Below are 106,008 nucleotides of genomic sequence, written 5' to 3'. Positions count from 1 at the left end.
TCTCTCTCTCTCTCTCTCTGTCTCTCTCTCTCTCTGTCTCTCTCTCTGTCTCTCTCTCTCTCTGTCTCTCTCTCTGTCTCTCTCTCTCTCTCTCTCTCTGTCTCTCTCTCTCTCTCTGTCTCTCTCTCTCTCTCTGTCTCTCTCTCCTCTCTCATCAAGTGAGACAGAAATAACTCTGCCTTTGACCAGAAGTGGAACCAGGAAGGAAAGCTTGAGGGGCCTTCAGGCAAGATAAAAAGAAGTCCTTTACTAGAAGTCTAGAAAGTTGGGTTCTAGTCTCTGTTCGACTTTAATTTGCTGTGTGACCTTAGGCAAGTCATCTAACCTCACTGTGCCTTGGTTTCCTCAACTACAAGAGGGAAACAGTAGTCTCTCCCCTACCTCTTTCACAGTGGCATTGTGGGAACTGACAGATGATGGAGACAAAGGGCTTTGTAAACCATAAAGCTAATTAGATCAAGGTGAAAGATTTTTGTTATTAGTTTTATTTTATTTTTAATCAATAAGCACTTATTTTTTCTCCCTCCACCCACTGAAAAGGAAAAACAAAAGTAAAACCCTTGTAACAAATATCTGTAGTCAAGTAAAACAAATGCCTCTATTAGTCATGTCTGTCAGTAAGTATTAATTAGCATCTACTATATGACAAGCATTGTACCAAGCATCAGGAATATATAGGAAGACAAAAAAATCAAAACATAACAAAAACCAGCCTCTGTCCTCAAAGAGAGAAACAGCCTGTAAACAGCTATCTACAAACAAGAAATATATAGGAGATAATCAATAGAGGGAAGGTGCTAGCATTAAGGAGAATAAGAAAGGTTCTTATGGAAGATGGGGCTTTATCCAGGACTTGGAGGAAGCCAGTGAGTGAACATGCAAAATATGGAGATACAGGCCCATGTCTGAAAAACAGCAAGGAAGACATCTTCACTGGAATACAGAACATGTAGCAGGTAGTAAGAGATTAAAAAACACTGGAAAATTAGGAGGGGGCAGGTTACAAGGGGCTCTGAATGACAAACAGGATTTTATATTTGATCCTGGAGGCAATAGAGAGTCACTGGAGTTGACTGAATGGGAAAAGGGGAACAGGGAGGGGTAGTGGTAATATTAAAGAAGAAAAGAGAGAGATGTTAAGAAGGTACAAATGATAAGACTTGGCAACTGATTGGATGGTGGTGAATAGGGGGGAGAATGAGAGAGAGAGATCAGTTGAGGCTGACACCTAGTTTTTGAGTCTGGGTGACTGATGAGATGGTAATGCCCTGAACTATAACCACAAAATTAGGAAAATGGGAGACTGGAGGTCAGGAGAGAGGTTGGGTAGATAAGTAGATCTAAGAATCACAGAGGTAGTGATGGTCATTGAATCCATTTGATGAGATTTCTAAGGGAAACCATTCAGAGGGGAAAGAGGAGAGGGCCCCAGACAGAGCCTTAGGGGACACCCACAACTAGTTGGCCTTACATGGATGAGGATCCAGGAAAGGTAACTGAGGAATGATGAGACAGCTAGGAAGCAAACCAGAAGAGAGCAGCAGCATGAAAACCTAGAGAGAAAAGAATATGAAGAAGAAGAGGGTAATTAACCATGACAAAGGCTGCAGTGATCAAGAAGGATGAGGCCTGAGAAAAATCTATCAGAGCTGACATTTAAGAGATCATTAGTAACATTGGAGAGATCCATTTCTGTGGAATAAGGTCAGAAATCAGGTTCTGTCAGGAGGTGGATGGCATGCTTTATCCTCTGAAGTCTAGAAATCCTGGTTGGTCATTTCCATGATCAGGGTTCTCAAGTCTTCTAAAGCTGTTTGTCTTTATTGTGTTATTGTATAAATCATTGTCCTAGTCATTATTTTCCATAAGACAACCTTATAGGGTAGATGGTATGTTTTTATTCCCCATTTTATAGATTAAAAGCTCAAGTTCAACAATGAGAATGACTTGCCCAGCTGGAGTCTGGAGACCTAAGTTCAAATCCACCTCTGACATTATCTATATGAAAATGGGAAAATAACTTGTATTCTCTAAACCTTGACTTATTTATCTAGTAAAATGGGGATAATGTTAATATGGGTTTTATATTAAGGAGAAAGGTTTGTAAATAGAATAATTGGTTTTATATAATAAATAATAATAAATTATCAATCAATAAATTAATCAATATATAAATAAATCATCATTAAACTTGTGATTAATCTGGAACTGGGGGGTAAGAAGGAAGTCCAGAAAATGCATATAAATTGATACAGAATAAAGTCACCCAAACCAGAAAACAATATTCCTCTGCCTACAGAAATGGAAGGGGGGAAGGGGGAGGTGAAGGTCACTAAATGGAAGTTGAACTCTAAGTAATTGGAAAACTTATTAATAATGTTCTGGAAGAACAGATACAGACCTCCCTCTTCTTGCCTCTCCAAAAGGGGTACGGAAGGTGCAGAATTAGGAGAGAAGAATGTGGCATAACATCATTAGACTTGGTCACTGAATCTGCTATTTTTTCCTCAACTTTGCTGTTTGACACAAGCTACTGGCCCAAGGTTATCCAGCTAGTGAGTGTCTGAGGAAGAATTGTCTTCCTGCCTGCAGGTCTGGTGGCTAATTCCTTAAACCACTTAGAACCATTTTCTCCCTTGTTTTGTTGAGCATCCCTATGTCCTGTCCTGTGAACCTGAGGGCCTTCTAAGGTTTCCCACCATAGAAGAAGCATATATTGCTTTCCATGTGGAGAGGGACAAAACAGGAGTAAAAGTGAGGTGGGAAGATGTGAGCAAGGCAACTCCCCTGGCACAGGATGGGGAAACTCTCCTAAAGTCTGCCATTAAGAGATTTGGGATCAGATGTCCATGTCCCAGAAGATTAAAGGCCCCAGGTCAGAGGGAAGAGTCCAAGGGAACAGATCAGCCTCTGTCTCCCAGGCCATTTCACAAAGGCTAGGATTCCACAGGCTCTTGTCTCAAGGCAGAAGCCCAACCCATTTGGCTTTGGTCCCTAAAGGGAGGGAAAATGGTCCCTTCTTTGTGAAGGACCAGGGGGGTGGGAAGAGATAATGCTTGGGGAGAATTAAAGATTATCTGGTTTTATCCCTAATCCCCTGGAAGAAAGGGAGAGGGGCCAGTGGAGGGTTAGATGACAATCCCAGATATTTGTAAGGAGTTATTCATTCCTAAAGTGTTTCACAACCACTATCTCATTAGACTCCTATGAAACAGGGCAAAGATTATTGTCCCTACCTAATATGCTAAGAAACTAAATCATAGTCATTAGAATTCTATGAAATCTGTAAGTGACTTGCCCAAGGTCACCCAACCAATCCATTGGCAGAACCGTGATCTAGAGTCCTGAGTTCCTGACTCTTAAAACAAGGCTGTTGGCTTTGAAAGATATAATTGCTCTATTAGAGCGGATCAGGGCTACGCCCTTCCTGTGTCTCCTTTAGAACCTGAAAAAGGGCCAACAGGGCAGAGTCCCTCTAAGTCAAGGAGTTTTTAACCATTTTTTTCTGGGTCATGGACTCTCTTGGCAGTCTTGTGAAGCCTATGAACCACTTCTCAGAATGCAATAAAATACAAAGGATTACAAAGAAAACCGATTATAGCAAAATATGATTAACCAAATGTTCAAAAATCTGTTCAGGAACCCCCTAACATCTATCCTTGCTAAACTAAGTGCATAAATATGCTTCATTACTCTTTAAGAGCACATTCCCCTGGGATTCATTCCAGAGAAAGTTAAGTAAAGAAAATAAGGTAGAGAGAAGGGAAATACTGCATGTCCAAGGTTCATGACTTCGAGCTATTATTTAGCTAGTGACCTTGGGTGTAGAGAGATTAGAGGTAGAACAGGCCCTGGGGACTGGGGTGAGGGTGGGGGGATTAAAAGATCTTCAGTTCCAGCTCTATTACCTTCTCTAGGTGACCTTGGGCAACTCATTTCCCCAGAGTACCCATCCTGTGTGAAATGGAGACACTTGCCTGACCAACCTCTCAGGGTTACTGTGAGACAATGAATGCAAAATTCAAATGATTATTACTGTTAGAATTAACCTGACTAATGTCTTATCACTCAGGGTCAGGTCTTTCATCTATGCTAAAGCCTGGAAGAGCCTTGGTCTTTGCCAGTTGGGTCTGATTGTGCTCCTAATTCTTCCTCTTTCCACTCTCTGTTAAGGACACTGACGTCCCTGGTGGGACTTTGGAGCAAGGTAGGGGAGGAGTGGACAGGGTACCTATGGAGTCATTGGTGATTATCAGTTTAACCAAATTGATGCTAGACTGGGCTGACCTAGGGAAATAGTAGTATAGGAAGATGCCATCAAGGGAGCAAAAAATGGGGGAGCATTATCCCATCTGAGTGGTTAGATCTGACTCTACTGACAGACCTGGGCTGGGGGATTCTTTTGTGACCAGTGAGGCAGGAAGGAACTGGTAGTGATTATGTAGAAACTCTGTGAGTAGAGATACTCGGAGAGAGGAGACTGATTCCTGCATTAAGGAGTGGGCAGGACTAAATGTTCTCTTCTCAGGGCCCTTCCAGCTCCAGGATTCTAGTTCTTGTTTAAGGGAAACGAATAAAGAAATTAAATAAGATGATGATGGTGGTGATGACTATAGTAACAGCTCACATTTGGAGATTTAAAAGAAAAAAACCTTTTCAACAGCTAGAATGCAGTGCCTGGTACACAGTAGGCACTGAATAAATGTTTATTGCATTAGGTTGGATTAAAAGGGGAATGAGATGACTCAGGGAATAATAACTACCCGTCATAAGATAGCTTGAAGTTGAACCTGGATTCCCACCTGCCAGGGATGTCGTGGAAGAGATTCATGCTCAGGTAAGGTTGAGCTGGAAGATTCCTTCCCTTCCAAGGGTTGTCTAAAAGAGGTTGATTCCTGCACTGAAGAGGGGTCAGAGTAAGAAAGACATCCTCATTGAAAGCCATTCCACCTCTGGCCTTTACGGTTTGCTTTTCTCATAACAATAATGTAAAAGAGGTAGTATCAAGTATCATTATCCCAGTTTACTGGTGGGGAAATTGAAGAGGTAAAGCAATTTGTCCAAAGTTGCATAGTTAGTTTTTGGCTCAAGCACAAATATCCTGGTTTCCAGGTCCAAAGCTCTTTCCATTCCTCCCACACTGGATGAAGCCAAGAAGTTCCTACCTCAAATGGAGAGAGCTGAGAAGGGGATCAGAGTCCAAGAAAAGAATGAAGTTCTTTTTTCCTTGCTGTGAATTGTCTCCTTCCTGTTATTAGGTTGACTAGCCCCTCACACCAAGTTGTGTATATGTGTATTGGAGGACTGGAAAGGGAGACAATGGAGGAGATAACTGAGAATTTGATGTTATTCAGGACTTAAAAAGATGAACTAAGACATCAGTTTTGCTAGATTTTTCCTCTTTATCTTTTTCACTTTTTAAATGCTTTTAAAATTGGGGTGGCTCTCTAGAAAAGGAGAAAAGGAAGGATGCAGGAAGAAATTTAACTTGTGTAAAAACAGAAGTTATCAGTAAAATATATTGTTACTTTTTAAATAAAGAACAAATAGGGGCAGCTAGGTGGCGCAGTGAATAGAGCACCGGCCCTGGAGTCAGGAGGACCTGAGTTCAAATCCGGCCTCAGACACTTAACACAAAAACTAGCTGTGAGACCTTGGGCAAGTCACTTAACCCCAGTTGCCCTCCAAAAAGCAAAAAAAAAAAGAACAAATAAAACAATAGTTTATGAACAAATGAATATGATGGCAGGTCAGAGAAATCCAGGAAGACTTGTATAAACTGATACAGAGGGAAGTGAGCAGAACCAGGAGAACAATGTACATAATGACCATGATGATGTAAAAGAAAACAATTTGGAAAGACTTCAGAACTCTGATCAATGCAATCAATCAATCTGATGATGAAGCAAACCACCCACCTTTTGGCAGAATCCAGGTGGACTAAAGATCCTAACAGAGATATACATTTGCAAACAAAGACAATTTGTTGGTTTTACTGTATTTGTTGGTTACAAGGGAGGGTTCTTATGGGAAAGGGGAGGAAGAAAGGAGTTAGTGATGCAAAAAAAAAAAAAGAGCACCAAAGAAACATTTTTGAAATACACAGAAGAGAGCAGATAATCAGATACACAGATTTCGATTGGATTAGAGCAGATTTGTTGCGACTGTATAAAATTTAATATTTACTTAAAACTGTACATAAGTTCAGTTTCATGCATGACCCTTTTTCTGTTCTTCACTTATTGATATATTCAGATTTGTTGATAGTTCTTAAATTGATCGTGAAAAAGAATAATTTTTAAAAGAGGTTCTAGGTAATTTTGTTATATAAATGGAATATTATTGCATTGTAAGAAATGGCAGAAGAGATGGTTTTGGACAAACCTGGGAAAATTTGTGTGAACTGATACAAACTGAAGTAAGCAGATTCAGAATAATCTGTACATAACAACAGTGACAAACGACTTTGAAAACTCAGGAACTCTGAGCAATGCAATGACCGACCAAATATAACAAGATGGAACATAGAGTCAAGGTGCAAAGTGTGACATACATTTTCAGACATGGTCAAAGTGCATGTTCATTTTGCTTGACTATGCATATTTGATATAGGGTTTTGTTTTTCCTTCTTTCAGTTTTGGAAGGCAGGGGGAGATATGGAGCTAAAGGGAGAAGGGACACTTGATAGTTACCAAAATTTTTTTGAAAAGAAAAATAAGAAAAGTCATTAAAGTATGACCAGAAATCATTGGAAGTATTACAAAGAATGACAAAATGCAAAAGGAGATGGTCTATAATAAACATGGCAAGTAGGACTACTTTGAAAATGTTGTATTGAATTTGATACATGCTTGGAGAGAGAAAAGCTGTGTGGAGATACAAGGCTACCCGTATAATCTTTTTTTCTGTTCTGCTTTGTACGTGGAAATGTCTATCTTATTTGGTGTCGGTTAAGTTCAGAACAACATAAAAATCGTGTATATATATATATATATATGTGTGTGTGTGTGTGTGTGTGTGTGTGTGTGTGTGTGTGTATAGATATACTTGTATATGCTGTTGATCAATCATTTCAGTTGTTTCTGACTCTTCATGACCCCATATGGGGTTTTCTTGGCAAAGATACAAGAGTAATTTGGCATTTCCTTCTCCAGCTTGTTTTACAGATGAGGAAACTGAGGCAAGCAAGATTAAGTGACTTCCCCAAGATCATATAATTAGTAAATGTCTGAGGCCACATTTGGATGGAAGACAATGAGTTTTCCTGACTCCAGGCCTGGCACATTGTAACGCCTAACTACCATATACATGCATACATACACACACACACATACACACATATATATGATCATATGTATGTGTGTACTATACACACATATGTGGGGGGCAGCAAGGTGTCATAGAGATACATATACCTATATACATATGTAGATAGATAGATAAACATAGACATATTTAAAGAGCTTCTAAGGATCTGACCTGACCCCCTATGGCCCAAGCAATGCCTTGACTCCCTGGTGAGCCCTCTGTCTGAAAGGTGTGCCTAGGAGAGATGATGCCAAAGTTCATCCTGACCCCATCCTCCCTTCACAGACTTGGCAGAAGGAAGAGAGGGAGCTGTACCTACTCCATAACAAGGTTAAGGAGAACTACCTGAATCTCTCTATATTGGGGACACTCCTGGGTAGGGCCAGTGAAGAATAACAGAACAGTAATCTTGGTTTATGTACATGCTGTTTATGAGGCATGTGTTTTCATTTGTTTAGCCTGAGTATATTGATTTGTTATAAGGAAGAGGCCTCTGCTGGGGGTTGCAGGAAGATAAAGGGTTAGTGAGCAGTGATAGGAATGATGATGAAACAAAAAAAGAAGAAAAGAAAGAAAAAAACATCAACAAATATTTTTAAAATACATAGAAGAAAGCAGAAGGAAGTTCATTGATGTGTCAAATATACACTTCAAAAAAACAAGTTATGTAATACCTCACAGTTTCGTATGTAATCTGTTCTTTATATATTGAAACATGTGGTGTTCGATAAATTCACAATAAAAAGGAAAGTTTTAAATAGGTACATTGGCATAATGCTTTTAACTTTCCCAGGTACATCCGTCATCTGTTCTTTTGATCTTTACAACAGCCCTATTAGAGAGAAGCTAGAGATAGAGTTTGGGTTTTTTTTGTTGTTGTTTTTACAGATGACATAGTCTTTGGCTCAAGCACAAATATCCTGGTTTCCAGGTCCAAAGCTGTAAGAGAATTACTTTGTGATTCAGTTTTGACCTTGAAGATCCCCTGAAAAGGTCTTGAAGACCCCCAGGTCCTAGAACACACTTTGAGAACCACTGAAACAAAGGGTGCTTCCTCTGGGTAGGTGTAAACACCAGTCACTTCAGATGGGTGAAAAGGTAACAAACAATCTTCTCTTGCTAACAGTTAAGTTTGGTTAGCATCCTTACTTAATTTCCCTTAAAGAAACAAAAAGGCCTTAGCATTTGTTCTACCTGGCCAGAGAAATATTATTTCTTAACATTTCTAATTTTTATGAGAAAGGAGGCTTTTTGTATACTCCCTCACTATACTCTTACACTTGGTGACCTCATCAGCAACATGGCAGGAAGATGATCTTGGGTGACTGGGGTCCATTAGACATGCTGTCATACTGAGTCAACAAAACGGCCAATATTAATTAGAACCCAAGCCACCTGACCAGAGCTCTTTTTGCTAGGCTTCCAGATAAGGTTGTTAGAAATGACATTGCACAAATCAGCATCCGTCTTCTTGAAGGGTCATTTATTCTAAACCCAATAACTACATTACCTCTCCTTACAGCATCCTTTTTGGGCAGAAGTGGATTTATTCAAAGGGAACAGTTGAGTCTTTATTGTGAGACAGCAGAGAAGAATGTCCTGAGCCAGAGACCAGCCCTGCCTAATAAAGGATTCTCAGCTCTCGAACTAAACCACAAGTGATTCCAAATTGATTCCAAGCAAATAATTTTAAAATAATTTGTAATTTTTCCCTGAAATATATTATATCAAGGTATATGATCAGAGGCAAGTTATTTCTTTTCTCTGAGCCTCAGTTTCCTCATCTGTACAAAGTAGGAGTGCAGCTACCTGGGTCCCTTCTAGCTCTGGTCTCCCTTTCTCTCCTTATGCCTTTCTCTTCTTATTCTATTTTAGAAGAAAAAAAAATTAATACTGTTCACTGCATCTTTAGACTTGTCTGTCAGAAATAATTTTATTTAACTTAACTTTATTCTTTTTTTGTTTGTTTTTTTCAATGGGGGAAGGCAGGGCAATTGGGGTTAAGTGACTTGCCCAAGGTCACACAGCTAGTTTTGTGTTAAGTGTCTGAGGCTGGATTTGAACTCCAGGACCAGTGCTCTATTCACTGCACCACTTAGCTGCCCCAACTTAACTTTATTCTTAAATCCAAGTATTTGTAGGTTGGAAAAAGGCATAATTCCCCATGTCCTCTAGCATGACTCCTGAAATAATTTCAGATAACAGGAATCTCAAAGAAGAAAATCACAATATGCAAAAAATACAATTTGGGTTGAGATTCCAGAATATTTGAATAACCAATTCACCATCCTATTACCTCCTGGATCCTTAAGGGACCATAGGAGATCAATACTGAGAATCTTTTTTGAAAAGGAGTGAGGATGCCTGCCTTTCATTGAAGTAAAGCAACAGCCCTTACACTGTTTAGTCTCAGGACCCCTTTACATTCTTAAAAATTATTGGGGACTCCCCAAGAGCTTTTATGTGGACTATATCTATTAATATTTACCATATTAATTTACCAAATTAAAACATCTTAATATTATTATGAAAATAGTTTTGACCTTAAAGGTCCCCTGAAAGGGTCTTGAAGACCCCCCAGGTCGCAGAGCACACTTTGAGAACCACTGAAATAAAAGGTGCTTCCTTTGGGTAGATGTAAACACCAGTCACTTCAGATGAGTGAAAAGGTAACAATCTTCTCTTGGTAACAGTTAAGTTTGGTTAGCATCCTTGCTTAATCAACTTCCCTTAAAGAAACAAAAAGGCCTTAGCATTTGTCCGACCTGGCCAAAGAAATATTATTTCTTATTATTTCTAATTTTTATGAGAAAGGAGGTTTTTCATATATTTCCACACTATTCTCTTACACTTGGTGACCTCATCAGCAGCATGGCAGGAAGATGATCTTGGGTGACTGGGGTCCATTAGTCTGCTGGAGGTCATGTTGGGAGGGTGCAGTGACAGCAGTAGTAGAACTATTGAAACTGTTGACCCATCTCTCCTCCTGAACACTTTCTCTTCTCTGGGTTTCCATGACACTGGTCTCTTTTGGTTCTCCTCTGATCTAACCACTCTTTACTTTTATTTTGCTGGCTTATCATTCATATTATACTCTCTAACTGGAAGGGGACCCCAAGCCTCAGCCTTGGGCCCATTCTTCTTTTCTTTCTACATTCTTCCCATTCAGTGGCCTCATTAGCTCCCATGGGTTCAACTACCATCTCTACACAAGTGATTCCCAGACTTTGTATATATACATATATACATACACACACACATACAGGCTGGCCCCCATCACCTCAGCTTATTGTTGGTAGCTAAGAGGCAGATGAGATATTTGATTCCGACTTCAAAATCCTTTGCTTTTTCCCCCACTCTGGGTTGCTTTACTACCTTTCAATTCAACAGGTTATGAGGAAAAAGGAAGACTGTAGGCACAGGGAAGATGGTGGTCAAAGTCCAAGGCAGGGATTATGCTCTGGGTATGCCTAAAGGGCAAGGAAGGCATTCCCATTTGATTGGAGTGTGCCCCGTGTGTGTCAACGGCAAGAACATGAAATAAGCCTGACAAGTTAACATGGTGCAAGGTTTTGGAAAGCCTCAAACGCCAGGCAGAGGACTTTGGTGGACATTAGGGAGCCAGTGAAGTTTTACGTTCTATGTTCATCTTCCCTTCCAAGCCTGAGGGCTTACAGTCTGTATTTTATGTAACCAAACTCCCAGACTTAAGAGCTCAGATTTAAGACCTGTCGGACCTGAAAGGCTTTTAGGGATTACTAAATATAACCCTTAATTTTTGAAGAAGAGAAAAACTGAGGTTCAGAGAGAACTGTAAAGTCGCCTCGGTTTTGACTTCATTTCTCTTCCGAGGAAGGCGCAAGATCAGACCTCAGGGGGCCCATATTTGGAATTTTAAAGAGCGAAGAGAGGCGGCGTCAAATGCATATGCGGGCTTAGTCCTACAACCTCTTTTTTCGAAGCTTAGAGACAATGCCTGACAAGCAGAGTTTCTGTGATTCCGACTCTAACTTCAATTCTTCTTCCCAGATGCCAAAGGGGATGAGCGGGGGGCGGCGCGCTGAGATGGATGCGGTGCCCAGAGCCCACAACCGAGCTCCGGGCACTGGCGCAGCCCTCTCGATTTCCCAACAATTTTGTCTGCACGTCTCGCCTTGGGCTGGAGGCGGAGGATGATGATAATGATCCCCCTGGACACCCCCTGTTTGTCTTTGATTGGTTGGGAGGACGTGGTGCAGACTGTGATTGGTCTCCTCTGGCAGGTCGGGACGGTGGTGGTGAGTTTCATAAAGCAGCCAAGCCTTCACTCTCAGTGCCCCAGGGAGGCGGTGCTCGCGACCCTTCCCAGTCCCCGGGGCTTCCCCTTCGTCGCAGCCATGGCGGGAGGAACCCTCCAGGTCTCCTGGCTTCTCCCGCTCGTCCTGTCCGCCTTCGTCCAGCCCATCCGGGGCCAGGAAAGGATGAAGGTAAGGAGGACCCTGCCACCCCGAGACTCTTGGAAAACCTAAGGAGTGCACTTGCCCCGCCTTGCCTGCTGGTTAGGCTGTGTCCCTGGAGCTCCTGGACATCGGGAGGCAGACAGGTGGGAAGGGTTGGTTCGCTATCCACTTTCTCTCGTTACCTCACTGAGGAGTCTTCCCCCTCCCCAGGACGGAACCGTGCGCAAGCAGTTGGGTCTGTTGTTAGGTTATCTTGAAGGGAATGGTGTAGTGACGAGCCTTTATCCTTCTGGGGGTGGTCCTTCCCCGTATTTCTTTCCTTCCACACCCCGCTTTCTTTTCCACTCCCCATTTCTACCTTATTCCTACTCTGGAAGCCTCTCAGGACCCCCAGCGGAGCCACGTCTTCAGGGACAGGGCTCGAGAAAGAAGGACGTGGCATCTTGAGATTTGCCGGTGATGGAGACTTGAGGAGATTAGTCCCCAAAATGCTAAGGCAGGGATTCTTAACCTTTTTGCCTGGTGAAGCCTAGGAACCCCCCCCGCCCCCACCCAGAGTAATGGTCTTAAGGCATAAAATAAGATACATGGGATTTAAAGGAAGCCAATTATTAAAATAGTTGCAAAAATGTTTTTTTAATCAAGTTCATAGCCCTCAAGCTAATAGTCCTAATAAGACTGTATAACCCTAAGGAGCCTGGTACCCAAAGGAAGTATTCTAGGATATTCTAGACTGCCCCTGAGAATGGGAAGACGACTGCTTCACCTTACTGATAAACATAAGGAAAATGTCGACTCAAAGTAAAGAGGTCATGGCATTTACCGTGTGGCGGAAAGAACCTCAGCTGGTTGCCAAATGGAATTCTGGCTTTGGTATTGTCTGTCCAACTTTGACCTTATTTTAGCATGGATACAGATTTAGAGCTGCCACAGACCTTGGAGATCATCTGACGATCCCCCTCATTTTATAGAGGAAAACAAGCCCAGAACAGTTGCAACTGGACCCCGAAGTCAAACAAACAAGGGTTTTGAAGCCAGGTGGTTTGCCTCTAAACTCAGTGTTTTTCACCCCACCCACTATACTCTCTCTCCCTTCTGTCCCTGACAACTTATGTTCTGTGTTCTCAGGTCCTTTCCAGTTGTGGGTTCCATGTCATTAAGCAGTACTATCCCAAGTCTGGTTCTGGAGGAACTATGTCTCCACCCCTTTCTCTGCAACCCTATGCCCCAGACTTGAACAAACATAACTACTAAGAAACCTCAGTGGAGAATTCTTAAGGCAGCTGCTGGCCAAGAATGAGGTGGACTGGTGGAAAAGGACCTGAGTCGGGACCTTATGTTTATCCTCATTCCTACGGAAGACAGTCTCTCCAGGTCCCAGTCTTCTTATAAGGATCACTGCCTTTAAAAGCAATGAAGTAGTCTGGGTTGAGCTTCAGTAGGGGTAGGGGCTTGCTCTGAAGAGAAAGTTGAGTATTACAGTATTAGGAGATAGGGACTGATGGCTGGTGTTGGGGGTGGAGAGAGGCACTTGGGAAGGAGGTTGATTTAGGTAGCTAGGTTTAAGATTGGTTAGAAACGTGAAATTGGAGGGGGGGAGCAGTGTGAAGTTGGTGTGACCAGATTTGGGGCTGGGACTATGGTGAAGTTTGGCCTGTGGACAGTCACGAATGGCAGTCTTTGGTCTGTCCAAGACAGGGCTCACCAGTAGAACATGGTCAAAGATGAGAGAACCTTTTCCCAAAACAGGAGGGAGCTGGCCAAGCTTGAGACCTGGGTTCTCAGCCAAGGCTGAAGAGCATCCTAACTTCACATAGGTATACTTACTCCATCTCCAAGATGATCAAAGTGGAGCCACAGTGCTCCCTGGTCAATTTATCAGCCTTCTTTTCCTTTAGTGTCTAGAAATCCCCCAGTCTCCTTCCACCTTTTCTCACTGGACTTAGTACACGAGTTAGGTGGTTGTGGGTATAAACTCCTATTTTCCTTTCTCCTATCCTCCATCCCATTCTCCTCAGTCCATCAGATATTTGAGGCCAGTACCTCCTCCCAAGGGCAGGAGCAGAACATGACAGATGAAAGCATATCTGTGTTAGCACCACAGAACCAGTAGTCTGTGTGTGACGTCTGGGCTGACTAAGCACTTTGGAGGAAACTCAGGAAAAGAATAAAAACATAGAGTGTCTCACAGGGAAGATGATACCTAAGAACATTAAAACCAGAAACTCACACAGCCCAGTAGAACCATAAGGAATTCTACTCTGAGGGACTGTAGGGGCTACGAGCTACAGGAGGGTGTGGTTGTCTGAGCAAAGTTTCTTGGAGGAGATAGAATATAAACTGTCATGGCTAGAAGAGACCTTAAAAATTATCTAAGTCTTATCCTCTATTTAAAAGAGTGGATATTCTTTTTTTTTTCAATTAATAAGCGTTAATTTTCTTTTCCTCCCTGCTACCTCTCAACTGGGAGAGAAAAAAAAATTTGCAACAAATATGCCTTGTCAAGCCAAACCAATATACTCAAATAAAAGGAGGGAAAACTGCTCAGAGAGAGGGGAGGCTACTCACTCCAGTTCACATAGTAACAGTCAGTTCTCCTGACTCCTTTATCCAGCACTCTCCTCTGCATCACTAGGCTGGATATAAAGCAAGAAGATTGGGTGTCTGGCTGTCTGAGTTGGTGAAACCTATATAAGTTTCCCCCGAGCCCCCCCAAAATTTAGGGGAGATTTCCTACCAGAAAGATGAGAGATTTAAAATGCAGTACAGGGGTGGCTAGGTGTCACAGTGAATAGAGCATCCCCCCTGGAGTGAGGAGGACCGGCGTTCAAATCTGGACTCAGACACTTGACACTTACTAGCTGTGTGACTTTGAGCAAGTCACTTAACCCCAATTGCCCTGCCTTTCTCCTTCCAAAAAGCAAAAAATTAAAATAAAATAAAATAAACTGCAGTACAAGACACACTTTTTTTGGACATGGTCAATGTGGAAATTTGTTTTGCTAAACTATGCATATTTGTTATGAGTGTTATCTTTTCTTAATTGTTCAATTGAGAATGGTAGGGAGATATGATAAATACTTGCAAAAATAATTTTTTTTTAAGTTAGAAGTTACCATGAAATTTATCCACTGTGATGCAGGAATCTTAGTTCTGATATCAGGCATATGGTAGAGAAAAGCTTATTGTTCTGGGCTGCTTAAGCTTAAGGAGAAATGTGTAGCTTCCTTGCACTCTGAATACCTACTTCCTCTCTCAAAGGTGCTAATCATTGGGGAAAGTCAAAGACCACTGGTAACCCACTAGTCACCAAGTCTTATGGTATGGTGGAAAGAACCTGGACTGGCTGCCAGAGTTCGGTTCATCTGACATCTCTTCCCAAGACAACTTTGCACAAGCTCTTGCTAATGAGATCAGGACCATGGCAGTCTGAACACAGTTTCCAGGCAATTTGTGTTGAGGGTTAGGGCAAAGAGATAGGAGAGGTAAGTGTATGTATGGTGGGCAAGAGAACTAAGGGTAAGTTAGGTTGGACTTACATGCCAAATTGTTTTTTAAAACATGCGTTTATATATTTTTAAATGTGCCTAATTACCTCCCTTTTGAAGTTATGTCCTCGGAGGTTGCCGACTTCACTGACTCCCACCTCTAGTTCTAGTTCCAAATAAATTATGTCCCTACAGTGATAGAACTAACTGCTTTTAGCCCAGACCACAGACTAATGCCAAGCCTCCTGAACACCACCTGCTAGCACACATGTAACTCCACCCCAGCCACCTTCAGGGATGGTCATACTTTACACCTATGATCATCCTAAATTGTGCCACCTGCATGATCTTGGATTCTGAAATTCTCCTCTCTGATAACAATCTCCTATCTTTCCAACTCGCCCTCTGCATCACTCCTCCAAAACATATTTCTTGCATTAATCATCTCCCCCTATCATTACACACACACACACACACACACACACACACACACACACACACACACACACACACACATCTCCTAGTCTTTGCTCTGGTCTCTGTTCCCTTAACCCTGTAGTTGAGCAGTTCAACTATTCACTGTCCTCCACTCTACTTAGACTCTTTCCCCTACCCACCCCCCTCTCCTACTGCTATTCATGCCTTACCAGTTCATTTGGGGTCATTCCCACCATCCACTTTCTCTGTTTAGTTAGTTACTGCTAAACAATTTGCCGCTGGACATTGGTGAAGAAAGTTGTGTAAGTGAGCCAAGTGGATCCACCGCAAATTCCCATTATTTAATATTAACTGGACCTTTACTGCTCCATAACAATCCTTTTATTTTTCCCTTATTAACTCACATTCTCCAATTGCTGTTTCAAATGTTCTCCCCAAGCCCGCACCATCCCAATGCCCTATTCCCTCAGCAGATGATGTTACCTCCTGCTTTACTGAGAACTTCCTTGGCTCTCGGACATACCTTTAAACTCTTCTGAATCTTTACCTATTTAGCCTTCCTCTGGTCCAGTCTCTAAGGAAGAGGTGTGTCTTTTTTCCAAGGCTAAAGCCTTTCCACTTGTGCCCTCAATTTTTTCTCTCCCCTCTCCAATGGAAACTTGCCCCATTTCTGCAACATTTCCCAAGCTACTAGCTCCTCTGCTTCCTAGAAATATGTCCAGGTCCACTCCCACCCACCCCCCACCTCACAAAATCATCTTACTGTATCAATCTGTCACTCAATCCCTCCTATGCTTTTCTGTCTCAATCATGAGTCTTCTCTCATTGCCTCAATATCCTTACCACCTACTCACTCCTTAACCACTTAAAAATCCTATTGCTTACCTCTCTACTAAAATTCCTTTTTCTCAGCTGCTTAATTCAATATTTTTTTTTTCTCAGTCCTCATCCTCCTTTATGTCTCTGCAGCCACTGAAATAAGATCATTCCTCCCCTCCCTTGACTTCCATAAAGCTATGTAATGCTGGTCCTCCCATCTTTCAGACTCTTTTGTTATCTCCTCCCTTCTAGCATGGATGTCTCCATGGATGTCTCTCCACACTCTGCCCCTTGGTGATCATATGGGTTCAATGATCGTCTCTAAGATTATTCCCAAATTTATATATCCAGCAAGGATCTCTTTCATCAGGCCTTGCATTGCCAATTGCCTTATCCACCTTGCCTCCTATCTCCATCTTTTTAAGACCATTGGTATCTTAAACTCACCATATCCAAAAAAGAACTCTAAGCCAGTCTCATCTTCAAACAGCTGTTTCTGATGAGAAGACTAACATCCCTCCAGGCAACCAGGCTCCAAATCTAAGGATAATCTTCCTCTTTTTTCAAGTGGCAAAGTGCTATCAGAATATCTACACAATCTCTCGTGAATTCATCATCTCTCCACTTAATGACCATCACCTTGGTTCAAGCCTTCATCATCTCTCTCATCTATATTATTATTTTAACCTAATTGTTTTCATTGCCTCCAGTTTTTTGCTTCTCCAATATTTGTTTTACAGACCTGCCCAAATAATTTTCCTAAGACATAAGGAGGCAACATGTTACAGTGGAAAAATCACTGGATCTGGGGTCTGGGTTCAAAACCAGACTCTGCCATCTTACTACCTGTGGGACCTTGGGCAAGTCACTACCTCTCTGGTCTTAGCTCTTTGTCTATAAAATGAGGGGCTTGGCCTAGATGATCTCAAAGGATCTTCCACAGCTGGAGAGCTGTGCTACTCACCCCTCCCCAACCCAAAAACTTTAGGTGACTCCCCATTGCCTCTGGGATAAAATACACAATCCTGATCCTTGTGTTTGAGCTTCTCTGTAATCTGTCTCCAGCTTTATTTCATGTCACTCCCCTCACGTACTCCATAGTCCAGCCAAACTGGATCACTAGCTCTTCCCCACGATTATCATCCTATGTCCCATCTCTGTATCCATACAAGCCATCATTTCCCATGCTCGGCATCTACTTCTGCCTCATTTCTGCCTCCCAGAATCACTCCTATGTTGGAAGTTCAGCTCAGGTGGCATAGAGGACCACGAAGCTTTGCCCAAAACCACTCCCCAACCCAGTAGGTATTCATGTTCTTCCTCCCCTTACACTCAACTTTCTGTTACTGTGTTATATCCTCCCAGGAGAATGGAGAGCAACCCGTCTGATTTTTGACTGTCTATTCCTAGCACCTAGCACAGTGCCTCCCACATAAGTATTTAATTAACGTTTGTTAAATTTAACGGAGTCCAGACTGTGACCCAGGTTACAGCCTTAGCCTTGATTCCAATGAGCCATTCTGCAAATAAATGCAAGCCACTGGTCTCATGGGTAGAGACAATAGAATGCAGTCTGTCTCAAGTGCTGCAAGCACAGTTCAAAGGGCTTGTCGTTCTAAAGGCTTCACTGTAGGCGGTGGTAACTGCTTAATCTGTCTCTGCAGTTGTTTCAATACCAACTGGGAAAAGATTCTGTGCTTTCCTAGCCTGGTGACAGTAAGCAGTTTAATCCTGATCCATTAAGGAGAAACCTTAGAGATCACCCAGTCCTCATTCTGTTGGCTTTTTATCATTCAAATTAGTTTTTGTCCCTCATTTAACCAATCCTGAGAAGGAAAACAAATATTTTATTTTGGACAATGATGTGTAGGGCCCAGAGAGAAGGAAGAAAAGCAGTTTGCCCCGAGTCGAGCCTAAATTAGAAACGTCATCTAACCCAAGGCCTGCTCCCTATTTATGGTAGGATCTCAGCCAAGTCACAGAGCCCTAGTTTACTCATCTCTAAAGTAAAGGGATTGGACTAGGTGATCTCTGTTTCCTTCAAACCCTGACATTTTTTCCCCTGTTTTCATTAAGCCCCTTCTCCCTACATCCATGGTCAAAATTAGGTCCTTTAGACCCTAAAATAGAGGTTAGTCTGAAAGTCAGGAAAACTTGCCCCTAGTCCTTGCTCCATCACTCAGTGTGTGAGGGTGTGTGTGTGAGAGAGAGACAGAGGGAGAGAGAGGAAACAAAGACACAGAGAAAGACTGAGAGAAGAGAGATAGGAAGAAACCTTGGGCTTTTCCTTTTCTGGGTTTGTTTTCTCAATTATAAAATTACACTGATCTCAGGTGAAATGTGGTGTTTGCAATGATGTGTTGTTGACTTTCTAACCTCCTCTTCCAAGAGATCAGGGTTGTTTTGAGACTAAGCCATTGAAAGGAATCCTAGTTCTGAGGGACCTAGAGGCACCTAGCCCAGGACCACTTGCACACATGTGTGTGTGTGTGTGTGTGTGTGTGTGTGTTGAGCTATAGAGATAGCACTATAAATCACCTTGCTGGTTCTGGTTTGGAGAGTCAAAGCCAGTTTGTGCAAGAACTCTTAGCTAATGGTGTATAGGAATCATTCCCATATGGAACTGACTTCCCAGGCCAAGAAGAGGCTCTGGTACAGCTGGGACCCAAGGGTGGGACTAAACCTGTAGGCCAACAGACCTACACTGCCTCGGAAGGAAGTCAACCAAAGAAAGAAAAAAATCAACCAAAGCTCATGTCTGCATAACTGTGTGCCTGTGGGGTACAGCATCCCCATCCGGCTTACCAAGATGCACTCCCTTCAACCAAGTAATGAAAACAGTTCAATACAACAAATGTGTATTAAATGGGATAAAATGAGGTTCCTTCTCTCAAGAACTTTGCTGTCTAGCAGTAGTAGAGATGATACAACCCAGACCTGGGGCTGCACTCTGATTCTATCCATATTCCCCTGCCGTACAAGCAGACTTTAAAATCACTGAGTCCAACCCACATCTGAGCCATGAATGTTTCTGATGAATCCAGCCTTTGCTTCTTGACCTTCGATGGGAGTACCCAATGCCAGTTATTTCATTGATAGCCCTGATTATTCCTTATGTCCTTCTGCAATTGGCTTCTCTGGGCCCCACACCATTGTTCTGATTCCTCTTTCCCATGACATTTGATGCCAGTGATCACGTGTCTTCCCAAGTCTTCTTTCATTCAGGATGAGCACCCCAATTCATTCAGTTTATCATCCCATTAAGATCACTAACTCCCTCTCCATCACCCTTCAAATGCCCCCAAGGTGGATATGCCTAAGACCAGGCACGTTCAGAGGTCTCCTACTGTGCTTGCAGGACTGACGACCTGGTCAGAGGAGCTTTGGGTAAACATTTTCTTGTTATGATATAAATAGTGATTCATAAAGTGGGTGGAGGCCTTACCCCTGTCAGGAAGCTGCAGATTGGTAGGAGCCAGGATGTAACTAGTTTTGAGTAGAAGGTGGAGTTAGGTAAGGCCAGTGAGAGGCTCCCTACCCCCCAGAGATCTCTAACTCAGCAAGTTATTTTATCCTTTATCCCCTTCATCTCCAGTAAAATCCTTTTGAAAACTCCACCCTGTTTCTCAGGTGACTAAGTGGAAGGAAGGGGGCACCTGTACTTGGGCCAGGAGAATCTAGGCCAAATGGAACTCCCTGGAGGCTGGGCATGGGCTTGGTAGCAAGAAAGGGAGAGAAAAAAAAAAGGTGCCCTTTCCCAATAGCTCTATGAGCAGCCAAAAATTGTGACAAAACTCCATGCCTGATGAAGTTTCTTCATTTGTTATCAAAATCAAGCTATTATTAAAAACCCCTATCTCCATCATTTTCCTTGTGTTTCAGACAGACTGCTACCCAGGGATTACGGGTACCATCTATGAATATGGGGCCCTCACCATTGATGGTGATGAATACATCCCTTTCAAGCAATATGCAGGCAAATATATCCTCTTCGTCAATGTTGCCACTTACTGAGGCCTCACAGTCCAGTACCTTGGTAAGCCTTGTTCCCAACTCCCTCGAGAGCAGTAAGCAGGGACTGTTACCAGCTGGGCATATCACAATTATGGATTTCTGGAGGGATGGGAAATGGGGGTGGGAAGATTCTGTTCTGCTGTATTACAATTCTACTTCCAGGAAAAAGTGTTTATGCCTGAGAGTAAGGAGTCTCAGAAAAATCCCAGCCCTTGATTTCTCTAGAAATCAAGTGAAGAACCTTTTAGAAGGGACATTAAAACATAGGATGTCAGATCTACCTTAGAAGACATATTTTTAGAAAAAAGTCTTATCGAGATCTAGTCCAACTACCTCATTTTACAGATGAGGAAACAAGGGCCCAGATTAGCAATTTCCGTCATTAATTAGGTAGTTAAGTACCAGTCAGGATCTGAAGCTACTGCCTGAACTCCCATGGGGTCCACAGCTGCTTCCATTCTTACCACAACACTTTTCTGGCTCGCATGTACACTAGTGCGAGTGCACGCACGCACACGCACACGTACACGCGCACACACACACACACACACTCACACATGAGGCCAGAATAAATGGTTGAACCAAGGTGGTTCTCAGGTCCGAGGCTAGCCCCTTTCCCCACCCCCATTTTAAGTTTATACCAGCAAAAATCCAGAACTTTCTGCTGTTCTGCCACTTTCAGATGTGTTAGCTTCCATGATCCTATGTTCCATGAGGGACATCAGGACAGGGATTATTCTCCGCATTTGACAGTCAATGAAACTGTGGCTCAGACTTGAAGTGAATTCACCAGGTTACTCAGCAAGCTAGTGTAAGAGCCAGGGCTAGAACATGGGTCTTCTGCTTGCCCTAATAAGGCTTCTTCTCTCCTATACTTTTTCTCTGGGTCAGAATTGAATGCACTACAGGAAGAATTTAAGCCCCTTGGCCTTGTTATCCTGGGATTCCCCAGCAACCAGTTTGGAAAGCAAGAACCAGGACAGAACTCAGAAATCCTTCCTGCTCTCAAGTGAGTTGGGCCTGAAGGGTGACAGGGAAGGGTTTTCCCCAGTGGTCCCTGAGATAAGCATCCCTGAATCACGTCAGCAAGCACAGCAATGCTCAGGGCCCTCTCATCATGGGAAGCCGAGACAGGTGGGGGGGGGGGGACAGCATGGGCATCATAGTGAGTATTGGGCAAGGTATCCTGCAGGAAGACAGAATGGAGAACTGTGGGTGAAGAAAAGGTGAGTGCCCAGCACCTCTGAGGATAATCGAAAGGGCACTGGGAGTTAGCAGACCTCTGTTCATATTCTCATTTGGTTACATGCGTGAACTCAAGTTAAGTTGTTTTACCTACCTAGTCTCAGTTTCTTTTGTAAAATAAGTATTTTTTTTAGCTTTAAGTATAAAATCCTATTGAAATTTCAACCCTAGTCTTCATTAAGTCTTAATTTCTATGAATTTAGACCCAGGGAAAAAAAAGCCTTCTGAGTGGGGTTTAGCCATCATATCATTAATAGTTAAAATAACAATAGCTCAGAGAGCTGCTCCGAAGAAAGTTCTCCATCCTGTTTGTGACCCTGGGCTGCTCTGCCTTGCCCTCCCCACAGCCTGAGCCCTGCTTAGCTCTTCTTGCTTGTTTTTGCTCCAGACCCACTTGGCCACATTCTTGTTCACTATAGGCATGTACGCCCAGGCGGAGGCTTTGTGCCCAATTTCCAGCTATTTGAGAAAGGAGATGTGAATGGAGAGAAGGAACAGAAGTTTTACACATTCCTGAAGGTGAGTGAATTGAGCAGTTTCCTTAAAGCAAGTCACTTTAACAGGGAGAATTGTTTAACGATTGAGGTAGATTCCCCTTCTTACCTGGGCAACCTACTAAAAGTGGTCAAGGGGCAACACTGCTGAGGGGTTGGGTAATAAAGGCTAAATAGTCCATGGGTGGTTAGAGAGAGACTGAGACAGACGAACAGAGACTGACCAACCTTACCCCAGGAACAGCAGGCTAGGTGCCCCTTGTCCACAGACTCAGGGTAGCTGTCGTGTAAGAGGGATCAGTATTACACCTGGAGCCAGAACAGAAATGAGAGAGAAAAGGGAGGGGGGGGGGGGGGGGAGAGAGAGAGAGACAGAGACAGAGAGAAAGAGACAGAGACAGAGAGAGAGCACGCACATCTCACTCTGGCATCATCTTACCTGCTGGTTGAGTGGCTGAAGGATGGGGAAAGGAACATTCTAAGATTGGGGACTGGATGTTTGAGCAGGGAATGAGACAATAATAGTCTGAACTTTTGATGCCTTGGTGGCCTGGGATGTATTCAGGCTGCTTTCAACATGGAGGAGTCATGAAGTTTACCATTCAGGAGCACTCTACCACCCCCACACGCTCTCTCTCGGACTATCATTCAATCTTCTTTCTCGTCCTTTCCGTCTCCAAGGGCAAGCTTCCTATTGGCAGAATTTCCCAAGAGATGAGGTCCAGTGCCAGAGTGAGAGTTGTGAGTTGGCTGAGATATAGAGAACCTATGCTCAGCCTGAGCATCCAGGACCAGTTCGGGGTCTCCATGTAGGCCAACTATAACCCTCCAGCACCACATCCCCATCATGCAAAGGGTGGGGCAAGGATCACCTTCCTACCCCTGGCCTGTTTTTTCATACATAAAAGAGGATAGGAACAAAAATTGTGGTTTCATTGGTATAGAGAACTACATTGGTATAGAGAAGGGGATTCCCTTCACCAGTGGAGATCAACACATTCTCTGACACAGGCTCTGGAAAGCTGCCTAGAATACAGAGAGGTCAAGGGCCTGCCCAGAATCATACAGACACTGTATATCAGAGGCCGTGCTTGAACACAAATCATCCTGATTCCAAAGCCAGTTCTCTATCCATTACCCCACACTGCTTCTCACTAATACTTGTTACTTACCTTATAGAGCTGTTTTGAGAAAAAGTGCTTTACAAACCATGAAGACTCTTCCCCGCCTGTCCCCAATGAACAATGACATTATTTCCACTAAAGGGAAGGTTCCTCTATTAACTGTCTTGCTTTTGGAATGCCCTGAAGGCCTTTTTAACATAATTACTGGAAAGGACATTATAGACCATCTGGTCTATCATTTTACAGAGTAGGAAACTGAGGCCCAGTTTAGGTGATTCCTAAGGTCCTTCCCAGTTTGGATACTAAATAAGTTCCAAGTCTGCAGGGTTCCCAAAGGGGCTTTTGTTAACAGGATGGTAATGTGGGCAATAGTAGCTTGCCCAGTGTTACAGTGTGGGGCAGGACCTTAGTGCTTTACCTGGTGTTTTGATTATTAAACAGGATTTTGGGGGGAGTGTGGGAAGAGAGAGGCAAGGAAGTATCTAATTCTAAAAGATGGAGTGCTCATTATTTCCATGCTTCCATGTACCCTGCAGAATTCCTGCCCTCCCCCCTCTGAACTTGTGGGCACACCCAACAACCTCTTCTGGCAACCCATGAAGGTTCATGACATTCGCTGGAACTTTGAGAAATTCCTGGTGGGGCCAGATGGTGTCCCCATCATGCGCTGGTACCACCGGGCCACAATCAGCACTGTCAAGGTGGACATCTTAGACTATCTGCGGAAGCGTGGCAGCCAAGATCGAACTGCTGATGACTGGCAGAAGTAATCATTGTTCTCAGGGAGTAGAAAAGGGATACTGTTCAGGGAAGGGATTACCCCAGGTCACAGCCCTAACCAGACTATACTGTCTGCCCAAGACCCTGCTCCGTAAGACGCTGCTGTTCAGAGAATGTGTGTGGCTGTGTGGGCAGACACCAGAATGCCTATGCACACAGATGTATTTTCAAGGGTTGTGTGCCTAGGTGTTCATGAGGTCAGAGACAGATGCAGACACCCACCTCCACACCCTAGGTCCTTGCTCTATTGAATACTCATTTTCCAATATTAATGTTTTCCCATCCCAAACCACAGAGAAAAATCAGCTTTTTAGAAAGCTTATTAAACTTCTCAGATCTGTTCCTCAGGAGAACTCTGGTCCTGGAGTTTCCCACTACTGCCCAATGAACCCCTCTGCCTTAGCTCATCTGAAGTAAAGGGCCTTGGAAGCCCAGTGACCCACTGAAAATAAGCCAGACCCCTCCCTCAGCCCAGTACAAATGAGTGCCTTCTCTCCCTTCTCTGAACAGTGCTTTTAAACCCCCTTTGACCCACCCTATAGAGTCATCCACTGGAGAGCTGCCTAGAGGGCTCTGCCAGAGCAAAACTGGTGTAAAAGGAAAGAGAGTGTGTCCTAAAGTAAGGGATGGCATCTCTATGATGGTGGGATCCAAAGCCTCTCCAGGGCGGATCCCATCAGAGCCTGCAGAAGGTGTCATGACCCTTAGTGCATTCAGGTTGTGGCATCGAAGCAGGGATGCTGCCCCCTACGGGGGGACACTCACCCTCTCCTATCACTCCAGCCCCCCCCCCAACATTAGAGTCATACCCACTGGTGACAAATAAAAACCTTTCTGCAGCATCTGGGACTTCCAGGTTTCTTCCATTTCAGGGTTTTGGGGGGAGTGGGGGAATGAATTAGAAGCTACCAGCTTTGCACTGTTGGGTCCATGAAAATACAAAATGTTCCAAGAATCCAACCATCTCATTTTAGAAAAAACTAAGAACCCCAAAGAGGATTTAAGGTTTGGTTTTAAGGTCACACAGCAGAGCTGGAAAATTCATTCAACAATTCTTTATTGAGTACCTACTATGTACAGAGTCCTGGGGAAGAGAAAATAGATATGGCAAACAACAGTCCCTGACCTCGGAGGGGAAAGGTCAGTGGGAGATTGGCCAGTGGGTCTGAAGGGAGCACACAGATAGCCCTTCAGCCCCAAACAAGTAGTGCTTTTCATCTGAGGATGAAAATCATAACTTAACATACTGCCCTGACGAGAGGCCAAGGGCTTATCTTTTCATTTTCAAATATGCTGACTTCCAGAGTCTGAGACCCCAAGATGCTTCACTAGCTATTCACTATTCATCTGGAAAAATGGGACTTTCCTAGGGAAGGAAAAGCAGTAAGAGTGTGTGGGGGGCAAGGTCTCAGAGAACAGACAGTAGGAACTTAGTTGGCTCCATAAAGCCGCTGGTTGGTTCTTTCCCAAAGGGGAAGGGAATGGACAAGCTCATCCCCAGGCTCATTTTTGGAAGAAAAAGAGAAATGGGAGATGGGACCAGGGAGAAGGGCTATATGACAAAGCCAGGGAATGACACTGGAAGTCAGAGAGCACAGAGCACCATACTCTAGCCCTCCTTGAGGTAAAAAAAAAAAAAAGGATGTGAAGAAAAACGGTGAAAACTTCAGCTTTGTTTTCTGTCTCTGAACTGTCCCAACAGCTGGCCTGGGCCACCCAATCACATTCCAATCCATGCTACCATGGTACTTTTCTTTTACCTCTTCTCATTCCAAAGCTACACACCCAAGTCCATTTCAAACTTCGGGAACTATTGAGGGAAAGACCATGGTGATCACAAGCAGGGAGCCCAAACACTCCTGTCACACCACTGAGTCACAGGAGACCCTGCAAAGCATCTAGCCAACATGGCTGGAGGGGAAAAAAAGACCAGGTGCTGGAAGAAAAGTCAAGGCTCAAAAATGGGGCTACTCTTAACCAGAAACACTAACATCTTGTCAACCCTTCTCTCCTAAACCAAAACAGCGCTCTCTGAAGCATCTGTTCTGGAGGGGATGCTGGGAAGTGACTTTTAAAGTCTGAAAACAGATATCTATACCTTGACCAACACATATTACACTGGCCCAAGAGAGGATGTGTCCACTAGGGAAGAAGGATCAGAGAAGGGAAAGACAGTCACTAGCTCCTGACAGTGTTACTTGGAAGATTCTGACCAGCTGTGGAGTGTCAGAGCCATGTAACTCCATTCTCCTTTTCTCTGAGATCTAGAGCCCAGCACTTCCCTCATCCCACCTTTCCTATTTCTAGATGGGAAACCAAAGTCTTCCATGGGCACTCCTGCTGGAAAACAAAGAGTTCCTAACAAGCAGAAAACCCAGTGGTCTGTGAAGGGTCCAGATGGGAGGTGAGGTGCAGAGAAGGACAGACACAAGGCCCAATCCCCACCCTGTGCTCATACTGCCCATCAATTTTGTTTCAATAGCAGCTCTGGTCATACAGTGAGATCGGCCTCTAGTTCTTTGGTAATCCGTGATCAGTCGGTTCTGAAAGATGAAGATAGCCGGGTTACAATGAGTCCCCTCACTGCTTCCTAAGCCCCATCATCTGCACTGCTAGAAATCTTGGCCCTTCAAGCCACAGTGACAGGCAGGGCCCCTTTTCCCTCTATCCCTCATCACCTGAGAAGCCAACAGTTCTTGTGCCCACTGCTTGAGCAGTACTTGTACCTAAGAAGAAAGGAAAGAGTGAAGGGGCACCTTGAGTTTCACTTCTCAGTTACCCTCTACCCACTCTTGTTCAGGCCAGAGTCACCTGAAACATTTGTCCCCACCAAGCCAAGTTGGCGATCTTAAGCATTTCAAAGACCTTTCAGTTCATTCGGCTAATATCTACAGCTGAGGTAGACATCACTTAAATCAATCTACTAGGCAATACACTCTGAGAACTATATAAGGGACTATATTAGTCTATACTTTTAATCTCCCCAGCTGTATGCTCTATATACAGTAGGTGTCTAAAAAAATGATTGTTGAACTGTAGTGAATTAAAGACTGACACTGACGATCAGAGAATTCTTACCAGGCTCTGAAGGCTGGACCAGGGCAGCATCAACCTGGGAGCTCTGATTCCTCATCACACCACACGGGGGGCGCCAAGCATATTCTGGCTGAAAAAATTTATTCATGCTTATTGTTCAAGCTAACTAACCCACCCACATTTTAAGCAGAAAATATGCACTGAGGGCCTATTAATCTTGAACAGCATTGTCCTGGGTTCTGTGGGGAATACAAGAGAAGTGTGAAACACAGCCTCTAGAACCTTGAAGAACTCATAATCAGGCTGTGGAAATAAAACATACATGCACACAGGAACAATGTGGAAATGATAAAGGAATGGAGAGATGAAGAAAACCATTAAAGCTTTTATAGAAGAGATGGATCTTGGGTAGACCTTGAAAGGCAGGCTGGGTTTGGAGAAGTGAAAGGGAAGAAGGTCACTCTAGGTAAGAGGAACAAGACATGGAGATGGGACCAAGCCCCGCATTATCAAGTTCAAAAGGGAGCCAGAGCTATTATGGGGGATGACTCTCTTAGAGGAATGAGAGATAAGATCAAATGGGTAAGGTCTGATAGTAGAAGGGCTTGAAGTCAATAAGGATTTTAACTTGATGAAGCAGACAAAAGGAACCATTATTAATAATAATTAACATTTGGACAATGCTTTGAGGTTTACAAAATGCTTTTGCTGTCACAACCTTGTGAGGTAGGCGATTGTGAGGATTAGCCGAATCTGAAAGATGAAGAAACCAAGCCTCAGAGAAGCAAAGTGATTTGCTAGAGATCACAGAGCCAACAGACTTCAGTATGTGGTCTCAAATTCGAGGTTTCCTGATGCCAAAACCAATGTTCTTTCTGCCAGAACATGCGACCTTTAGGGTACATATGAAATAAAACTGTTTAAGGAACACTGATTGGTCAGGTACAGATTGGACTGAAGGGGAAGAGCATGGGAAAAGGTGGGAGATCATCTAAGAGGTTGCTGTTGTAAACCAGCCTTGAGGACTTGCACAGAAAGGGAGCAGACAGGAAAACATTTGGATGGAGAAGTCAACAAGACTTGGAAACTGAAGAGGAAATGACAGAGGGAGAAGACTCAAAATATGTTAATATTTCTAAACAGAAACAGGTGATTTTTTTTTAGACTTAGCTAAATCAAGCCCTGTTATTTTCTCATGCTTTCTCCTTCAATCTTTTCTTGATGAATCCCAAGATTCTGAAATGACATGAGGGCTAGAAAAGCCAGAATTTCCTAGCCACAGACCAGAATCAAAGGCAGGTCTCTCTTCCTAGCTAGGGTTCAGTTATGGTGCCAATGATTATGGCACAGAGAAGATGCATATTTTCACTGCACTGACCCTGCTGCAAAATTCACAGGACTACAGATGTAGAGCTGGAAGGGACCTTGGAGGTCTAGTTGCCCTAGGTTAGGTCCAAGCACACTAACCCTGTAGGTGTAGGTTGAGGGGAGGGGGACATAGAGAGAAAAAAATCTGAGGAGAGAACTGGATTAGGCTAATAGCAAGCAATTTACCAGATGGAACAGGCGGGAGTTGGGAATCGGAGGTGGATGTTCTGCGGCCATTGGTGGTGGTGGGTATCGGATTTCTGACCAGTCCTCAAAACCATGGTGGTGCAGGAATGGGGGTACTGGTTGGTATGGATAGGGATAGGCCCCACAGATGTGCTCCTGGAGGGGGTCCATGTGGTATCTCTCTCCTGAGGCCTGCACAGAAGGGCAAAACACAAGTTCAGGTTTCAGATAACCCAGGTGACCTCATTCTACCCAGCAACACCTAAACATTTAGAATCACAAGAACCTTAGGGAACACATTTTTAATTGATGTCATAAATTCACGAAGTTAGAATGGATCTTGCTCCAGGTCACAGTCAGTGCAGAAATGGGCCCTGAAACCTGACTTTTTTCTGAATCCAAGGTCAGCATTCCATACACTGTATATGTTGCCTATACCCCAAAAAGAAAAGGGTTTGCAACCAAAACAGGAAAATGCAAAAAACAAAAAACCTGCTGGGCTGTAAGAGCCTAAACTTTCATCCAAAAACTAGCCTGGGACCTCTGCCCACTTTCACCACAGGGTTCCATACCTTCATCTTCCGCTTTTGCTGCCTGAGGGCTTCCCTGGCTTTCTCTTCATCCTTGAAAGCCTTTAGCTAAGAGAAATACAGATAACCCATTTAGAAAACAAAAGGCACCCGGCCAATCAGAAAGCCCAGAGCCAGGAGGGCACACCCAACACAGCCGATGAAAAACTGACCCTGCCATCTGACATATTTCTATCTGAGGTTCTTCACTCAGGACGTGAGAAAGCCAGCTCTATAAAACTGGTCAAGGTCAGGGCACAGGGACAGATATAGTCTAGGTGTTTGCCAGGCCTGGAAAGTTAAGAAAAGACTCAATTCTGAACATTGTAGGAAGGAGCAAAGTCATAAAACAGTGCCCAGGATGTTCAAATACTCACATCATTAGAATAGAAAGGGATCTCAGTGAATCCAGAATCTTTGAGCTGGAAATATTTTAATAATCCATCTAGTCCAATCCTCCCTAATTTTACAGAGGAAAGTGAAGTCCAGAAAAGGGGAAATGTTTTGCTCAAAATCACATAGCAACCAACAGCAGAGCCAATTCTAGAACTCGGGTCATCTGATTCCCATACCAGAGTTTCTTCCACTTTCTGCTTCCAAAGCCTTAGATATTCTCAAAGATGAAAAATATAGTGCAGGAGAAAGAATACTAGACTGGAAATCAGATTCAAGAAATTCTCATTTCCCTTAACCACTAGCTAATTTCATGACCGTAAGCATGTCCTACTGCCTCTCTCGCCTCGGTTTTCCCCATGTTAAAGGAGATCAGATGAGATAAACTCTAATGGTCTTGCATGAGTCTAAGGAGAAGCAAGACAGGTAGATGTTAACTACACCAACCACATATGACTGTGCTGAAACTCAGGATGCTTCTGCCCAGACCCCACTCATCAGTGATGCTAGATTCCTATCTCTCCCTGACCATCTCACAGCCACTGCCCATTACATATGAAATGCAACATGTTAATAATGAATCAGTATTGATTCATTTCCATATAAGTATCTCATTCTGCTGCTCAGACAGTTTCAGAAGAATGACTGTGTAGCTGATTTATCCACAGCCTCTTCCCACTGTTAGACACATGAACCCAACCATAGGTCGTGACAAACCATCACTGTTCTCATTAGGTATCAGTAATAATTTTTTTCACTCAGACTGGTGATTTCATTATCAAAGGGAGCCCCATTAAGGAAACTTCCTTTTCTCTTACCAATGCAAACTAAAAGTGTTCTACATCTTAGCCTAGAACTGACTTACTGAACAATTACTTAACTGAGAGGTTAACCAGGCCCACAAAGTCTGTATAGATCAGAGGTGAGGCCAGAGCCCAGGGCTTCCTCATTCCGAACACTGCACCGTCTACCCCACATTTCCTTTCTAGCACGTGCAGCATGCCCTGGGCACCCCGTTCCATCACCCTACCCCCCTCCTCCTATTTCACCATAAGGTTCCCCACTCTCACTTGGGCATTAGAGAGGGTAACCTGGGCCTGAAGCTTCTCCAGCTGCTTTTTCAACTCCTCCTTTTCTTCATTCATTCGTTCACGATCACTCCGTTCTCTCTGAAAGTCCTCTTCAAAGATCTTAACCTATTAGACAGAGGAGGAAGAGGCCGAGGCATTAATGAGGGCCTAGGCCTTTGAAAAACTTTAGAGTGCCACTTGTGTCTGTGGATGACTGCAATTTCACATATGATTAACAAAGAGAGAATCAAGGAGGAGTGTAGCTAGAGGTCTAGGTCCAGAATACAGTATGCTGTTATGCCAAAAATCCAATGACACATCTGGCAAATTGTTCTTACTATTCATTTTGACACCAGAATATGCACACTACAAACTACATCTCCCACTTCTCCCTTCCCTTCCCATTCACCCTCTTTACCTGTTGCTTTAATAATTCATTCTGGGTGAGCAGCTCTTGTTTCCGCAGAAGCCCTCCTGGTCCCTCAGGATTTACAAAGGCATGAGGTGTAGGGGATGGAGAGGCCTGAATGTTCAAGGCTTCCTCCAGGGCCTTAGGATCAAAGACAGCCAAGTTACAACAGTTTGTAAAAGCATCTCCTGCCCAGATCCCCTTTAGAGACCACCAGCCATCTTTGAACTATTATCCATAAAGGGGGTAAAACTCTACTTCCTCCAAGCAACCCCAGGGCCTCTAACTCAGTCTCCCTCTTCTGACAAACTGGAAGGACCATATGGTGAAGGACGAGGACCCAGCATAAGGATACACAGAAGTCAGGGATGTATGTGCCAAACCTTTTCCACAGTCAAATGTGCTTTCTGGGAAAAGGCATTCCAAGAAAGGGGAAGGGGGGAGACAACAAAGAGGAATTTGGTCTACCTATTTAATAACAATCTCTTACATTTCTGTAGCATTTTTCTTACTTCATCAGAAGCATAATGGATTGTGCTCTAACCCTTCATTTTAACTCTAGATGCATCTTTTTGTTTTAAGTTTGCTTTCTGTAAACAACACACTGCAGCATTCATCTTTCTAAAAGCCTGCTCCCATCCTTTTCCATTTTATGGGTAAACTCATCCAATTCACAGTTATGACTGTTAATTGACTATTTCCCCCCAGCCTATTCTTTTATGCTTTTTCTTCTTGGTTATCCATTTCATCTATAAGAATTTGTTTTGCTTAAGCCCAATCCCTCCTTTAATTTTCCCTCTCTTATACCACCCTTTCTCTCCTTTACCTCCTGTTACCCTATTGAGTAACATGCATTTCTGAACCCAACTGTGTATGCATTCATCCCTCATTTGATTAGTTCAGATGAGAATGAGGGTTAAGTGTTACCTGTTCCCCCCATACCTTCCTCTTCCTTTGTATAGACTTACACTTATGCACCCTAATTGAGTTAATTTTCCTCATCCTTCCTCTCCCCACCCAGTAATTTCTTCTGACCCTCCCTTTCCATTCTTCTAAGATCACTGAAGTATAACAGAACTACTCCCATGTCATCTGTCTAATCAGACTTCCTTATATGATCTTTGATAATGATAGTATTCTGAGAAAATACAGGTATTATCTCTACATATCAGAATGTAAAAAGTTTATCCTTGTTTGGTTCTTTATGATTGCTTTCTCATTTACCTTTTTAGATTTCTCTTGACTCCTGTGTTTGTATTTAAAAGCTTCTACTCAGCTCTGGTCTTTTCATCAGGAATGTTTTGAAGTCTTTTCTTTCTTTAAAGAACTATTTTTGCCCCTATAGGATTATACTCAGTTTTGGTGAGTAAGTTTTTCTTGTCTGTAAATCTTTATCTTTTGCACTCTGGATTGGATTCCAAGCTCTCTACTACTTCTACCATGGTGGTTGCTAAACTGTGTGTGATCCTGACTGTAGTTCCTTGGTATCTAAATTCTGTCTGACTGTGGTATCTTTTATCTGACCTTGAAGTTCTGATTTGGTTATATTTCTGGGTGTTTTCATTTTGGGTTTTTTTTTTTCAGTAGGTGACAGATGGATTCTTTCTATTTCTACTTTGCCTTTTGGTCCTAAGACATCTGGGGAATTTTCTTTTATGTTTCTTAAACTATGATGGAGGGAGCAGAGTCAAGATGGCAGAGTAGAAACAGGACTTCTGCACAGCTCCAGCTTCCACCTCCTCCAATTCATGTAAAAAATGACTTTAAACAAACTTTGGAGCTACAGAACCCACAAAATGACAGAGAGAAGCTAACTTCCTCCTGAAGACAGCCCAGCAGGCTGGCAGGAAGGGGCCAGCACAACACTCTGGGAGCCAAGCCCACCCCCGTGTGAGCCCAAGCTTTTAGCCTCAGGGTGGCTACAACCAGCCGCTGGCTGGAGGGACTTCATATCACCAGCAACTGTGGCCATTTCCAGAATTATCAACCCATAGATGCTAAGGACAAAGTGAGAGGTCAGTGCAGTGTGGACTTTGGGATCTGGGAGTTTGGGAGTGCGGTCTGGCCTTCGCCTCCCAGAGGGAGAATCAGCTGAAGCAAGGTGGCTGGTGGCTGCTTCAGCTCCTGGATAATAGGGGGACCAAGCAACCAGTCTGTGGGGTAATTGCTCTTGCTTTAACCTGCTTGGTCATGGATTGTGGTCTAGGTCCTGATAGAGGTCCTGGGGTGTATGACCAGTCTTCTAGAGCATGTGGAGGCTTCAGAGAGGGCACCTAACTAATAGCTCCAGCAGCTGCAAAAACCCCAGTGATTGGGACAAAGCTACCCTCTCTGGAAGTAGAGTTCTACTGTGGCAAAAAGCTCAAAAGTCAAGTAATTGAGTGGCAACATGAGCAAGCAAAGGAAGCAAAACAAACAGAGCAATCCAACATTAGACTCCTATTTTGGGGACAAAAAGAATCAAAGCATGGAACAGGAGGAAGACAGTGAAGTCAAGACTCCTGCACCAAAAGCTTCAAAAAAATATTTATGCTGGTTACAGGCCATAGAGGAGCTTAAAAAGGATTTTGAAAATCAGATAAAAGAAGTGGAGGAAAATTTAGGAAGAGAAATGAGAACGATGTGAGAAAATTATGAAATGAGAGTCAACAACCTGACTGAAGAAAATAACACCTTAAAAAAATAGACTAACTCAGACGGCAAAAGAAGCAATGAGGATAAAAATGCCTTAAAAAGCCAAATTTGCCAGATGGAAAAAGAATCTCAAAAGCTCACTGAAGAGAATCATTCCTTCAGAATTAGACTGGAGCAAATGGAAGCTAGTGACTTTATGAGAAATCAAGATACTATTAAACAGATCCAAACAAATGAAAAAAATAGAAGGCAATGTGAAATATCTCATTAGAAAACCCACTGACCTGGAATATAGATCCAGGAGAGATAATTTAAAAATTATTGGACTACCTGAAAGCCATGATCAAAGAAAGAACCTAGAAAGCATCCTTCAAGAAAAGTGACCTACAAGGCTCTGTCTGGGGCCCTCTTTTCTTCTTCTTCTTCTATACTACTTCACCTGGTGATCTTGTCAGCTCCCACAGATTTAATTATCATCTTCTTATCCAGTCCTAACCTCTCTTCCCACTTCCGGACTTGCATCTCCAACTGTCTATTAGACATCTCAAACTGGATGTTGCTTAAACTCAAACAAAAAAAACTGAACTCATTATCTTGATTCCTCAAAGCTCTGCCCTCTTCCTAACTTCCCTATGACTGCAAAGGGCACCATCACCCTCCCAGGCTCACAACCTAAGTGTTATCCTCATTTCCTCACTCTCTCACCCCCCACATCCAATCTGTTGCCAAGGCCTAATGACCTTCTTAATATCTGAATATGCCCTCTTCTCTCCTCTGACACTGCCACAGCCTGGTGCACGCCTTTATCTGCAATGTCTTCTGGCCAGTCTGTGGGCCACAAATCTCTCCCCACTCTAGTCCATGCTCTACTCAGTTGTCAAAGTGATCTTTCTAAAGTAGTGGTCTGACTATGTCAGCCCATTACTAACCAGACTTCAATGACTCTGCCATTTTCAAGGTCACATATAAAATCTTATTTGACATTCAAAGCCCTGTATGACTTCTGCCCCCTTCTCCACCTTTCTAGACTCCTCACCCCCATGACATACTCCACAATCCAGTGACAGACGCCTCCTTGTTGCTCCTCACACAAGATGCTCCCCCATCCAGCTCTGGGAGTTTTCACAGGCTATCACCCTCTCCACCCTCCATGATCTCTGCCTCCTGGCTTCCTGGTCTTCCTTCAATTCCAAGTTAAAATCCTGCCTTGTACAGGAAGCCTTTCCAGATCCCCCTCAATTCTAGTGTCTTCCCTCTGCTTATATTCTGTCTCACCCGTTAAGACTGTGAGCTCCTTGAGAGCTGTGACTGTCTTTTTACCTTTGTGTCTCCACTGAGCACAGTGCCTGGCACATAGTAGGTGCTTGATAAATGTTTATTTACTGACCAACAGGCTCATGGAATCGTTCGCTTCCATTTGGTGCGTCCTGACTTTCAGGAAACTTGCTGCTCAGACCAGGTTTTGTAGCTATTGTTCCAAGCTATTAGCTCTCTTTCCAACTCTTTCTTCCTTAGCCTTCACAGCTTTTCCCATTGTTTTCTCCAGCACTCTCATTTGGTTTTTTAAATCTTCTAGGATTCCCTTTAAAAACTCTTGATTCATCTCTCCCAATGATTCTGGACTTATGCTGAACCTGAATCTGTACTTGAAGCTTTGCTTGTACATGTTTTGGAGTCATCTCCTTCTCTGGGTTTGTGTCCTGGCTTCAGATTTTATACTAGGATTAGGCTCTCTGTACTTCGGGAGGAAATGTCTCAGCTGAGTGTTTGTCCTTTGAGATCCTTCTGCCACTTGACTGGGAAACTGTTTTCTGGGTTATTCCTGGATCTGGCTGGCAAGTTTTCAGTGCTCCCAAAGTGATCTGATCAAGGACACTTCCCCCCAGTCTGACCTGGGTCTGGCTCTGTGTGACACTGTCATCTTGTCCCTGTTTGAAAGTCCCAAGAGACTGTTGCTGAACTCAGTCATGATCAGCAATCTGGAAAGGCATGCAGGGTCAGAGTGACAGAACTCTAGGCTTCCCTTTGGTCTGGAATTCCTGCTTTGGTTATTTTAATGCAGGCTTCAGTCTGGGCAAGAGGCTGGAACTGAGACCCTGCTCTGCTTCCTAGAGTCAGAATCACCACACAGCTCCTGTTTGCTTCTGAACATGTTCCTACCTCAGTATACATACAGTTCCTTATCCTGAAATGCTACCCCTAGGCACAAGTTCCCTCCTCAGTCCACCCTGGATCTGGGAAATTGGGTGATGGAGATGCCAACTGGCACCTGTTTCTGTACCTACACAAGTGTGGGACTCTCTGTGCTGGGCCTGGGACCATTCCCCCTGAGTACCACCTCACCTACCATGTTTCCCCGATAATAAGACCTATCCCGAAAATAAGCCCTCCCCTTACTGTGTAAGATTCCTCTAAAGTAAGCCCTCCCCCGAAAATAAGCCCTATTGAGATTGCTACTGTAGTGAAGGTGATCCCCTGCGCTACACGCTACATTACGGTACCCTCTGTATGCATCGTTCCCCCCCCACCCCCGGTGAAACACACGCCGCGCTCCGAGCTGCATCCAATCAGAGCTGCAGCAGTGAGCGCGTCATCCTGTTCTTCCCCAGTGATTTGCTTATTGAATAAAGGTACATTTTTTTGTTCACATTTACCTGTTTATTAAAATTGCTGTCAATGTTCATTAAAATAAGCCCTCCCCTGAAAATAAGCCCTCTGGTGTTTTTCTGTCCAAAAAAACTAAGACGACAGTGTCTTATTATTGGGGAAACACGGTAGCATTGGAATGTCCCACATAACTTTGTTCCTGGCCACCACTTCCTCAGGGGCCATAGATGTTTCTGTCTGCCTCTTTATGAAAACCTGAGCTAGGAAAATGATTCGCCATTTCTCCTTGAATTTCCTGATCAAGACTTGGTCTGGTACATTTTCTAGATCTTTGTGGAAGAAGCTATTCTTCCTGTGACTTCACTATCTTGCCTCTACCCCTAAGCATTTTTCTTAAGCTCCTTTCAGCTCCAGTTCTGTATCTTTAACTGCCTGGTGAACATCCCTATTTTGCTATCCCATCAGCAACTGAAACTCCATACATCTCAAATTAAAAGAATCCTCTTCTCTCCTAAACCTGCCCTTTTATCCAACTTCCTTGTTTCTTTTGATGGCACCACCATGCTTCCAGTAACCCAGGTTTGAAAACTCAGTCATCTTTTGCTTCTTTCTACCCTCTCACCAAATCCTGTCAGTTCTACCTCCACAAATCCCTCAATCTGGTCCCATTCTCTCCATTTACATGGCTCTAGTTCAGGCCATCATCACTTCTCCAATCTATCTTCTACACTGTTGCCAAAATAATCAAGTGTGATCTTGTCACTTCCTTCCTCTAAACATTCAACAACTCCCTATTGCCTCTAAAACACAACAGAAATCCCCCAGCCTGGCACTTCAGCACCACACACAGAAAGTAATCAGGATAGACTGGAGTGGGGGGTGGAGCAGGGCAGCAGTGACTGCTAGGATAATGGCGGCCCTTAGGTTGTTTTCTGATCTTCAGCCAAATATTTGTATTTCTGGCTCTGACCCACCCTTCCCAACTGTGAACTGTGCAAAGACCAGTAGGGGTCAGAAAGAAGAGAAGGGGGAAAAAACAGAGACTTGGTCATCAACAAAAAAGGCAAACACAGAGCAGGAAAGGAAGGGAGGTGGCCAGCAGTCCTGGGGCACCAAGCTAGGGACAAGGGATCCTGGGAACAGGATCCCTACCAAGACGCTCACCTTGTTCAGACGCTGGATCTCCTTCTCCTGGTACTCCCGCTGTCGACTAAGGGGAGCCAGCTGATCCTGGAGGTACTTGGCCCTCTGTCTCAGGTCCTTGCCTTCTGCTGTTAATCTCTCTTTATCAGCCTGGGGTGGAAAACAGGCTGGAGCTAAGCAGACCATCCCTTGCCTTCCACCTCATCCCACACCACCTAAGCAGAGGTTCTTCACCTTTTTTGGTGTCAAAAACCATTTTGTCAGTCTGCTGAAATCTATGGACTCCATCTCAGAATGTTTTTAAATGCATAAAACAAAATATAAAGGATTACAAAGGAAATCAACTGTATTGAAATCGCTTTTTAAAAAAAAATTCAGAGACACCCCTCCTCCCCTAGGTTCAGAACCCAGCTTTATAAAAGGAACAAGTAGATTGTCCTCCTTCCTGTAAGATCTTGGAATGCTAAATTTAAAGGACCTCAAAACACAGCATACAATTTTGAAACCTGAAGGGACCTTAGAACACAAATACTGAGTTGAAAAGGGCCTTGGGTCATAGGAAACAGAATGTCACAGCTGAAAAGAACCCTAACAATCACCTATCAGGAGAGGGGAACCTAAGGCCTTCTAAGTCCTTGGGTACAGCCTTTTGACTGAGTCCAAGCTTTACAGAACAAATCCTTTTATTTTTTATTTTTTTAAAGCAATCGGGGTTAAGTAACTTGCTCAAGGTTACACGGCCAGTTATTTCTGGGTGTGGTGCTGAGTATCTGAGCCCGGATTTGATCCAGGTCATCCCGACACTGGAGCCGGTACTCTTACTCGCTGAGCCACCTGGCCGCCCCTAAGCAATCAGGGTTAAGTAACTTGCTCAGGGTTACATGGCCAGGTGTTTCTGGGTGGGTGCTAAGTGTCTGAGCCCGGGATTAGATCTCCAGGTCTTCTCAACACTGGAGCTGGTGCTTTTACTCGCTGAGCCACCTGGCCGCCCCCAACAAATCCTTTTATTAAGGGGCTTTATTCTGTCAAAGGGCCTCACTTGGGGGCCGCAAGGGCCACAGGTGGCCTTGAGACCCAGGTTCCCCATCCCTCAGTCCTAGCTCAACTCCTCCATTTTTATCAAGAAAAACGAGCTCAGAGTGAGGAAGAACCTTAATCTGTCTCACAGCCACTTCCTTTTAATTGCCAAGTCTTCTTTCTTGCCTGTACGAAGCCCTGTGGGAAAGGGTAAAACCTTCCTTCATAGTGAGCACAAAATTACATTCATATAGTATAGGATTGGGTCACTCATCACTCCCTCATATAGGCTAATCACTTCAAAAAAACAGTCCCCTTATGCGCCTTATTCCACTGATGAGGCAGATCCTAAATCCATCTGGATGGAGACGATTTAGATTCCAGAAGAAGAGTGAGGAGGTGAGGCAATTATTATGTTCATGACCATCTCCCATACAGGTATCTAATGAAATCCAGAGTCCCACACAATAATGGTGCTAATTTACACACTTAAAAGAATTTCCACATCCATAATCTCATCTCATCCTCATAAAGTACACAGGACAAGTGGTATTATATTATCCCTAGTGGACAGACAGAGACTCAGGCTGAGATGTGAGGTCACGTGCCCAAGTCAGAGAGTGGCAGGCATGACTACAATTCAAGTACAATGCGAAGGTCCTTTTTTCTCAGAATTTGGGTCCATTTGTTAAAGGTAGATTTGTGGTCCTTTCCACCAGACCCACAGAGTTTTGCCTCAGCTCCACATGGCTCATGCTTGAAGAGGATGAGTCAGAGAATAGTGTCAAAGACAGAGCCCTAAAAGAAGGGAAGGAAAAGGGCAAGGTCTTTTTAATCCATTCCGGAGTGTCAATGTGGGCAGTGTAGAGAAAGAGTCTCCTGGTCAAACTCACACATGAAGCTAGGCAAAGAAGACTAAGAACAGAGGGGTTAAAGGTTACGATCTGAGAGCTTTCAGACTGGGGGGGGCAGGGAGGAGACACAGATGTAAAGTTTGTTCTTAATGGTAAAGGTCAAATAGGTTAAAAATATCCCCCAAAAAGCTGACAGACTATCTTGTCAGGAACAGCCATCTAAACAAATTTCTGAAAATTGGGAAAGGGGGTAAAAGGTCTATTTGTGTAAGGTCAGTTAGGAAACTAACCCCCTGGCTCTTCCTCCCTCCCAAGGAGACACACGAGAATGTGTCGCACACACCTCTCCCCATCTCACGATCTCAGTTAACAGAATTACTTCTTCCTAAATACTTGTCATGCTTCTCACCTCCCTATCTTTGCTCAAGTCACCCTCTATGGCTGGAATGTCCTCGCCCCACCACTGTCTTCTGGTTCTAGGTCTAGTTCTAAGGACGCCTCCTTCATGAAGCTTTCTCCAATTTCGTCAGTCAGGCTGGTGACTGCACAGCCCTCCCTCACGTAAATTCAATCACCTGCATGTCGTGGCATCACCTCCTTGATGTCACGGTCCTTTGAGAAAGAAGGACAAACAGCAATTCCCATTACACCCATCTTATCCATCTTTTTATCTTCCTCACTCCACAGCACAAAGCCCTAATGCCCACAGGCACTTAATAAAAGTATTCTGAAAGAAGGAAGGAATACATTCAAGGTGTGAAAAGGAAAAGGCTAGGGGAGAAGGAAGAGATTGCATTTCCTCTAATCCCAGGAATCCCTGGAACCCTATGACTGGAAAACAGGTTCAACCAACACAGGTGTAGGGAATCTGTTATTTTACTTCCGTGGCTTTTAAGTTTAACCATACTCAACTGGCACCTTCAGCTCGCCATGGTCCACTTTGCAGATTATTGATAATAACTGCTTCACCACAAGGCAAGTTTGCCACAGCCTCCAGAATAATTCAGAATTACTTTGCTCTGCCCTCAGTGTAGCTGAGGGACTGGAGATATGTGAACATTTACCTTGAGCCAAACAGGATTAAGAAGGTAAATCAGCTATAAAAAATAATCATCAGGGAAGGCGAGGTGGCGCAGTGAATAGAGCACTGGCCCTGGAGTCAGGAGGACCTGAGTTCAAATCCGGCCCCAGACACTTAACATTTACTAGTCATGTGACCTTGGGCAAGTCACTTAATCCCAATTGCCCTGAATTCCCCTCTCCAAAAAGCAAAAAATAAAAAATAAATCATCATCATCATACAGTGTGTTCCAAAGCCACAAAGAAACAATGTTTGCATTATCCTTACTGCTGTAACCTCTACACTTCATGGTACAAAGATTCAGGGGTTGACTATATCCTTAAGTTTAATTAAACCGATGATCAGAAATTTCTGATTATTAAATCTAGGCCCATGTCCATTTGTAATTAAGACAGCAATCATTTGTCAACAAAATGGCTACCAACTGCTGAAATTCAAGAGTAGCTCCAGAATCACAGTATGGCTTAGTTCAAGTTTCACCGTATTACCTCACCTCCTCCATTTGTGACAAAATGGAAATAGCTCAGAGTCTCATTCCTACTAGAAAAAAACTAAGGCTAGAGTCCTAGGTATAGAAAAGAACCAGGAAACATGTTTGGATAAAAACAAGAATGAGTCAAGCCCTAGTCCCTTCCAGCTCTCAAATTCCATGCCTCTATGATAGAAGAGGTTACAGAATTAACTACTATTTGCCTTGGATGACAAGGGGCTGAACCAGCTGATCCCTTAATGTCCCATCTAGCCTTCTATGTCATGGAAGTCCCATTCAAGGGGAAGATTAGGTATGGAGGTTTCCTAGGCTCTCCTTATTCCTACTCTGGGATGTTCTCCAACACTACCTTGATATAATCTACCAGTATACATGGGAAAGGACTGACTGAAGGGAGAAATGCCAGGGCTGAGGGGACCACGCTTGCCTCCTCCATTTCAATCTTGGACTTGGCCAGGAGAAGCTTTCTGTCAAAATCTCGCTGCTTTTGCTCTCGGTCGGCCTCCAGTTCGCTCACCAGCTTCTGAGAATCAGCCAGTTTCTGCCGCAGTTCTGTGATCTGTGTAAAGGAAGAATAAAAGATAATGAGCAAAGGGTCACAGGTTTAGGTCAGGGTCTGTCCCACCTCTGCTCAATCATCCTTGCTCCCAACAAACCCAACGTCCCAAAGCTCTCATGTATGAATTCCTGAGCCTTTGAGAAAGAAGATGGAGACTAAAACTGTTAGGCAACCTGCAGTGAAAAACAGATTTTTCCCTCTTCTCAAATCAATTAATTAACTAACTCAGGTGTCTATAGTCCTATGATGCTTATATAAAGCTTTCTAAACAAAACTTTATGAAGGAAGTAATGCAGGGATTATTTTCCTTATTTTACAAATGAGGAAATTGACACTTAGGAAGTTGAAATGAGTGACCATAGACACATAACTAAGAGGTATGAGTCAAGATTTGAATACAGGTCTCCTGAATCTGAATCCAGCAGTATTTCCACTGTAACATATGATACTGATCCAAACACAATCCGTCATGGTCGGAAAGAAGCCCATATTACCTTCTGTTCATATTGCTGCTTCATAGAACGAAAATGCTGGTCCCACTGCTTGTTCACCTCCAGAAGCTACAGGAAGAAGCTAGAGTTAACAAGGACCTGGAAGCCAGCTCCCTGCAAATCCTGAAACAAACAACCTTCACACAATCTTGGCAGTGGGGGAAGATGTAGGTCATGGCTCAACAGAGTGTAACTCAACCCATCTGTATCCATCATCTAATCTATGTAGCTAGCCTTATGCTAGACACAAAGGGCTACAAGAAAAGGAGAAAACAAAGTCCCTGCCCTTCAGGTGGCTGTAGCATTGTTGAGAAGACAAGGCTAGTCTAACATGAAACGGTGGTCAGGAAAGGCAGTGAAAGGTGTGGCTGGAGCAGTCAGGGAAGAGCAGGTAGGGCCTGAACTGGGACTTAAGGATGGACAAGCTTGGAATAGGTGGAAAGGAGGGGAAAGCATTCCAGGAAAGACACAGGGCCAGCCACAGCCCGGAGGGAGGAATGAACCTGGCCTACACAGGGAAGAGGCAAAGCAGCCTGCAGGAACAGAGCTCCCTTGTCCAATGCTGCACATCACAGTCAGCAGTAATAAAATGGATGGTGAATAAGGGAACTAGTTTTGCTTTCAGGGCTGAATAGGACTGATCTGTGTAAAAAGGAGCACTGAAATTTAAGCACTACGAGATTCATACTGAAGAGCAAAGTAGTCTGTAATCCTTCTCTGTGAGTGTTCTTTCCATGACTCATCATCTGTACCAAGTTATCATCCTGTGGCAATGCCTTAGTCTTTGGTCACTCATAATAAATGCTGAAATTTGCCTTAAAATATGATGACATAGCCTTGGGTATCCACATGTTTGATATAAGAAGTCTTCCCAGGATGCTTCTACCTGGAATCTCCCTTCCCAAGCAATTTCTTCTGGTTCAGGGAACTGCCCATGGAGAAGAGTGAATAAAAACCTATTCATTCCAGAGCCCAAGTCCTGATAGGATTCCAGGTCTGGAGACATCAAAGAGAATGTGGTGGGCAATCTCCACAGTATCCCTCCTAATTTCCTTTACCAAATAGAGTCAAGATTCTAGCTGAGAGTTTTCAGGGGAAATTGAACTTCTTCTTCTGCCCCTACTCTGGGCTTGTTACCTCGCTCCGCTGCTGCTCAAGGATCTTCACTTTCTTCTCAATAGCTCCCACAGTCCCTGCCTCAGGGATATTACCTGGGCTCATACCAGCCTGAAGGAGAACAGAAAACAGCGCTTTATTAGGGATGAGAGAATATTCTCTAATTCCCTCCTGCTTCCATCCTTGCCATCCCTCTTCTAGACATCCCCACACCACCATTGCATCTCCTTGCATCTACCAGTCCCCACCTCTCCAATGTATACAGCAGCTTCTTCTCTTACAGAAAACAAAAGGCCCATGGAAAAGAAAACAAACTATATAACGCAAAAGAACACCATAGGAGGAGTCACAGGAGTCCTGGATCTGCCACAAATGGGCTATATGTCATCAGACATGTCAGTTTCCCTCTCTGCACCTCAATTTCCTCTTCTGTCAAATAAATGGTCTAAATCAGATGGTTTGGTTTGTAGGTCCCTTGTAGTGATGGAATTCTAAGACTCTGGGGCTTGACTGGCAGTCACTGGTAGATTTCACTTGTGTCCTAGGCCTGCAGCATAAGATCATTCATCTCCTTCTTCCTAGTAGGTGTTCCCAGGGTGTGCATGAGGCATTGGTCCTCCTTCCTAACTGAGAATGATGTCCTATTGCCCTGAGGCAGGAGGGGGTGGTGCAGGACTCGGCTAGCCTAGAGCCATATCAGAAATTCCCCTTCCTTTAGGAAAGGCTAAGAACAATGCATTCCTTTCACATTCATTCATTCTTAAACATATAGTCCACCTGGAAGGGACAGGATAGGATGGGGAGAGAACTGGATAGTAACCAGATATTAACTGAAGTCAATTTAACTACCATTTCTTAGGTATTTCTGTGTAAGGCACCAGACTAGAAACTGTGGCCACCAAGACAGAAGGGCCCATCCCTGTGCTCAGAGCCTAGAGCTCTCCATCTTCTAGCTCTGAGCCCAGGTTCTTCTTATTGGGTCACTCTGACTTCTCAGTCAATGATGACAAGTGACAGGGCAGGGGAGCTAGGTGAGGTCATGAAAGGGACTAAAGTGAGGCTATGCAAGGTAAAGAAATGGTTTTGAAAAATATGCCTTTGGAATATTTATAGCAGCTCTCTTTGTGGTGGCCAAGAACTAGAAACTGAGGGGATGGCCATCAATTGGGGAATGGATGAACAAGTTGTAGTATATGAATGTAATGGAATACTATTGTGCTATAAGAAATGATGAACAACCAGACTTCAGAAAAACCTGGAAAGATTTCTATGAACTGATGCTGAGTGAAGTGAGCAGAACCAGGAGAACATTGTACACAGTAAAAGCTAGTCTTTGATGACTCATTTTGATAGACTTAGCTCTTCTCAGCAATGCAATGACCTAAAACAATCTCAAAGGACTCATGATGGAAAATGCCATCCACATCCAGAGGAAGAACTATGGAGTCTGAATGCAGAGCGAAGTAGACTATTTTCTTTTTTTAATTTGCTTTGTTTATTCTTTCTCACGGTTTCTCTTATTTGTTATAATTCTTCTATACAATATTACTAATGTGAAAATATGTTTAATAGGAATGTATATGTAGAGCCTATTGGATTGCAGGCCATCTTGCAGAGGGAGGGGGAAGAAAGGCAGAAAAGTTTTAAACTTAAGGAAGTAAATGTTGAAAACTAAAAATAAATAAACTAAAAAAAAAAGAAAAAAAACATGATGGAAAGACATCTTTGTGCCCTCTGGGGGAAAAAATCCACCTAAATACCTCTTGTAAAATGGAAGAGTAAAACCATTTCTACACTGAAAAAAAAAAAAAGACAAATATACCCTTGGGTGTGAAATGTTATATATGATGACGGAAACAGCTGATGCAGCCTCTGGTATTTTACTGAACTTAAAAAAGCTGCTCCAAGGGAGACCTTGATAGAAGTAGGGTGGGGATAGGGTGGGGTAGGAAATATATTCTGAAATGAATGTGATGTTAGAAAAGGCACCCAGAAAAAAACCTATTTTTAAATGAGGGCTTGAGAGGGCAAGTTCCTAGGTCATAAAGCAAATTTGTAGCAAATGAGACTAAGAATGAAATGGAAGAATGGAAAATGGTGGCAGGAATAAGAATCAAGAGACTCAGGTTCTAATCCAAGCTCTACTACAAACTTGCTTTATGACCTAGAACTCTGCCCTCTTAAAACCTCCAGTTTTCTCATCTGAAAAACTAGGGACTGAATCCCACACATTTGACTGCAAATTCCTACCTTCAGAGACTAAGACAAGCAGTGCCGGAATAAGGCTGATGAGGATATAACCAGAGTACTAACAAGAGAACCGATTTAATTAATGTAACCCCATCAGCTCAGTATGCAAAAACAATGGGACTTAGCTGCTAAGAGAGCTGACTGCAGTGATGAAGGCCTGGCGTCAGGAATGAGGGAGGTGTTAGAGCCACTGTGTCTGCCCTGGTCCATTTCTGTCAGGAGTAATAATGTTTCTAGTCCTACACAACATAACAGGAATGCGACCAGGATGGTATGGGGACTGAAAACCATGTCATTTAAGGATCTACTGAAGGAACTGTATCTATTTTTCCTGAAGAAGGAAAGTCACTGGAAATATGACTGCTATCTTTCAATGTTTTCCAAAAATAAGATAACTTATGCTATGTGGCTCTAGAAGTCAGACCCTGGACGAATGGGGGAAATTATAAGGAGATTTCAGCTCAACAAAGAAGGAAGGGCTTTCTATCCAACAAGGAATATGCTGCCTAGCAAGAGAGTGAGCTCATCACTGGGACTGTTAAGTGGAAGAAACCAGAAATACTGTAGAGGGACTTCTGAATCAAGGGGGGAGACTATGTGGGGTAGCTAAAAACTACATGACTTTTTAAATTGCTGAAGTGTTAATAACCTCCCCCTTTTAGCTCTAAAGACAGTAATAACTCAAATTCATATAGTGCTTTGCACTTTACACAGCACTTTTCTCAAAATTCTGTGAGGTCAGTAGCATAAGCATTAACCTCACTGTTTTGTTTTGGTTTTTTTTTTTTAAGCAATCGGGATTAAGTAACTTGCTCAAGGTGACACGGCCAGTTATTTGTGGGTGTGGTGCTGAGTATCTGAGCCCGGATTTGATCCCCAGGTCATCCCGACTGGAGCCGGTGCTCTTACTCGCTGAGCCACCTGGCCGCCCCTCATTAACCTCACTGTTAAGATAAAAAGACTGAAGCACAGAGAAGATCAGGAACACTTGCCCCAGATCACAGTTAGCAAGTGGCACAGAAAGGATTCAAACCCAGGTCTTCAGGACTCCAAAGTCAATGTTCTTTCCGCTTTACCATGAAGCCTCTCCACAGAGAAGCAAATGTCTCCAGGAGTCAGACACCAAGTTCCCTCAGAGTTAGTATTCTCCCAAACTACCAGCATATTTTGGACTAGCCAGGATATAAGGGGGAAAAGCTGTGTCTTAAAGTCACAGTTGCATACTCCTTGGCACCTCCCCACCCCCTACCCAAGCCTTCAATTGATGGCTGCATATAAGGGCACCCAAGAGATTAAGGAATAAATGAGAAATACAGTGGAATCCCGTTCATCTGGCCAGATCCCTCTGGCCTTCCATACCTGCTGCTGCCTAGCCAACGATTTCCGGCCTGAGACCTCCGTTCTTAGTCCACCTGGCAGCTCAGTGGCTCCCTCTTTGCCACTACTGCTCATAACCAACTTCTTTAGCTCCAGGTTCTCTTCACTGGACCACAGGCAAATAAAGAAATAAATTTTGTGAGGGAACCTTGCCATGACTCATTGTGGAAGGCTATACGTAGTGTTACTAATCTCTGCATTTAAAATTTGTAACCTATGTGGGAAACTTAACCCAGCACCTCTACTGCTCCTGCTTGCCAAGTCAAGCGAACTGTACACTTCTCCATAAAGCTTTTGTCCCCAGAAAAGACAGTGCTACTTACTACCTAAGGGGCTCTGGAAAATCTCCTCTTCTTCCTCCTCCTCATCACAATAATAGCCAATATGTATATAATGTTACACATACTTTAATTTGATCCTCACAACATCCCCATGAGGTAGTTGTACAGGTATAACAATATCTCCATTATATGGAAGAAGGAGGAAAAAGAAGGTTTAAAGAGGTTTGCCCAAAATCAAACAGCTCAGTGAGTGGCAGATTCAATTCAAGGATTGAATTCCAGGTCTACTGCCTCAAAATCCAAAGTTCCTATTACCTATATCTCTCTATGAAGAAGTATACAGTATCCCAGACTTCAAATTTCCTCAACTTAGAATATAATTCACATGTAGAAATAGTGTCCATGTCTGATACACTACATGTGTGATAACGGAAAGGGCTCTGTTCTAAAACTGTAATTCCAGAGAGAAAGCCCCTAAAACCTTGGGTGACGGCAGCATGTAAGAATAATGACAATAACAACAAAAACTAGGATTTAAAGAGAACTTTAAGGTTTACAAAGCACTTTTATATAAGTATGAAATCTCTTTAGTTTGCTCATCTGTAAAGTAAGTGGTGTTTGGACTAACTGATGGTTAAGGTTCCTTCCAATTCTAAATTCTATAATGCTAAATCATTTTTCAAGGTTGCAGAGCCCAAATTCAAACCAGTATCTCACAATACCTATATCATTCCACTAGATTTATAAATTTCAAACTTTTCCAGTTTACAATCCATTTCACTATATATTGCAAAAGGCTCTAATCATGCCCTTTCTTCTGCAAAAAAACAGCATGCTGGTAGCGCTGTGGCCAGGGTAAGCCACCACTAATAAAGCCATATTGTATCTAACTCACTATTCTTGCTTCTTAGCATAGATTCTAATTAGAAGCAGAAAATATGAGAGTAGGTGGATTATGATGAGCATGGCAGCACATGCCTGTAATCTGATACTGGAAAGGTGGCAGCTGGTGGATTGCTTGAGCTCAGGAGATCTGAACTCCTCTAGGGCAAGAGTCTTTCAGGTGCCCACACTAAATCCAGCACTAACATGAGGACCGCAAGGCTGCCTAAACAGGAGCAAACTGACCCAAGTTAGAAATGGAACTGGTCAAAGGTTCCATATCAATCAGCAATGGCACCATAGGTCAAGATAGGGAGACCTAGTCTAGGAAAGAAGAGAGGAAAGAAAGAAGGAAGGAAGGAAAGGAAGAAGGGAGGAAAGGAAAGAGGGAACAAGGGAGGAAAAGAGAGAGAGAGGGGAGGAAAGGAGAAAGAGTGACAGCAAACATATCATAATAAGCCTTTGCATTATATGGATTTGGAGACACAATAGGTACTCAATAAAATATTCCTTGGTTGAATGAGCTGGGATTTTTTTGTGTCTAATCATTCCCCAAGGACCCAAACTGCCAGTCCACCAAACAACAGTGTCTAGATAACTGCTCTTCCTGCCAGCATAAGACAGGACTACTATATTTTAAAACATTACTTGCATTGTGGGCCAGTTTCTCAGTTCACCAGAGGCCCATGGCGTCACAACAGTACACCTGGGGAAGTGCTGCTTTTAGCCCTGTTTCCTACTTCTGCAATACTAGGAGTTCTTGTTCTTTCCACTGAAGGTCCTCTATGGTATATGAAAGTGTCTTTAAGTTCTTGATGTGTATTACAGGAAAATATTATTTGCGGCAGGTCCTACAAAGCTGGAAGGCTCAAATATGGGTTCAGTGAGAAACTGTGTCTGGCAAAAAAAACCCAGCTCACTAACTAGAAGGACGGCCATCAAAGAATGATGTTTTTGGCCATAGCAACACATAAAATCATCTAAGGAGTGCAAAGATTGTGTGACGATTCAGCAGCAAGAGTATTTCTACTGATGAAATAACAAGTCTTTTGAAATATTAAAATAAAGAAGTATTCTTATTGTTAATGACAGTCACATTATCATAAAAATACAGAAAAATCAAGATCCTTCCATGGTAAAAATTTCCAAATTACTTAGTCTCTTGTTTTAAGTTCATGGTTAAGTTCATGGCTAAGTTCACAGCATTATGGTCTCTAGCTCCTTGTAACCCCTACAACCAGTAACCAATCCACTAACAAATGTTTTCCCATATTCCTCTGGGGAAGGAGGAATAAATGGAATAAGAAAGGGAAAAACTCAGTCGCTATACAAAGGTTAGGAGCAGGAGACAGGAGGTATCTTAGATCTGTGATGTCAAACTCAAACAGAAAGGGATCCCTGTGGCTACATACTGACCTTGTCTATGTGACACTGTATTCTTACTTATTTTGCTAAACAGTTGCCGATTACATTTTAAACTGGTTCTGGCCAACACTCCAGAGTTCTGATGGTCACTTGTGGCCCAGGCTGTGAGTTGGACACCTTGAGATAACCTCTAAAGGCACTTCCAACTTGAACAGTACAGGATTGGTCCCCCTTCGCATGGAAGCTGCCCAAGGAAAGCTGGGGAGGTAAGGCAGCACAGGGAGCAGCAGGGGGCAGCAAAGCTCTGAGCATACATAGGGTATTCCTGCTGCCACTATGCTCTATGCTCTCTGCCAGGTGAGACAGCTCCAGGCAGAAGTGACCAAGGACCGCCATAAGGCTTGGCTTTCTCACCTCCACAAGGAAGCCAGCCACCACAGGGCTGGATTACCAAGAAGCTTCACGTGCATTTTTCTATTTTTTAGAATGTCTCTGTTATCAAAACTTAATCTGAGGAGCCTGAAGAGTTCAGACACCAAAAGCCTCTAATATCTGGTGTGAATATGAAGCCCATAATTGAAATCTGGCTACCTCAGTCCTCAATCAAGCCCCTTGCCCTTTCCCCCCAACCCCTAAATTCTCACCGAAGCTTCTCTGTGGCCTGGTCCCTCTGCTCTAGGTCCTTTTCCAATTTGGATTTTAGGGCCTCATTCTCATTCCGGAGCTGCTCACACAGTGTCTATGAGATAGAGACAGGCAACAACACTGTTAGGAGATAAGTAGAGTAGTGAGAGAAGAAAGCCAGACAGGCAAAGGAGGCTCCAGCTCCATCAGCCCCTGACTCACTTTTTTTTTGGAGGGGGGAAGGGCAGGGTAATTGGGGTTAAGTGACTTGCCCAAGGTCACACAGCTAGTAAGTGTTAAATGTCTCAGGCCAGATTTGTACTTAGGTCCTCCTGACTCCAGGGCCAGTGCTCTATTCACTGCACCACCTAGCTGCCCCTCCCTGACTCACTCTTAAATCGTCCTTCCCCAACTGTAGCAAATGCCTAAGAACCTTCTGGTCTTCAAAAAAAATCAAAGTATCTCAAAAATGCAAGTTATCTCTATGGAGTGTAAATTCCTGAGGGCAGGAATTGCTTCATTTTGTCTTTGCATCCTCAGCACTTAGCCACTTGATAAATACTGGTCCAACCGATTGGACAATTCAATACTGGTCATCTAGTCCAACTCTAAAATGTGTTCAAAAAGTAAAACACAAAAATAAAGTTCTTCAGAAGAAGTCGTTACTTCCTGTAGCTATTTGATAGCTCTAAGTGTTTCCTTCTAATTAAGTGAGATCTACCCTGAAAACCAGGCAGAACAAGTATAATTCCTCTTCTACAGGACAATCCCATAAATCTTGCAACCAGATGTCACTTCCCTGCCCCCACCCAAGGCTTTTTTCTCCAGGTCGACCCTTTAAAAGCTTGAACCCTCTCCACAAAGTAATAAATGGTGAGTGGAAGGGAGCAGAGGCTCCTCTTGGTCTTCACAGCATGAGGATTTCCATCTATTCCAGAAGGACCAGGAGGAAGTTCACACCAGCATATTAAGGTTCCCCAACCTCTCCAGTAGAGCATGGGGATCTGAGAGGCAAATGTGTGGTGGGCTAAGAGTACTTCCACGAGGAATGAGATCTGGATCTCTCTCTTGGCTCTGACACTTGTCAGGGGCAAGTCCCTTGGCTCCCTAGAGTTTCAATTGTCTTAAACGTTTAAAATGCAAATAATGAGCTCTCACTAGTAACACAGAGAAGCAGTGCTGGCAGGGTCAAGTGCCACCTCTCACACCAATGAAATCACAGGTCCAAACAGAAAAGAGTAATTAGTATTATTTGGCCATGATTAAATATTTAATATTATAAAATTATTCAGTAACTTAAAATTTTAAGTATTACCTAAAATTTTTTAATTACTTCAAATTCTAGAGTCTAGGGTTTTACAAGTAGAGTTTTCTGTTCTGCTGAGGGAGGTGGCCATTTTCATTACCAAACTGAGAACATCACAGGCATGATATGCTGCTAGGGAGTGATCAATGAAGTCATCGCCAACAAATCATTAAGCTGTTAAGTAAACTTCAACCACCAAATTTGCGTGGATCTCACATTTCCCAATTTCCTTCCTTCTTCCCTTGCCCTACTTCCCCAGTTCCTCATGTTTCGGAAGAACTCAGATTTCTATCTGAAAGTACACATTCAGATTCCCAGAAAAAGCAAACAGAAAAGTGAAGAATGAACTACATCTGATGCAATTCTTTTTCACATAATTCAAAATCCTTCTTTTAGACTCTTCTCCACCGCCCAATTTCACTAGATAGAAGTAGGATTTTTAAAGTTTGAAGAGATCTCCCCAGATAATCATTTCTAAGTCTCTCATTTCAAAGATAAATCAAGGTAGCAGTAGCAAATAGTGGAGTTGGGATTTTTTTTTTCTGAGTTCATATTTGAACTCAGGTTTTCAGACTAATCCTCCCAAAGAAAAATAAGCTTCTTACAAACTAGGTCAATAACATGCAACAAAAATAAGAGTTATTCACTTGTATGAAATGAAAAGCATGTGTGAAAGATATTGGCACTGTACTGGTCTGAACACATGTATCTCTAAAATGATATCACTTCAAAAAAAGGGGAAATAATCTCTACACACTCCAAGTGACACTAAGTAAAGGCTCTTTGTTTAACTCCACTGCCAGACTCCCCGTGGGCCAAGCTGCTCCTCACCTGAAGGATGGAGGTTCTCTGCTCATTCTTGTGCACCTTAGAGGCTAGCCGGTTAAATTCCAGGGCCATGCGTCCCAGGTGAGTGAAGACCTGGGCATGGTCGGGTTCCTCAGCACAGACACTCAGGGTGCTCTCCAACCGCTGCAAATGGAGCATCAGGTTATTGTCCTCTTTGGGCAAGGGCGCCAGATCCTAGGAAAAGGAAAAAGGCAGTTTACTTCGCTGGGAAGGAGGACAGGAAATGGACACATAAGGAACAAATTGCAATCCCAAACCATAGGTCATATGGCATGTCCAGTTTCATCTCTAGCCAGACTATGCCATATTCCCTCCTCACCTTTCCAACAGTCACAATGGGGCAGCCTTCCTAGAAGTGACACATCAATCCAGGAAGCCAGTTTTTCCTTTCTCCCCTGACTCAGTTTCCCACTTTGGCCCTAGTCCAAAACTGGGGAAATTCCACGGTTGCATTAATTTCCTGTGTGCCACTGACTCATGGAGCAAGAGGTTATAAGGAGGATATGTGTCTTAGCACAACCAAGGTAGCTACCTTTGTTCTCTCCCTTCCTGGACTACAGAATCAGAAATGTGGAGACCTCTGAAGCCATCTAATCCAGTCTACTCATTCTTTAGACAAGAAAACTGAGACACAAGGAGTTTAAATGACTCGCCCAAGGTCACACAGCACCAGAGGAGGGGCTGAACACATATCCTGCATGTTCCCACCCACTGTTTCCCCTCTGCCTGGGCTACCAGGAAGATTGGTGAACGTCCAAAAGGATGAGGATACAGATGCCTGCAAAGAGCCTGATGAACAGAGCACATAGGAAATAATCGTATCTTAGATTTATGTCACTTTTCCTCCTAAATTTAAAGCACTTTCCAATCTCCTCATGCCAAAAGAAAGGTAAAGGCAAGTATGAATTAAAGTGGAGAACATTATTTGTCTTTTCCAAACCCCAACAGAACTTTCTTAACAGCTGTCAATGGCAGACACTTGAACACACTCTGCTTTGGATCATGGTTATTTCTGACCTTATCTCATCTTCCCAAATGAACTCCTTGAGGGTCAGGACTATGTCTTACTCATATTTGTTTCTTTTCTAACAACTAGCACAGGGACTTGTACATAGCAGGTTTCAATAAATGTTTAATGAGTGAAGGAATACTATCACCATCCTCTACCTCACCCCTGGCTCAAGAACCTATGGAAGTCCCTACTGCCAATTATGTGAAATCCAAAATACCTCTTCCTGACCTTCCAGGCCATTCCACAATCTGGCCCCACCCTAAGCCCAATTGCCCAAATATACCAATTAGGCCCATCTCTTTACAACCCTACATACATATGGCATATTCCTTCCCAGCTCTGTGCCTTTTCTCATGCTTATCCCTCACAACCATCTCTTTAAATTCTATCTATCCTTCAAGGCCTTCTTCAAGTCTCCATTCCTCCAAGAAATCTTTCCTGTTCACTCCAGCCTCTCCTCTGAACAATACTCAAAACAGTGAACCACAGAATTTTGCACTTAATCATATCATGCCCGTGTGCTAACATGTCAATAAGTAAAACGTTTTCTCCCATTGATTTTTTTAGCATTTAAACTTCCTGAGATAAAAAAAAAATCTTCTTAGATCCTCCACGATGTCTGGTACATGGCTGGGCAGAAAGCATGTGCTTAATGAAGACCTGTTGAATGATTAAGTAATCTTGGTACAAAAATGCCAGCTGCTCATCAGAGCACACAATGACCAATTCCCTCTGCTTTAAACTCAATGACTTCTAAGCCACCAGAAGGCCCTTAACTGAAATAATAGCCTAAAGCCAGCAGACACATGATGAACATGTATTAATGACTAAGGGGGAGACAAAGCAACAGAGCTAGAGAACACCTCGTTTAAATGAATGCCTGCCTGCCTGCCTACTTGCTTCCTGACCTGAAGGCAAATTGCTGCCTACTTGGGAGGGCCAGAGTGGTAAACATAAAAGGGTTAATCATAGGCTTTCATCATCCAGGACTTTCTGTGTCCTTTTTGCTAAAGCTGGGTGCGGAGGCTTGGTGTCCCAAAGGGCTGACTCACGTGGCTTTTGGAGACACCCTCATACCTTAGTAGCCCTGCTGGCAGGATGCCCAGGCTTGCAAAATCACGAGATACCCACAGAGCTAAAATAGGGAAATCAATGTATTCTGTACATAGGCATGTAGAATGAGAAGCTTCTGTGCCACCATCCCCATCTCTTTCCAAAGAGAGAACTCCGATTCCCTCTGGGGTCCTTGATAGGGGGCAATAGTTTATAATTATCATATGGGGGCAGGTGACTGAAATGGAAAGGGGGGAGTGGCAGGGAAGGGAGAAAGCAGCTGACCACTCTTCCTATCCCACAGACCTTCTGATCATTCTGGGATTCTACCTCTTCAGGCAACTCACCAACATGCAATTGTTACCACTGTCATCTGAAGGCGATTTTCGTTCTTCTGGGGAGACAACTTCAAACTCAGATGAGGCACCCTGGATAAAAAGACAGGTTCAGGCTATGCTCAGATAAGACCAAACAAACAATGAAAGTTTCAAATAAGAAGAAACAAGAGTCTCTAAGGAAGGAGCTTTTAACTTGGAGTCCATGGACACCCCCAAGTAGTCTTATGGAAGGATTTCAGGGATTATGGGAACTTGGACAGGAAAAAGTTACATCATTATTTTCATCAACCTCTAACTGACATTTAGCATTTTCTTCAATTATTTAAAAACATTATTCTGAGAATTGGGTCCATAAGCTTCACCAGAATGCCAAAGGGATACAAGATACAAAAAAGGGTAAGAACCCCAGATCAGGCCTCTAAGGAGGCAGTCTAAAGTCAGTACACACTGCCTGACTTGGCAAGTTCACGAAGAAGACAGGTATACTTCAAATAGTTTGCAAAGCATTTTTTTTTTGCAATATATATTTAATGAACTTCACTAAAGCATAACACTTTCTATGGATACAACTTACTATACAACATTACTTCACTTAATGTCATGTTTTCCTATAAGGAACTTTTAAAAATAATGTTTAGGGGTGGCTAGGTCAAATCTGACCTCGGACACTTTGAGCAAGTCACTTAACCCCAATTGCCCTACCTTCCTCCCTCCATAAAAGAACAAAAAAAAAAAAAAACTAAAAAAAATCTGCCTTCTCTACTCCCATCTCTTCCCCTTCCCCCCACCATAGCAGCTTCCCCTACCCCTATCCCCTTCACTCTTTCATTAAGAAAGCAAGAAAACATTACAAACATGTATAGCCAAGCAACACAAATGGACATTGCCCATGTCCAAAAAATTATGTCTCAAATTGTACTCTAGGGGGCAGTTGGGTGGCACAGATGAATAAAACACCAGCCTTGGAGTCAGGAGGACCTGAGTTCAAATCCAGTCTCAGATACCTAACACTTACTAGCCATGTGACCTTGGGCAAGTCACTTAATTGCAATTGCCCTGCCTTCCTTTGCCATTGCAAAAGAGCTACTATAAATATTTTTGCATATATGAGTGCTTTTCTCCTTCTTTGATATTGCTGGGTCAAAGAGTATGTAAAATTTAATAGCTTTTTGGGTATTCTTCCAAATTTTTTTGGCAGAATGCCTAGACCAGTTCAAAGCTCCACCAACAGTACATTAATGTATATTATACTTTTTTTTGGTCAATTCTGCCAATCTGTTATGTGTGAAGCAGAACCTCAAAGTTGTTTTTAATTTGCATTTTTCGAATTATTTGTGATTTAGAGCATTATATCATATAGTTACTGATAGCCTGGACTTCTTCCTCTGAAAACTGCCTGTTCATATATTCCTTAATATCAATTGGGGAATGGCTCTTATTCTTATTAATTTGAATCATTTTCCTATAAAACTTAGAAATGAGACATTTATCAGAGAAACTTGCTGCAAAGTTTTTTTTCATCCTATTTACCTACTTCTCTTCTAATTTTAGTTGCATTGGTTTCACTTGTGCAAAAACTTTTTAACTATACATGACAAAAATTGCTAATTTTATGTATTGTCATCTTCTCCATCTCTTACTAGGTCATGAATTTTTCCCTATCCAAATTTCTGAAGACCCTCTAATTTGTTTATGATGTCATTCTTCATGTCTAAGTCATGGACCCATCTGGAGCTTATCTTATTGTAGAGCATGAGATACTGGTCTGTAACTGCTTTCTGTCATTCCACTTTTTAGTTATCCCACCTTAATATATTAAGTTCTTCCCCCAATAAGTGAAATCTTTAGACTTATCAAACACTAGACTACTTTGCTCATTTACTTCTATATATTATGTACCTCATCTGTTCCTCTGATCAACCTCTCTGTTTCTCAACCTGTACCAAATTGTTATTGTTTGTGGTAGAGCTGGAGATCCGGTACTTCCTCCTCACTTATCATAACAGATTAAGGACAGACTGCATCTACATGTCCTATTTCACGTAGAACTGCTTACTGAATGTTATTATCACTCAGTTGCTAACTAGCTATATAACTTCAAGTGGACCTCCATCAAGGGCTGAACAAAGAGTCCATCTAATATTTATATTCTGAATATGTATTATTCCTTGGAAATTTTTCCTGTATGTGGAAACTGAGAATAACATCTTTACCTGTTTTACAAATGATTTTGTACTCTATTAATTTCACCTGATGAAGCAGTTTCTGGACTCTTTTGGCCCTCACATTGCAGTAACTATTTTACATTAAACTTTTCTAAAAATGTCTGATGATATGATGTTTTGACTTGTATCATTTTCCTGTATTTAATTGTTTCAATGACAGATCAGGACGGAGCCACTGAAATGACAGATAGTTTCTAAGTTGGTGTTGGTTTTGACCTTTGTTCTGACTAAATGATAATGTGAATGCATATGCACACAGACACCTAATTTGGAAGTGATTAACATGACTATAGGCATGGTGCTCCAGGAGGTTGAGGACAAAAGAAAGGGCCCACAAGTCTATTTTAGCAGCACTTTTTGTTGTATCAAAGAACTGAAAACAAAATAGATGTCCATCAATTGGGGAATGGTTAAACAAAGTGTGGTATAGGAATATAATGGAACTTTATTGTAGGGTAGGAAATGAAAATGACAGATTAGAGCAATGTGGAAAGATTTGTGGGAACTGATGCAGAGTGAAATGAAAACAGAACTAGGAGAACAAACCGATGATCAATCACAGCATCAAAAAACTGATGATGAAACTTATGGTGTAGAGATACAAATGAGACTCACATTATCATACCTAGCCAATGTGCTCACTTATTTTGCTTGACTCTACATATCTGCTTTGAGGATCTCTACTTGGAAGAGGGAGAGGAGTTTAGTGGGTAGTGATGGACATGAAAAAACAGCATCAGGACATAATTTTTTTCTTTTTTTGAAGGGGGTAAGATAGGGCAATTGGGGTTAAGTGACTTGCCCAAGGTCACATGGCTAGTTTGTGTGTGTGTGTGTGTGTGTGTGTGTGTGTGTGTCTCAAGTGTCTGAGGCTGGATTTGAACTCAGGTCCTCCTGACTCCAGGGCCAGTGCTCTATTCACTGCACCACCTAGCCAACCCAGGACATAATTTTTTTAATGAACTAAAAGAAAACAAAAGAGCAAAAGAGGACACAGAAATTTTGTTACTGCCTTGTTAGACCTAATATGTGCATATATATCTTTTATTGAAACTATACACTGAAGTTCATATTCTTATTTAATTTTCTATTCTGCTGTTTGTTGTATCTTTGATGGGTTGCTTGTGTGCCTATGCTTGGACCCCAATTCCAAAATCACATTTCTCCCTAGCCTCAAAACACTATCCCTGGCAGTTTCTCCCCAGCCCAAGGACACTATACCTAACAATTACTCATGAGTGGGCCCCAGTAAAACACTTCTCTCTCTCCCTGGTACAGTAACAAACCACATTAGTTTGAACTGGCTTTACACTAGCTCATAAAGATATTCAGTACCCACTGGACATAGCTCTACCAACTCCCTACCTCATTATATGCTTCCTGGACTCCTTATTATGTATATACTAGACTCAAGACATACGTATACCTATCTTGTCAAACAAGACATTGATGGATGGCAGACCAGGCAATCCTCAGTCGGCCATGACCTCTAGTTAACTTAGTGATGGAGCAGACCTAAAAAGCACACCTCCCTGGGCCGCACCCCCCCCTTAGGCTTTTCCTGGTGAACTCTGGGTAAAATACCTGTGCAGTAGATACAAAAAAGTACATGCTCCCTTCAGTTCCTTAACTGACCACTCCCCAATCCTGCTCTGAATCACCTAGTTAGCATACTTGGTACATATTTTACTATACTTTATCCTACATAAACTTTAACTGTATCCCTCCAAGGTCGCAGGTTCCTTAAGAACTTTTGCCCCCTGAAAAGCATAAAAATAAACCTTTACCGCCTTGACTTAAAAAATGCTTGAGTATGTGAATTCATTCCAGATGACCCTGGTCCAGTACTCCAGTCCTTGAGGGGTCCCTGAACCCCCCTCAAAACTGCGTCATTTCAAAATGTTTGTGTTTCTTGGTGCTTAATTAAATTCACAACAGAAAAGAAAATTTTAAAAACAAAATAAAAATTATTCCCGTGGTAGTAATGAGTCATTTTCTGTCTATATGTGTATGTACATGTACATATATATGTGTATATATTTATGTGTGTGCATATGTTTGTGTGTGTATATAGATATATATATAGTTTCTTTGTGATATTTCAGTACTCACAGTCAAATATCTTATAACTTTCTTCTGAAGAAATTATTCATAAAATACAGATTACATGTAATGGAAAGAGATGTGACCTTAGAATGATAAGAGCTGAGCTTACGTATGAACTTATCATTTAACTTCTGAGACTCAGTTTCCTCATGTGTAAAGGTAAGAGGTTGGACCAGATAACTGCCCTGTTCCTAATCTATGATCCTAAGTGGAGTCCAAATGGAAGAGAAATTCCCTGCATATTCTCTTGGGGAAGTTTTCCAACTGTTCAACTGCAGATGATTTTATGATGAGTGCATCAAATCCCAAAATACCACAGGTCAATGAGATTCATGGCTGGTCATATAGGGCTGACCTAGTGATCAACACAGGAAAATTATAAAAAACAGATACTTCCCAGAGTATTATATACATTTCAATGAATATCTCATTCGGTTAGTACAAAATCCCCGGCCAGCAAATAGACAATGGGCTCAGAATTAAATAAGAGGAAAGTAGGCCAGAATATAAATGGAAAACTGTGCAGTGCCTTCAATGAGTTCAAGGTCTTTCTCGACATCAAAATTCATCTTTAACACCAAAAGTCTCTTGGTGCAAATCAAGAAACAGCATGATATGACAATAAAAAAAATATAAAAGACTGGTGTCAGGGCGGCTAGATGGCACTGTGAATAGAGCACCAGCCCTGGAGTCAAGAGGACCTGAGTTCAAATCCAGCCTCAGACACTTCACACTTACTAGCCCTGTGACCTTGGGCAAGTCCCTTAACCCCAACTGCCCTACCTTCCCCCCTCAAAACAAGAAAAGTGGTGTCAAACTCAAGCAGGCATGGATTGGAGCACATATTGACTTGGAAAACTAAAAGTTAACATAATCTATGTTGTATTGTGTCTTTATTTTATTAAAGATTTCCCAAAGACATTTTAATGAGGTTCCCTTCAATTTGAACACCTCTGATGTAGATGACCAAAAAGGCAGCACACAAGGGAGTAGGCCCAAGAATATTATCAGTGATAACATGAAAGCAAACATCAGTAAGGATGTATGCAACTGGAAAAGGAGATAGGCTGACCACAAAGCAAGAGCAAACTGTAACAGATCAACAGCCCTACTGCTGCACTAGAATCTATGAAATATGTTTTAATAAACTAGAGGAAAGCGTTCAGCATAATGGGCAGCTCCTTTGTGAAGATTTACGGGAAAATATGGATGTACACAATGAAATCATAGATACATTAATAGATACTCCTTTGGCAAATAAGGAAACTGAGACCCCTAGAGGTGAAATTACTTGCCCAAGATCACACAATAAATTAATGGCAGAATCAGGACTGATTATATTAACAAGCAGGGTCTTCTGACTTTATTTTGTTTACTCTGACAATCTGCAGGGCTGCTAATTTAAACAGTCTGAATTTGGCCTTATTTCTCTACTATGCTCTAGAACCCTGGGGGCAGCATATTGACTTAGAAAACCACAAATCAACATTATCTAAGTTTTATCATACGTTTATTTATTTTGTTAAACATTTCCCAATTACATTTTAATCTGGTTCAAGCCCACTTGGGAATTTTGCTGCAGTTTCAAGTTAGCCCCCTTTCCACCTCAAAGACCCAGCCTAGACCTTAGCTGCCTATCACTCTACCCTCACTGCAAAGTTCCCAGAGGTCAATGCTTAAAAGAACTTAAAAGAGACTTAGAATCACAGTTGTCTGAGATGGAAGGAATTTTAGAGATCAAATAAACTCCCTTATTTTACAGAAATGGAAAATAACACTTAGAGAGAAGTGATTTTTCTAAGATCACCAGGTCACTTAGTTGCAGAGTTGGGATCACAACACTGGTCTCCAGGTTCCCAGTCCAAGGGCCTTTCCACTGCTCCACACAGACAGATCTTGTTTCTAATGTGTCCAACTCTCGTGTCCATAAGGCTTGTAGCCTAAGGAATCCTAGAATTTTTATTTTGTTTATATCCCTTTTTTAGGAAATGTGGCACTACCCTTTGCTGGATCCATCAACATAAGTTCCACAACCCCACCTCATATACTAACAGGGCCTTCCCTTCAACAATATTAGACCCTAAGTCTCTCCTTTTACTCATACATAACCACATGAGAGATTTAGCTTATATTCCTAAAGGAAAGGGGCAATTACTTCACTTTACCCAGGGCCATGCTTTAAAAATGTTCAAATCACTCAACATCAACAACAAATATACATTTATTAAACTTCTACTATATATCAGGCATTGTGCTAGGTTCTAGTTATAAAAAGACAAAAACAAAATGGTCCCTTCCCTCTAGGAAATTACATTCTACTGGACAGATACAAGTATAAAGATAAGTAAATACAAAGTAACTTTAGGATGGAAGAGGCGCTAACAATGAGCAGTTACGGAAAGACCTGTTGAGAGTGATGGTAAGCTAAACTCTGAAGGAAGCCAGGAATTTTACGAGGTAGAAGTGAAGAGAAGAGTGGTTTCCAGGAACAGACACAGAGCTAAAAGATAGTGTGTTTGGCTAGAACACAGACTATATGAAAGGGAGTAATATGAAATAGGTTTGGAGAGATGGTGAACCAGATTATAAAGAGCATATGAGGCCATTTATAAATGCGATCCCATTAATGAATGCTGGTTAAACTTACTGAGTTTGTCCTTCTAAGAATGGGAAAGGATCCTTTGTCCTAAGATTCATTTTGAAAATGGGGATATAGAGTCACAAAGAAAATATTCATAACAGAACTTTTGGTGGTAGCAAAGAAGTGGAAACAAAATTGGCGCCAAATGATTGGGGACTGACTAAATGTGGTATTTTAATGTAATGGAATATTACAACATCAAAAAGAAATAATGTATTCAGAGAAGCATAGGATGACCTATATGAGCTAATGCAGAGTGAAATAAGCAAAACCATGAAAACAATATACAAAATGACTACAACAGCATAAATGGAAAGAATTTTTTTTAAACTGAATGCTGTGACCACACATCTATAACCAATATCAAATTGTTTACCATCTTAGGGAGGGCAAGGATGAAGGAGGGAGGGAGAAAATTTGGAATTCAAAATTTTTAAACAGTGAATGTCAAAAATTGTCTCTATAAACCTTTGCCACCTTGACTTAACAAATGTTTAGAGTATGGGAATTCATTCCAGATGATTCTGTCCAGTACTCTGGTCCTTGAGGGGTCCCTGAACCCCCCTCAAAACTACATCATTTTGAAATGTTTGTGTTTGTTGGTGCTTATTAAATTCACAACAGAGAAGAAAATTTTAAAAACAAAAAAATTATTCCCATGGTAGTAACAAGTCATTTTTTGTCTATATATGTCTATGTGTATGTATATGTGTGTATGTGTGTGTATATATAAGTGAAATAAGCAAAACCATGAAAACAATACACAAAATGACTACAACAGTATAAATGAAAAATATTTTTAAAATAAAGAATGAAATAAATTTTAAAAAATAAACTGAATTCTGTATAATTAAAATGACCAAGTCTGGCCCTGGATTAGAGTTGAGAAAATATATCTCCTTTCCCTATTTGAAGAGGCAGAAAACTGTGGGTGTGGAATACTGAAAGATTGTCAGACATACTTAATGAGCTGGTTAGTTTTGCTGAACTGCTTTTATCTTTTTTGAATTTTTTTTATAAGGAATGGCCCTTTCCTCCAGAGAGGAGATGTTATGGGAATGGGAATCTGAACATCTTCCCTACCCCCTGGGCCTTTGATAGGCTTAAGTGACTCTGAGAACCTTCCCTTATTTGAAAATATGCTCTGCCCCCTAATAGGCTAAATGTGGTCACACGTAGCCTGTGGCAGGAGGTTTGGTTTTCAGGAACGCCTACACCTCAATATTTTGTGATCGGGCAGTGGGTCAAGGGGGTTGTGACATTCTCTGAACCAGCAGAAGGCTAATATACCCTGATGTGAGGTTTTGCTTTGGGGCTCACTTTAAGAAGAGTTGTGTGATTTGACCAGATGAGACTCTGTCTGCTGATCTGTTTCTCTGTCTGCTTGTAACTTCTGTTTGTATTCTCTGAAGTTCAGGCTGTTGACTTTTTCCCCTGAACTAGGTAAATGATATATGTTTGATTGATTAAAGTAAGATTGTTAACCCATTTTGAGTTGCTTTCCTTTAGAAAAGCAGATCTAAGAACCTATGCTAGCCACCCTGGGTATGGTGCTTGCTGCTACATGAGAGCAGGTATATATTGGAAAGTGAAGGTGATATAAAATAAAAAGTATCGATAATTTTTTTTTTACTTAAAAGAAGTAAAAAATAGGAATATCCATAAAAAATAAGTGACTTGCCCAAAGTCATACAATAAATGAGTGACTACGTATCCTGAATCACAATCCAACCTTCTTTACACAACAGCAGGTGTTGTCAGCTTTTTTTTTTAAACGTAAAGAATCTGTACAATATCTACCACAGATGCTGCTAGAACTTACACTGGATGGAGCCTTCTGAACTGCAGGTGCCTGCTCATTCCTGGAACCATCTGGCCCAACTGGAGGCAATTCATGGTTTGTATTTCCTCCTGGAAAACAAAGAGAAAAGGAAGCCAAGCGAGAAGCCAAGTAAATAGATACTCTGACCAGACTTCTGAATTTAGATTTTTCTAGGGTGAGAATCTTTATGAGCAATATTCCCAGGAGGCTGGCTTTAGTAATTTGTTTAAGGAAATGGGTGGCTGGTTATAACTCCTTAGGGTCTCTCAAACAGAAGAGTATCTTTTTTCGTCCTTGACTATGAGAACCAGGGATTTGTAAAGCACAGTGTAAAACACCATCCCACAGAAGACTAGGGAAAATCCCCAAGAAACCAGGCCACTGCTCCTGCCTGATCTCTTCAAAATGCAAATTATGCAGATTATTCCACAAGTTACCATAAAAACAACCTCCACAAATGGGCAAGTTCTCTACAATCTCTAGGCCTGTTACTGCAAAAAGCTAAACAAAACTGTTCCAACCCCTTTGTTCTAAGTTATTTCCCAAGGATCCAATCAAACATCATGGGAACTCGGGCAAGCAGCCAGGGACAGTTTCTGGGTCAGAGTAGAAAGGTGAATTCCGTGTCACAGAACCTCAACTCAAATCCTGACTCTGTCACTTTCTACCTGTGTGATCTTATTACTTACTCTCTCTGAGCCTCAGTTTTCTCATCTGTAAAGGAAGATGTTGGGCTACCTAGTTTCTAAGAGCTCTTTCAGCTCTAGAGCTATGATCCTGTGATCTTAGGCTCTTACAGGACTGTGGCAAAGATTCAATGTGATTGCTAGAGAGTTTTTTAAGAAGGGACAGTTAGCAATCCGAGAGAAATTCCTGAATTCTGACTTTCTAAAATAATCCGAAAAAGACAGACCTCCTGGGACTATGAGTGTTCATACTATGTAACAGGTCACAACCATTACACATCTTGGCTTTTTCATTTGTGAATAACGACAACAATCTTTCTTTCAGGGATGCTGTGAGGGTTTAACTCACTAAAAGGATTTAGGTGAATATTTATTATGTTTGCCACTAAAGAGGGGCTTGAATTCTAAAAAACAAGACAGATTAGATATAAGGAAAATGTGAGGACTGCCCAACACTGGAACAGATCACTAACGAAGCTGGCCAACTCTCATGAAAAGCAGTCACTTTCTATATGGGACATTTTTTTTTCAGGGGGGAAGGCAGGGTAATTGGGGTTAACTTGCCCAAGGTCACACAGCTAGTAAGTGTTAAGTGTCTGAGCCCAGATTTGAACTCAGGTCCTCCCGACTCCAGGACCAGTGCTCTATTCACTGTGCCTCCTAGCCACCCCCTTCATGTAACATTCTAAAACAAAATTAGAATAGAGAGATGGACAAGTGGAATGTACCCTAACTCTAGAGATGGTATCATAAATCATAAATGCTGAAGTGAGCTGGAACTGGATTGCCTAAGGAAATCAACATTATCAAAACACTTGCAAGGATCTGTTGCTCTCATTCAGCTATTTTTCAGTTGTGTCACACTCTTCATGACCCCATTTGGGGTTTTCTTGGCAAAGATACTAGAGTGGTTTGCCATTTCCTTCTCCAGCTCATTTTTACAATGAAGAAATTAAGGCAAACAGGGATAAGTGACTTGCCCAGGGTCACACAGCTATTAAAGTGTCTAAGGTCAGATTTGAACTCAGGAACTTCCTGATACAGTCTTGGTGCTCTATCCATTCTACCACCTCGGTGCCCTTAAGAAGGCTATGTTTGGCTATTTAAGAATATGCACTTTAAGGAACTTTTGTATATTTATGCTCATATTATTAATTAGGAAAACTGAATCCATTACATAAACCTGATAGGTAATATATGGATATTGCCTTAGGCAATGATAAGATACCGTCCAAGGGAAACTTTTTCAGTAGTTGTTTTCATCTGCTATTGAGATCACACTAGCATGAATTTTTCTCTGAGGCACAAACAGAAGTGACATGATATCCTAGGCATCGTGGGAGCAAAGTAGGGCTAAAAAGAGGGTTTGTTGACTCCTTTTGGGAGTGGGAAAAGACAAGGAAGAAGGAAAGGAGAGAAAGTAAAATCATAAATGTTTGTATTCTGCTACTCCTATGTAAAAATTCTTATGTAAAACATTAGCAGTCTTCCCTCTTAAAGATTTTTCAGTGAAAGATAAATGAATTTATCATTTGATATTTTTTCTTCCACAAAAATAGTGAGATTGGAGAACTAGTCTATCTCCCTGCCTTCAGATGATAATACATACAAAGTTCTCTGATTTTGTTGGTGTGGGATAACTTGGTATGCAAGGCTTAGAGAGTTTCTTGAGGTCTAAGATAAGTGATTTACCAATGGCCACATAGCACTAAGTGTCAGAGGCAGGATCGGAACCTGTGCCCTTAACTCCACATCCAGCAGTCTCTCTGTTAGTGTCATATTTCCTCTCATACCTTTAAATAACTGTAAACCCCTAAATGATCCCAGAAAGAAGATCTGAAGCATACTCAGAATCATATAATGCCAGAAATGGAAGATACCTGAGAACACAGATCACAAAATATCAGAACTGAAAGGGACCTGAGAACAAAGAATGTTAGAACTAAAAGGAGATTTAGAGATTAGCTAATTGAAAACTAATGTGATAAGACCAACACTGACCCTAAGAAAGCTAAGCCTTCTTTCTTTCTGCTAATAGCAGAAAACAGTTGTATTTTCTTCCAAAAGGTGATGTAACCATTCTCAAGAAGTCCGAAAATGGAATAGGCGTCCTCAGAGGGTGGCAGATTCCTCATTACTGGCGGTATTAAAACAAGACCAGAAACACATTTGTGGGAAACAATGTAGAAAGGCTTTTAATTCATTCTAGGTTGGACTAGATGCTTTCTAGTTCTTTCTTTATCCTTTCTAGCTCAGAATTTCTGTGACTCTTAATCTCTTCATTTTATAAAGGTTGAAACGGAGACCCAAGTTGTAGAGGTGCCAAAATCAGAAGTTGAACAAGGTGTGGTGGCACACATCTGTAGTCCCTGCTACCTGAATGAAGATGACAGACCTCTTCAGTTTGGGAATTCTGAGCTGCTATAAGCTAGCTGTTCAGTTCAGGTGTCTGAATGAAGTTCAGGATCAATATGGTGAGCTTCCAGGAGCATGGAGGCTAAGAAACTGAGTAAGGAATGAAGTGACCCAGGTCAGAAAAGGAGAAAATCAAAGCTCCCATGCCAATTAGTACTGGGATTGGGCTCACGAGTAACCCTTGTACATCCAACCTGGGTGAGAGGGGGAGACTCAATCCTTATTGGATGGGAGCATGAACAAATAAGCATGGATACAGTAGACTTCAGGATGATAGACAGATTCATTCTTTGGTACACATAGGGACTTCCATCCTAGGGTAACGCACTGACATCATACCTGTGAGCTCAGCTAGGTGGTCAAAGGAAGACGAGGGAGGAGATGGCTGGAGAAGCTCATTGTCCTTGGCCAGTTCCTCTACCTTTTGGCGCAGCTTGGATGCCTCCATCTGGGACTCTTCCAACAGTTCCCCTGGGGCCAGAGGGGAAGAAAAGTGCAGGAAGAAAGTTCAGTTCCCTTAGTATTTCTTACCCTACCTGACCAAAGCCTACTGCTTTCCATGGACCTAGAACTAAAAAACTCCAAGTTTAGATATTCCAGTACAATGCCTGGATTTCCCCCACTTTTCCCATGACTGGATTTCATCACAGCAGCCCAGATGGAGGAGTAGGTGGAGGAAACAAAATCCAAACCAAGCCACCTCAGCTACATGTTGACAGTGTGAGCTGTGTGGATAGGGAAAAACTTATTTAAAAAGAATGCTCTGGATTTAGGTGAGAATTTTCAATTATCTTGGGATATGGATTGGTTAGGAATATAACTATCCCTCCCAAAGCCCATGGGGACACTAAAGCAAACCCAAAAGTACCCATTTTTCCCAAGGTCTTCCTTCACTACAAGGACCTAAGATCAGGTTTCTGCCCAGTTTTCTGTGAAAGCAGGGAGATTTCCCACATCCACCACTAAAAATCTTGCCATAAGGGCCAGCCCAAGTTCCCACAAAGTTAAATCCTGTAAGAAAGACAGAGTTTGGATAATATAAAACTCAAGGATTTGGCTGGGAAAAGAAATAGGATGGGAAGGAAGAAGTATTTAGTGGTATAACACATGAAGGGAAAATGATGTACTGCAGAATCATAAGGGGACATGAGAGGCATCTTCCATGGCATGTGAAAGATTACCCAGGGATATTCCCATGGCCCTAGGGCTGAGGGGAGAGGAATAAAAGCTAAAGAGCGAGCACTTCCATCAGGACAGACTGACACCAGTGCACTCTGTCTGGATGAGATCAACTGGCATGTGGCACTGAGCAGAGCTCATAGGGAATATGCCATGAGATTACATGGAGAGGTCACCTGAAGCTCAAAGGCACGGTGTGATTTGTGGCCCAGTCAGCAACAGTTTCAGAGTCTCTCTGCTTGTATCTTATTACAGTAAGTGTGGAAAGTCACAGATATCTGCACTGAGTTAAGTTTGAAAATCATACTACTCTATAACCCACACACAGCAGGTACCAGAAATGGAGGAGTAAGTGATTACAGAGCTGTGTGCTTCAAACACTGCCTAGAACTGAGGATCTGAATTTGCTGAGCTTACTCCCAAATTCCTGTCCTTACAAAAGGATACAAAGAAGCAGCCATTGGGACAGAAATTACTTCAGCCCTACCAGACCTCACTTTTCTCCCCTTGGAAGATAGGCACTGTGTCCCCTCCCTGATGATTACCAGGAGATAAAGGAGCATTTTAGTATGGACTTCATTATGGACATCAGGGTCTGAAAAATTGCTTGCATGTAAATGGACAGAAGCTCCATCATAGCACTGTGACACTTTTTGGGGGTGGGGGAAAAGGGGTAGGCAATCAGGGTTAAGAGACTTGCCCAGTGCCTGAGGCTAAATCTGACTCAGGTCCTCTTGACTTCAGGGCTTGTGCTCTATCCACTGTGCCACCTAGCTGCCCCTACAATAAACTATCTTCCACTGTCTTCCATCTCTCTCCAGCACTTCTACAAATAATTTGTTAGGGTAGCCCTTAGTTAAAAGTAGGTACTTGGTAGAAGAAATAGCAAGAACCAAGAGTATTGAGAGGGCAGGAAGGCTCACTTCAGAAGTCCCCTACATACCACACCAACCTGTGACTTAAGAGTCACAGTATAAGTCATAGCAGTGTTTCCTGGAGTGATTGTAGCATGAGCCTAGCCAGAACAGCAGATTTTCTTGGTGACACCCATGGTAATGGAATAGAATTAAAAGCCCTAAAAAATATCTCTTATGAGCTTGGAAGCTTCCTAGGGGTCTTGGAAAAATGATGCCAAAAGAAGAACCCTTCCCCAACAGCCACAAGGGCAAGGCTTATATAACAGATATTAGGGCAGGGAGAAGGAATGGGGTATCTTCATTCCCCTGAATCCCAAAACCAGAAGAAGGTGGCTATATTACGTATGTATGATAAATCTAGCTACCCAAGATCCCAGCACCCTTCACTGGGGATCAACTACCTGAAACCCAAGAATAGGTTACATATTTCTAAAAGGTATTTATCCTTGTTCAGTATCTAGTCTGGGACCTTGCACACAGTAAGCAATTAATTAATGTCTATTGAATGAATGGATAGAACAGAGCAGAGATCCTGACTAATCATGTGAACATAGGCCCTGTTTCTCTCCTACATAATTCCAGAAATTAGGACTCTAAAAGTTAAGACTTCTGCCACTGAGGCAGCCAGATATCTACAAAGTATCATGTAGAACACCTAGGAGCTCAGGCCACGGTCATTACCTCTGCCCTCCATCTCCTATCCCTAGAATAAGAGCAAAAATACAAGTCACCCCCTTCTCCCTCTTGTCCACTTGGGGACAGTCAGGGAAATAACTTCCTCTGAGCAGCAAGGGAGGAGTTATTGACCTAGGGAGACACTTGGGTAGGGTTGGGATGCATAAGGTAGCAATACCTTGACTCCAAGGAGCCAGGAGTACACACCAGAGTAAGTTACAATATCAAACTTCATTCCCTGGCTAGCTTCTGTTTGGGAGCTAGCCAGCAGGCTATAAGTAAAGGTCCTTGGGTGGCAAGACCATGGAAAGGAGAACCTTGGAGTATACTTGGGATGAAGGGGAAGGGAAAAGAGGGGAAGTAGGTTTCTGCATTACCTAACATCTTTATCCCTTGCATTTTTTCCTTCAGTCGGGAATTCTCCTCCACTAGATGCTCAAGAGCTGCAGATGCCTCTCCTTGCTTGCCCTCACCACCGGGGTCGTAGATCCGATATGGTCCTCGCCCTTCCATGGGGGCAGCTTAGCCACCAAACCTCGTGCCCACCTGACTGTAAAGACAACAGCAGGGTATCAGAGCCACTTGGCTCAGCACCAAGGAACCTCTTCCCCCAGCCAAGCCCACTCTAGGGCATGGCATACCCCCAAGATCAAAAGACTTGAGAGACAAAAAAAAAGTTCTTAGAGGCTTGGCAGATAGGTGATCGAGACCTCTATGTGTGAAAAGAAGTCAAATGGACTGAGAACCGGGAGAAGGAATTTGGTTATAGTCTCCAGCTAATGAATGGAGTTACCTTGTCATTGTAACATATAAAGAACCATGGTCAGGAACAATCATTTCTATTCCTTAAAAAACAATAATAATCTCATTCTCAGGATTGTAAATTAGAGAATAATTGAATCTTAGAGTAGAAGAGTCCTTAAATAAGCATCTTCTAGTTCATTCCTTTAGTTCCCAATATCAAAGAAACTTTAGTGATTTGCACAAGGTAATAGGAGATACAGAACTTCGATCTTCTAACTCTCAGTCCATTGTTTTTTCAGCTATTTCATGCCATCATGTAAATCATCTCAGCTCCCCCTTTAAGATCTCAGTGAGGAATGTCTGCAGCACTCTCTCAACATGTAGCCAGGCCCAACTCAACATCTATCTGGGATTATTTCCTTTAAATTAAATCAATAAACCACAATTTTACCTCTCAAAATCTCTACCATCCCCCTATCAGCTACCTTAGAAAGAGAAACAACCCAAGGTGAAACAAGACAGTTACTTTTCTCCAAAACAAGACTGAAACTCCCCTCCTGCCTTCTTCCCCCACCCCCTCACACAGTACTTCCCAGGGCAGGGTACGGGACCGCACACCAGAATTAAAAAGGCTGGGTATGGGGGCTGCTCACAACCCAGACAGACAAGTGGGTAGGTTCAGAAATAACCACAAAAAGTTAGAGCAGAGATTATGTTGCTAAAATAACGTACAAGGGGTTTGGAGAGAGGTGGGATATATGAGTCTGTGCTTCAACCCACAGTCCCAGAAGTTAAGGAGGGACTGAAGGAGATGGCACAAGTTTAATTCAAGGCATCTTGACAAAACCCTAAAAGGGCCAGCATCCCCCAAAATATTTTCACTTGTGTACTTTGTGGAACTCGCAAACTTGTGTACTAAACTACCCATCCCTGTGTTCACAGAACAAGTGGGTGGTAGCTGCTAAGCTTCCTAAGATCCTTGGTTCTTCTCACACCAGAACCTAAGCACGGCATAGCCTGGGGTCTCTGGAATTCACTTACTCTAGGTTCACCATGCCACCATGGCATCCACAAAGGCAGATGATAACACCTCAGTACCAACTAGCAAAAAGCAAAAAGAGATTTCTTTATGAGGCTTATTGGTCGCCAGAAGTCACCAATTTCCTGGGCATTTAGTATGACCCTCAACCAAAGGAAGCTCCCAGAACACTAAAGCAATGAAAGCCAGAAGTAGATGTTAAGACAGAGAAGGCTGCTCTATGTGAAAGCTGGAATCCAAGAGAAATCATAAGACTTTGAGAGTTCTAGTCTTACCTCAACCAAAGGGTACGTAGAAAACGATGGAATTAAGTTTTGTTAAATTAAAAAAGAATTAGGAAATTCTAAATAAATAAAGCACCAGAAAGATGGAGACCATTCCACATGAGAGTAGAACAAGGGGTGCCAAATATATTTTAGTGTTAACGTCCTGAAGGTCCAGGCTGCACTGGTAGCGTGGTTTCTCTGCCTCATCTGTGGAGATCAGCCTGAAGACATGAGCCTCTCTCCGACCACACATTCTAAATGTACCCATTTACGTAAGACCAAAGTTCACTTACGTTCTGGTTTCAAGTTGTCCCCTCACCATCCTAGTCACCCTACCACCTTGGCCTCCCATCAGCTTGCTAATATTCTTCCTAAAATGTGGCACCAAGATCTGAATCATGTATTCTTGATATGATCTGAAGAGCAGGAATTTAATTTCCTTCGTTTTCCACAGACTATACTTCTATTAATGCAGCCTAAAATCACATGAGATTTTGAGGCCACCAGTTTACACTGCTGATCCATATTGAACTTACAATCCTCTAAAAACACCAAGTCTTTTTCATACACATTTTGATCAGCAAGGAGATAGCAGTAAGAAGGCTACCAGAAAGAGGGTTTTTTCTCCAATCTTCTTAGGGCAGCAAAAAAGAACTAAGAATGGCTGGTTAATCTTTCCACATTCCTATCATGCCTTCTCCAGTGTCCTTTTTCAAAAGCAAAGCTTAAACTACTCTGGCATAGACTACTCGAGGACTCACAGATTTTGCCAATGGTACAATGGTTCTAAGAGAATCCTTCGGCTAAGTCAAGCTCTTACACCACAGGTCTTTTGGAAGGAAGGAGGGGCTGTATATAAAAAACTCAGCAACTTAAAATAGATAGAAATTCACACCAAATAAACTGAAATAATCAAAAGAAGAAAGGAAAAAATCCTCAAAAGGATGATTCCAGAAGGAGAGAAAAACAGATAGATTTAAGAAATAAGCAAGCAAAAAGAAATCTCTAATATATAAGATATACTCTGGAGGAAGAGAATCATAGGCCAAAATAAGAGAATAATTCTTTATACCTACAATACAAGAAAGGAGAACAGAATGGACATAAGCACTGCCAGCATGGTTGAAGGTCTTATAGAAGTAATGAAGGAAGAGATATGGAGTGAAAGGTAAAAAAATTTAGAAGTTAAGCTTAGAAAAGTACTGGACTCCTTAAAGAAATAAAGAACTTCCAGTGCTCAATTTTGGAGTCATGACAATATAATAAAAGTAACCACACTACCCAAGTTAATTTATACTTTTAATGCTAAATCAATAAAATAATAACAATTAACTTAAAAATAAAAAGGTAGAATATATTGCTTTAGTAGAAAAATTATGAAAAAAAGGTAGGGATGAAGGGGAAATAGTACTTCCAGACCTAAACCATACTGCGTAACAGCACACTTCCAAAGCATTTAACATTGGTTAAAAAAAAAAAAAAGGTGTATCAAAGGAATAGACTAGACAAGGAAGAATCAGAAACAGTGAAACTCAAAAACCCACTGTTCAATAAACCAGAAAATATAAATTACTTAGGAAACAGCTCCCTATTTAATAAAAACTGATGGTTAAAATGGAAAACAGTCCAACAGAGATTAGGCTTAGAACAACACCTTAAATCATACCCCATAATACATTTTAAAATGGATATATGACCTTAATGTTAAAGATAATATCATCAAAAAATTATTAGAGAAATAGATCAAATACTTCTCATTGCTGTGCATAGGAAATGTATATTTAACTAAACAAGGGATAGAAGCAATTACAGAAAATGAAAGTTAATGAAAGTTAACTTTAAATGGATCCAAAGTTTCTATACATACTAAATTAACGCACCTAGGATAAGAAGGGAAGCACTGGAATGGTATTTTTATCAAATGTCTCTGATAAGGATGTGTTTGCAAGATATATAAACAATTCAGCTGTTTTGGGACATCTAGGATATATGATCAAAAACCATAGATACTGTGAGTGACGGTCAAAGGATATGAACAAACAGTTCTCAAAAGAACTGCAAACTATTAAGAACCTCTTGAAAGAATGTGCCAAATCACTAAATATAAGTAAAATGCAAATCAAAACAACACTGTCTCACTTTAAATCCTGTAAACTAGCAAGAATAAAAAATGGGAATAGTCAATGTTGGAAAGGTCAAGAGAAGATGGGCACAACAGTGCATTATTAGCAGAGAAGTAAATTAGTATGACCATTTTTGGAAAACAATGTGGAATTATGCAAATAAAATTATTAACATGTCCACTTTAATTCAGAGATTGATCTGTTGGGCTTACATACCCTGAAAGTCATTGATAAGAAGAAAGTTGTCTTACACACCAAAATATTTATAGCAGTGCTTCATGTGATAGCTAAGAATTGGAAAAAAGTAGATACCTATCAAATACAGAATGGCTAAACAAACAGTGGTATGTGAATGTAATAAAATATTCATATATTGTTAAAAACGATGGATGTGATCAATACAGAGAAGCACAGAAAAACAGACAGATGGATAGATAGATATAACTATATATATAAAATGATTACTACAATGTAAATGGAAAGAACCACCATGAAAAATCAAAAACAAGTGCTACAAAATTATAAAGAACAAGCATGGTTCAAAAAAGAAACATCCACCTTTTGTAAAAGCAGGAGGTTCACAAATGTCCATTACACATGAGAAAGTTGGGTGACAGGTAGATACCAAAGGTGGCTGAGCAGCCCTGAGAGAGCTCAGCAGGCCCTCACAGCAGAGGCGCTAGGCCTCCCTAAACCCCAGAAACAAAAAGAGGACCTGTGAAGAGGCACAAAAACCAGGAAGAGCACTAAGAAGGCCAGTTTGGTAGAAACATGGAGTGTATAAAGGAGAAACCATTTAATACGTCTGGAAAGGTAAACTGAAACCAGATTATGAACTTCTCTGGGTCCCAATTTCCTCACCTGCCAAACAAGAGGGCTGAAGATGGATCAAGGGTCCTTAATCTGTTTTTTGGATCACTGATCCTATGGTTGATTGGTGAAGCCTATGAACTGCTTTTCAGAATAATGTATTCTTTAAAATTCATAATTGATGGAAATGCTAACTATCAGTTAGAGGTTAGTGATAAAAGAGATACAATATTTTCCTACCCAACTTCATGGAGCCTTGACGGGCTGGTGGCTCCCAGGTTAACAACCCCTAGACTAGATGATTTCCTAGGAGCCATTCCAGTTCTATTTCTACGACATCATGGACTCAGAAATATGACTGCCAAGCACCAGAGCAACCACATCAGAGAGATACGAGAGAGAGAGAGAGAGAGAGAGAGAGAGAGACAGAGAGACAGAGAGACAGAGAGACAGAGAGACAGAGACAGACAGAGACAGACAGAGAGACAGAGAGAACATGTACCAAGGAACTCCAGCCAGTATCATAAAGGCCTATTCATTAGCAACAAAAAAGTAAATACTGCACTACTATATAGTAAAATACAGAGGTAAATGGCTTAAATCCAAGAATAACTTATCCTGCAAAGCTGAGTATTGTCTTAACAGAATAAATGGACTTTTAACTGTTCTTAACCCCCTTTTTTTTAAGGCAGCTAGATGGTGTGGTGGATAGGGAGTTCAAATACAGCCTTCGACATTTACTAGCTGTGTGACCCTAAGCAAATCACTTAACTCTCTGCCTCAGTTTCCTCATCTGTAAAATGAGCTGTAGAAGGAAATAGCAAACCACTCCAGTACCTATGCCAAGAAAATCCCAAATGGGGTCATAAAGAGTGAAAAAGGACTGAAAACAACTTTACAAAAACCTTTGCTTTACATCACAGACCCTCTGTCAATCTGGTGAAGCTTTTGGACTCTCTCAAAACTGGAAGGAAGAAAAGATTTATTAAACACTATATATCAGGCATTTTGCTCTAAATGCTTTATAGATATATTATCTAATGTGATCCTCAGAATAATACCATAAGGTAGGTATCATAATCTTAAAATAATTTTAAGTAAATGCTACATTCAGTTACAGGTTAATGAAAATAAAGACATACTGGAATCTATCACAGGTTAAGAACCTTGGGAATTAGGTTTCCCCTCTTTCAAGATGTGAATGGTACTAAAGAGAAAGGCAGGCAAGCCCAGCCAGTCCTTCATCCACAGAGAGGATTCTCTTTTCCTCCCATCAGCTCTCAGCATTAGTAATGTCCTCTAACCAACTCCTATCAACACAGCCCATCTCTCTTCTTCCCTCCCTCATTCCTCCTCTAGGCTCAGAAGTACAGTCCCTAAGTTACAGTCTCAGCTTTCAGTTCAGTTGTCCATCTCTTCGTCTGCTCAGGTCTCTCTGCCACTTATTCTAACTTCTACGCTTCTTTCTTCCATCTAGTGAGTCTCTTGTCTTCTCTTCTCACATGACTCCTACTCTCTGCTTCTGTTCACTGGCCCTCCTGCTTTAAAACAATGTCTCAAAATGTTAAATGACTCACCTTGACTTTAAAATGAGAAACTTAAAATCTGTTTTTCTATCAAGTATAAAACAGTTACTATACAATAGTCCCATAGTTCTAAAAACAGTTCTTTGAAGAAGTTTCCCAGAAATAAATTCCAAAGTCTTGAAAATAGTCATACTCAAATTAACTACTGGGAAACAATGCACTGCATTCTTCCTTACATTAGTCAATGCCCTTGCTTCTAAGCTGCTTTCATGTAATACTACTGCTTTTTGATTCTCTTTGTCCAGACTGTCCTTTACTTTTGTGTATTTTCATTTCCAAACAGCTATTTGCTCTTTTATTTCTTCAGTGAGGTTTGCCGGGTCTATTCCTCCCTCTTTCTCCCCTCATAGGACCAGCATCCTAGTTCAGGTACTTGTCACCTCTTAGCTGTAATACTGTAATATTCACCTAAAAGATTTCCCTGCCTCCAGTCTTCTATTTATTGTGTACATATATGCCAAACATTTATGTTCATGTAGCTTCTCAGTGGCTCCCTATTACCTCAAAGATAAAAAACAAATTTCTATTTTTGGCATTTAAAGTCCTTCACAAACTTGTTCTGGAGTGATTTCACATTACTATACTTCAGATAGCCTTCATTTAACTATTTGTGGTACATGACATTTCATCTCCAGCTTCTCAACTTTACCTCTTCAACCCTCTAAGAGCTCAAGTGCCACTCCTATAAAGATCTCTTCTGATTCATCTGGTTAGCAATGTTTCTCCTACTGATTAATTACTTCAGATACATATACAGATATAAAGAAAAAGAAATAAAAATACTGCATTTGGTTTTGTACATGTTACCTCCAATAGAAAAATGTTTTAAAAAGTCCTGCTAGGTAGCGCAGTGAACAGAGCACTGGCCCTGGAGTCAGGAGGACCTGAGTTCAAATCAGGCTACAGACACTTGACACTAACTGTGTGACCTTGGGTAAATTACTTAACCCCAATTGCCTTGCCTTCCCCCCTGAAAAAAAAAAAAAGGTCCTTGAAGGCAAGAATTCAGGATTTTTTTGTCTTCGCATGGGCTTAACACAAGACCCAGAACATAACAGACTTACTGGATTGAATTGAGACTAAGCTGGGAAAAGTAGAAAAGAGGGAAGAGAAAGGGGTTGCCACTAGTAAACCAAACTGACTAAAAAGTTGATTACATCTCCTCCCCCCACCCCCACCCCAAAAAGATGGGGAAAGCAAGATCCATTAACTTAGCTCTGGTTTGGGAAAGAAAAGGGAAGAGACTGAGACTGGATTGTTTTAATAAAACAGGAGATAACTATTTTTAATTAAGAAAAATTATAGCAAGATTTGATGCAAAGGAAAATAAATGTAATAAGCTTATTTGTGAATGTCAATGGGATGAACTGACCCATAAAATGGAGGAGAGTGACAGAAAGGATAATAAAGTAAAACCTAATAATTTGCTACATGGAAAAAAATACACTTAAAATTTTAAATGAAGAATTAAGGCAGAATTATTGTGCCTCAACAAAATTTTTAAAAAGAAAGTGTAAATCATGACAAAGTAAAAATAGATTGAGGGATAAGCAAGGAAAATACATTATAAAGACATCAGAGAAAATAAAATAATATCAGTATTAAATATGCATGTTCTGATAGCCTATCATTTAAGTACTTAAAAGAAAAGTCAACTAATTATAAGATCTCTAGGGTAAAACACACACACACACCTATTAACTAATTATAATTATAATCTCTATGCAGAAAAGTCAGTCTAAATCTTTATCTTGAACTTTAGGTCTGCATCACCAATTGCTGTTGGACATCTTCATCAGATGTCCATTTCCATTGGCTGTCCTTTAGCTATTTCAAACTCAATACATCCAAAAAGGGAACTTACTAGCTTTGCCCCTAAATCCATTCCTTTTTCAGACTTCCCTATTCCTCTTGAGAAAATCATCCTTATAGTCTCTCTCCCTCTCTCATTCCCTACTCTATATACAATTTGGGTTATTACCTTTCACTGGACTATTGCAACTGTTTCCTAACTGGATCATAGATTTAGAGGGGAAAGGGACCTCAGAGACTATCTATTCTAACTCCTTCATTCTATAGTTGAGGGAAGTGAGACCCAAGAAGGTTAAATGACTTACCAAAGTTCCATGGGTAGCAAACAGGCCAAAATCTGAACACAGGTCTTATAGAATCAGTCCATTTCCCAATAAACCACATCTCTCTTGCCTCACCAGACTAGCCTACATATAATAGCTTTAAAAAAAAATTTAGATAAAGTCTTTTGCTGTGTGGCCTACTTTTCTTACCTTATTTTATTTCATATTCTATTTTTCTTAATCTTAACACCCTTAGCATACTACCTTGCATACAGCAGACACTTAATAAAAAGCCTACTGAACTGAACTGAATTGTTGACTTCAATGTCCCTTTTCTGGATTTAGATAAATCTACCAGGGCAAGTCAAGAAGACAAGGTCTCAGCAAACAAGTAAAAAAAGGAGCAGATGTGTTTCTAAGAACTCTAAAAGTATGACCACCAGAGTCACATATTCTACTCTGAACCCTTTCCTTCTGAACAGAATGGATCTGATTGATTACAAGGTCTCTCCAGTGCCACTGTCCTATAAGTATCAAACATCTTCACTTTTGCCTATATGATAACCTGTTTGTCTCATCTCACCACTATCTTCCCAAGTTTCTCTTATTCAAACACTCCTCAGCCTCTATACTACCTAATGTAAACTCTAATAACATCTCACTCCAAGTAGGGAAATTGAGGCTCTTCCCAATTCCTTCAAGTCAGTGGAACTGATTCCTTGACCTAATACTTCCCTGATAACCTCCCTTCCCCCCAATCCTAACCCCAATCCAAGGTCCATAACTTCCCACTTTTCTTAGTATATATCTACTGAATACATATATAGCTGAATGGCAAGCAGAGATTTTCTACTCATTAGAAACATTCTCTGGAACTTCAAATGGGAAGGCTAGAGGCATAGTTTAGGGACAGTAAACTCAACCTGAATAATGAAAGCTTCTAGGGATGATTTACAAAGAATAAGCTTGTCCATCTCTCTCAATAACACAATTATGATTCCTGAGTTTTCTCAAACTGGAGGAAACTCAGAGAAGAGAAAAGAGAGGGGAAGGGAAATCAGGGAAAGAGACAAAGTCCCTTCCAAATTCTAATTTCCTTGCCTTCTCTAAGGGGCTAAGACAGCAAATGAACAGGGACCCAGAACAGTCCATAACTGGTACCTCAGGGTAAGTGGGATTTGGAGGGACAGAGGCAAAGTACTTGATCTTGAGGTTGGTGAGTAGCAAGAAAAAACATGCCTGAGGTGGGTGGAGAAAACAAACAAATGTTCCCTGATTAATGGACTGGCTCCCTCTTCCATTAGTTCCACCCTATAAAAATACCAACCCTGGGCTCCTGAGGATGACTCTCCAGTGACACAATTCCCATCCTCCCCAACTGCTGCTTTCCTTATATGTGAAGAACCCATAAATGGAACAGACTTAAGTCTACAGCTTCCTGCCTTGAGTAAGGTTGTTGAGTCCTCAGACTAAGCAGATTTTCAACCACAGGTGTCCCTCAGATTGAGCTCTTTAGAACCCATCTGCTTCCTAAACAGGGTTTACAAGTTCCTTTTAGAGAAGCTAATATCAGTCTAGGTACCAAGATGGTAAAGGGAAAAAGTAAACGAACTTCCTACTATGGCAGAACCAGCTGTTCAGGCCAACACTGAAAGCCGCTTGGGTCTTTTTTTAAGCACTCAAAGAGGTGTAACTGAGTATTAAAAAATGAGACCATCTGCCCAATATTTCATCACAAGGATGTTGCAATATCTGCCCTAACACACATATCCATTGCCTTAATTCTCCCTTCAAAGTAGAAAATAAAAAAATAAAGGAGACAGTAAAGAGGTCTCCATCCTCCTGTGACACTCAATCCTCCCCACCCCCACCCCAAACACACACAAACACATTTGCAGAAATACATGAGAACAACCCTAGAGGAAGTAGTGGTAAAAATGAGTCCCCAGGGGGGATGGAGGCGAGATGGGGGAAACAGAGGTTTCCATCAGACATACCACACTCTCTTTTGCCAGAGAAAAGAGTACAGAGAGTAGAGGTTCAAGTTGGAAAAGGAAATAGAGATCAGTTGAAAAAGCTACAGTTTAGGAAGCAAATATGAATGTGAAAAAAGTGAGAAAGGAGATAAATAGAAAAGAGAAATACACATCAATGGGAACATTTAAAGTAGGATGGCTATCAAAAGAGAAGAAAAATCAGGTTGTTTCATCATGCCCCTCCCCCGCTCAAAGAACCTGTGATGACTTCCCACTGCCTCTGTGATAAAGCCCTGGCATTTAAGACAACCACCACCTTGTTCTAACTCATCTTTCTGGGTGGATCTGCCATAATTCTCAATCTACCCCACATTCCAATAACACAGCTTCTCACTGCCCCAAGAAGGGACCTTATCTCTTCAACCTCACCAGCTACATGTCTATCTTTCCAGGTCTACCTCATTCAGGAAGGATTTTCTGAAAACCTCAGTCCAAATAATCTCCCCATCCTCTGAATACTAGTGAAAAGGCAGTGCCATTATTCTGCCTTTCATTATTTATTATCTTTCCCCAAGTCTCTCCCACTAAAATGTAAGCTCCCTGAACAGACATAATAATGATAATAATAACAGAAGTCTGCATGTACATAGTGCTGTAAGGTTTGCAAAACACTTTATTAATATTATCCTGGCATTTTCTCTGGCTGGCCCTCACGCCTGGCATGCTCTCCTTCCTCTGCTCTGCCTACAGACCTCCTTGGTTTCCTTTAAATCTCAACTAAAAATACCTTCTTTTACTGGAAAGGTTTTCCCAATTCCTCTTTATTCTATCGTGTCCCTCTGTTAATATATGTTGTGTGCTTTGCATATATTCGTTTGCCTACTGTTTCCCCCATTAGACAGTAAACTGATTAATTGCAGGGACTGCCTTTTGCCTCCCCAACACTGAGTACAGTGGCTGGCACATAGTAGGTGCTTAAAAAATGTTCACTGACTGACTGATCTTATTTTATCCTCACAACAACCCTATGAGATAGATGTTATTTATTAACCCCATTTTACAGCTAAGGAAACTGAGCCAGGCAGCAATTAAGTGATTTGCCCAGGATCACAAAGCTAGCAAGGCCAAAGATCCCGTGTTCCATCTGCTACACCACCTACCTGCCTCTCCCTGTATTCCCAGGAACAAGCATAAGGGATAAACCTTCATTCATTCAATGAGCATTTATTGAATGCACTTGGAGATAACAAAGGTAAAAAAAAACAACCCTAACCTCAAAGAGATTATATTTTATCAGGGGAAAATAACACATTCAGAAAATAAATAAATACAAAACATTAACAAAATGGTCCAAGTAATTTCTGGGAGGAGGGCTGTGGCATCCTCAGAGGAGGAGAAGCATGAGGTGATCCTTTGAAGGGGGCCAGAGATTCCAAGAGTCAGAGCTGAGGGGAGGGAAGGGAGTATAAAGGCACAGATATAGAAGATGGAACACCTCGTACAGGTGAGTCAGCATGTCAGGTACATAGTGTACTTGAATAAGAAGAATGTGCAATAAAGACTGGAATGGTAGGGGCGGACAGATGGTGCAGTGAGTAAAGCGCAGGCCCGGAAGTCAGGAGGACCGGAGTTCGGTTCTGGTGTCAGACACTTAACACCCACACAAAAAGACTAGCAGTGTAACCTTAGGCTAGTTACTTAACCCCAATTGCCCTCCAAAAAGCAAAAAAAAAAAAAAAAGACTGGAATGGTAGGCTGCAGCCAGATGAAGAGGGGCTTTAAAAGCCAAACAGAGGAGTTTACTTTTTAATCATAAAGTTAAAAAGGAGCTATTAGAGGTTGTTGAGCAGGGGATTGGCATGGTCAGACCTGTACTTTAGGAGTATCAATTTGGCAGATATTTGGAGAATGAACTAGAAGGGAAAGACTGACAGTAGGGAGATCAATTACGAGGCTAATCCAGGAGAGAGGTGATAAGGACCAGAAGAAGGGGTGCAGGGATTTTGCTGGGGGTGTGGAGAGAAGGGGACATATCCTGAGATGTTTGAGAAGCAGAATCAACAAGTCTTGGCAACTAATATATTGGATACGAGGGATGAAGGAGAAAGAAGAGTCAAGGATGATCTTGAGGTTTTGAATAAGTGTGAATAAAGAATAGTGCTGAATTTAACAAAAATAGGGAAATTAAGAAGAGGGAGATTTGAGAGGAAAGATAATGATTTCTCTTTTGGACCTGTGTTTAGATACCTCCAGAACCGCCAAAGACAACTGTAATTCAGAATGGAGCTGGATATTTCTACATACAGATGACAGGAGAATCCATAAGAGTTGATGAGATCACTGAGAGTACAGAAAGAGAAGAGAAGAGGGCCTAGGACAGAGTCCATCAGGGGAATCTAATCCTGCCCCAGACACTCACTAGCTCTGTGACTCTCAGGTCAAGTCACTTACTAACCTCTGTCAGTTTCCTCATCTGTAAAATGGGAATAACAGCACTCACCTCCTCTGAGGATCAAACGAGATACTTTTGGAAAACACAGGAAAAAATTAAAGCCTTATAGAAAGGCAAGCTATTATTATTGTCAAATCTAGACCAATGTCAGAGTCCTAAGAACTTGACAACAGATTTTGTGTGGGCAATTTAGGCATAAGGACCAGCTCTCAACTTGGGCTCCTCAATCTCCAGGTGACAGTAAGCCAAGGAAGAGGACAAGGCAGCTGCTAAAAGATAAGACCCAGGGGAACAACTAAGGCTCCCCCCAAGGTGCTTCTCCCAAGGGAGCTGCCAGCTTCCCCAACCTTCCTAACCTCACCCTCCCAAACTTTCCAGCAGAAGGAGAAGTTAAGAATGATTAAGAACTGCATATCCATCTACTGCCTTCCACAAGCTCATCCTCTCTTCTCACACACACACACACACACACACACACACACACACTTATAGGTATCTACATATGCATATGCATTTCTATGCTATACATATAGTTATTATAAATGAGAAGATATATTGCAGTGCTCTGCAAACTTTAAGGTGCTATATAAATGTTAGTGATTATATATATACACACACATGCACACATATATACACATACATTACATATATATGTAAGGGAACTGATTTCCCCCCTCCATGTGTACCACATGTAGTTTCTTCAATAGATAGATATAGGGATAGACAGGCACTTACAAATAGATGTACACACATATGCCCATGAAATATCCTATACTGGGGTGAGGAACCTGCAGCCTCGAGGCCACAGGTGGTCCTCTAGGTCCTCAAGTACGGCCCTTTGACTGAATCCAAACTTCACAGAATAAATCCCTTTAATAAAAGGTTTTGTTTCACAAAACCTGGACTCAGTCAAAAGGCCGCACCCAAGGACCTAGAAGGCCACATGTGTCCTGGAGGCTGCAAGTTCCCCACCCCTGCCCTATACTATATACCCATAAAAATACATCATCACACAATCATGTCCACAAAATTATGTATACAGTTAACTGTAAACAAGCACTCAAAATATCCTGTCCTGTACAACTGCCATATACAGAACTGTACTGTACACTCACAAATCAGTGTCTCCTTGCATAAATACACGCCTATGCATATGTAGCTTCTTACACCAGACTCAAAATCCCCTCCACAGAATTCCTGTACTATATTCTGTTCTCTCTCCCACACAGTGTGTCTATATACTCTAATCACCTATTCCTATTAAGTAAACAAGTATTCCCATAAACAGTTACCTCATCCCTTACCAGTATATTCACTTTGACCCATATAGTAAAGCTCACTTGCATACACACACTGCAGGCATGTGCTCATACTGAATGGACACAATTACTGATGCATATACATGTATTTATAAAGCACATTATGTTCACATATATGTATGTACACATAAAACTATCTCCTTATGCATAAATCCACTTAGTGTCCAGATTTCTCTACATGTGTACACATGTACGCATATTACATATGTCTGCACATATTCCTTTAGTTATACTGCATGCATGTAATCCTGTACTGGGTGGACAATTACTCATACGTACATGTAAGCAGTTCTTCCCCCTTATGTACAATCCTGCTTAATATACATAGTCCTGTGAACCCCTACGTACACACACCAATAACCTGTATACATGCACTCCCGTACACATGCTATATAAGAGTAACTGGGTAGACATACAATTAAATGTATGTATAGCCTACATATAATCCTCTATATTTACCGACACACAACGTGGCTATTAAAAGCTTTTAACTGCTTAATAGTTTAAGCTTTAATAGCTTATAACTGCACCTTTGGGGACACCTTGTCTATTAATACAGAGGATGACATACAGGAGAGATAGGAGACACGTGGGTAAGCTTTTAATAGCTTATAAGCGCACTAAGACTGTTGGGACACGGCGCGTCTACACAGAGAGGATTATATACAGGAGGTCCAGACACACACGGTCTACGCGAAAGCTTGAACTGTTGTAACTGAACTAAGCTTTGAGGACGTCTCATGATCTATCTATGTTTTTCTATACTTATACACGTATGTTCACGACCACATAGATACCTATGTAAACAGTCCCCTCCCCTTTCATGCACTCACCTGCTTGCACACACACGCGTCCACGCGCACGCACGCACACACACACCCCGAAACATACGACCTCCCCCCACCCCCGAGAGCCCAGGCCGGCCCCATTCACCCCCTCAGTCCATCCTCCGGCCCGGCAGGACAGACCCTGAGGCCGCCGCCAGGCTCGCCCTTACCCGAGCCAAGCCCACCCTGTGGGGTCTGCGACCTCGGGATCGCGGCTCCGTTCGGGTTCGGGGATTCCGGCTTCACTTCCTCTAGGGGTGGGGGGCGGGGCGGCGCGGGAGAGGGAGGAAGTGAGGAGGCCTCGCTCCACGGCCCCACCCCTGGGAAAGTCCCCGATGATTGACGGGAAGCCTGGCCTATGGGGCTCCCATCTTGGGGGCGGGCCGGGGAGGTGCTGGCAAAGATGATAAACAGCGGAGCCAGAGGAAGGGGGATGGGGCGGGGCTGGGGCTGGGGCTGGGGCTGGGGCGGGGCGGGGCGGGGCGGGGTGGCCCAGCGTCGGCTCGCTCTTCGGACCCGTTCGGGGCAGTTTGGACGCAGTGCGAGACCAGTCCCTGGGCTGTCCTCGCGCTCTCGGCCCGTGCCTGGCGTAGACTGATTTGTGTGTGGGTATCCTCTGCGTGCTGTCACGCGTGCGCACACATACACACTTCCACAGACGTACATGCACACGCATTTCCACTAGCACGCACATTCAGACGCTTGGACACAGTTGCATGGACACACGCCGAAGATCAGAGAGTTAGATTTTAATGTGTGGACCGGCATATAGGCGACAGAGGGAATAGCGTGAATGCAGAACTTGGAATCAGGAAGACCTGAATTCGAGTCGTACCTCACACCCTGGGCAGTCATGAAGCTTCTCTGTGCTTGGGTTAAACGGGGATGATAAAACCATCTACTTGGTGGTCATCAACATCAGGTAAAGTGTTTTACAAGCCTTGCCGTGCTATACAAATTCTAACTATTATCATGCAAACCCGTTTAGGAAGCTCCTGAAGGGTCCAGTCATTGGATGAGTCCACAAACATTTATTTGTTATGGATACAAAGTAAGGCAGAAACATTCAAACCAAACCAAGGCACATAATCTGAGTGAAGATATCCTTCACTCTCCCTTATCCCAAACCCCTCTTGTATTCAACCACTGGCAAGATTGTTCAGTGTTTCCACCCATAGAACCTCCACACTTGTTCCTGAGCTCTAAAATCTCCAGCCTGGGCAGTAACAGCTTCTTAATTGGTTTCTCAGCTTCTAATCTCTCCCCTCTCCAATATATCTTCCTTTCACATAGTTAACAGAATTGATACTTCTAAAGCAGAGATTTTACCCTAAACACAGTGGCTCCCTATTGCTTCTGTGATAAACTACAAAATCTCAGACTGGCTCCCCTCATATTTAATATGACTTCCCTTTCCTAGGCAATCTGTCCCAGTGAAACAGGCTTGCTAGCTAAGCCCCACACATTTCACCTCCTGCCTCAGTGGCTTTGGAAAGGTGGTTATCCATGTCGGACACACCCTCCCTCTTCCTCACTTCCATCTCATAGAATTCCTAGGTTCTTTCAGAGCACAGATCCAGTACCACCTCCTACATTAGGCTCCACCCGATTCCCCCAAGTTGTTTTAAAAATTACACTGTATTAATTTGAACATAATATGCATTTACTTCCATATGTACTTTCTGGATCCCCCAATAGAATATAAGTTCCTTGAGGACAGGAATTGTCCTTCCTTCCTCCCTCCCTTCCTCCCTCCCTTCCTTCCTTCCTTCCTTCCTTCCTTCCTTCCTTCCTTCCTTCCTTCCTTCCTTCCTTCCTTCCTTTCTTCTTTCTTCCTTCTCTCCTTCTTTTTGGCTTGCAGTTAGTAAAAATTTAATAAATATTTGTTCAACTGAACACACAAACAAGCAAATATGCTCAGAGGTAGGCATACATACATGGATATAAGCACATAAATGCTTACATGCAAACATAGAGACAAAAACACTCACACAGATATGGTCACATAGACTTATATGCATAGGCATATAGCCCCTCGGGCACTAAAACATTCACATTCATTTTCTACCCTAGTAAACCCTAAACCGCTGATTCTCAACCTTGGTCTTATAGCAACCCAACTTGTGTTGCAGCATCTCAAAAATGTGGTCAAAATCTCAAAACAGTTTTAATGCTCAGTTCACATAAACATTTAAAATTGAATTAATAAAATATAATTACAATATACTTTAAAAGGAGATCAAGGAAGAAGTAGCAAAGCCCAGATAGAAAGAAATGTCACAGAAAGGCTGAGGATAGTTGGGCTAGGCTTTCAAATACGTACACATGTACATGTGTTCTAACCTATGCATATCTTCAAACATAGATAAGAAAGTATTTACAAAGAAACACCTCCAAACGTGCAGTTTTCTGTACACATCCCCAGCTCCAGCCCCAAATGCATTCTTCACATACAAGAGCCCACTCAGTTACCCTACCAGCTTTCCCTCATCAGATTCCCAGCTAACCTTTTTCAGCTATTATCTCTTCTTTAAACTAACTTTACCCATCCAACCTAAGGAGACTAAATTCTATCCAGAGAAAAGTGCTTTGTTTTTGGTTTTTTGGTGTTTTTTTTTTAGTAGATGTTATGTAACTATCTGCATTTTTTTTTTCTCCATGTGACCCGAGTACAAGGAGGATTTGAAAGCTTTGATCTCAGAGTAGAGACCAAGGTCAGCCTGAAAACCCTGGCCTCAGAGCTAGGAAACCCCCAGGTTTTTGGAGCCTATAATATTCCTCCTCAATCATGCATTTGATTGCATGGTTCAGCTTTTGACAACAATCCTAAAGAAACGTGTCATTAGAATGTGAGCTCCTTGAGGGAGGGGGCAGTTTTTACCTTACTTTGGTATCACCGGGGCTTGGTAACTAGAAAACGTTTTAGTAAAGATTTGTTGACTAACTGACTTATCGATGCCTTTAAGAAACCACGTGTTGGTGTAAATGCAATATTTAGCTAACAGGAATAGTGTTTTCAGAAATTCAAAAGAGAGTGTCCATAAAGTGAGGGGACTGGACTAGAGGGCCTTGGAGATTGCTCTGAGCTCTAGATCTATGAAATTATTATGCTTCCTAGAAAATTCTATACCATGTCCAGCATGGAGATGAGAAGGAAAGGATCAGACCAACCTCTAACCTACTCAAGGCCATTATCCCCCTCCCTTAGATCAGAATCTGAGAGCCCAAAGCTACCCGGATCTACAAAGACAAACCGATTTAATGAAAAGGGGCTTATGATTTGGCAACTGTTGTTTAAGAGGAGCCCATTCCTTTAAATGGAGAAGGAAATGGCAAGCCACTCCAGTATCTGCCAAGAAAACCCCAAATCACAAAAGTCAGACCCAACTGAAAAACAACTAAACAATGACAAGAAATATTCCCTTAAATGTCAACTGATTGTGACTCTATGATTCTCACATTCTGGCTTCATTCTTTTGGAACTCCTACCAGCCAATAACTCTTGTCCATTTGAGCCCCTAAGAATGAGATGGTGATAGCCAAATAATCCAAGACCTTCAAAGAACAGTAGATAGAGGTTGAGCCTGGACGATCACCAAGAACCAAAAACAAACATAAACTTCTCCCCTTTAAAAAATTTTCATACAGTCTGTCAGAAAAAAGTAAGTCATAGAACACCAGAGTAAGAAGGGGCTTGACACACAGAGGCAAAGTCTCTTGACCTCATGTGAAGGGTGTGAGAGTGTGACCAGGAGGGTGTGCTTGTCTGGACCGATTAGGGCAGGTGTTAGTGACTAAGATTAGGAATCAACATTTTGTTCCTGGAAAGGCTGTACTACTCTACCCCACATACTTCACTCACAATCCTTGTAACTTTCTGAACTAAAATACCCTTCCCTAATTTCTATTCCTCTAATGTGTACTGTCTCCCCTGGCCAGGATTTAAGCTAATGGTAAATGAGTCCAAAAGATAAAAGATGAAAAAATATCATTTGCCTCCTGACAGAGGAAATGAATTTAAAATGGAGAAAGAGGCATACATTTTTGGACATGGTCAATGTGGAAAATTGTTTTATCAGACTTATGTAGCTATGTAATGAGGGCTTTATTTTCCAGGTTTAGTTTTGTTTTAATTCACTCAATTGGAATGAAAGAACAGAATAATATTTTTAAAAGAAAGGAAGAACAAAGGATAATTTTGCTATGGTACACTACATTTATTTCAATATAATTTCTTGAAATTATATTACTGTGCTGTAGAGTTATTCTGGATTAAAACTCAGGTAAGTGAACCACACTTCTAAAAAGGAGTACGGAAAATATACTGCATCAGTTTGCCACTGAAAACAAAAGTATTTCAATGCATTACCTTGATTGAATAGGACCAATATCAATAGTATTATAATTAGTAGTAAATTGGAAGTATTCACTTTTAACATGTGCACAAGATTTAAAGTGTACACAATTTGTATTTTTAAATCATTGTATTGCTAAAACATATGTTGTACAATAAAATAAATGTTTTCTTCTTTTTAATAGAAGGTAATCTTTTTAAGTGCAGGGACTATATTTGATTTTGTATTTGTGTCCCTAGCACTCGACACAGAGTCTGTAAGGTACATAGAAAACTCTTAATAAATGTTTTTTCATTCATTTTTCATATACTGATAGGTGTGTATTTATTCCAAAGCCTTAACTCTTTCCATTCTCAATGAGGCATGGGTAAGTGAGTACCCAGGCCCAGGATAGGATACTCCACACATTTGAACCATGGTTAATCACATCAGTGTAGGCTCAATTGTTGGAGGGGAAGGAGGCCCTATTCTTTAACCTTACAGCCTAATCAAATCCCTCCAGGTCATGTTCTCTTCACTGGAGAGGCAGTCCAATGGTAGTAGCTAAGGGTCTCTTTACTCCTAATCTAGAACTTTTTCTGTGATACCACAGTACCTCTACACATCCACTGTTAAACCCACAAATTCAAAATTATCAAATTCCCACCAGCCAGTCGACAACTGTCTGTCCACCCACCCACAACCACATTTAAGCAATTATCACCTCCAGTTTCTCTTTTCAGATTTCCTGCTTTCAGGAAGTTCCCAAAGCACCCACTTTGGGAAAGGAGGAATGGACAATAGTAGGAGCTCCCCCCTGCCCCAGACACCTGCTAGAAAGGGGATTTCCAGGTTAGGAAATTAACCCCCAAAGTCTAGGACTGGCAGTAAAACCTCTAACTACTTATCTCTGGATCAAATGAGAAAATGTATGTAAAGTACTTTGCAAACCTCTAAAAATGAGAGCTGTTATTAACTTCAGCAAAGTGGGAAAACTACTCTTTCAAAATTCCTACAAGGACTATCACAGCTTCCCGCAGGGTGTTTGCCAGGGCAGACAGCATACCGATCCCCAGGCTCACCAGACCCACATGCTGAAGACGGAGCCACAGACTGGAGAACATTAAGAACTGGGGAGTTCCTTCGAGATCAACTAATCCAGGATTTCTAATCTTTTTCTTCCCTATACCCCTTGGCTTTCGGTAAGCTATCTCCCACCCATTTCTATGCCCCCATTTGAAATAAATTCTGGAGTTTGCTGCACATATATAATCAAGAAACAAAAGAGATTAATTTCAGTAGGATAGTATGTTATTCGCTAAATATTCTTGATAAGCTTCAAATAAAGGGGGACAGGGGAGAGGGAGAAGAGGTATACATATCCCAAGTTGGAAACTTCTGATCTAACCCAACTCATTCATTTAATAGATAAGGGCACTGAGGCCCAGAAATAAGGAAGTGACTTGCCCAAGGTCACACAGGTAGTAAATAGCAGAGCCTGGAATATGACTCTAGGGGTCTTCTACTTCTGAATCCAATATCTTACTGCACTGTTGAGCCCGGGTTGAAATCAAAGTCGCCAAATTCCCCTGTTCCATTCTCCATCCCTGTCTCTTTTTGAACCTGAGACACTTTCAGTGATTCTTATCCCAGGAAACTATTTGGGGGAGGGGAATGTAGATTGTACACATTCTTTCTCTGGAGCTATGAAGGGCCAAGGTCAACTTGTCTCTGCACCCTTCCCAGTGAGTGGAAGAGGCCAATAGAAAGCAAAATTAATTGACCAGCTCAGTTCTGGCCCTTTACATACATAAGAAGTTGCTCCACGTTTTCAGGATGCCTTTCTCCCTCTGGTTTATTTTTACATCCTAACCCCTAGCCTCTCCTCTTGCATACCTTCGTTTCATTGGAGGGTTGATGGGGAGCCCAAGAACAGGAAAAGGCAAAGAAACACTGGGGGAAATTCCCTGTCTTTTTCCCCCATGGGACCCAACCCAGTTGAGCTCAGTCCAGGCCTTCCAACAAGGAAGGCCCAACACTGCCATTCTTTTCCCACTCTGACAGCTGCTGGGAAGACCTCAGACAGACTCTTAGCCCTCCTCTGGCTAAGGCAGACAGAGGTGGGGGGAGCAAAGGAAGGGGCAGGGGCAAGGGCAGGCTCACACTTTAAGGTTGGGGGCCGAATCTGGCTGTCCAGTTTCTGATCTGGCAGCAGAATGAGGAGAACGGTATGGGAGAGAGTATGAGAATGAGGAGAGAGTATAGTCAAGTACTGGCGTTTGGGGAACCATGAAGAGAGAAACGTAGGGCAGATTAATTTCCTAATTCTGGAAAGTTCTGACCTAATTCTTCCGACTAAGTCCTCCTTCTGCCGGGCCCTACTTCTCATCCCACCACTCTTTTTTATTTGACCTCCACTCCTTTCTTCCACTCCCCAGGCGGCTCCCTCCACTCCTCCTCTTTACCCCTTCCTTTGGTTCTGTCCCATTCTATTCAGTCTGTTCTTGCCTCATAAGACTTAAAATTGTATGGGACCTTAGAAGTGGAGCCCAATGCCCTTATTTTATTGATGAAGAAACTTTGAATAGCCCCCAAGGTGCAATAGTTAGTAAGTAATAGGGTCAAATTAGAACCCGGGTCCTCTCACTCCATATTGAGACACTTGGACAGGCTTCTTCTGATGTTCCTGCCTATTCTTCTATCAATTCTCTCCAATTCTCCTCATCCACTAGGATATGCCTAGCCCAAAGACACCCCAGTTCTCTCTAATCTAGTATGTTGAAGAAAAACCATTATTCTTAGTGATTGAAGTACTAAAGAACACCTCATTCTCCTGTGGCCAGTACCACCAAGGACCAGCTTTATCACTTATAACAGACTATTGTCCCAATATTAAAGTGGGCCTTGTTACTGGGTGAGGAATCCACTTCTTTCGTTTTGATATTATGCTTAATAAAGTATAAGGCAGCATTTTAAAAACCCTGTACAACAGCCCTAAATATCCCACATGCCTTTTCCTATCCAGGATCCAAAGCTCCCATAGACCCCCTTCCCATCCTACCTTTTTTTTTTCCCATCCTACCTTCTCTCAGAGGAAACCAAAGGGTAAAATAGAACCTCCCCAAATCAATCTGCGTTTTTCCCAAATCCAGGAGCAATGGGAGAGGTGAGAGGAAGAAGAAAAAGAGTGAAAGGAAAGGAAGCAGGAAAGAGATAGAACGGGAAAAGGCGGGAAGAGAAGAAAGCTGAGGAAAGTAAAGGGAGGAACAAGACAGATGAACAGATGGCCGGACTTAGAAGGGTCCGATTGGAAATGGGGGGGGGGAGACAAGGGGAGCCTTTGTTTCTCATTTCAGACCTAGAAGGAACTGTGATAGAGACTTTTAGAAAGAAGAACTCTTAGTCTTGGGTCCTGTTGCCTTCCCTGCCCTCTCCCCCAGTACAATAAATTTCTGTTACTCACCAGTTTCAAAGGACGAGGGAGGGGAAGGGTCTCAGTGTGGGGGTTACAATCCGAATCTTCCTCAGCTGACTGAGAGACTGCAGGAAGGAACACAAGGCTGACGACTTCTAGTCAGGAGGGGAATTCCCCGAGATAGAGGGAGACAACAGCCAGCCAGCCCCACCAAGCCCAGCTGAGACTCCAGATTCAGCTCTCTCTCTCTCTTACATATACACACTCACACACACATGCACACACACATCACAAACACAAGCACACTCCCTTTTATTAAACAACCATTGTTGGTCAGTTCCCAGATTGGAGCTCACTCCTTTTGGAGGGGGAAGGAGGAGGGGGCTAACTGAGGGAAGGTGGAAAGATGATGATTCAGAGGCTGGATCACAAACCAGAGTTGGGGGGGGGGGGGAGAGGAGGGAGCAGAAGAGACTGGCAGAGGTTTCAAACCCAGCTCCTCCATTGGGTTATTCCCAGCAGACTCTGGTTTTGCCCCAGTATGCTGCAAGTGGGAGATTCCAGACTCATCTGGTCTGGTGAGGAAATCTCTCCAGATGCTCAGCTCACATTTTCCTCCTGTTCATTCCCATTCTTTCTGCTTCCACTTATTCACTGGAATGTTTCCTGGGTGGTAAGGGAAGTCTGATCACTTCCCCGTAAGATGGGGATTCCAGAGAGATTGAGGTAGGGAGTGGAGTCTACCTTTTACTCCCTCATTTCAAGGGAAGTTGGGAATCCCCAATTAATAGTGTAAGGACCTCTTGAAGAATCCAATGAAAAACCTGTCACTGAATTTTTATTCAGGATTAAATTTATCTCACTGAAATGCAGAACTTAGCCCCTCAAAAGAGTTTTTCCATTTAGAAATGGAAGAGGGAATGGGTTGAATTATGATCTCTGAGGTTCTTTCCTGCTGAAACAAAGCATGAATCTGTGTTTCTACTGCTTCGACAATATGCATTTTGCTTTAATCAATCAATAAGCATTTATTAAGTGCTTACTATATATCTCAGAGGCAGGATGTACTAGTGGAGAGGGGCTGGGTCTTACTGTATATTGTCTGTGTAACTCTGGACAAATCCTCAGAAATCTAGGCAACTTTCTAAGACCAGTAATTGAAGAGAAGGTTGCTGATTTGTACTGGTAGAAGGAGTGTCCTCCTTTGGGAGTTCCCCTTGGTAATGAAATCACAGGTTCAGCCCTTGGTCCTATCCCACTATGCTCTAGACACTCAAAATGAAACAGGTCCTGCCCACATGTAGTTTACATTTTACAGAGGAATTAGCATATTAGTATTAGTAAATGTAACACATGTACAAAGTAAATACAAAATGACTTCAGGAAGGCCCTAGTAACTAGAATATGAGGAAAAGTTCCTAGTTGAAGATCACATTGGAGCTGAGTTTTGAAGCAAATTAGGTTTTCTAAGAGGCAGAGGTGAGGAAAGGAGCATTCCAGGCATAAGTGACAGCCTAGGCAAAGGCATGGAGGTGGGAGATATAAACAAGGAACAGCAAGTTCCTTCTGAGGGGAATGGAATGTGGAAAGGTAATAAAGCATGATAAATTAGGAAAAGATTGGGTGCAGCCAGGTTGTGACAGGCTTAAAAAAAAATGCAAACCTCTAAAGAGAAGCTTTAACCTAGAGGCAAGAAAGGAATGACATTTAATGCTACCTTCTGTTTCAATGGCCCTAGTCCTTTCACTTCCATTATCTCATTAAAGTATTTCCTCACAGCAATCCCATAAAGTACAAAGGCAGAGTAATTGCCCAGTTTAGAGGTAAGAACCATGGAGCTAGGGAAAATTAAATAATTTAGTCAAGGTTATATGGATGAATCAGGGATAGAGAAGGGAGTAACTAGGTTTCTAATTGCAAGTTATAGAGTGTCAGAAATGGGAGGGGGAGCAGTCCAAGTTCATTTTATATATGGGACACTGAAGCCTAGAGAAGGGAAAGTACTTGCCAAAAGTCACACAGCAAATTAGAAAAAGAGTAATAAGGCTCCTCTTTATTATTTCAGGAAAGATTCAAGATTACATGGTAAGTGTGATATAAATCATTGAGCTAGGTCTTAGGAAATGGACTAAAGAGATTTCATTAGCAAATATATTTGCCCACTCTTCCCAGCAGGGAAGATAAATACATTCCCTCACACATAATAAATAATGCCTTCACAATGAGAACATAGAGACAGATCATTCCCCCAGTTGCCTAGTCCTTGAACCTGAACCTGTCCCAAATTTCCTGAACTTTCACAACTACCAACGGCAGGCATCTAGGCAGTCACCATGAGAGAATTCAGATGGAGGCTAGATTTTCCCTTCCCTGATTCAGATGAATTGCTCGTTTTGACTCCAAAGAGTATGACACCCCCATCCAGGACCTCAACCTAGTGGCCTGGGAAAAGGCCGAGGCTCGCTTAAGTGTGTGTCCCCCAAATGTCATTAAGGTTTCCTCTTTTTGTGTTTCAGAGATTGACATTCAGAAAAATTTCTGAACACTCAACACTGTCCAGGAGGGAAATGGGCTGTTTGAGACGGTTCTTAAAACAAACATATAATGTCAGATCCAAAAGTGTCCTTAGAACACAAAATATCTGAGATAGAAAGGAACATAGAGGTCATATAAGATAACACTGTCCCACACCCACACACACACACACCCATACCCCAGCTTTGTTGTTTTTGGATTTTTTTCTTTAAGTTCTCATCTGGGTGGGGGGGAGGATCTTTAAATCGCTACTTAAATGAGATGCTATACATGAGATTTCCTGTTCAGGTGTTGGTTACACTAGTGTCCTCTGAGAGCTGGAGTTCTCTGTCCTTCATTGCCATACAGAGGGGCAAGAACGGGGCAGGAAAGGGAGGTTGGCTCACCCCACTGGTATTTTCTAACTGCCCCCACCAAAAAGCTGTTCCAGCTTCTGTAGTTCCTGGCTTCACAACACTTCAAAACCTCTCATGAACTTCCCCTTCCATGGGGCTAGGTGCCCAGAAGAAGAAGGACTGTTTTACAGAGAAAGATGGCAGTGGTCAGATCTCATCAACACATAAGGGAGTCAGAACGAGAAAGAATGACATGGCTATAAGGGATCTTAGACCACAGAACGTTAGAGATGCTGGATACCCTAGAACTTAAAATGTTAAAGCTGAAAAGGGTCTTAAAGACCACCCCTGTCTTATAAATAAATAAACTTCGGCCTGGGGAAAGGGGAGAAACTTTGTCATAGTTTCAGTAAGTGATAGAGACAGGTCTTGAATGCAGATCTTCAAACTCCAAGCCCTATTCTTTTTCCCCTACAATACACCATAGGGTTATTTGGGCCACTCTTCTGAGGCTGCTACTGTGTCTTTAAGTCCCAGATCATCTTCCCTCCTTCATACTTTCTAAGCTATCTTAGGTGGGGGGGAGATGGTTGTCTCACTGGGCCCTTTTCCATGCCAGGTATCAGGCTGTAACTTTGGCATCGGCCTCAACAGCCTGCCCAGGCTGACTTCCTGGCTTCTTCACAGCAGAAGGAGAGGGGAAGGAGCATTCTGTTGACGTACCCTGACCTCAGAGAGGAAGCGCTGGTCACCCAGGGGGATTTCCAGAATGCTGAGATCCCAGGACTATGCAAATACTACACTCTAATTACCCTGGCCTGAAAGACCTCTGATCCTCAGAGAGGTAGAAAAAAGGTTTGAGAAAGAGTTGTCAGGAGCCAAAGCCAGGAAAAAGGAAAGAAGAGTTAAAAATGGGATAAGATAAATGAGGCTAAAGGGTAAATTCCTCAAGGGCAGAGATAGACTCTCCTCTCATTTGTAGAGTGTCCTACACACTGCCCTTGGCAAGAAAAGAGGAAATGAGTTGGACTGAGCCAATAGACAATCTGGCATTGAAGGAAGAGCATTGAATGAGGAATCAGAAAACCCAGGTTCAAATACAGGATCTACCACTTAAACAGTTGTGTAACCTTCAGCAAGTCACTATTTCCTTACCTGTAAAATGAAAACCTTGGGATCTTCCAACCAGACTTCTTGGGAATTTGAGTGGGCACAGGGTCACCGAAGAGACACAGGTCATTCTGACCTGGGAAATATTTTTACCTGGTTTCAATTTAGGGCCTGTTCCCTCAGTTGGAATGTCCAGTAGGGGAATTTTCAAAGGTCTTGGAACTCCCTTCCCCCCCCCCCAAAAAAAAATCGAGGTTGTTAAACCCTTTCCTAGCATGATATCACTTCCCTGATGTCATGGTCCTTTTTGAAGGTCAAATAACAACAGCTTCAGCATGGAGTGGTAGAAAGATCTCTGAACTAGAGGTCAATCAGGCGTGTTCTGGAGCCAGCTCTAACCAGCTTGCAGAGCATATTGTTAAATTTTCAACATGATCAGTGTAAGCATTTACACCTCAAGAAGTCAGCAAATGCTTGATTTATTGTTTCTTGGATTGCCTAGACTTAAGAAAGTGTTAATAATACTGCAGATTAAACTTAAAAGTGTATGCATATATTTCACCCCACCCCCCCAACCTCTCCTCCCTGTGGTCTCTCCCCTGCCATACTTACTGTGTATCTCTAGGGAGAGGAGGTAGTCTGGGTTTTATAGGGTAGGGGGTATGGAAATTATTGGCTCAGCTTGGTTTTGGGGGCTCTTTGTAGGTTTCGGTCACCCAGCTCTTAGTCACAGCACTTCCCCTCCTAATCTTGACTCACTGATCAGTCATCATATGTATAGGTTGCTTGTAGCTAGCTCCCCTGAGACTGGTCAGAGATAAGGTGAGATTGGAAGTCAGAGGGACAAGAATCATCCCCCAAAAAGGGTTTACTTAATTATTTTTAGTAAACCAATGTATGGACCTTAGTTTGCTAAATTAAACAAGCAATAATAATCTTCGACTAGCTAACTCCACAGGATTATTGTTGTGACCAAATAATGGATATAAAATACTTCGTAATCCTAAACACAACTTTGAACAAGGTTTATTCCCATGTTCCCATTCTGGCTTTGGAAATCATGAGCTAAGGACAGAAAAAGCAGTCTTGTCTTTATCCAGAGCAGAGTTTCCATCTTTGTTAAAAACAAAAAAACACATGAATGAATGAATGGATGAATGGATGCATGGATGCATGGATGGATGGATGGATGGATGGATGGATGGATGGATGGATGGATGGATGGATAGAACAAAGGAAAATACTGGACTAGAAGATCACTCTAAGGTCCCTTCCTGCCCTGGCATTTTATGTTCCAAGATGCCTTCTAGCTTAGAGCTAGGTTCCTTCCAGCTTGAACATTCTTTATTCTATGGTACAACTCCAGTATTCTAAGGTGAATTGGGTTCTCTTTCCAGTCTCTGAGAGCTGGTGCCTGTGGTATGTTTGTGGTTGGCTAAGTAACTTACCAGATCTCACCTTCCAGCTCTCTATAAACAATTGACTGCCTCAAGCCATTCTCCATAATTAGCTGCTTTTGTGCTGGAGTTGAATCTCCCCCACCTACCACCCCCACACATATTTTCATCTAGGGATTGGGAGGATGGGACTAGGGTGTAAAGGAGGTTTCTAAATTGAGGGGATGGGTTTGACCCTTGAGATCTAAAAAGAGATTGCCCTTTAGGAAAGGTGGTTTTCACTGAGTGTTTTGGGGTAGGGTTTGGAGGAATAGGGAGATGAGTGTAGAAAAGCCACAGGGTGACTCAGAAGTGAAGGAAAACACAATTTGTTGGCTTGGGGGCTGCTGGGGGAAGATGTTTGAGAGAGAAGTAGCCACAAAGGCTAAATTAACATGCAAAAACTTACCTTCTTACTCTGAACTCCAAAAGTTTTAAGGGAGGACTGGAGGTTAAGGAAATAAAGGAGGTAACTTTACGGTGGAAAGAACACTGCTTCTAGTTTTCTTTTACTAACTAGTTGTGTAACCTTTAGTAAAACTGCCATTTCACCCCCTCTTGGTCTCAGTTTCCTCTTCTGTATAATGAAATAGACCAAATTCAACACCAATATTTTCGTATTTCCCCTTCTGGATTGAGATAGGACCACTCTAGTATTCCTGGGACCTAGCCAACACATTGGATAAAGCACAGTATCTGGAGTCAGGAAGATCTGAGTTAAAATCCCACCTCAAACTCTTAATAGCTATGTGACCCTGGACAAGTCACTTAACTCTCAGTTGTTTCTTTTGTAAAATGTGGATAATTATCTACCTCTTAGGGACATTGTGAGGATCAAAAGAGAGAATATTTATTAAATGAATTGCAAACCTTAAAGTGTTATGTACATTTTGGCTATTATTATTCTGCTGATTCCCTTTCCTTTAATTAAAGGCTCTATTCCTTTTTCCTTACAACCCAGATCTCCTTTAACTACAAAAGCAATTTCTGGCCTTCATTTAGTACTGGAACTACTAAACCCTCTCTAGGCCTTGTCTTAGTTAGAGGGGATGAAGATGGGAAAGGGAGTGGCAGTGAGTGGTGTTATGGCTCTCTTGGACTGTTTTATTGGGGAGACACAAGGTTAGATCATTTCATTTTGGATAAAGAAGAGAAAATGAAGGGGAGCACTAGAATTGGACCTGATTTTGACCTATAAGAAGGAACAGATTAGTAAACTAGAGGTGAAAGTATAAGAAAAGCAAAGTACAGTAGACTTCAGGGTGTGTGTGTGGGAAGGGGAAGATTTCAAGGAGTTCAAAGGAAGGAAAGATTATTTCCCAAGGCCTAGGATTCTAGAGGGATCATTCATTGTAGTACAATGCAAAGAATACTAGCATTGGAGTCGGAGGTCTAATTCCTGGCTTTGTAAGTTACTGGCTGTGTGACCTTGAGCAAAATCTCTCTGACCCTTTGTTTCTTCATCTGTAAAGTAAGGAGATTGGACCAGGTGACCTCTAAGATCCCTTCCTCTTCTAACTCTATGACCCTATCAACATGATCACGAGGGATGAGATGCTCTAGAGAAAAAAACTCTGTCCTTGTAATTGCTATGATTTTGATGAGGGAGGGAAGGAACATAAACTTGAAGAAAGAGAGCAGCCTAGTGCATGGGGGAATTCATCAGTGTGATGGGGGCGATGGCAATAGGTTATACAGGAACTCTGATCAAGATCAATGACCAGAATCGCTGCGATTCAGTCTGGAAAGAATTCATTAGGCCTAACAAACTTGGAGTCAGGATTGTAAAAATTTATTGTTACACTGTCCATCGGGCAAGAGTTCTTGGGAACCTGAATACTTAAAGAAGTCACAGGTATAGTTTTAAGGAGTCAAGACAGTAAATCAGGTGTCAATTATACTAACTAGAGTAAGGGTGTGATTAGGGAGGAGTTAAGGAATGGTCAGTGCTTAAAGGAACATGCACTTTTAATATCATCTGCCCAGGCATATTGCCCATAATTCACTGGGAAATAGCCCAAGGTGGGGGCTACCTGGAGATGTGGTTTTAGGCTTGAAATGCTGACTGAGAAGTGCCTAGTCTACCACCCATCAGTGTTATGTTTGACAAGACGGATGTTGGGAACTAAGGCTAAGGGAGATTCAGTATGTGTATAATTAGCTAAGGAGTTAACCTATAGATAGTGCATTGAAGGATTCATAGGTCCAGGTGGCCACTTTACTAAGGGGAGATAACATTTGCTTAAGCTAAAATGTTTATAGATGGTTTAGTGAAAGATTCATAGGTGTAGCTTGTTATTGGTCCAAAGCAGAGACAAACAATTCATGAGTTGTTGCTGCACAGAGTGCTGGCTGGGGGAAGTGGCAGAGTTAATGCTCTGAGGCTGGGGGGCAGGGAAATGTGATTTTACAGACTGCTTTTACAAATTGATTTTATAAACTGATGTTACAAACTGATATTACAAACATAGATCCCAAGCACCCCATCAAGTGGGCTCAGATTTTAAAACTGGCATGGTCTTAGAAGAAAAGTGTTAGAAATAACTTTGTTAGCTAAGTTAAGTTGAGGGAGAATGTATGATCAATGACAACAAACAAGGGAAGGAAGGCAATATTACTCAACTATTACATTACTTCTATTTACCAAGGAGAATCATCTTCAGGAGGGGAAGTATAGAACAAAAATGCTTCACAGGGAATTGAGAAAGAGTAAGCACCAAGCTGCCCTCACCAAATTCAAGTCAACATGACCTGTGTGATCTTGGGAGAGTTAACTTCTCTGGGCTTCTGGTTCCTCACCTTTAAAATAAAGGGGTTAGATTAGATGGTCTCTATAGTTCTTTCTACTCTAAATTTGATGACCCTCTGAACTATATCCCATGGTGATATGGATCCCTAAGGGTTAAAGATAATATTAACAGTTGCATTTCCAGTACTTTGTGAAGCCCCTAGTTTATTCTGTAACCTGAAGGTGCCCTATAGTCTCTTACCTTATCTTGAAATACCATAAAACTTCCCCCCTTGTCGTGGACCATGGAATTCCTCGTCTCCCCCCATCCTGGGTCATAAAATTTCCCATCTCCCTTATCTTGTATCATCCATCTTCCTCATCCTGTTCCTAAATCTCCAACTCCATTAGAAACTCTAAAAATTACATCATCACCCCACAGGGTGTGTAGCTTTCTGTCTATATAAGTCTGGTCCTTTTCCTATATCAGTGCCTTTGTTTAGGTCCTTGCTAAATCTCAGGCCTGTATGCTTTTGTGTCAATAAAGCTCCCACTGACTAAAGAGAAGGCCTAAGTGAATTCTTTCAAATCTGAACCAGCTCTCCCAACTCTGACTTCAGCAATGACACTGGAAAAAACTGGAGCTATCAATAAGATTTCTATGCACCTCTCAGTAGTCTTTGGAAACCAGAGGGGGATGCTAAAGGTAATATAAGACTAGAGATAAAGCAAATTTTCTGATTTTCAAGGTCTTCAAACTACAGCCCGATGAGCTTGATGACAATTCTTGGGGAAATTCCAGAAAGGTTTGAATTCAATTAGTTTGTAAGGCCTTAGAAAGGCTATAAGGTAGCATGGGTTCAACAAGAACAGGTTATACCAGACCAACCTCATTTCCTTTTTGGACAAGGTTACTAGACTGGTAGATCCGGGAAATGCCGGGTACATGGTATACTTGGATTTCAGCAAGGCATTTGACAATCTCTCACTGTAACCATGTGAACAAGATTGACAGGTACAGTCTGTATGACAGTGGTTAGAGTCTTGTGTTCAGGTTCTTATCACACAATTCCTTCTGCTATCTCCATATCAATTGTTTAGGCTCTGCCCCATGCCTATGATACATTCCCTCCTCACCTGTGCTTCTGAGAATCCTTAGTTTCTTTCCAAATTCAGCTCAAATTCTGCCTCCCACACTAAGCCTCTCCTGATTCCCCCCCTTCCACACCACCACTCCTTAATATCATCCTCCTAAAATTATCTTGTATTTACTTGGCAAATGCTTACATGCATGCATGTTGTCTTTCCATTAGAATGTAAGATCCTTGAAGGCAGGAATTGCTTCATTTGTTTTTATATCCATAGTGCCTGCCATAGCCAAACCTTAGTAAATGTATGTGGGTAAGTTCAAAACTGAACAACTGGACCCAGTGTGATTGACAGCAAACTGGAAGGCCTCTAGTAGTAGCCACAAGTCCCTTTGCTTGGCCTTCATTTAAGCTACATTTTCATCAGTGACCCCCAGATGAAGGCATAAGTGCCATGTAATAGTATGTATTTGAATTATTTATATAACTTTTATATAGCACTTTAACTTTTTTTTTTAAGCAATCGGGGATAAGTAACTTGTTCAAGGTTACACAGCCAGTTATTTTTGTGTGGGTGCCGAGTATCTGAGGCCGGAACTGATCCCAGGTCTCCAGACGCTGTGGCTGGTACTCTTACTCACTGTGCCACCTGGCTGCCCCTAGCAAAGTGCTTTACATAAATTATCTCATTTGATGCTCATAACACCCCTATCAGGTAAGTACTTTTATTATCCTTGTTTTACAAAAGAGGAAACTGAGGCTGACAGGATAAATGACTTGCCCAGGATAACATAGCTAGTAAGTGTCTGAAGGCAGAATTTAAACTGAGGTCTTTTTGACACCTAGTCCAGTACTCTATCAGTAGACAGAGCATCCATTTAGCATTTCTACACATATTTACATATTTATTAAATACATAGACAACACAAAACTGGGCAGAATAACTAACATGTTGAATGATTTTTTAAAAGAGGGATTATTATAAAATCCTTCACTTGAATTAAAAGAAAAAAAACAACTGTGGAATTATAGGATGGGATATGTGTTTAGATACCAGTTCATGTTAAAAAATAAAGTAGAAGCAAGATCAATGAGGCAAGACTGTGACGAGGCTTATGGGATTTCAGTTGGATTACAGAATGAGGAAGGTGATAGTCCTGCTGCACTCTGTTCTGAGCAGACCACATTGGCACTATCATGTTCAATTCTAGGCAATGAATTTTGGGCAGGACATTAAAGAGCTAGGAAACATCCACAGGATAAAATGCTGAGGTAAATCTAAATATGAGAATTGCTTGAAGAAAATAAGGATGTTTAGTCTGAAGAAGAGATTTGGGGGACATGTGATAATTGTCTTCAAGTATTTGAAAACCTGTCACATGAAAGAGTTTAAATTTTTTTTTTTTTGCTTTTTTTTTTGGAGGGTAATTGGGGTTAAGTAACTTGCCCAAAGTCACACAGCTAATTTTTTGTGTGTTAAGTGTCTGAGACCAGATTTGAACTCAGGTCCTCCTGATTCCAGGGCCGGTGTTCTATTCGCTGTGCCAGCTGCCCCAAAAGAGTTTAATTTTAAACTTGGTCTGCTTATCCTCAGCAAACAGAACTGGAAGCAAAGGGTATAAATTAAGAGCAGATTTTATCCCAATATAAAGAAGACTTACACCAACTCCTACTCCAGTGCTTCATCATGTTGTAGAAGTGATTCCAAGTTCAGCTGTAGCTAGTTTTTACTTTGATGTTTCAGTAAAAATTTGCTAAGAGCTGAGTCTATTAGAAGATTGTTAGTGGGAGGCAAACTGGTGGGGACTCATGAACTACAAATCGTGTTTGAAATGTTGACTCTTTGGATTACTTGTAAAACCCAAGGTAGTAGGCACTCTCATAGGGACTCAAACAGATTGTGCCAGTAAAAATTGGAGGAATATTCCAGAAAGGGCATCATACGTGAAAAGAAAAGAGAGAAGGAAATTAAAGCTAAATGGAAGGATATGTCACAGATTTTCTTGGAGAGGCAAAAGAAGGAATTGGAAAAAAAAAACTTTTCATGCATCCAAAGGCAATTAATTGATACTGTCTTTTCCTTGGACAGTAAGTCATCATATAGCACATTTTGTATATTGTTCATGATGAATATTTGCAAAAAATAATCATGAAAATACTTTCAGTTTACATACTAATAGCTGCTGTGAAGATTGAAGAAGCAAAAAAAAATTTCTGAAGAGCTCAGTTATATATACTTTGATACATGGTGACTTCAATGTATATGTTGGAACAGGTGAGGCTTATTATGTTAGATATACTGCAAAATATGGACCCAAAATAAGGCATGAGAGAGGCCAGTGGCTTACAGGCTACACAGAAACCTCAAGTTTACATATCATGGGACGGCTAGGTGGTACAGGGTGTAAAGCGCTGGCTCCAGAGTCAGAAGGACCTGAGTTTGGTTCTGGCCTCAGACACAACACCCACATAAAAAAAAAAAATAGCTGTGTAACCTTGGGCAAGTTACTTAACCCCAGTTGCCCTACAAAAAAAAAAGTTTACATATCATGAATACTTTCTTTGAGAAAAGAATCGCTAGGCCAGGGGCTGGCAAGCTATGACCTATAAGCTATATCCAATCCACTGCCTATTTTTGTATGCCCTGCAAGCTAAGCATGGTCTTTACATTTTACATTTACGGGCAGTGAGCCATATTTGGCCCATGGAACATACATAGTTCACCAAACCCCTGCTCTAGACTGTAGACATGGTAAGCACTGAATAATACCATTTAAAAAATGAAATTGATTATATTTTGGCAGGAAATGATTCATTATTGATTTAGGTGTTATTCTTGAATGACAATGCTAGAGCAAAGACCAAAAATATTGAAGATAGAATAAAAATTAGAAAAATATGTGATATACAATTGAAAAATTTAGTTATAACATTCAAATGAAATACGTTATAAAAAATGAGATATGAATGGAGGAAAAGACATAGAATAATTTCATATAGCAGTTTAGCTGATAATACTTTCAAAGTGGAGAGGAGAATGATAGGATAGCCAAAAACAATGCCAGTTTAGAATATGAACTCTTCTGTAAAATAATTTGAACATGATGCATGATTATCAGCGGTATCACCTCTCAAAACGTAAAACTAATTTAAAGAAAGCTGAACAAGAGACCCAATTAAGCAAAGGTATTAGAGGGAATTTAGGATAAAAAATAGAAGGAAGATAACGGAAGTTACAAGGAAGAGACCTATAACAAATGTTTATAACCAAATTGTGTTTACAAGGGAGGAAGAAATGCATATCAAAAATAAAAAACAAAAAATCCAAACAGAGAAAAAGCAGATAGGGGGGTGGCTAGGTGGTGCAGTGAACAGAGCACCAGCCCTGGAGTCAGGAGGACCCGAGTTCAAATCTGACCTCAGACGCTTGACACACTTCCTAGCCATGTAACCTTGGGCAAGTCACTTAACCCCAACTGCCCTCCAAAAAGCAAAAAAAAAAAAAAAAAGCAGATAGTATACATGTTGAAGGAAACAAGTGGGAGAATCAATTCACAAGATATTTAAAAGAGAGTAAGATATTAAAGGTCTGGGGAAAAAATATTGGACTTTGTTAATACATCCCCAGGTGACAGAATATTAAGAATTACCAATATTTATGCCTACTTTCCCATCTAAATAAAAACTTAAACGAGGGCATCCTTCATGTGGATATTAGTAGGGAAGATGCAAGTTTTTCCAAGTGTTATTAGCATAGAAGACCATGTCTTTGCCATAAAACAACTAACTGAAAGATTTGAAGAATACAAAATTCCACTGTGCTTATTGTTTATTGATTGTAAGAAAACATTTGATTTGGTTGCTTAAAGACTTTTCCAGAAAGGTGTCTTCTATCCAAACATCAATATTATTCAAGATTCCTAAAAAGATCTAAGAGATAACTTTGTTCAGTGACTTGTCTGATCACAAAGATCAGGATATGTACATTTGTGAAAGTGTAATAGCCCCGAGTCCAAGTAGAAGAGCTATTCCCTATGGATTTGGGGAAGACTGTGTGCTGGTTGTATCAAGTCCCAGAACATGATAGAACCTTCTGCAAGAGGCCTGTAACCACTCATAAAAGTTTCACCTAATCATCCACACGGGAAAAAGCAAGTGGATGAAAACTAAGGGCTATTGTACAGATTACCACATATAGTTGGGGGCTAATCCAACAAACTAGGAGAGAGGTGCTCAGGTCTATAAATTTATAGCACTCATCAATAAGTCTATATTTCTTGGGCAGATAGTACAAATGGACAATGAATTGAACCCAAAGTTAAACAGAAGAATGGAATTGATTGCTTTTGGGAAATTGGGAAAGTCCTTTAAATGACCCCAATCTTCTCCCAGAAACAAAGGCTCATCTTTTTAAAACTAGGATTCAACTGGTATTGTATGGCTACTAGTCATGGTTGCTTCAGCCTTCAAAGAATTAAAAATGAGAGCACTGGAGAAGCGCACAGGAAGTATGTGCAAGTTTCCACATATAACAAACAAGGAACTTTGAAGAACCAGGGTAAAGAATGTCAATAGAGAAATGTATGACCAGAGAGAGAGAGAGAGAGAGAGAGAGAGAGAGAGAGAGAGAGAGAG

General features: G+C 41.9%; 2 protein-coding genes across 8 annotated transcripts; one reads left to right on the top strand and one right to left on the bottom strand.

Annotated features, from left to right (window-relative positions):
* The first annotated feature begins 11,594 nt into the window (after positions 1-11,594).
* Positions 11,595-24,991, top strand: GPX3 (glutathione peroxidase 3). The gene is made up of 5 exons (XM_069102589.1): positions 11,595-11,774; positions 20,375-20,528; positions 21,398-21,515; positions 22,171-22,270; positions 23,906-24,991. The coding sequence occupies exons 1-5, from the start codon at positions 11,685-11,687 to the stop codon at positions 24,137-24,139; spliced, it is 696 nt and encodes a 231-aa protein (XP_068958690.1). The 5' UTR covers positions 11,595-11,684; the 3' UTR covers positions 24,140-24,991.
* A 198-nt stretch (positions 24,992-25,189) lies between these two features.
* Positions 25,190-92,500, bottom strand: TNIP1 (TNFAIP3 interacting protein 1). 7 transcript variants are annotated; one of them, XM_069102581.1, is made up of 19 exons: positions 92,190-92,498; positions 69,553-69,725; positions 66,744-66,875; positions 63,304-63,392; positions 54,519-54,599; positions 52,089-52,280; positions 49,972-50,066; positions 46,782-46,905; positions 43,194-43,283; positions 42,060-42,125; positions 41,434-41,565; positions 37,586-37,714; positions 31,190-31,321; positions 30,772-30,897; positions 29,312-29,377; positions 28,740-28,931; positions 27,228-27,315; positions 26,828-26,875; positions 25,190-26,692 (listed from the first exon to the last, which is right to left on the bottom strand). In XM_069102581.1, exons 2-19 carry the CDS (start codon positions 69,686-69,688, stop codon positions 26,661-26,663), a joined length of 1,950 nt encoding a protein of 649 aa, XP_068958682.1. In that variant the 5' UTR covers positions 69,689-69,725; positions 92,190-92,498; the 3' UTR covers positions 25,190-26,660. The 7 variants fall into 7 exon arrangements, with proteins under 7 accessions (XP_068958682.1, XP_068958681.1, XP_068958683.1 ...); XM_069102580.1 differs by lacking the exon at positions 92,190-92,498 and adding an exon at positions 84,563-84,681; XM_069102582.1 differs by lacking the exon at positions 92,190-92,498 and adding an exon at positions 84,563-84,681 and having other exon boundaries at positions 30,793-30,897.
* Positions 92,501-106,008: the final 13,508 nt, after the last annotated feature.

This window comes from Petaurus breviceps, unplaced genomic scaffold (assembly GCF_028583685.1).
Source record: "Petaurus breviceps papuanus isolate PSGF00001 unplaced genomic scaffold, PetGlider_PUasm1.0 551, whole genome shotgun sequence".
Taxonomy (NCBI): domain Eukaryota; kingdom Metazoa; phylum Chordata; class Mammalia; order Diprotodontia; family Petauridae; genus Petaurus; species Petaurus breviceps.
The sequence above is the reverse complement of the archived record's forward strand: the minus strand, read 5'-3'. Positions and strand labels throughout refer to the sequence as shown.

What these genes read in the sequence shown, in the direction of transcription:
- TNIP1 (XM_069102581.1), bottom strand. Translation starts at nt 69,688, where the DNA reads ATGGAAGGGCGAGGACCATATCGGATCTACGACCCCGGTGGTGAGGGC. An exon ending in ACTCCCGCCTGTTCCATCTG is followed by an intron (nt 27,316 to 28,739) that starts GTAAATTGCTTG and finishes AAATTTTTTCAG; the next exon opens with CCAGAATATGCTTGGCGCCC. An exon ending in AAGAACTGTTGGCTTCTCAG is followed by an intron (nt 26,693 to 26,827) that starts GTGATGAGGGAT and finishes TTCATCTTTCAG; the next exon opens with AACCGACTGATCACGGATTA.